The 135,050-nt window shown below is 43.5% G+C and overlaps 6 protein-coding genes and 1 long non-coding RNA gene across 8 annotated transcripts; 4 read left to right on the top strand and 3 right to left on the bottom strand.

Annotated features, from left to right (window-relative positions):
• Window positions 1-28,570: 28,570 nt before the first annotated feature.
• Window positions 28,571-67,441, top strand: LOC128304138 (BAI1-associated protein 3). The gene is made up of 11 exons (XM_053041281.1): window positions 28,571-28,946; window positions 34,507-34,726; window positions 43,301-43,538; window positions 48,388-48,556; window positions 63,683-63,971; window positions 64,046-64,247; window positions 64,323-64,630; window positions 64,764-65,292; window positions 65,360-66,700; window positions 66,997-67,240; window positions 67,310-67,441. Exons 1-11 carry the CDS (start codon window positions 28,589-28,591, stop codon window positions 67,399-67,401), a joined length of 3,990 nt encoding a protein of 1,329 aa, XP_052897241.1. The 5' UTR covers window positions 28,571-28,588; the 3' UTR covers window positions 67,402-67,441.
• A 4,585-nt stretch (window positions 67,442-72,026) lies between these two features.
• LOC128300948 (cyclin-dependent kinase 6) lies at window positions 72,027-75,311 on the bottom strand. Its single transcript, XM_053037210.1, has 5 exons — window positions 74,841-75,311; window positions 74,589-74,757; window positions 74,319-74,460; window positions 73,063-73,391; window positions 72,027-72,996 (listed from the first exon to the last, which is right to left on the bottom strand). The coding sequence occupies exons 1-5, from the start codon at window positions 74,881-74,883 to the stop codon at window positions 72,771-72,773; spliced, it is 909 nt and encodes a 302-aa protein (XP_052893170.1). The 5' UTR covers window positions 74,884-75,311; the 3' UTR covers window positions 72,027-72,770.
• A 1,697-nt stretch (window positions 75,312-77,008) lies between these two features.
• Window positions 77,009-78,013, top strand: LOC128304257 (nurim homolog). The gene is made up of 2 exons (XM_053041416.1): window positions 77,009-77,395; window positions 77,455-78,013. The coding sequence occupies exons 1-2, from the start codon at window positions 77,078-77,080 to the stop codon at window positions 77,896-77,898; spliced, it is 762 nt and encodes a 253-aa protein (XP_052897376.1). The 5' UTR covers window positions 77,009-77,077; the 3' UTR covers window positions 77,899-78,013.
• Window positions 78,014-79,684: 1,671 nt separating this feature from the next.
• Window positions 79,685-82,751, bottom strand: LOC128304657 (uncharacterized). Of its 2 annotated transcripts, none has more exons than XR_008287418.1 (5): window positions 82,562-82,751; window positions 80,980-81,684; window positions 80,772-80,876; window positions 80,122-80,246; window positions 79,685-79,872 (listed from the first exon to the last, which is right to left on the bottom strand). It is a non-coding gene; the product is annotated as an uncharacterized LOC128304657 (long non-coding RNA). The 2 variants fall into 2 exon arrangements; XR_008287417.1 differs by having other exon boundaries at window positions 80,122-80,243.
• A 293-nt stretch (window positions 82,752-83,044) lies between these two features.
• Window positions 83,045-85,801, top strand: LOC128303479 (uncharacterized). The gene is made up of 2 exons (XM_053040446.1): window positions 83,045-83,331; window positions 83,397-85,801. The coding sequence occupies exons 1-2, from the start codon at window positions 83,194-83,196 to the stop codon at window positions 85,437-85,439; spliced, it is 2,181 nt and encodes a 726-aa protein (XP_052896406.1). The 5' UTR covers window positions 83,045-83,193; the 3' UTR covers window positions 85,440-85,801.
• A 62-nt stretch (window positions 85,802-85,863) lies between these two features.
• On the bottom strand, window positions 85,864-86,826 carry LOC128303072 (uncharacterized). Its single transcript, XM_053039926.1, has 3 exons — window positions 86,440-86,826; window positions 86,153-86,358; window positions 85,864-86,072 (listed from the first exon to the last, which is right to left on the bottom strand). Exons 1-3 carry the CDS (start codon window positions 86,628-86,630, stop codon window positions 85,864-85,866), a joined length of 606 nt encoding a protein of 201 aa, XP_052895886.1. The 5' UTR covers window positions 86,631-86,826.
• Window positions 86,827-110,773: 23,947 nt separating this feature from the next.
• Window positions 110,774-112,426, top strand: LOC128302026 (uncharacterized). Its single transcript, XM_053038737.1, has one exon. The coding sequence runs from the start codon at window positions 110,842-110,844 to the stop codon at window positions 112,387-112,389; it is 1,548 nt and encodes a 515-aa protein (XP_052894697.1). The 5' UTR covers window positions 110,774-110,841; the 3' UTR covers window positions 112,390-112,426.
• The last annotated feature ends 22,624 nt before the right edge of the window (window positions 112,427-135,050 follow it).

Here is a 135,050-nt window from a genome sequence, read left to right as displayed (position 1 = left end):
TAGTACACGTTAAAAATGTGTTGACAAATTTATTGTATTGTTAGGATTTTTTATATAATATTTCGATTTTCCATGCTTAGCACGTTACTCCCATTTTGTGACATAAGGGTTGGTGTATAGCTGATTGCATACCTTACGGCTGTAAGCTATGTAAGCTTTAGATGCGCGCAGGTTATGTCGAAATAACATAAAGCATAAGTCGACAAAGTCGACATAACAGGGATTGGCAACCCAATCATAAATGTTGCTACATCTGCAAGCGTCTTGTAAGTATGTAACAGCATAAACAAAAAAAAGTTTATGCTGTTACATTTTTATTCAAACTATACAGCAACGCGTAAATGCTACAATCAACACCATCATAATCCCGTGCGATTCTATTCAATCAAACAGGCTGTAGATGTAGAGGGCAATTTAGAAAAAAAGAGCTAAAGCAAGAAAAATGGTGAAAGTAAAGATACGCGATAAAATAACAGTTTGAATCGGTCTCTCTGCTTACGGTATATAGCTCAACTCGTGTACCCGATAAAAGTTTTTAATTGGATTCCGTTCTATCAGCAGCTAATCAGCAACGATGAAGCGTTCGTTAGTGAGAAACGAACATTGTAGAAAGTTGTGTGTCGATGCAAATAACTAACGCAAAAAAAACGATAGTGAAACAGTTTTGCAACTTGTCATCTCTATCGGTGAGACAATTTTAGATACTGGTTCTAGAAAGAAAAAACAACGATTGGTTTACATTATACCGATGGCGTGAAAATGCAATCCGTACCATGTCATTTATGCGATAACAAAGTTGATATAAATCTGTTTTAATAACTTTCAGGAAAAAAAACATTCAAGTGAAGTATGCAATGTATTATTCCATGTTAAAAACATGCTTCGACGGTACAGCTGTGAAATGTGAAAGTGATGAAATTTCATTATATGATTGAAACTTTTAATCATGTAGAGAAGCGTACCGTGCTAATTAAATACTTCATACTTGCCATCCAACTGAATATAAACTTTCCGCAAATGCATTCTGCGAATCCTTCCTGAGCTATAGTCAACCATGCGAACGGGATAGTTATAAGCATGGGAAAATCATGCTTCAGTTGTTTGTAAAACCCCGGTGTGCATTAATGATAAACAAAACCTGGTCCAACGTAGTGTTGTTTAAATTGAATTTATTTTTCCTTTTACTGAAACACGGTTGCATTCAATGGCGAGGCTGCAAATAGCGGAGGCTGCTCTCCGTAATCCTTATTTTTCGAACAGATATTCTGAAACGTTTTTTGTGGGACATGTTTGCATAATTCTCGACCCATATTCCACCATCACAGCGACCTTTGTTTCTAGATTTTCAACTCTACACTTAACTCCGCTCACACAATCTAAACACCTAACTCAAATACAATATAATGACTGGCACGTGTTGCTTTTCTGCCGAGCAGCTCACATGTCGAAACAGAATACTCGCCTAGAATGGGTTCTACAGTTTTTAATTATCTTCGGTTACAAAGTGCTCTGCATTTGCTCATAACAAATGAGCCTTTTCCATTGTACAGTTACTCATTTTGGGTTGGTGATTAGGCAAATGTGGGCAAATATTATTGTGACAAGCGAGAAGAACATAAACTCGCACCCCGCTTAAACCGGGATGAAAAATGTGTTTAATTTCGAAACAAAATTTCGAAGGGTTGAAAAGAACAAGTTTGGCCCCAATTTCATATACGCAACCGGTCGCGCTTTCTGGCAGCATTGGGAGCTTGCTCATGTTGCTGGACACACTTGCACACACATAAATAGCAACACAATTAAATAAGCGTAAACGAACGAAAACAACATCCAAGTGGCTAAGAAAAGGGAAAACAAACGAGAAACGAACACAACAGTATATTTGCGAGAGAACATAGAAAGAAAAGCAAACATTGGACTGTATCGGTGAAAATGTCGCGTCTACGTTCACAGCTATACCAGGAGCGAAGACATCGCGGGAGCTTGCTATTCGCAGTAGGAAAGCTATGGTTGCTAACCGCCCGACAGCACGCATGGGCAGGATGGGCAAAACACAGTGCCACAGGGAACGCACACCAGTGCGGAGTTCTCCGCACTCAACTTCTCCTGGCTGTGCGAGAGCAAGTTTTTCCTTGCTTGCTGAGCAAAGAGCAGAAGAAAACGGTGAGAGCCTTTATCAACGTGCGTATCTCCGACGGGAATGGTGTGCACCGTCTGTTACAATTCAACAATTTTCTCACTCAAAGGCTTAACATAATTCTGTGACGGAAGTGTGTCTGTGTATGTACAACGGTGTATGTACAAGGAAGAAGTTTTATTATTTGTTGTGATTGCATTTATGGATACCATGTTTGCCTTCTAATCACATCGTAAGCGACAAATTCCAACAAAGCACACCTTCTAAAACTGTAACGCAATAGCTCATTTACATCTTAAACAAGCCACAATAACGCATTAAGCGTCCTTCACTGTCAAACAAGATGGACGCGTAGCATATTCTACAGGTTATTTTTGATGATGGTCAGTGACTATCATTCTTACACGACGGGAGAGTGCAAAACCATTCCCGCTCGAGAGGGTTTGTCAATGTGCGGTACGAAGATAAGAAGCTGTTTTCCCCATTTTCGCACGACTCTGCTCTCTGGCTCACTTTCGCTCTTTATCTCTGTATCTCCGTTCTGTACGGCATCCCTTAACACTTTTCCTTTTATCTGCGCAGTCATGCGTGTGGAAATGCATCGATTGAGGAGAAAGGAGTTCCGGCTCGACGCGGAAAATGAGTGCCCAGTAGAGGTATTCATTCTGGTTATCAATAATTTGGTGTCGTAGTTTGCTTTCGAATGCATTCACATCAACAATAGTAATGCAACTATCAGGTTTTTGCATTTGAAAGTAGCAGAGGATCTGATGTCGAATGTTTTTCAATGATCGAAAAAACTAGCAATTGCTGAGCGAGGTTTATCAAGAAAAAAAAAGTATCCTTATTACTCTCTTTAATTAAAAATTTTAAGTACCTTTGAATTGCAATTCCCTCAAACGGTTTGTCGTGTCATTAGATAGAATTTTACATAGCTATGGCTTCAGTTTTTGGATAAATAATAACACAAGGGCCATCTGATCTGATGCAATCTCAGATTATTATCAATCTTCAATCTAGTAGGTCTTTAAGCATTGGAACATAATTATTTATCCTTAAGAGCATCTCATCATACACACAATATGACTACGATAGAAGCTATGTTTGAGAAGTAGTAGATATGTTATTTCTATGTATTTTTTCCCTAACGTTTACTCATGGCAGAACCCTTTTTTGCCAATAATTTGTTTAAATTCACGCCACGCACATTCCAACATTACGCATTGATGTGATTTCGCCACCAGATGTGATGATATGAAACCTTCGATCCACTAAAAGCACAGTGTAAATTACAATTAAAAATATAATTTAAATTCAGCGCTGCACAGTTTGGTAAGCCAATCATATTGTGGTAAAAGATGGTTACAGAGTAAAAAACAAAACAAAAACTCGTTGGCATCCAATTCCCTTCCAACGTGATTAATCTGTAGCATAACTTCCATCAACGCAGCGTTGATTGCACAGTAAACTTCCGACCACAACCGTAAACCATCAAACAAACCATAATATTGCAGAATTCCACCGAATTCGATTCAAATATCAGATTCTGGCGTATAAATCCATTGCAATTGCAAATGCACCGATGATGGAATTTATGCTTGGTTGGAAAGTTCAAACACATTCGAGGGGCGCTCCTTACTTTCCGCCGACCATAAATGTGGAAAATGTGTTTGACTGCATTGCCAAACTGCAATCAGCCAGGGGAAAAAGAAAACATTTTTCGGTTTCGAGCTAAAGCTACGGAAATTAAAAAATAGAACAGCAAATGTTTGAAAAAATCGACAGAAAACCTCGTCAAAAGAAGCTACCCGATCACATAGCGACTTCTAAAGAGCGACTGTCCCATAAGGAATTGTGGCGCATATATGCACTGCACTGTTGGGTTCGTTTTGATTTCTGTTCGTGGTTTCGTGAGTTGGTGCAATTTGGGATTGTATCCTGCCGCTCGGCATCCCATCGACAGTACATCCTTCAGCATGACGTGATTTCAGCAATCCATCACGCCAGCGTCCTTAACTTTTGTCACAATTACGGTATCTATTGCCGGGATACCTTAGCAAAAGAACGGCCCCTGATGGTTCGTACCGCGCAACGCGGTCGGGTTGGTGAATGGGAATGGGAATGAGCCCCAACGGTAGAAGCTAGATAAACTCAATTTAAGCAATTTGTAGTCGTTCTCCGACGGTGTAGATTTGCAGCAAAAGGGAAAAACCAAACCCGACAAGTCACGAACATTATCGTCCCCATCACGGTTGCACTACGGTTGCTATCTCTATATATTTCTGATGAAAGATGAAGCAATCGTCTCCGAGTTTTGCGTGATTTACAAACGTACCAGCAGAGGTGTAAGGGTGTACAAGATATGGCAGGTCATAAAATTGTTCTGGTTCTAAACGTGCACGGCATGCAATGACTGTGCCGGGGCATGGGTAAGGCAATGGAGCTGTGGAAGGAAATTGGCACCCACCTTCCCAACGTGCCAACCCCAAGGTGGGGACCGGCAACTCGGGTGGGGGTGAGTTGTTATTCGAAGATCATCATTTTTAACGAGATGATTTGCTGTGATTGGTGAATGGTTTAAACTTTTTGATTACTTTCGTCAACGTGCTTGTGCACGCCCGGGTGTGTTGGGTTGTAGCATTATGGTAAAATCATTATCGTTTTGTAACGGCAAACTATAGCGAAGCGAGCGCAGGAGGAAAGAAAATTGTGTCACCGAAGGGTATGCAGGTTTTAAAGCAGCGTTACCGAAGCGTGTCGGGCTGGGCCGTGCTGCCGTTGGTAGGGAAAACTTTTAATTATGTTTATGACCGAAAGCTTCCCGCTGGGTGTTTTGCTCCAAAACAGAGCGTTTCAGTCCCGGCAACCGAGGACCCCCCACTGCTTTACACCTGTAGCTACCGTTGAATTCTGACCGAAGAGTTTGTTTTTAGTGCATTGGGAAATGTTTGTTAGTCAATTTTACTCTCCAGTGTGGTATTAATTTTTTTTTGGAGGAAAGAGAATTTGTTTCGAAATTAAGTGCTAGGAGGGATTTTCACCAAATTGGAATGGAAATAAATCAATTTAAACACCATAGTAAGTTATTAATTAGAACTTTCGTGATTATTTTTAATTTTACAAAAATAATTTTTAGTTTAAGTCTTACGTAAAAATTAAATATTGCATATTGTATTATTCATGCTTTATAATGCAAATATTCATGCTTTATAATGTGCCTCCAGTATAAAGTAATACTGAATAAGCATGAATTTTTTCATGAACCCGTAGAACGACCAAGCCATTTTGTTACTGAAAATATGAAACGTCGTAATTCGTCGTAACGGACGAAAATTTTTATCACATAATAAGAACAAAGGATCGAAAAAATCAGTCGAAAAGAGAAGTTGAGTATTTCGAAAAAAAAAATGGAAAATAAAAAGTTTAAATAGCAAACATCTTTAATAAAATACCTCAAACAAAGTAACATATGAGTACAACGAATCCTGTTCCTGGTGAACCCTTATTCGTCATGTTTTTTCTTGCTATTTCCTATCGTCTTTTCCAGCCATCTGGCACCATTTCCACTACCCATACTCAGTTTGATTCATTCTCCATAACCGGCATCGTATGTTCATTGTCATTTTCCATTATCCACAATGCGCGAACGACCTTGTCACAAGTATTTTCCAACCCATATAGCGTAGAAAGGGAAAACACGGAAGAAAACCTGATAGCTAGTAAGGGTAAAAAAGCAATGGAAAAACCAAGCCACAACGGCCACCAACCATATTTCCTGCCCGATAACTTGCTAACGAGCGAAAGGGAAAACCGGCGAGATTTATGATGGCGCAAGAATTAATTTCACTTTTGGAAGTCGAATTATCTGTCGAAGATGAGCGTCCGGGAAAGGCGGGAAGCATGGGAACAAAAACCCAAAGTTCTCCCCCGGTGACCGCTTCGTATGGCCTTTGATCTGCTTTAAAGTCTCGCCACACCGCTGCTTGAAAGTGGCAACAGGGCAGTGAAAGAAAACAAAACGGATGTATTTTTAGCAACGTATCCGCAGGTTGACCGCCAGGGAAAAGCCGGCAAAGCCCCAAAGTGTTTGAAAAGTTGAAGAATTTTACTCTTGCTCTGGAACGAAACCGAATGGAACCATTCCCATCGGAATCGGAAGAGCCCATGGTTAGGAGGCAAGTTTTGAAACTTTCCTACCAATTCTTAATGCGTCCGTCATCTTTTGCGGTTACAGCAGAGTGCTAAGGTAAAAAAGAATCCAGCGGCCAGTATTCTGGAGATTTATTTATTTATTCCTTCCACACGAGTTAGAAGCGTAGCGAAATTCTACCAACTTTCGCTCAGTGTCATGGCGGGCGTTTAAATAATTGACTGGGCCAGAGCAAACAAGACGACACGACAATCTAGCGCGAAAGCTTTCAGAGTGAATTGGTGTCCATTTTTCATCTAGCCTTCAGAACGGTTCACCATTTATTGCATTACAACTGTCAAACATTTGACAGATGCTATGGCAGTAAAGGAACAAATGACATGTAATTGGCCGTCTTAGAATACTTCTAATTGGAGAATTTACTGCAGAATTTTTAATAAACCACCACCGTTTGCTGCCAAAATTATCCACAACTATTGCTGTGGGTCGTTATTAGCAATTAAATTACCCAGACACAGACCTATTCCAGGAATCGATAGTAGCTAATAACGTATGGCATCAAACGTTGCAATAGGGTATTGATCTTTTTTCTTATTTCATGTTACCTGTTTTATCCCGCTTGGTAAAAGGAACACCATCATCTACAGTCATTATCATAACATTTCCACCGGGTGTACAGGATAAAGATAGAAAATGGTTCACAGTATAACACGAAGCTGTAATATTTTTTCCATCCTAGCGATATAACGACGCTTAAATACGTGCGTTTCTACAGACATGCTTTCATCTTTGGTTCCCTCTCAGGTGGCATCAATTCTTTGCCTTCCTTTCCCATCCCTGTGAAGAATGTGCGCTCATCGGATCCATCATATTGCAAGGGAGACATTTTTACGCTGTCTGCTCGAATGCGCTCGATCCTAAGTAGAACCATGAACGATCATCAAAGTAGGTTTCGACGAACGCAACAAAGCTGTGTCCACCGTTTTGCTTCACAGTCTGCGGCCAGAAAGAAAAAAGCTTAACCGAGCGCTCCCATCAGATGCCATCCTATGCTTAGCGGACATAATTGGCGAAAAAAGATGTTTTGCGATGCAGCCGAGTGTGTGGAATTGCAGCCACGTCGACGTTAGCGACACGATGGCGGTAATGAGTCTCTTCGCTAGCTCATCGCACTCCTGCGACGATGTCTGACGTTACGGGAAGCGACAACGAAGTGTTGTATTATCTACCGCTACATTGTAGGGGAATTCTTTGAAAACATGCGACACGTGCTGCACGGGACAGAATGAGACATTGCGTAACATAACGATGCTGCTCGTCGGCTCGTTGGTGCGGTCGCTATGACCGGTGTGGTACGGTGATTATCTTGGCATCATAAAAACAAGAAACTTTCATCATCTCTGTTGAAGCTGCAAACGCAAATAATATTCCTCGTGGCGTTTCACCATTCGTTATTTGTATTTGGAATAGAGCTAGCTAATGTGTGCAACAAGTCGTAAGAGAAAGCAAGAAATTAAATTGGAATATAATCTCGGTTCATAGATTCCAGGTTCTTATATATTTCTACGCTTATGTATGTTGCTGATTCACATTCACTAATTCATGTTTTTTCCTTATTGATTAACCATAGCTCATAGTCTAATAATTAGCCCTGTTTATGTTCGGGCGCCATCTTGACAAGAATTGAACACGGACTATATTACGCCTACAAGTATGCAATGCTACTATCTTTTCACCTTCTGCTACATAGCATATTTAGCATTTTATTGCAACATAGCTATTCCACTAACAAAATACAAACGAACAGTATTGGCAGACCTTGAGGCGTTTTAAACCCAAAAAGCATTTCAAGTTGAGGTTTAAATTCTTCGCCACAATTCGGGATGCATAGGCAACCATATCGAATTAAACCAATTAATGATGTTCTTGCATTTGATCAATGACTCTTCAAGCGAATGGTATTAAATTCAAGTTGACCAAATCAGGCCAAACTAATGAAGCTGACCTTTCGATCAACCTGTCGAAATTGAAACCATTCTCATTATGGTGTCTCATCACATTCGCAAAACAAAAACACCGCCAGCATGTCATGTGCAACAAGCGAAAAGTTTACTCCCGCGTGGAAGAGAGCTGAATTCTTGACATCCTTCCTCTTCAACTGCTCAATCCGACACATCATCCGACCCGTCAATCATGTCGAAACAACTCCCGATGTCTTATATTAAGCTCACAATGCAGTGAAAATATGGCCTCATGTCATCGGTTCCATTGTATCGTGCTCGTGAAAAGGAACAAAGGCACAGGCGAGCTAATGCATTGCATCGCCGCGAACTCCGTACGGTGAGCTCGCAACTGGGGACCTCCCTTCCAAAGCCACATCAGACGATTCCCTCCGAGCTGGACCTTGCCTCGAAAGGATCGACCACCATGTCAAACATGCCACCGTACAGCAAATCGAACGGATGGATGTCTTTGGTGCGATATCGTATCGGAACCTAACGAAAGGGTTACCGAAACTTGACCAAAAGCACCGAAAGGATCGGGGCAGGATGGAACTTTATGATGTGGTTGCATTTTACCGGTTGCATTTCGAAACTTCCGACGCTCCCTGACGCTTGCTGTTTCACCTAGCCCCATGTACGGATGGGATGCGCAATGGCTACTCAAACTTAATTTCGAAAGTTCGCTTTGGTCACACGCGTACCAGCACCATCGTTACCGGTGTGCGGATGTCGGTTCGGATTCCTTGCAGACACAAATTATTCGCCCAGCGAGCTGTACTTCGACTTACGGACGATTGCTGTGCACTTTGGAATGTCGTACCGTTCGGTAGTGTTGCTTCGAATTTCAAACCGAAGCGAAGACACATGTTTTCGGGTTGGCGTGGTGCTTCATTTCGAACGGGTTGGTGGTGGTTCCGAGGGACAAATATATATATTCCCATGGACTCCCATGGACCCAAATATTCCCATGGACTCCGTCCGTATTCAGTTGTTGTAACAATGTGCTGTCCTGCATTCCATGGCAGCTGTGGTGCTGAAGCCGTACGACCCAATTGCGGTCAGTTGATGAGCTTCAACTTCAGGGTCAGAAGGTGACGTTAAATGATGGAAAGTTGCGGTTTTGCAGTACCGTGCCTGGGGAAGCAGTACATCGGTTTTGGGGCATCCAATCCTTGACCGCTCGGATGTTGCAGGGGATGTCTTCTTATGTCAACAGTAACTTGTGCGGTGTATCCGGGCGACTGGTGCTTGTTTCTCGCAAACCGGGGAAAAACTTGTTCATGCTGTTGTGTTGGAAGTTGACCCGCACACGATTTGTACTTCGTGACAGTTGCGCACATCCCTACATTTGCTGTATCACATTTAAATTGGTTTTCTTTGTTTGTTTGCTATTAAAGCCATGGTTTCACAATGAGATTGTATTTTTATTACTGTGTTTATCCAAAACGTATTCAAGGAAAATGCATTTGTCCCGATTTAAAATCCCGCTGTGTCTGTCTAAGGAAAACTACTTATTTTGAACATTTTTATTAAATCACAATTGATCAGACATTTCAGAGCTCTTGAAGAGTGCTGCCCAAATGTCAGACGGCAAAAGGGAGCTTTTAACTAAAATTATAGCCTTTTCAACATTCGTCCCCACTATGCCGTGCAATAAAGTTTGGTACTTAGGGGAAAATCCGGCTTTGCTTCTTTCAAGTGCTGAATCTGGCCAAATTCTCTTGCAAGTTGCCTCCAAAGCTGCAAGAGTAATTGATATCAATGCATCTGACAATCTCTGCAAAACCCACCCGTACCTCGGCGCAACTTTCCACAACTCGTCGTCGACGAAAGGATAATGCAATCCACGGTGGAAACTGGGACCAACTGTTGTCGTGGCTTTCCTATTTACCGCATCTTCGCAAAATGGGACTCATCAAGGAAGTGGCAGCCACTCTACAAGCAGGACATCTCGAATCTGGACGACAGACGGAGGCTATTGAAAACTTGTCACGAGAGTTTTCGCACAGCGTGATGGTTTTCCCGCTGCACGAACGTCGCCCATTGTTTGTGTTTGTGGGAGCGGGTGTGTTTTTCTCGTTTCTTGTCACCACTTTCGCTTAAACCTAGTGTTGCACTCCAAATGCTCACTCTGTCAAACCCCGTTGCGCATGAAGTATACAGAGAGTGTTTCGTTAACCCCTTTAACGATACGGGATGCTTAGGGTCCTTCGTTTCGTAAAGGCTCCTTATCGCCCAACCGTTAGAATGGAAGATAACACTGCCGCAGCGGAAAATCGTGAAAACCCTTCCGCTCTCCATCAACTGTCACCGACGTCCTTTTATGCCGTCCCGTTTCAAGCACCAGAAGCTTAATGCGAACAAAATGGGACGATTTGTTTTACTTATCCGTCCATGCCTTTGATACACACTGTTCTACGCCGGCATTCTTCGCCGGGCTGGGGCTTCACTATTGTCCGCGGATAGAGGACGGACGCACCACTGCTATTGCTTATCCATTTACACAACCCTCGAAAAAGGGTGGCACGGTGCGAATGTGAGCCCAGAAGGAGTAGTGTGCTCCGAAGAAAAGATAAAGAGATCCTTCCGTCGATGGTCTCTTCATTGTGAAACGATCCGTTGTGTTTATTTTTTCCCCTTTTTCATGGTGGTGGAAGCTTCTTTCGACGTTTGAAGTTCCCGGTGTCCGGGAAGGATTCTCTTTGGGAAATCTTTTTCCTCCGGCCGGCAGAAAGCAGGATCAAGCATTCTTGCAGCTTCGGTTAGGGATGGTGAAATCGACCGTTAAAAATGAATGTCTTGAGATCGAGATAGTGTTGGGGTCTCGGATGGGGCTTTGAGACGGCCAGTGCACCCAATTCGTTGTACGGCTATTCTGACGGTTGAGTGCGGTCTATTTCGCCGGTAGAACGGCCAAGCTATAATGTAAAATGGATCATTGGTGTAATGCGGCAAACAAGTGAAAGATCGAGCGGGTGAAAGCAAACGGAAAGAAGATAGAAATATTTGAAATTCTTTGAAAGAACTTAAAATTGATTATTATGATTTACATTTATCAAACTTTATTTTTCAATTACAGCAGTACACCCCTGAGCAGCCATGTCTTTCTTCCGCGATGGAAGATACAAAACAGTGCTCGACTTGCATTGTCTAAGTACAATAGTGAAAGCATCCGTACTAGTGGCTCATACCATGCCACCAATAACCATTACATCCACGCTTTACTTCGTGCAGAACACTCGTCTACGCTCGGTGGCCCAATTGGCCCCAGGCATCCATTTATAGCGTAATTACATCAGTCATCATCTATTCATTTTCACCTCAAACCAGCATTCCCATCTGGGATGTTGAGATGTTAGTGGGATGGAAACGAAAGTAGGAAGTTACTTCCTCGAGTGGAGAGAACTTCCTGCATGCTCGTTCTTCCTTCCGTATTTCCGTTTTTTAGACGCCCTGTCGCTGTTGGAATGTGACGGTGGGCAATAGTTTCATTGAATGTGTTATTTCTGGTGAATAAATGCATTTGATGCAATTCAACACGTATGAGGAATGATTGAAAAATGTTTTACAACGTTAAAATATTAAGAAATGTTTAGTTAATGTCGAACATTTTAGAACCTCTTTTATATTGATTTAATATTTGTTGAAGTGTTGTGAGGAGTGTTTTGTACCGCGATTATCTAGGTGGATCCTACGTTGTGATATCTTTTTTGTTAATTATGTAATTCTGTTTTATGGTTTGTGCGGCGTGTGACTATGTCCGTTTATTACGACGATTACAGAACGACTGACTGACACATCAGTCAAAAGTGTCAAAAAGATATTGTCCCAAACAACAAATTCTCGCTTCTTGCATGCAATGCAAAACCAAACAAGGAGTATAAACATAACAAACGAATGATTTTAGAAAACACACACTATTAGCCCTTGAGCTATACCTATTACATATTTTACAATTGAGAAATATATTTGAAGTGTGTAAATAAGGACGACAAAGTATGGAACAATAATACAATTTTCGCTTTATCTAACTTCACTTGCGAATTAATCGTACGCATAACGCGTTGAACGGAAAACAGTACAACTAATCTCCTTCCTTGAACATCGGACAAAGTGTTGTATCGATAGCGTGTTACCAAGTTCGACCATCTAATTCAAAATAATTCATTTACCATTCTCAATGATAATGTAATTATCTGCCAGAACATCAATGCCTCGATTGGTTCCCCCAAAAAACCCACTGTTAAAATCAATAATGCATTAAATCATAGTTTATGAAGCATAAGACCACAATACACAACCTTAACTCGATCAACGAAGTTACACAGTCTTCCATTGGATACATCACACCAGTGCTGTCTTTCCGTTTCGTTTGCCACGTGGAATTAGTGGTCCAGATGTGTGTGCCTGACCCAACTCCGAACCGAATCAAATTCAACCAACCGGAACCGGAAGCAATTACTTTTGAATTACCATTATGGTGCGTGTGACTGACCCCGTAGTATACTTGTACCACGTGTCAGCAGTAACACTATTCCATGCCATTGTCTGAACAACAAAATCGGCATCGTCACCTTGCTAAACAGCAACCATACCCTCGAAGCTAAACACCATCGTCAATTTACGAGCATTACGAGATCGCTTCATTCCTTTCAAACGAAGGCCAAATTCCTGCCAGGGGTGTCTGCAAGAGCCCGACACCAAAAACGGATCTATTGCGTGCTGTTTGGGTGGGTTTGCGTTTTTTCGGAAGGTTAATTTAAGTGTCCTGTTCCGTCGGTGTGTTCATGGCCCGATTTCACGTCCCACTCGGTACACCGTGCACTTCATTAACTTTCACTACAGCGTTTCGGGCAGGACAGAAATTGGCTTCCTATCTTGGGTGAGGATGTGCTCAGTGTACCAAAGCAGACAAACCCTTGAACCTTCCGCAGGCTAGACTCAATGGGGACCTATACAAGGTGAAGGAACAGCAACAATAATGATAGCAAAGCGCATACCAACAATGAATAAGGACATTTAGTGTGTGTGTGTGTGTTGTCGTGCTTAGCCCCAAGCACGAGACGGTGGTTGGATGCCAGACCCGAAAACTCCTAGCATCCGAATCAGAAGCATGATGAGTGTCACCCGAGGTAAATTAGAATTCTAGCCCTGCTGCCGTATACTACTACGGGACGAGCTGTTCCTCCAGTTTGCCACTTTTCCGGTCCACGCTGTTCACGATGAGGAAAAAGGTCACGAAGACCTTGAATATTCCCACTTTTTCCCTACTCATCCACAACATTCGTATACCGATAGGGAATTCTGTTCGTTCCCTTCCCAAAAACTGATAATACCGAAGCGTAATCCAGGTCACGGACTACATACAGCCAGGATCCCACCCACACACACAGACCTACACAAATGCCACTTCATGGCTTGCCTGCCTGTACCGTTTTCGTGACAATGTTTTTCTTTATTGAATTAAATCCTTCAGACCATCGACTCTCGTTGTCGTTGTTGTCATCCTCGTCATCATGCGGGAAGCGCTGGTTGCGCTTTCTTTTTGGAGGGTGTGGAACTTGGAACGCCACCGCAACATTGCTCCTTCTGTCGACTTTCGACGGAATCCGGATTGAAGGTATGCGAGCGCGCTTTATAAACGAACTCTTCATACGGTGAACGTGGGAAGCGTTCTCCCCAAATTACTAGCTTGAGGGAGTACGGATTCGAGGTTTTTCCTTCGCCCTCGGTTGCACGATTCCCGGTACCCGGCCGTAGCAACCTTTAGTCGACATTAGCGTGAGCGCACCCATCACAAGCAGGATACGCTTTCGATTCAGTTTGCATCCGCTCCTGCCTACACTTCCTTCAGCGAAACGCAGAAACTCATTCGTCATGCTTCGTCCGGGTAGGAAGTACCGGAAAATCGGTGGGAAAATTAGAAAACTCCTGCTCGCTCCTGGCACCACCTGTGTGTGTCTGGGGGAAAGCTTGCGCCGGTTTGTGGGATTTTCCCTTTTTAACGACTATTTTCGAGCGTATCGAGATACCGGTGATACTGAACCCTTTTTTCGGGTACAGGTTAAGGAAAAGCATCCGTTGCCTCGATAGTATCAGTATTGCCTTTCGATTGCATACGTTTCAGGCGCGGGTTAATAGGGTAGCTTAGTGAAAGGTGTGCAAAAGAAACCTTCCCAAGCTCCCGGGCCGCCCAGAACCCTACTGGTAAGGATGTTCTGTGGTTGCTTCATCAGTGAATGTAGCCACAGATGGGGTAGCTAAGGACTACCACATGCTTGCACTGCAGCAAAAACCGAATTTGTCTCCTAGTGAAGAAAACGAAAACGACAAAAAAAGCTCACCCGCAGTAATACAGAGAAAACTTATCGGCAATGAGTAGCAACGAGACTCGAGCTTGATTAAATAGAGAAATGTTAATTTAATTTTAATTTATGCATTCACATGCTCACGAATGTTACCACCAGCGTTCGTACGGGCTGATTGCGCCTCCCATTTGTACCTGTACATGTCGCATCGTACGTGCATTTCCGCGAGTTTTACAATTGTGTTTGCCAAACGGGAACGGAGTTGAACCTTGAGGCAATTTTACTTTTGATTAAATTGATACGTCCGGAAATTTAGGGGGCATGCTGGTGATTGTTCGAATGCTGCATGAAACGAGATGACAGTACAGGTGAATGAACATAATGTATGAATCTCAAATCGATTAGTGCGTACAGTTCATTTATTAATTTACGTTTCTGTCAATTGTGTTACATATTGTACCGAAAAGGCATAATGTTATGATAAAGCGTTTCCTCCCCAGCTATCGCCGCTAAAAATACACAAGAAATTTAAAAATCGATGACATGAGCATGATTCTTGTTTTACATTTTAATTAAAAAATGACATGTCCATTATACAAATTACATCCACGCTGCATTTCATTAAACATTGCTACAGAACGCAGCGAATCGAGCCGCACTTTGCTAATTGATTGATAGAATGATAGCACCACTCGGCATTCGGTTCAACCGAAGGAAGCAATCAAATATAAATGATAATTAGCATTTAATGCTTGCTGTTAGCAGTGTAGGTTTTTTTATTTTAAATTTGCGGTATATATTCCACATTTTTTAACGATTTTTTACATTTAAATTCATCAGCAGTATGTCATTTTACTACTATTTTTCTTTTTACTATTCAACTCCTTTCGTAAAAAGAAAAAAAAAACGCCAAAGTAAAACCAAACGCTGAGAGTCTCACCACTGAGATGAAAACCTCCTGCAGTACATGGACGCCTGTTCTTTAACCGATATCGAGACGACTCTTCTACGGAATAATCCTTCTATTAGATTCTCACTTCTCGTGGATTCATGTGTTATCATTTCTTCGCAGCAGTTATCAATCGAATAAAACCCGCTCCCAACACTTCCTTATCGATCTACCCATTTTCTCCGCGCATCGCTACATCGTTGAGAGTTGATGGAATCGAGTTGATGGAACCGTACGTTTCGCCGAATTTTTTTTCCATCACGACGTTTCCCATAGCATGGACGAAAGAAAAGGGTAGCAAAAAGCTGGGAGAATCATCGTTACATTCGACCTACTTTCTGATGATACGAGCACACACACACATACACACATTAGGACACGTCCTGAGAGAGGTTGGAAATCGAGTGGAAATTCATTGCCATTCTGCTCGAAAGCTGTTCCAGGTTCTAGCACACACTTGAGTGGTTTGCTTTCTGGCGCTGGTCTGGATAACTCATGGAACATTTATACTATTTTTGCTAAGTATTCTTTCAATTACAATAAAAAATATCTCTGTTTGGTGTTGAGAGCTTTTCGAGAAGCTTCTATTCTAACCTTCCATTGTTTTGTCGTTTGTTATCATATTCTTAATGGAAAAGTTTCAAATCCTCCGACATAATGTTTTGATTCCAGTTGATAACATATACATTATGTTGAAAATGCGATTTGCATGATAGTATGTTGAATTTGGAAACTTCGTATTGCTTTTTCATTACAAGAATGAGAATACTATTTTAATTTCAATCCAAAAATACAAGAATTTAGAGAAATTAACAAACTAGACGAATTTGTTGTGTAGCATGAATATATTTTATTTAAAACCGTTACAGGCCACACTTGAAACAATGCCACAATACACCGTAATACTGCAATCTTTACTTACACAAAAAAAAAACCGCCAACCCATCAAGATAACTCACGCAGCTGAGGCACTCATCTGTTCATCGACACTCTTTTTCCCCACACCGAAGCGTGGACCAAATGCTCTCATTGCACGCGTAACACATATGTACAATTTTCTCTCTCACTCCTGTAACAAAAACATCCTGCCTCACTAACACTATCGCAGCGCATGTTCCCAAGTGATTCGGAGACTCTCTCGCTCTCCTTCGCGTGCCTCTTGTTGCGTTATCGGTGGAGTTGGTTGATAAAAATCGTCCCGTGCCGAGCACGTTCAGTAGTGTGTTGACCGTGGCCATTGATGGTTGGAAGTTTTCTCCTGGGGCAACCAACTTGTACGCAACCGAACGGCATCGGTAGTGGTAGTGGTGGAGTGTGTTGTTTGCTAGTGATGGTAGAGGAAGTAGCTTCTGCATTACAACATCCTTCCCTTATCGCAGCCACGGTAAAGGTTTATCCGTGCAAAACGTGTGCTTTAATGGCAGCAGTGACGGTGTAATGTTTGCAAGGAAGCTTAATACCAAAATCGGCGCTACGCACGAAAAGGAAGTGCGAGAAGGTGAAATGTGAAAACGCACACCAGCTGAACGTTGTAGTGTTTGAGTTAAAAGTAATACAGAGAGCTGGAAAGCAGGGTTTCTGGTTTTGTGATTACAGGTGCTTATACTGGTTGATTAAAGAGCTTGGTGTGTGATGTGGTGTGCAAAATAGGTAGCGAGAAAGTGAATGCACTAAGTTTGGCTTTAAAGAGAAGGTTTTGAGATATTTATATCAATCGTCGTTTTTCAGAGGAAACTTAGCATGCTATACAAGATTGCAAATTTTTCATTTCAAGAGTCAATTTTCAGTGAAACAATTTCAGATTTTATTCGATTTATATTTTGTTTTTGGATTCGCTTTCATGATTTGTACAACGTTGCAGTCATGTATATAAAATATCTATTAAACAATACAGAAGATTTTATGTACTTTTACTTGTTATTGTGCTGCTTTGCTCTCTGTTCGTCAAACATTTATCACGTTAATGCGAAATCGAGATCAGCTAATGAAAGAAATACATCTAACAGTCAACAATAGGCATGATATCTCTTCCGAATTCGTGCTGTACTAGACTAGATTGCACACAGCTAGGAGCGTTCTGTGCTTCCATTCAGTTCCTCTGCCGTTTGCGATTCTTTACTCCTCAAAGCGAAACGCAACAACAATCGAAATGGGTGAAAACAAATTAAGCCTATGAATAGGAAGAGTGCCTGTGAGGATGGCGTTCGGTGCAACTAACATATCGTGTAATTGTGTCTATTCCATCCGGTACAGAATTTGTGCGTATGTCCATGTGTATGTGTGTCAGTTGTGTAGCTGTGTTTGAGTGTACAATCTGTTGAACGTTCCTGCTGCCAGAAGGCAACTGAATCGAAAGCCTCCAGTGTTTTGTGCATTGTGTGTACGATTTGATGCGACCAGTGCGCGTTTGTGTGGTACCATAAAGGAGTCACCGTAAATAGGACGAACCGTTTCTATTTGATATTGTACAATCAATTTAGATGCATCGTTTAGTGGATAAAAGTAGCGAAATGTGAGCAGCAAATGGAGCCGGGCAGTGGAATTTATTTGATGTACGTACATTTCCGTTGAATATTTTTTTCAAAAATTAACATGTGAGGCGTGTAATTGTTCAGATGATTTGAATTTTATTATTGAAATACAATTAGGCTACAACATTTATCACAATTAGCCAGTTTACTGGGTATACAAAGCTGGAAGCATATTTTGATCACAACGAATCAAAATCGCTCCTATATCAACAATGCGCATTCATAACATGCCAAACATTTTATCTAAACAGACAAAACATGCAGGAAATGGCCTGAAAGCGTACTAGAAGATTCGAGGCTACTTCACCAGCTAGTGCCCACGCTGGCAAGAATAAAAGAAAGAAGCGCATAAAAATACTAAATGGAATTCCGGCACTTTGCGTACCAGCGTACCTCATACGAGAGGACGCTTCACAAATGGAAAACATGAACACACAGGGAGGGAAATAAGACAGGCATGCAGCCATTGCTCCAGACAAAAGTCACACACAGGGCCCTGGCCCACTCTTCCACTTGGCTTCTCGACAATTTTTTCCCATTTTTTGACACCGGGAGCATTTTCTTTCCTTTACTTTTGCCTCCACAGTGAATGTTGCCTCCCCCACGGCAAATACTAGTACGGCACCATTTTCCAGCCGTGCACTGTGCCCCCTTGGTCGGTGTTTGCGAAGAGTGATGCAATAATGGAAGGAACTTTTACGATTCATCTTCTCCGCTCGTTTGAACGTTCCTTTTTTGGCGCACGCAGAAAAAGGACACCAAGGCCAAAAGGCCGTGCCCGCAGTGCGGGCAAGGATGCAGGGTGGCCGTGAGTGATGAAAATGGAAGTAAATCGCATTGGAAAACGGTTTGTGTTCGAGGACGTTGACTTTGACGCCGCTCGACAGTCGTTGAGATCAAACAGCCAAGATTGAACGATATTTGTCATTTTTCAACGACATATAAATATACATTATCCTCTTCAGTCCCTCCACACCCCTCAAATCGGTATCCTTACCTTTATCGCAAGCAGGAGCGACGAGAAACAAAGGATGTGGGATACATTTCGGTTCCGTCGAGCAAATCCGGTTTTGTCAGAATGGGAAATGGGATTTTCATCACAATTTCCCTAGCCATGCGTAGAATTTCGTGAAAGTATGCACTCGCTCGTATGAGCCATCGCTTAAACCAAGCATAGGGAAGCATTGTTCTGGTTGGTGGGATTTGATTGTAGGCTTTGATTGGAGCACAATGCAAATAACATAATGGAGCAAACGATGTTACCCGTTGGTTCGTTGTATTGTCATTTTGTTCTCCTGGTAGAACATTTCGTAGCGAAAATTCCTACGCATTTGTGAATTGCAACTGTTTCGATAAGAATTTTATAATTCAAAAAATTGGATCAAAATCAAGCGACAGACTAAACAAGCTGATTCTTACATTTGCAGTATTCGATGGAGACGCCTAGTACTTTATACCGCCGTGCAGAACACTACTTGTTTTTACAGCAGTATAATACAATTGTTTGTGGCCGTGCTTTATGAACTACAAATAAGAAAAAATGAACGAGATATCAACTATCTCTTAACAGCAAAACTAAACAAGCTGATTCTTACATTTGCAGTATTCGATGGAGACGCCTAGTACTTTATACCGCCATGGAGAACAATATTTGTTTTTACAGCAGTATAATAAAATTCTTTGTAGTCGTGCTTTATGAACTACAAATAAGAAAAAATGAACGCGACATCAACTATCTCTTAACAGCACAACCTTAAAAAATCATAATAATTGGATGATGGAATGGGATTTGAAACTGCTACTTGACAGCAACACACGTGTGACTTTAAATAGACTCTGTGCTTGGTATTGATTATAATGCTTTAACACTACAACACCGGACCACATCATCCATCAAATGCGTAGTAAAAGTCTTTAATTTATTCATCACCATAATGAGTGGGAATTTACGCCAACTGGGCATGAGTACACCTCATTCGCACAGTTTGTTGTGTCTGTGTGTGGGAGAATCAGAGCGTTTGATGTTCATGACGAATCCTTCGTCGCTCTATACCATCTGTTACGATAAATTCAGTACTTTAACATTAAAGGGATCTACAACTAATCAAAACTTACAGGACACACGTATTTTCTTACATGAAGACGTGAACAACACATTCTAATTCGTATCAATTAATTTCCCATACATTCAAATTCAATAATCCAACGTCTGATTTAGACTTATCTGACGGATTATATCATATTAAACCGCAATTTAATAGAATGGTTTATGCGTCAACACGTTATCAACACTGAGCTCTCGACATTATCCACTAATGCATTAATTAATCGAATATTGCATCCATCCCGTGACAGCGAATCAAAGATCTAGTCGATAGTTTCCGCTGATTTGCGTCCGAAGTCTCCCGTTTGTTTAATGTGTTCATTTGCCCGTAGAAAAGCACACATCATCGTTCTCAGCGTTGCCATTATACTCATAAGCCTGAAGCCTTACTCCATCACGGGCGCAATGGAAACAATGGGCGATTCCATTAAACGTGAGCGGTGAATGCATACCGAACTTCCATGCAAAGATTGCTACTTTTCGTTGCTCGATGGTGGCCTTTGCTGATGGTTGCACGTCATCGTAATGTGAGACGACTATTGCCGCTGTTCTCGTAGGCAAACCAGATTCATTAATATTCATGGCATATAGAAATATGATACACAGCATACACAAATCATCCAACACTAGCGAAAAAGTTTCGTGAGGCTTATCTGTGAGGTTGTCTGTTTGATGTGTTGGTTAAAGTACAATGCAAGCTAAAGTATACCAACGCAACATGAAGGTTTTAGAGTCAACGGGGTTAAATAAGAACCTCTCAGTTCATTCCTTCATGCTTCTGCATGCACCTGCCTGTAACCGTCAATATTCGTCATATTATTCGAGTATGTAGTCAAAACCGGCAATCACTTCACACAATGCATTCATAATACATTGTGTCTGGCAAGGAGAGCACTGTGCATGCAAACTAACCGTAACAGTTGATTGGTTTCGTGATGTACTAGCTCACTTTTGATGTTTTTTGATCGCAATTTCATTTCAAGACATTTTCATGTCGTAGTTGAAAAAGGAATTGTAAAATGATTTGTTTCAACAAGTACGTTTCAAGTGTTTCCCATTGACACCGCCTACAGACGTAATAGTGCTATCCACCAAAAGCTATCGCTAGAATCAAATTATTTCTACCACGGCGCATGCATAAATAAATGAACCAGCTGTACGTTACTGAAAAATATGTTCCATTAAACTTGTTGACGTTATTATTTGAAGTGTGGGTTTTTTTTAACCTGGGTAAAAAGCTAAAAGTGTATTCCTATCATCATGGAAAATTTGATTGTAAAGCATAAATCATCGCAAATGGCGTCAAATAACACTTGAAATGTACATTATTCAAGGATGTCTAGAGATAGCACAGTGACACGAGTTGCAGTATTCACATGAATTCCGCGAAACACACATTTTCTATGTCCATTGGCCTTACAAAACACTTATTTTAGTACATATAACGAATGCTTCACAATTGTTCAAGGCTTATGAGTTTTTCAAGTGAAAAAGTAGGCGCTGAAAAACAAGCAAACGAAACAAAACATCCAAGATATGATACTTTCACCATTCCGCGAACCAATAAGGCGGCAGAAATATTGATGAAAAAACTTTCTCGATAACGACAAAAAGAATGTCGGAACGTTTTCAGCACGAAAAAACCGTACCAAAGCACCACTTAAGGCTGCCTCGCTGTCTTTCAATCAACTTGCAAACAATGTTTCCTGTGATTCGAACTGTGGGTATGAACCTATATGCGAAGGATAGAGAGGGTAAGATAGAGAGATATTAACCATTGATAAATAGAGTTTCAGTCGAAAAATCCGATAAAATAAATAGCCACTTCCAAAGCAACAACTTTGAAGGGCAGTTCCACATAAGTCTATCATCTGGGACACACGAGCAATGGGCGTAGGGTGAAATATGAGTCCGTATTTTTTCGTCTCTTTCTGATCTTGTCAAACTCAACCAACAGTCCGCCATTGTCCTTGAATCATTCATACACACACTTGTTGCTAACCGGAGGGCACTATGTCACTTTACAAACTGAAGATACGTCCATCAAGCAGACAGCTATCGGGTGGAAAACATCTATCAAACATTGCGTCGGTTGTAAGCCATTTACATTTCGGTACGTTATCCTTTCAAAAATGACACACAATGTCTCAATGTTTGCTTGTGCCATTCTATTACCCTCGCTGTGGAATATGGAAAAAATTGAACCATTAATCGAAACAATCGATCGATCTTTGAAGAAACGAGTATAAATTCTAGTTAACTTGCTAAAGGGCTCCCGCTTTCCATTACTATCACTTCAAATGGCTATTCGAAAAAATGATAAAAAGATGAATCGTATCTTCTTTAAAAGTTCGCTTGTGGCTGATTTAAATTAGCAAGAAATCCTTATTGTAAGAGAAAGAATATTTTATTTTTATTTCTTTGGGGTTTACCTTCAAAAACAATCGAATAAGATTATTAACAAATTAAATTTATTCTATTTATGTTACATGACTCATTTGCTACGGGCGTCGGTTAACCATTTTCGAATAAAACCATACCGTTAGCAGGAAAAAACGCGATGGTCCCATCTGCCAATGGGATATTTATTGCATCCGACAACCATCGAACGATAGGTTCGCTAAACTGACCAACCAACAGCTGCATGAATGCTCCAAATCTAACGATGCCTATGAGAACGGCGATGAACACCAATGAAACGTGCCAAACGGGCTTGGGAAAGCATACCTACGATGGCACGAAACATTGTTTAGTTTTGTGTCTTATCTGCCTTACTCTCGGCTTGCTTCCACACAGATCTTCATCAATCGAATGCGTGAAAAATGTTGTGAATCAGTAAAATTAGTATCGGCCCGTTCGTTAGTGTGCGTACCGGTCCGGTTCCAACTCGATCCCGCCAGAGAACGATTTATTGTGTTTGCTTTCGGGCTGCTCCTTTTCGGGTATAGACGCCATCATCAAACTTGAATTCGAAGACGAATAACAATTTTGGTTGACTCACGTACACACCGTCCATGGTTGATTAGCTCACAGGGATTCAGGGACCGTCCTATACCGATCTCCTGTTACGCGGAGCTGAACGGTTTAGAGGTTTAGTGGGGAAAGTCAATAACAGAAACGAAATAAAGAAAGAGGGAATCGTTAATGTAAGCAACAGCGAAAAAGCGTACAATCTTTTTCGCTGCCAGGGGGGGTAGGGTATCCTTTCACTAATACTACGGTATTTATTATTTTTCGACGGTGCCTTATTTGGGGATGGTTTGATTTTCGTATCTAAAATCGCATTTGGCATCAGTATAAACACATTAATCTATTAAAGGCATGGCAGCACGAAGGACATAAATCAATCCGTTCAAACAGTGTTCGGTTCACTTAAGAAAAGAAAGGAGATTTTTCATGGAGATAACCTGCTAAAAGCAGCAACAAAATATGCGAAGTGCTTTGATAAACAATAGCTAAGATATATTTCGCTTTCAACAACATATTAACATACACTTCAATTATCGCAAGGCATAGGAGGAAAAATCGAAAAGGAAAGTCGTTTCTTCAAACAGCGTGTGAATCGTCTGCGATTATTAAAAGGCTGCTTCACCCGCAGCTTAGCATGAGGACGTCCACTCGAGGACGCTTTTATTGTATGGCGTCATAATAGATTATAATGATTATTATTGCCGTCGGCTAAAGAAGAAATAGCCAAAAAGCACTTTCGTTTATAGCGTTGGTTTCTTTCCAATAAGGAGAAGAAAAAAAAACAGATTAAGTCCAATTCATAAAAACAAATTTAAAATGATCATTTTGTGCAATAACGCCATACCGCACGCTTCTTCCCCACACGCCAGATCGTGATTACAATATAAATGCCCTCTTTATCCGCCTCTGGCCGGACGGACTTTAAACACTTTCCTTTCCGTTGGCATCCACCACGGGTAATGGCATGTCGTTCATTCATGCCTTTTGCAAAATACCAAACGGCACGATCAGTTCGCCTTGACGAGAATGTTACTGCCAATTCCCATGAGTGTTTTACAAAGATCGCTAAGCGAAGGCACCAGTGCTGAAGCCAGCAAGAAGTTCTGTACCGGGGAGCGAAAAAAAATGGCCACACCGCCATACCAGATTACCGAACGATTAAAGTTTATATGCCTTAATTGCTGACACAATGTCTCGTTCCTTCGACCGGTTCGCCTGCTTGTGCAGTCTTCGTGACTACATTGCATGGTCCCGGGGACTGCTTGACTCAGTTGTTTGGTTCGAAATTTGTGAACTGTTTTGTTTTTCCTTTGTGTTACCTACACACCTTTCACCCGCTTTAATAGCGTTTCCGTGCAGTTAGTGCAAATTAATTCGAAACACGGAATGCTCGGCGCCTGGCACGGAATGAGTGAAATTACAGTCGATTACGTACTAACCGTAAGAAAAATGCTTGTTCAACAGCTTATAAACATATTTGGGGAGGGGGAAACATTTTGTGGACATTGTGCATGCGTGTTTGCTGGCAAAGCCTACTTGTGTTATATGATTGATTTCAATAACAATCAATTGAAATAGCTCTGACGGTGTACTTACCAACATCAAATCTCGATCAACAGTTTTTTTTCGTAATTTATTAATTAGTGTTAATAAATGTCTTTAATAACAAACGATTTCAATCATGTTTGTAAAAAGTTTGATTAATGTGGAAACCTCTTGCACACCTATATAAGCTACTGGAATATTGGGTAATGGCATCTACCAATGATCGATCCCGTCCAGAACTACAGAACCTAAAATGGCAGACGAAGATGGCTGATGATTGTCGCCATTCAAAAGCGGGATTAATTCGACTAGAAGTCAGTTCGCAGCAAGAAGCAAACCACTTGCCTGAATCAATGCTTTACGCTCCTACTATTAATCAGCACATCTAATGGACATCTGTTACGACCTTTAATGAAATGCATTTTCATGTAACTGAGCTCTTAAATTTGTTGAATACAGCACGCTTTACGACGAACTGTTGCTGTTTGTGTCCGTCCGCCAGGGCCAGAAAATTAATCAACTCATCTTTTCAACCAGCAGCACACACACGCACCTTAGACAACACCAAGGTGGTGCTGGCTCCGTTCGTTTCGTTGCTGGTGAAGCTTGCTGCCATTGCTTCACATCGACTAAAGGCAAATGGGTCTGCAATACGAATTTAAAATGATTTTACGACCTAATTTTCTGCTCTTCGTCGTCTCGTCGTCGTATCCGCTCCATCAAGGACGTTGTGCGCCATTCGGCATATCTTGCAAGGGCTTCTATTTCTGTGCCGAGCCCGTTTCGAAGACGCTGTCGGAAAAGCATCCCGTTGACTTTAATTGGAATTCTTCGCACAGTTCCGTACGAGCTGGGTGGCAGCATCCTCTCTCACTTCGCGCTAGGTTGAGCGAAACGCTTGGAAGGAAAACGTACCATACGAAACGTGATCGGGGCGGTGTTTGGTCTGGGTCTGTTTACGGAGGTGACAGAAAATTACTACAAACTACGTTTTAACGTTTTTCCTCCATCGCACCGACACTGCTGAACCCGTGTCGCAAAACAATCACAACAGCATACCGAAATGATGTACGGCAGTGGTTTTCTGTGAGGGAAAAATATGTTTCTGCAAACATTTAGTGGATTGTCTGCAGCTTGGCAACATTGAATGTTCCTTCGTATGCATTACAATAAAATGTGTTACTCGTGCAAAAACATATCACGTTTTAGATGAAAGCATACCGCTTAAACTATTACGATGCACGTATGCATCACTCATCCAGGAAGAAAGACTTGGCTTGGCGTTGAATATTTCTTGCTAAAGGTATATCTTATTCATGTTTTTAAAAACGCTACGTCCTTATTTAAAGCCATTCGTAATTCATTCTACGAAATCGTACGTTTTATTAATATTCTCTTGACTTCTGAGTACATTCAAATAACTCCTCTTTATTTATGCGATACAAAACATGATGCACAAAATGAAAGCACCGGGAAACAGTTGCGAAATGCAGACTCCATATAACCGTGCGAAGAAATGCAAGCAATAGGTATTGTTGCTGAACCGGCATACAATATTTATTCTTTGCAAAAAAGGAAACAAGTTCGCAAGGAGAAACTCGTTCTGTTTGATATTCTGCTTAAGCAGCTTATGGCGATTGTAGCTTTCGTTTGCATCTGTTCGCAACTAAAAATGCTGATTGTTTGACGCTTGTGTTTCCGAACGTAAATAATATTTGTTTTAATTAACAATGAAAATTCCTGAATGTATGTAATCTGCAACATTGTTTCAATCGATCAAGCTTTAAATAAAACCGTTTTTACGTGATATTGCATACTTATATGCTTTTAATAAATAATAAATAATAAATATGCACATGATGGTTATTTTAAATATTACGTAATTCGTTTGTAAAACAGGTCCCTTCACACTCGGCACACAAAATAACATAGTACAGCTCTGATACACGTACCTTTCATCTCGTTTGTCATCCAAGAATAGTGGGAATAGACCACGAGAAAACGTCCGCGTATTTTTCACACAAAATAAAGTGCAGCGAACGATAGTGCATATTCTTTGGACGAAATGTTATCGCTGACCACATTTTCCACTTTACGGTTTATGAGTACCATACAAAAAAGAAACAGAAATTTCCATCTATCCACTCCACTGCAACATTCTGCTCGTTCAGGCTGTCATGATTTATCTTTTCGTTACCGCCCGTCCGAGCCAAGCAGAATGAGCTCAATCTTGTGTTGATTTGAAGCGCGGGTTTTGATAGAGTTGCAGTTTTACCTTTCCTATTTCGGTATCTTCTTTCACTTCCCGACAAACCCATTCCTTTATTGCTTCTCTTCCGGTTGTGTATTAGCAACGCTGGGCCCCACTATGAAGCCAACAGCATGCAATTCTTCTCTAGCAGTTCCAAAAACCGTGCCAAAGCGCGTAGTATGTTTTTTACCAATCCGACGCGTCGTGTTGATATCTTAAAGCACCACCTAGTCGGAAAACATTCGTTCGGCTAACGACTGTGCTGTTTGCCACCTGTCGTTGCTACAGTTCCACGATTTGGAAGCGATTTCCGGGTGGAACGAGAAATATGAGATTTATTTGATTGTATGGAATGCAAATTTGATCTTAATTGAGTTTGCCAAAGATGCTCCCAACGCCAAACGACCGTCCTTCGGGTAGAAAGCTGGCTCGCTGGCGACCGGATGCACTCAGTGGCAGTTCAGTGGTTTGGTTGCGCTCACTTCAAAACACATGAGCAACAACATTCAACCCAACCAAGCTCCCAATCGCCGACAATCAGGCGCCAGCCGCTTGCTTTGATTTTAAGTGCTTACACGAGTGGGGTGTTAGTTGTGTCAAAAAACGGGTTTTACACCGCAAAAAAAGAATATTTCGCACAGAACAAATGGAAATGGAAAAGAATTAGATCATATTTCTGCCGCATTCTGACGCATTTTTCTCTTTCTCTTTTTACAGAACTGGAAGCACAACATCGTTCAGTGGTAGTTGTTCCGCGGGAAACAAAATCATACTTGCGTGATGCAATCAATACAAACGAAACGATAAATCAGCAACATTTTTGTACAACACTATCTGCACAGTAATCACACTCCTGCAAAGAAATTTTCCTCCGTTGCTACCGTCCGGATGGTACGGAACGATAAATGTAATTCTGACAACGCAAAAGCAACTTGACGGATGTTCGGACGTAAATGTATTTCAACAATACTCGCAATCAGACGTTCGCCTTAGATGCTGTAAACTGGCCATCAAAGCTCTCGCAAAAACAGCGGATGTTGTACAAGCGTTACGGTAAGAGCTTCTTTTCCATTCTTGCCACACCAGCGTTACCGTGATGTGAAGTGGTTCGTGCAAGTTCTTACCATCTGACTATGAACGCTGGTCATCAAACCTGCCAGCTACAACAGTGCTCAACTAGTGACATTGATGTTGTTCCCAGTCCGACACAGCGGACAAGGAATGCCACGATCGCTCCGAAACACGATACCAGTACTCGAACGCCCGCTGAGACATTTGCACGTACTGGAGATGAAGCTGTAAATAATAGTAAGCCCTGTGTTGGGTGGTCACAACTAGAGCCGAGTAGGCTGACATAAAGGGGCAGCAAAGCGTCAATTTATTTGTTTCTCCCACAAGGTGACGTACCGGAAGCGAAACAGTCCAAAAGTGTACATCGAGTTCTAGTTCTTTTGCCCACAATAGCTGATAGATAGAACGTACGTGAGCGAGCCATTCTGTAGGGAGAAGGAATAACAAACATTAAACAAACAACAAAACACGTCTGTGTGCTTCCGTACTGAGTAACTTCGGCGAGGTAACAAAACAAGTAAAGAAGAGGAAAAAAACAGGAAACAGTAAACACACTCACCAGCCACAAGATGAGCTTCTTCAGTTCGCTACAGCAGTACGTGACGAGCGGGGTCGCCGGGCTCGGGTTAAACCCAAGAAGGTTTTCCCTATCGCGCCAGGAATCGACCGAAGGTTCTTCCGGGCCCTCCGGTGGCCACTCGTCTTCGTCGTCCTCCGTCACCTCGCCGTACAGTATGGGCGGACCGGGGGGTGGCGGTGTATCGGGCGGTATGGGTCACAGTCCTGGACCTAGCCCGGGAGGCCCCGGAAGCAGTAGCCAAGGAATGTGTGGTCTCGGTTCAAGCAGCAATATCACAACGGGTGGTGCAGGATCAACCGGACCGGGAGCGAGTGGTGGCACATCGACAGCGGCAGGAACATCGCTCGGTAAGTGGATAGCTGATGCAGCTGTACAATTCTTGCACTCCTCTTCTGAAATGTAACGTCACGGCACTCGTAGCGAGGGCTCACAAGTCACACTGTCAAGTGGTGGCTTAGGCAAAAGATTACGGCCATGTATCGCGCGCGATATCGGATTGGGCGAGTCCCGGTCTCGATGCGATGTAAACGATACAGCAAAGGAAACTGCTTGCTACACATTCCTTTCAGGGAACTAGTTTTGCAATACAAAACCATGTACTTGCGGCAATGGTGAAGAGTTCTTAAAACGCGAGGCAGCTTGTGGTTTTTTGAGATGGAAGAATGGGAATGAAGCAAGAAATGTTGCACATGCTCGGACGCACAATTTCTGCAAAAATATGGTGGCTCTTTTGACGTTTAATAAATACAAGGCAGAAATATTATTGCGCGGAATGTATAACTTCTGCGGGTTACACAATATTTGATTGGGATGTTGTTTACGACTCTTCACGAGACTTATCATGTACGAACATTTTTCTGTTTAGGTGAGTAAAACAAGATCATATTGTCCTGTCTCGATTCGACCATTTTATTGCAGTTATGCTCCTTTTACTGCTATATCTTAATGCAATATCTCAGTTAAGTCAGTATTTCTGAACAGTTAACAAATATCCTTAGGCGCTTTATGGTGGACGATAGTTGACTACCCAACCAATTTAAACCCACATAAAAACAGCCCCTTGTGCTTTTTACCTAGAACGACAAATATCATCCAGAAGGTTAGTTAGCTTGCAGCAGTACCACCAGTGTTCGTATCACTATTCTTATAAAACAAACAGCTTCAGGCCAAAGCGTGTTCGTGAGCGCCCGATTCATAATTCTGAAAGGTATTTATTATACTTCGCCTTTGCTTTAATGCTCGTCCATCAGAATGCTTTTAAACTAAGCATATTCAACATCCCCTCAGAGGATGACACTTCATCAAACACCAGGGAAGGTGAAAAATATTAATCATACATTCTACACCCTTCCAGATCCTTCGTACAACGCCGAAACGGCGAGCGAAAATAGAGATGGATTAGATCGGGTATGATGAAGTGGAATATGGGATGCTCAAGCCCTACCCTATGCCAACGATGTCGTCTGTCAGCCCGTTTGCAACAAAAGCACTTTTGAATATTTCAAAAACTAACTCACCAAAAGCCAACATCCATAAAACATGCCTGCACATGATGACGGGATTCGTCGAGCCGGGTCGTTCTGCCGCAGGAATAAAACTGGCTCGTGCTTTGAATATTTTGCTCCATACCCGGAGACCCTTAAGTGATGGTTTGGAGCACGTTTGGAAGGGGAGTGCAGAGGACAGAAAAAAACGACATCAACAAACGGTCTTTATGGGACTTTCCTCAATCCAGTTGTTCATCGAAAGGTGAAAGAATTATTAATCACCAATAACCCCCGGTTGGGTTTTCTTTCCCGTTGTGTAAAGATATGGGATCAAAGTTATTCCAACTGCCATAACACAAATGGTAGCTGCGTGTGTGGGGTGCGTACGTTCGGAAGTTGTATGTGAATGCGGACAGAAGTAGTGCCGCATCATCAGGACCAGCTTTTTCGTCCACATGTGCTCTGAACCCACGAGAGAATCTAAATTGAATTTGGGCCTCATCTTCGCTGGCCATCGTTGAATAAACGATCGACTGCCATCGGGAGGATTGCACAAGAAATTTCCTTTTTAATTTCGTAGGCTGTTGGATGTCGTATAGTTTTTCTGATTGCATTACGTACTGTCGTTTTAGTGTTAATTCGTTTCTTGTATATTTATTTTTTTTACTACATCATGACAAATTTAGTCCAACAGTTTATTCTACGAAAGCTGTGCCAATTTTAAAAAACGACAGCATACATCATGCATAAAACATTCAGTTAGAGTGGCAAAAAGCAACCCAAAGCTATCCACCTGTTGGCTAACTCTCGCTTCGATGAGAATAAATAAATTGGATCCCTTTTTTAACGCTCAGTTCGTACATCATTAAACAGTGGAAAAATATGCTCAATGCCGTTAGTAATTACCACACCAGCCGTATATTATGTTCGTGATATTATGCGTTTTGTTCCTACACTCATTTCCATGCCTTCCTTCTAACGCTTCCCTTGCCGTCCGGCCAGTCTGGTGTGTAATCAAACAATTACACCGAGCAAGGCCTCGCACGTGAAACACGAAACGATAGAGCTTTAATCACTGCCCTGCTCAGACACACGGACGTTCCTAGCGCATGTTGTGACTCGTAAATAAATTATGCTTCACTCCATTCGAGCATGAAACTGTCTCGCGCCCTTGTTCTTGCTGAAGATCACGATGATACGGTGCCCTTGCTACAGGGTCAAAAGCAAAGCGTAATGTCCCCTAACACCCAGACAGAAGCTGATTGCAGATAATTTTGGGAAGCGTTTGTGCCTGTTCGCTTCACATTCGCCTTCTACAGAGGATCTTCTACCGTCAACACGTATCGACACGTGTTGGAATGCGCAATATCATGTCGAGTGACTGAGTACGATGACGATGATGGTGGAGTATCCTCGGGACTAATTACGAACCCATGTCCGCTGTAGCATATCGTGCAACTGCAACAGGTGAAAGAGAAAAAAAGGCATGGAAGCTTTATTCGCTAAACAAGGCTTGTATTTACAACGAAGAGTACATTTTATGTAGCAAAACATTCTTGCTTAATTCACTGCATTGTTCGTACAATTACGTTATAGGTTATAGCTAATGTTATTTTACGAACTCTTCCTTTCACTCGTGAAACAAATATCCATATGATGACTTACACATCGGGGTATGCTGTTTTGTAATAAAATAGGATGCGTAAAATGTTGGGTAAGCCTCCTGGGATGCTAGGGATACTATCAATTCTCCATTACAGGATGAACAGTCCACATAAAAAACTCTCTAGAGTAAAAATTAGCTTATCTTTCGCAAATCCGGGCCATAATTTCATTCCTGTTCTACAGCCTCTTTACTACGACATGGTTCTCTTTACATGCTTCCCATCGTTACGCAAGGACATTCTCATATAATTGATTATATTCGTCAGTGGAGGATAATATCTAGATTCTGCAGATGGGAATCTTTTGCACTGTTTTGAAATGTTGTTTTGATTGCCAGTAGGATTTATGCTTATGTAAATCTCATCATTTAATATTTTATCATATTAAATTCACGATGCGAGGAAGCCTTGCGACAGAATAGATGGAATAAATTGCACATAGATGTCATGATGATTTGAATTCAGTCGACGTAACATAATCGGTTCTGAGAAACTGTTTTCTACTACCCAAGAATGATAACGTATGCAAACAAATCAGGAAGCATTGAAACAAAATGTGCGGTATTCAACGGTCAATACGGTAATGTTAAACAGACTGATATTGTGCTAGAAGATTTTTGTTCCTCGCGTGTATCGCAAGACGCATCTTTCAAAATGTATTTAAAATAAAAACAGGAAAGCAAATAATCTACATCAAAAACCACTCATCTCACGTGAGCATACACACAAGCAAGGTTGAAGAACGAGCCACCATAAACAACTAATGTCAGCAAAAGTCAAAAGTTCTTGCAACGCATCTTCCCTTCGGAGAAACTCTTTCCTATTGAACAAAAAGAAAACTTTTTGCTTGTGCTATCAAGCGTTCCAACAAGAGTGGAAGGATTGTTTTGCTGCCTCGTTCAATTTTCATAAAGTTTCATTTCAAGAATCACCTGACGAGAACTATGATAGGAAATAGAGTCATGCTTTGCAGGAGTTATGAGCATGAACAATGAAAATATGTGTTAATGAAATTTTTCCTTATATCAGAAGAGCAAAAAAGCAACATTGAATGGAGTTTGAAAAGAGAAGTTTATTATTTAAAAAATAGTACAACGATGTTTAAAGTTCCATAAATTGTGTTTCTCATTCAAGCAGCACATAATAAACAAATGGAAGAAACCTATAAGAAAAAAGAAATTGTATCACAATAAATGCAACAAAAAAAATCCACAAAGAACGACTCGCTAGAGTTCTCGTAAAAGTTAAAGATCCTTCTAACGAGCATCCGCTTTCATCCGCTGTATCTCGTACCTCGTATCTTGCCGGTAAAAGTTAGACACACTATAAATTATTATTGCATCTTCTCGACACAACCTACCGCACCGTTTGTGTGTTGCATCGGGCCCATTCGTGTATGTGCGAACGGCAATGAAGATCTTTTGGGTAAATTGCTTCCCAAAACTCGGTACGTTTGTTTGGCAGTTGTTTTCCTTTTCTCAGCAAACCGATTGCTTCTTGACGTGCACTTCCTTCCGGTTTTAACCTTTCCAACTTGCCAAAGATCGCTGCCTTGTAATGTGTGCGATTGTATTTTCAGCTCACATCCAAACAGAACAGAAGATATGAACGAACACTTTTAGTGTTTCCTCTTTGGAAAGCGCTGCAACCTCCGGAGTCCTTCAAGTTATTGCAATAAAACTGTAACGTAGAGCGAGGCTCGGCTAGTATTTGGCCACAAAAAATGAGTGAAATGAACTATTTTAGTTATTACGTATCAAGAGTCAATAGAGTTATTTAAAAAAATACTTGTAAGAAAAATATCTGCCCTGCAAGGGGTACGGTAATAGGAGTGGCACAACACTTCTACAGAAAAATAAAGCCTGAACGTACGTGTTCGATATCAAGCAAGCACAATAAAGGATAAATTAAGCCATGTCTTACATGTAAAGACTTCCGACAGCAATTGCGATGCCAGCTGAACCGGAGGTTGCCTCTAACTTGCGGTTCTTACCGGGTTCCATTGGGCGAACGACAAACTCCACTACGAACGTACGAAATATGGAGAAGAAAAAAACAATTGCTGAGCAGAACGCAGGCTCTTACATTCGGCATTTCAGCATGCATGGGAGTGCCTGCACGTGAAGCCTGTTGCCTGATTGCACATTTATTCATTCATCCGATGATTCATGTGTATGTGTAGGTAAAAGCGTGTATGTGTGTGGATGTATTCATGCATCGTTCGTCTACATTTGCCTCTTCCGTATTCATTTGAGTGCAGAATTTGCCAACGGGGCTGAACCTGCACCTGCACAGTACACCTGGCACTCGTCTCGGTGGATGGGCGCATTAGTGTGGCAACATAATTCAATGATTTCATTAGACTACAATAGCACTCGAGCGTCGGGTCAGCACTTGTGTCACGAAAGTGCACTTGCTAGTATGCACCAAGGCAAGGTGATGGCGTACGCCTTTCCGTACCAGAAGCCAAATCACGGCTGTCTATTGCAGGAGGGCATCTTGTGTGCGTGTGCACGAACGAGCACTTGAAAGCCTCCAACGTTTCCGAGACCAATCGAAACACAGTTCGGCCAGCAGAAGCGTCCTGTCCTTGGGCCGTGTACGTGTGATCCTTGTGCTTTTAATCGTGCCATCTTAAAGTGTTGTTACGGGATCATATGACGGAAAATGTTAGCACTACAACCATGTTCTTGCTTCGATTTGATCTGATTTCATCGATAACTCATCCCTTTTACTCATTTCATCCCTCCTTACAGGCTATGGCAAGGTGGCTACACCGTCCACCCTTGCCGCACCCGGCACGCCACCCATCCGGCGCCAATCATCCGGCCGTGGTCTCGATGCACTCGTTCCACAACACCGGCAGGGTTCGTTCCGTGGCTCGCCCATCAATCCGAACCCGCCGGACAAACCGTCGTTTTCCGTGTGGAAACGGCGCCCGTCGTGGCCCGAGGTGGAAATTAAATCGTCGTCCGGGTAAGTTTCCCCGATTGGCCGTACGGATTTTACTGTGATTTTTGTGTTTGTTTTTTTTCTGTTTTATTTATCCCAGCTCGCTTAAGGACAGGCAGCTATCCCGACGGGCCCACAGTGTGTGTGTTTTTTTGTATTATTTTCATTCCGTGTTTTTGTCATGAGTATCCTTTTCAATCCAATTTACTCTTCATCCTCGGCTCAGTGTTACTGTGTACGTTTGTTTATCGTTTTTTTGCGGCCCCTTTTTTACTTGTTTGCTTGTTTTCCTTTTTTCTTATACTTCCGCTAAGGGTATAATCCGAGGTACAGACACTCATGTTCGAGGGTTAAAAATGCCCTCGAAACCAAACTCGAACTCTATTACGGTTCTCTTTTCGACCAATATTCTAATTCAAACGTACGAACGCGTGATGCGGCGAGAAACAAAACCAATGTTACTGCTATGACTCCAGGCCATAAATCGATTTGTTCGATTTTCTAAGTAGATTTTGGGATGCCGCTTACCGGGCTTAGTGTAATTTATGACGGTTACTTATTGGATCGATTAGTTGCTTAAGATTTCCAGCACGGCAAATCTCCTTGCCTGCCCTCACTGTCCATAAATTTAGGGCAAGGTACTTGCACCCCAAATTGGGCCGTTGTTATGACAACCAACTTTTATGCCGTACAGTGTGTCTCGAAATAAGCTATTCCACTGGGCATTACCCGACGGCGGTTCTTGGCGGGGTTCGTACGGTCGATAGCAGCAATCGAAACGTTTTCATTATCTTACAAGCTGTTCCATTCAAACCCTCGTCATCCATGTGGTTCGTTCGATGAGTAACGACATAATGAAAAGCAATATTTTATCGTTCATAAAGTTTAAAGTTACGATTCCCATTGACACATCTGTTTAAGGATGTTGAGACCATGGCACTGTCTGCAAGGAAAAATTTACAATCAATTTTACAAGCGATAACACGACCTAATCGTTAATTCTAGCACTAATGCTGATTTTAATCCCAAATCTCATGAAAATCGGGATGCCTAAGAAGAGACACATGAAGATGGTAACTCACTACAGTGTAACTCCAACCCGCAACTATGGAGCCTCGTCAGCAACGAATCCCTCCCACAAACTGTGTCGAAAGCAAAACAAAACCACCGGCTTTGGCTCGTTTAAATTACATTATTATTAAACCTTCCATGCTTGAATGACGTTCCGGGAAAGCGTCCACGTGATGGGCTGTTGATGTGGTGCCCGCTACTTAATGAACTCACACACACACACACACCCGAGCATTGGCCAGACAATGCCAACCGGGCGCATTACCCCCTTGCGGGTAAAATCAACCCCAACATGGCCAACATTACCAAACATGGTGAGGCACAAACATTGGTTTCCTGTAACGCGTTTGTGAGCGAAGTGGTGGAAAATTCATTAAACTAATTTCTTTAATCTCCATCTTTACCAGTATATGCGTTGCCCTAAAATAGATACCTTCACCTACCGCCCCGTATCATCCGCTCCGAAAATATGCGGCTATATAGCAATATCCACCATGTTGCTGAGGCTTGCAACCGACCACCAGCAAAATGAAACTCTAATGTTGGCGTTGAATGGGACGCGCGGGATGTAATGTTGTCATAATTAGTTTTCGAAAACCACAATAAAAGAGACTCCAACCCCGGGTGGTACCCAGTACTGGCTGCTTCCGACCAACGGCAAATAATGGGCCTTCATTTACTGAGCTGTGACCACTGTGGGTGGGAAAAGGATAATGTAATAAAATAGCCCGGGAACGGAATCTCGATGAATGGTGTCGTGAAATATATGAAGCTTTCGGTTTTGAAGACTCCCCGGCGTTCGCACACTGCACCTCGTCGGGTAAAGCGCACTCACCTGCTGATGGGCAGAATGTGGGAAGTGAATTTAATATTTTGGAAAATAGCGTTAGGAATCATTTTATTGTCTGAAATCCGTTTGAAAACATCGTCGGTCGGTTGCAGTCGGGAAGGTGTATTGAAACAGCCTGCTGTGCCGAATAAGATATCAAAATGTCGGTTCCTTTGAAAGCTCTATTAAAGTGTACATTGTAGCCTTTCTCAAGTATCAGTTGAAGTCTAAAATACATAGTAACAATGAAATTCTAATCCACCTATGTATATTCGAGGTACTAGTACTTTGCAAACAACCATTTCACATGAAATTGTAGTCTCATTTGCATTTACGTCACACCGTTGCGTGGAACTACTATCCTTTGGCCACCAACAACATTCGAAAAGACGTCCGAGAAGAAAGGGATGGAGCAAGCCAATAAGCAAAAAGCTTTCATCTGGTAGGGATTGTTATTTTATAATTGTTTCACAATTACGGTCGGGTTTAGTAAGCCAGTGCAGGGAAAGGGATTGAACCGGAAATGTTGGACAAGATGGGCACTACTTACTCCGTATGAGTTTCTCTCTATGTGTGTGTGTATGGTACCGGTAGCAAAACCTCCCACTTTCCGCCCATCCTATCTCCCATATCACGGGTGCAAAGCGCTCGTCCGAAGTAGCCCAACCGTAACAAAGAACTAACAGGGATAATACCGAGAATAATAGCACGATACACTTTCACATGTCCACGTCGTCCCCTAGCTTTGCGGCCGTTACCTCGGGTTTGCAAGGGCCGACCGAAGGGACAGCTTTTCCCATTCCACCGGCCCTGCTGCGGTGTCCTTGGGGTTTGGGGTCTGTCAAGCCATTCGTCGATTCATTTCGTTCCGTTTCGATCCATTTCGTTCCAGTCGATTGTCAGCATTGCTAAATGGGGTGTGCCACGGATTATGGGGTAGGCAAGTGGTGGTAGACAACAGGAGAGGGCAGGTTGGGGGATTAGGACACGTCAATGGGAAACGAAATGATGTATCCATCAAGCTACTTTCACCTGGAGTTTTCTACTTCTCTTGTTTTTGATGAATAGTTTTACCGACAACTGCGCGTGGTGTGTTTTGCGTTGTTGTCATAATATAATTAAGCTTCAATCTAGCTAGTTTACTGACCCTTTGGAATATTGGATTTGGTTCAAATCTTCGTTCTTTGTCTTCGTTTTTTATTCGAAATTGAATGTTTACTTCATTGCTGAGTTCGAACGCCTACACCACTAGTTCTGAAATGGATATTTACAGGCTGTATTCACTCGAAGGAACTTATATGTTTGAATATTCCAAATTCCACTGAAATTTACTTCCCCACGCTCGGCACATGTACAGTTCAATTCTGTTGTAATGCCAGTGAATGTGAAGTGAATGTATTCCATTCGTATGAATGGAATGATAAATATTTAAACACGCCAGCTTAGCTAAAAAGCATGTCTACCAAAGCCTAAGCAAATTTCGAGTTTCGGAAAATAAATTTGTTCAACAAACACGCTTAGATTAGGTTCTACGAATGGATTTGCATTAGTAAGCTTCTTGTAGGAAATGCTGATAGTATTATGTTTAAGTTATTTACTTTAACTTATTGCTATATTAACTTAACCCGACTTCATAGCAAAACATTTCGAACCAGTTTGATATGTTGTGGCACAGAAAAATGGTTCTGTGCATGATCATACTTTACAATACAAGAGGTTCAACAAAGCACGAACAAAACGACCAATGATTTTCAAAATGGTAGACTAGTTTGGATCGGAACTCTAGTATCACCCGAACCGAACCGATGTATCTACTTCCGACTCATCGTTCATGTGGCTGAAAGCTTTCCGCTTCGGAATTTAAAGACCTGATGACGTGCATACCATCACTAATGGAAGAATATCACTGGTGAATCACGGACAAAACAAACACGAACCCTTTTATGGTTCTCCTTAATGTTTTCCATTTCCTACACATTTCCGGTCCAATTTAACCCTGATAGGGGAAACTTCTTCGATTGTACCTAGGGTTCATGCAGAATTTAAAAGGAAGGGTAAGGAAAGAGATGGAACAATACAGAACAACAGCTCCAACTTTGGCTACTAATCAAAATATGCCTTTATCTGTAAGAAAGTGTTATTAAAGGCACACACTTAATGATGTAAGAAAATTTCAATTTTTCATTCTTGTTAATTTACTTATACGTTTCCATTAAAAAACAGCCCCCGCTTGTTCAGTCACGCAATACCAAGTGAACGTCCTATTAGTTGCTTACTTCACCGTTCGCGTTTCAAACTAATGACATGGCTTCGAATTTACCCTTCAACTTATAACCTCAAATTACCTCAAACTGCCACTCGGAGCATTTTCAGCAACCGTACCCGGGATGCACTTTTCCATTTAGGTGTAGTTTTTATTCCATTTATTTGACTCCTGCCATCGAGCAGGAAAACAGCAAGCGCACGGTAATATGCAAACAGTAAAGCGTACTAAACGAACCGCAACATATGCTACTTTTGTGTACCGTTGGCAAGAAGGCAGGACATGACGTTTACTGCAAAACCATTCATCAAACATCTTCCGCATACTCGCTTTGTGCCCACACAACCGTACCCTGGAATGTTCACCGAACCCGATCCGGCAGTCCATCGATCTTTGTTTCGTGCGGTCGGTGTTAAGCTCGCTTCGACGGTTTTCGGTTCGGTTTGGCTTTGGCACTGAGCCAAAATACTTCCGGCGGAAACCTGTTGCCAAAGCCCACAAGCCATCGTCGTCGTCGTTAGGTAATCCGACCGTAGTGTGGCCACCTGTTGTTTGTAGTCTCCTGTACCTTACTTACTGCATGCACCCCAGTCTTGTTACCACCGCACGCGTTCCCTCCATGGCGTCCAGGCGTCCTCGACTCCGCCCACACGCGACTCCCATCGCTACGGTGAGCGGCAGGACCGGGTATGAAAGCATATGCCCGCCGGCCCGTCGGCAAAGGCTCGGTAATGAAAACGTTTATTTTCCCGTATACTTCCCACCCCCACCGTCCAGCCGTGGCCCCTCCCACAGGGCAGGGCAGGTTGGTAAGTGCGTCATTTTCGTACACTCATCGACATTTCGAGCCATCAAGCGCACAGACGAACAATTAATTTTGCCGCCATCCATTATCTCGTTGGCGACATACTGGCAACATTGTGCCCTCAGTCTCCTACTAACCTGCCTGCCCTTTTTCATTGTTGCACACGAACTGCTCGCGTTGGGAATTATTGCTCTCGGGGGCAATGTCTAAAACAATGGCTCAACAGCATATTGTTCGGATTTTGGGTGTTCGTGTTGCTCCGGTGCTGGTGGTGGAGTCTCGAGGACGACAAAATTAGGTGCAGATATGTTTTTGGCTATGTTTTCTGTCCCATTTTCCATCCCTTAAATCGTAAGTTTATTCTAATTTAATGAAATAAGGAAAATTTTGCATCAAGCCATCGCCACTACTTGCCTGCCACAATGAATTTCTTGCTGCGCTCACCATTTTCCATTAAAACTTCGGCAGCTATTCCAAGCCCGTTGTTTGCTAGCCGTTTGTACAATAGAAAAAAACTAATCACTGACGCCTTTTTTCTCTCTTTCTCTCTTTCTCTCTCACAAAACTTTTCTCTGAATTTTTCTCTCCTCCATCTTGCTTCCCTGTTTGCTGATTTCCTGCTATCACATGTTTTTGGCATGTTTTGCTCCACACAAATTTATTCATGCTCTACCTCCGCCCTAAACTCCAATACTATATAACCAACAATGCCAACAACCATGCCCACACAAACATCGCTTAAACATGCTTTTGTGGTTGGAAACATCCCTTTTTGCATAACCACTCCCCACATCCACACCCATTCCACTTCACGGAAGCGTTCATCAATTTCTTCGTACATACATTTCACCACAAATCCTGCAACGAATAAAACCACCAATACAATGCGCAAATGACAACAAAACAACCCATCACAATCGCTCAAACATACGTCACACACATACACACCGCACAATAATCGCACACACGGCTCCAGTTATCCGTCCCGGGCCCCCATGATAATGGTGCAACCAGTGGCCGAGGAGTGTTTCTCCTCGCACGGTCCAAACGAGCAAGGCGTGACGGAAATAGTGTATCGCTTCGACAAAATGAATCCACCCTATAATAGTGTCGTGAGTGCGAATAACAATAGGTAACGAATTATGCAACAACCACCAAAAAAAAAACACCTACTTGTCTCCACCTTGTGCTGTCGCTGCTATCTACTTTCTTCTCCTGTACCTTCTGATCACTTACTACCTGTGCTGTTGTTTACTACTGCGTGTACTTACTACTTTACTACTTCACTACACTAACACTTCTTTCGCTCTACTACCTACTATCTGCAACACTTGCTACTAACTTGTTACTCGTTCCCAATGATGTTTTCCTGTACGCAAGCACATTCTATTCACTCAAGACACGCGGCACACCGCCATTGGGGCAGTTCGATTTGTTACACATGATGGCCGTTCGTAAATGTGTTTTTCGTTGTTGGTTTTCCGTGTTATTTTTCTCTTTGTCGATGTTGGTCCATTGTACATCAAATCAAACCATTTGTCTACGACGGTTTAAATTTTAAATGGATATTTTAAAGCTCATATAATCATTCTCTCATGACGTACGAGTTTCATAATAGTTTTGTTTTGTTTTGTTTTCTCAATGTTACTGTCAGTGTGTAAGCTATATATTTAGTGTGCTTTCGATATATATTCGTACGATTTGCTGGACTTTCTTACAATGGCTTATGTTCTTTTCAAACCAGTCTATTATAATTTATTCTTGTTATGTTTCTGTCAACTTGTTCTTTTCCCAATTAGGTTCTAATTGATTGTATCTAATTTTGAATGATTTTTTGTACAAAAAGCATAATTTTTTTTTTCATAAAAATTAAGAAAAAAAACATTAAGTTCATTTCAGCTGTAAATATCTTTGCACAAACCAACTAAATGGTACATGTGAATTTCGGATGCATCTAACGCAGCTACCATTTCGGCTTCCATTTTATGGATCACGTTTAACTTTGGCAATTTTCGAATTTCCCCTTTACGTCTATTGGTTTTTTTTAATCGATTTATGTGTTTTACAACTGTCGCTTGGTTTACGATCATTCCTTTCATAGCCGAACTTTGCTTCATAAAATTGTAGAAACTCGTTGGACAACGCTAAGAAATAGCATTTGGGTTTCGAACAAAACTAGAGAAAAACAGTTTATTTTTTCTTCTCGCACAATGGTTGCTCTTCTTTGCACAATGCACAATGGGCGGCAAAAGAAAGACACACTTCTAAACCGTGTTTGCCCCAAGACCTCGGCGGTAACCTCGTCACTTTCTATGCAAATCTGTATTTAAACCTCGTTTAAGCAGAATCACACCAAAATGGAACCACAAAACAGGATTAAAGAACCTTCACTTGGCGAGAGCAATAAGTGCTCATGAATAGCAAAAAGCGCGGAAAATGGACCACGACTAAGACGTGGTCAGAATATTGTATCGTGGCAGGTTCTTATCAAAACCCACAAGACCTAGTATTAATGCACCGGTAGAGCAGCGTGGGCAAGATTGGTGTGCAGGGTGGACATTTCTTTCTCTGCTGTCTTTCTGCACGCTGTCCATCTTAAGCTTAGCGCCATTGCTTTTTGCATCTGCTCTCTTATGCTGGTGCTGTACTGATCTAATCAGGGACAGGTTGTGTAATGTAAGTGAGGACAGAACCACAGTTAACCTAGATTTTAATCAAAAGATCAGAACTGTCAGGGCAGATGTCCTTACGTTGTGTCAGATACGGCAAGAATATATTCCATTTGTGTCGCTGGTATCGATAAGATGGGCTCAAATTTATGTTTTCACAATTGTGTTTTTGTTACACTATATTTTGTGATTGACATTACAACTTGTCAAAGAATACCCTAATAAGAGTTAGTTAGATTGGATGAAAAAAATTGTGAATATTTATTCATTAGTTTTCTTGTCATTCTTTGTCTACTAGCATTCGTCCAAATTAAGCAAGGAAGTATGAAATATCTGATTATAGAATTTTCGAACAATAACAGTTCCCATAATTCCTGAAATCGTGAACTGCTTTTAAATGTATTTCAGTTCCTACGGCACAAACCAACGTTGAGAAGACTAGGAAAATAACACATTCCAGACCACAGCTAATTCCCAAAAGATGTCAAAACTATACGCACAAAACATAAATTTCATTGTTTGTTGTAATAAGTTGCATTACATCACTTATACTTCACCATACATAATACTCACCCAAAACATTGTGATTTCCACAACAATTTTTGTTTAAATTCCTCCTCCCAACAGCAAATGCATGAAACTCAAACTGTTCGCTCTTTAACGCGCCTTACCATTCCCATTCCGTGTCCCACTGAGTGTTCCTGTGTCAGTTCCGAACAATGATTTCAAATCGCGATGATGATGGCAATGATGATGTGGCACCTTAACTCGATGTTGACGCATTGGATATTTCGTTGATGTATTGCGTGTACGGTGGCAAAACACTTTCATATTTTTTTCCATGTATATCTCGTCCAGTACTAAACGTTCCGTAAAACTCACCTTCTTTTACACACCGGTCAACGAGGTCACAGCTGGATGGTTCTAACGCGTTGCTTCATTCTCGTTCTCTCCCGTACAGTGTGCAGGAAAATGATGGCTCCTACTTCGAAAGTTTCACTGCCCTGTCATGGAAAAGCGAAAACCGGCGGCTGTCCGCGGTACGCGCGGTGGAAACGAGGGCCGAAATACTGCCGGAAAATGACAACGATCGTCTGCTGGAGGATGACATCGAGCGGTCGGAACAGAAGGAGCATCTCTACCTGGACGTGCTGTACGCGATTGCAAACACGGTCGGAGCGCCGGCACCTGGTGGGCAGGTAGGTCAAATGGGTGTTCTGCGTGGATGATGAACCGACGGAATACTACATGGAGACGGATAGGTGTGGTCTTCTTGTGGGTGGGGTGGGTGTGGGTTCTTGTACACTTTCATTTCTTGTCTTTTATACTTATGAAATCAAAATAGTGGAGTTTTAACATTATAAGTCAGCAAAAAATTAATCATGTTTCACAAAGAAGGAAAACCTTGTGTTTTACACTTTTCCGTTGTAAAAGGTTTCAGGTTATCTTACTTAGAGCGGGGAAGTATGTTTTACCTTCATCCGGGGAACCTGTCCCTGTGTCCCTGAAGTAATTTGTTAAGTGCTAGGTGTCGCACATTCTACCGCACTCGGAAAATGTGAACAAATTCTTTAAGCCGCATGTTGCCAGTAAGCTGAAAAAATAACATTTTCCGCGCACACGGCCCCGTTCGGCAATTTAACTTCAGCAGAATGCTCAACATTAACGTCAACGTATAAGATGTCTAAGATTCTTTCCAGTAGTATTGCTTTGGCACACTGATGAGTATGCTAATGAAGCAAAGCAGTGATAAACTTTTTGACCCACATGTCTGCAACGCATTTGCATTCTATGTTTCATTCCATTCTGGCACGTTCTCGTACATTTCCCTTCCGTATTTTCACCACCATTCTTGATGTTTATCTGATGTACGTATGTCCATTTGTGTGTATTTGTATGTGCTCCACGTATGTGTCTACCATGTGCACCAGTTTTCCTCTCAAAACCCTTATCCACTAGCTTGAACCTTATACGGAGGTTAACATTAATGTGTTTGGAATTATCAAAGTCTGTTGTCTTGATCGAACTTTTGAATTTTCCATACCGCATTATCTAGAAACTGAAATTTGTTTCTCTGTCTCTTTAAATTTACCCTCTTAATCAACTTTTAAAATGTTTCCTTCTCATTTGTCGAGTTTTTGCTTTTCATTTTCTTTTACATGTTCTTATCCGAGTGTTTTAAGTTGTTCTTTTATTTGAATATTTCTAAATCTTGTTCATTTCATCTCTTGCACATCTATCGCTCCATCTTCTTCTCTCATTAATCTCGTTCTATTGCTATTAAACTGTCTTTCTCTCTATTTCTTCTAAACTTCTATCACAACTTTCTACACTCCTGTCTACATCTCTGCACGCACCGCGTACGTACTTTGCACCTCAACCCCGAACGAAAATCTAATCAAATGCAACCGTCCGTTCGTCGTTGTATGGAAACCTGTATGTGCTGCTCTTTGGTGCGCGACACGTTCTATTCGGCCCACAACCAAACGTAACAAAACCAATTTTCCATCCAACGGGCAATGTGCGATAAAACTCCTACCTTAACGGCACTGGACTACTTGGCATACTTTTAACACACATCACTTAAAAAAGCGACTTAAAGTAAATATACTAAACCTTCTTCATAATGTTTAAGGCAATGTATCATCATTTGTACAGCAATTAGTTCAAACTTAGATGAGTCTGCTTGTAGTTGGAAGCGAATGATCAACTAGTGCCGTATTCATATGTCAATAAGTTAACTACTCATAGACTTCTTACACTTTCGTAGTATTTCTCGCTTAAATTACCTACGAATAGACATTCGCATAGTAAAATATTCGCTTGATTCTTATCATACTAAATTTTGTTCCGCGTTATGCAATGAATTCGATCAAAAACCGTTCTATTCCTTTGCCGCGAATGTTTCATACATGCTCTAAAATTTACACCCCAACGTCATCTTTTCATATTCGTCCATCTATTCATCAATCTCTCTCGTTAACCATCCGTGCGACCGATAAACTGTCCCGCTAAAAGTGAAGAAAAAAGACACAGGAAATGAGTTTTACAGCTTAGAATGGAAACCAATTCCTTCGGGTGCACTGGGATGGTGTGGTGAAAGGAAGCAAAAAAATCGACTAGGCAACCGTTCCAGGAACAATATCCCCTTCTCACGGCCAATAATACCCTTCTCCCACGTATCCGAAATTCGTCTGAGATTGCCTCCAGTCAATGGGAACTGCCAGTTTGCTTGGGGTAAAAAGACGCCAAAAAGAAACTTTGCCCCCGTGCTCATGTATGAGACCGCATCGGCCGTTCATCCTGTGCATACGGTGTTGTCCAAGGTATGATGGAATCAACTTACTGCTGCATCGTTGGTTTGAAGCATAAATGGTGCACGTCATTTCGACCAGATTCGATCCTATTGGCTAGCTCGTAATTGAATGGTTTCCATCGAAAGGTGACTCGTCCATCGGCCAGATGCGACCATCAAGCCGAACTAGTCGTCTCGTGGACGTATTGTAGCTTGACGTCAAACAGCTCGGACCTAGTTTCTGGCATGATGAAAATGTGTGTTGAAAGATGGTTCGAACCGTATGCTTTTTGGGAGAGAATTCAAAAATAAACACAGATATTTTTTTTTGCAAAGTGTTATGCTTTTGCAAGCGAGAAATGGCTCCATATTGGATGTTTGGATGTCCATATTGGAGGTACTTTGTAACCTTTGTTAAAGTAACTCCTTGTTACATAATAACATGTTAATGTTGTTTGAAACGATTTCCTTGAATATTCATAGAGATACCGGATAATTTGAGATAAAAATAAACTCGGAACCAAATGCCGATCACGATCGTTAAAAGTAACGAGAGCCTCCTTTGAAATTCGATCATGATGGCAGTGGCAGTTTGAGGTAAGAAAATCCTTATCACCCCTTTTATTTGGGCCTTTTTCAAACAATACCAAAACCACCCAATATCTGTTGCGTTCGAAGGCTTAGTCAAATGGACAAACAATAGCTGGTGCCTCCTCCCAGCGGTACCATTTCTCTCAAGTGCATCACACAACCTCGGTGACCGTGGGCGTTCGTAGAAATTTTCTTTAGGTCGTACCTTCTTTCCCTGCCGCGTGAGCTTCTTGCGTACGGAGCCGAAATCCATTCAGCTCGGAGAAAAACCACCAGATGACGACGGTGCCGATGGCGACGTACCGGGACAGATCGAATTGCCACCGCTACGGTGAAAGCCGTAAGACAACTCCTAAAAAAGGATGTGCGAAAATAATGTTCATTCAACCCTCCAAACCGCAGTGTTTAAGTAGCGTGGGATTTCCGATTTGCGTCACTAGAAGAAAGGCTAAAAAAGAGGAATAAATGCGAATTCTCCACCATGTGCAATTCACTCCTGCGTCGGTTAGCTGGAGAAATGATTTAGCAAACGGACGCTGGCCATTGGAAGATGCCGGCACGGTGAATGGGAGTATAGAGACTGTCAAATTCAGTCGATGATTGTATGCTATTTCTTGTGGTTCTTCACTGAATGGGCACTGAATGTTAGGCGTCGACTGAATGGCACAATGACGCAAACTAAACCTCCTGTCTAAAGTTGGTTTTGTTTATCGTCATGTGACGTCTCGTTAGAGAAGCCCGATACTACGCCGGTGCACTAGTGTGGTAACCTTGCGTAGAACGCCGTTCGGTTGTTTGTACTCAATGGAATATGTTATAATGCGAAACATGATTTTTATCGCACATAAAAATACCATTTTTACAAGCATTTTCCAACCCTATTCAACTATTCGAAATAAAATCCCCGTACGTGCAACATGTTTTGCCCGGTGCGCTGCAGTAAAACGTTGGAATCTTAAACCATTTTACTGCCTGATAAAACACCACTGCTCCCGCACGCTGTCGGTAAGTCAACTGGCTAGCTGGCAGCATATGCCTTCCCGCCACTAGAGCACGTTCGCTCGGTCGGCGATATTAAATTTGTGGACCATCAATGCTTTGTTATTTCTTGTTTGTGTCTGCGCTACCTGTGCTACAGTTCTCCATGCATTTCCTTTTCCTTGATCTCACCGGGATCCGGGATCTGCATGGCCGGGAAACGAATCCATCGTTTTCCGCGAGTGTATCGGCGTGTGTGTGTCTGCATCGAATCCTACCTCAAGGAGGAGGCTCCATCTTACCGACAGCCGTACCAACTTCCTGCGCTCCCGGCACCATATGCTCCACCAATAGCGCGGACCGAATCGAATCGAAACCCTTAAAAGCAGCTGGAGCACAAAAGTTGCTCTACCTCGGTCGCTTTTTTCGTCAACTTTTTGGGAGCTTTGTACGCCTTTCTCGCTACCCGGTTTTCCAATACCGAACCGGTGACACATCGTTTGCTAACCGGATCGTATGCCTGCGAGGCAACCCACCCGCTTCGTGGCACTGGATTGGAAAAACGAAATGGAAAAGCTCGTTAGAAAATCTACATTATACCGGGTGTGTGCCGCCGTGGAATGATATTTGCATGCATGCATGGTAAAATTTTGATATGATCGGCATTTTACATTTTCTCACGAGTTTTCTCACAACTTAGCGGCTTTGGTATTTTATCCGTTCGTTTTCGTTTCTGACCGTGTGTAAAGACATTTTGCGGAAAGGTTAAAAATCTGTGCAGGATTCACAAAATAATTCACTATTTTTCGCATAAGCCAACATCGGCATTAGGCCCTACTGTGCATGAGCTTGGTAGTGTTAATAAGTCCTCTCCGCATAATCGCATTTCATCTGTCAAATATCTACACGGCATGACATGTTTCAACATACCCAGCCCAGTAGTGCATTGTATCGTAGTTGTAGTTTCATCCGCCATTGGTGGCGTTGCTTTATTAAAAAGGGAAGCAACCGGATGCATTTCATCAACAGTATAAAAATCACACTGATCTCATTCATCTTTCGTACCTTCTCGCCTATCCTTTACGCCGTTCTTTTTTGTCTGTATTCGTCACCAACCTCCGCCGGCGGGACGTCATATCTACGCAACGGCACACCACAAACCAACCAACGCCACGGGACTGCAGTTTGCGCACTACAAAGAGGAGATGTACCTTCAGGCCCAGCGCGTGTTCAACGTGTCGGCCGACCGGCACTACCGGCTGCTGCATGCCGCCACCGAGGAAAAGCCCAAAATCATCGTGCTCACCGTGATCGTACAGGAAGCGGAAGGGCTCGAGGCAAAGGATGCCAACGGTGAGTGTAGCTTTCGCTTTTATTATTAATGATTTTCCGTTTTTCACCCTCGCCGGTCGTTTTTTTGTGGAAAAAAATTTTACTACACGGAAATGACGCGGGGGAAATTATCGAAAAAAAATTGCTTTAAATAATCTAGGCTGAAAAAATTGGTTTCGTATTAGCAATTATTCGTTCAAATTCGTAAAATTTGCCCAGGAGCTTGTTAAAAACTTGGACGCACTCTTAAAAGGAAGCCATTCTAAACAAAAATTCACTGGGTAATAAACTTTGTAGGCTAGTGTGTGTAGAAAACTAGTTGCGTTTCATCTTCTAAACATCATTCAAAAATGATTGATAAAAGGTATCGTATACACCACAATGTTGGGCTATACAAATTTGGGTTGGAACTGTGCGAGAATATCTCATAAATATTGAAACAATCGTAATCTATTAAACCTTGCATCGTTAAAGAAATTAGATTGCAAAGTATGCAATCTTCTCTGAGTTTACTTCACTTTACATTTTTTCAGTATCAATCCTCACCAATCGAATCTCAAAAATATATCAATGGCAAATTTTAGTGATTTTTGACACTTTGCTCTGAGAACTGCATTGTAGGTCCTCGTACATAAGCTCATTGATAGCCATCTAAAGTCTAATCTTCATGCAGTATACAATCCACTTGGAACACATTGTAAACACTTCATTGCATATCCGCTGGCAGTGATGTTACATCAACCATCCACCAGCTTTACAACAAAATCCGCACTAAAACGATTACAGTGCATACACAATAAAGCTGCTACCATGCAAGTGTTGTCGTATACCAATAAAGCATCGTAGCAAAACATTCTCGCAAAGAAGAACAACCAAACAATGTTGGGATTCTCCTTCACGTCAGTGGGTGTGTGGCTGTGTGTCAATTTTATAAAATATATTGCACCCGCCACAGTCCCCCGCCTGCGTCCCAATCGGCAAATGCCCTGATTGTGGGTTGCAAACGGATGCGCTCGTGAAGCGCTCGTTCACCGTTGTTATGATGTGCCATAAATTTAATAAACGAAATACAAGTGTGCAATATATTAAGGTTTCGCATCGCTTACAGCACGTGGTTGTCAAGAGGAGGCTATGATGGTTAAAATGAATATTTTCAAGGTTCACGACGCTATGCACACTCCAGCACAGCTCAATGAATTTTATTCTTGCGCAAAATGTTGTGCTTCAATATTTTATCTCAACGAAAGCAAAATTATATCCGATGCTGTATCGTACCTTTTGCTTCTACGTGATGTGGGACGGGATCGTGCAATTTTACCACACGAGAAACCAACAATCCACAATAGCTTCTTTCGACGTTCAACGGCCAGCTAAGTTGATTTTCGGGAGTCTATTTTTAGCCACCCATTACCACACTCTGGCATCCAGCGGCGAAGGCACTTCCAGCGTACAACGCAAAACATTCACATCCTTGCAACATGACCACGCTTTACAAAGGCGACATAAAACGAATGCCTTGCGATGTCTGTGTGTATGTGTGTGTGAGCGTCTGCACGTAATCAGAGATTTAAGAAAGTGCGCCACTAGCGTCGTAAAGATAAGCAGATTCCAGCGGCAAAGAAAAAAACACACGCACACACACGACCATGAAACTCACCGTACATGCCACCATCACCATTGACTTCCGAAAGCCCATTAACACCATCGGACCAATTGGACCATCGCCCCGAAGCCGACCGAATCGTTAAACATTCGAACAGAAGCTTGGCGATGGTGAGAAAAACGTTCGCTTGTGCTTTCTTATTCCAACTTATTCCAACGCGCTCGATAAGGGATGCTTCTTTTCACCTTTTTCACCACCAACCGTGAACCTGTTCGACTGGCGATGGGCAAGCAAAGCACTGTCCCAAAGCACCCAAGGCACCAAAGCTTTCTCTCAATCTTCCCACCTTCTTTTCATACCTTTCTCGCTAAAATGATTAGCCCAGTAATTGTGTAATTCTTTTACGCGCTCTTTCTCGCACGACCCACGGGCCCTTCTCCTGTTGCCGTACTTTTCATTCATGTGCTGAGAGGATGTGGCATTGCTATAGCAACCAAAAGGTTGGCTACTGGGTGTAAGAAGTGTATATTCACGTTTTTAAAAATTGAACATTGCAATACTGCTGTTTTTGTAGGTTGTAGCAGATTAACCGCCAAAGGTGTTATTTTTTCGCTCGTTTCCTTTTCGTACCAGCGCATCGTGGGATGGTAAAAATGATGTGAAATTATGGGAACGAAAAATATAATCCATGTCAAAATAATAAAAAAAACCATGCTCACTAGATTCACGTTTTTATTTTTGGAATAAAACACACTTCGCAACTGATGCTTGAGTTGGATGAGCGAAGGCTGGTATTAATATTCTTCGAAAAGTTGTTAGTTTATTAATCGCTATGTTTCATCGAGGATTAGGAAGGTGGGCTGGAGTGGGACTCTTCGTATGGCTGTTTATAAATATTCATCTGATTTGAAGCGAAACCAAGAGGGTTGTTGTTTGAGTTAATCTCTTGTTCAGTTGTATTTTAAAATGAGCTGAATTCCATGAGCTAATCCGGAAAATATTTTCTCTCAAATGCTGTAAGCATATCATTTCACCGCGTAGGAATAAAGCCGGCGAATATTGGGTTTTATTAAATTTTTGAAGGGATCACCACTTTCCTTTAGACAGATTCTTTCGCATTAACTACCCTTCAAAACGTCAAGGGAAAAACGTCAAGTCGGAAAACCCGCTCTAATCGTCCATTTTTAAAGCTCATATGTAAAATTACGATTCCGCAAGTATAACCTACGATCCACCAAACGTTAAAGACAGTCGATAACCACAACCACTTGCGTCACTTCGTATCGCATCACTCTTGGGACCTACCGTTTTGCTCCATTCAACTCCACGTAGGTACAAAATTGCTTCGAGAGACCAAGGGAAAATTGCGGAAAAACTTCCTATCACCTTTCCACACCTTTCGACAATGATGGCCAGAAGTTTGCACAAGAAATCGCATGGTGGCGGCCTAACCTGCTCGACTCTCCGCTCGAGTCGGCGTCGTTACGAGTTCTGGTAAAGCTGATAAAGGTGTAGAATGAAATCCTGTTCGTTTGGTGGCAATGAAAGGAGGGAAAAAACAAGCGAAAAAGACTCCACTCTTCCTACTAAACCGCGGGGGATTTAATTTGAAAGTGAAGAAAATTGAAATTATCGATTATTTTTACCACCATTAAGCCCTGGGAAAGTGCCGACGGGAGGAAATATGGGCGCGGTTTGCGTACTGTAGTGCGGTTTGATTGGTGAACTTTTCCCATCGAAGTATTATACAGTGTGGTGTGCGAAGGAAGTCAATACGTATCTGCCTGATGCGGTCCCACTGGATGGGTCCCACTCATAAACGGAGACTTCACGGAAACCAAGCAGGGGAATCGCGTGGCTCGTGTGTTTTACAGGAAATCGGAAATTTATTCATCTTTTATTATGGTAAGGTTCGGAAGAAATACCTGGGAAGCACCATTTCGCAAACCCAAATCCACGGGAAAACCCTTCTGAATGCTTCCGCGAATATCTGCAGGAAGCCAGCGGGCCCCATAGTTTACCCAATCCTATTTATAGCCAGGCAGACAATAATCGTTCCGAACTTACTTTAGTAGTCGTCTTTCAACCGCTCAAAGGTAGGTACCGACGACAAACGACACCAACAGGCTACGGCGTCTTTAGGATGCATTTATCCGCCTGTCTGCCCGGTCTGATGGTAGTTTGATTGAACGGAATGACGCACACACATATTCGCTTCGGGCCGCGAATCGCTCACTCAAATAGCTTCCATCTGGTGAGCTGAGGTGAGTTCGGTGTGTGAAACTTTTACACCAACCGGAAGTGGGAAGCTCTGCGTTTAGATAGTAAACACGTACACACGCCGGCTTTATGGAAAAGCGATGGTTGCGTGTGGAAATCCTTCCCCCAAGTGTGCTGAGTACGACGAACTCAGTTCGTGCCTATATGTGTGTTGAAAGACGATCGAGTGGACGGAAAAACGGAAGCTAGAATAACTTTGCAATCAAACAACCATTTGGTCAGCAGCTTTACGCCCCCATTGCGTTCCATGGCGCGTTCAGCGTCAATGCTACCGCCGCTTCGTTGGGTGGGTGGACTTGGCTTCCTTCTTTTTTTTTTTTTGCTAACGTCACCGGATGTCCGGAAGAGTCGGTATCGATGTATCGCACCATGAAAACGTCGTCGTCGTCATCGTCGCTGCCACCGCCAGTTGAACGCCAAGAGATTAGGGATGAAGCAGGCAAACGATCTAGCAAAACGTACCGGGCCGTTTATTTCCGGCCCCATCAAAAAAGCGAAGACCAAATGGCACAATTAGGTTTTGTGTGATGCTGATATAGCTCTTTCATGACATTCTGTTCATACTTGGATTTGGTGCGAGTATGTGCAGTGAACGTAACGAGGAATGGATTTATTTTTCTTATCGCGAGATTTCTTACAATAATAAATGAGCTTTAATAAAGCATAACTCGTTAATTGTACTATACAAATTAGGTTTAGGCATTTATGGCGAAGCAGCTTTTTTTGGTTGAGCTTGCGCGTGTAGGGTACAAAAATTATTGGAATATTTTAAATTCACTTTCAACACCTTTACCGTTTCATTCAATGTCCATCACGCCACACCAAAAACGAATGAATGCCCTTTTTCACGAGGAATTCCTGTTCAAGAACAATCCGATGAAATATTTCGGATGGAATATCAGCATAATTAGACAGCTACCGGGAAAGATCCTCTGGGGTCGAACAACCACTCGGGCTGTGAGTGATTTATTGGTGTGAACGTAGGCGAAACCATCTTTTGCTGGTAGCATTCCACCTAGATTTATGCCAATCATCATAAGATTTCACAATACCAGTCAATAACTTTCCGTTTTGCAAGACAGGAACAGATTTCTTTACTTTGATTGTGGGCCAGGTTGCATCTTTTTTGTGTGTATAACCAAACCAACCCGTGAGTAACTTTTAATTGAAAATATTCTTAGTTTTGAACATTAATGAAAGCCGTCCATGCTGAAGTTGCTAAATCCTTAAAGCGTGAATCTTCCCCAAACAATACCAATCTGTCAATTTACAATCCAACCAACGCTCATATCCGTCTTTCTTCTTTAATGCACATAAATCGAAAGTCTTCTTTCGCATTCTTTCACTCCCTGACATGCCATCAGACGCCAAAACGGCTTTCCAGGCGCGATGGAAAGATCAGAGAAAATTGATTCGGTGAATATCTTGCTCACGCGCTTTCAGCTTTCTAATCGTACCGTTTGGAGAATGAAAATAACATGACGCGAAGGCTGACAGAGTAAACCCCCACTACTTCAAGGGTAGAGAAAATGGGATCATTTTCGCGTCGTTTTGCTGTGGTTCCTTTTTCCCGCAAAACCAATCCGGGTGAAGAAGGAACGAGCTAAAATTCAGGATTCAAAATAGTCGTTTCCCTTCATTTCAGTATTTATTGTGCTGTAACGTTCTTTCCAAGCAAGGAAGACGGCAGATTTTTTCATCTCAACACTAACACACGTTGTAACACCGTGGTTGCGGGAACTGTTCGCAGGGTATAAACATACATTATGCAATATTCGCTATTGGTTTGGGGCTGCTGCTGGTCGCGGATGGAACTTTGATTGATTGAATACTTTGACGAACGTTTGCACCTGCTGCCGATGGTTTGAGATTGGAAATAGTGGAAAATTTGAGGTGGAGTAGAATAATTTGTGACAAAGCAGCTAAATTCGTTAAATTATGCAATAAAAAATGAACACAAAACGTACCAGGCGCCTCCATCACGTCGAGCTTTTGAAATATGCTTTTTAAAGTTTAACTTAACCAAAAACTGAAAATTAGTGCTATTATTTTAGGATTAAAATATATGATAAAAAAATTAAATATATAGAATATGGCTGATATTTTTAATTCGTTACTTCATTTCGAAAATTCCTCAAATTTGAAATTTGAACAATCGGACAACCCAACCGGTGGAGGCGCATGGTGGATTATGAATATCAAATGTCTTATATTTTTTTATTATTGTTAGTGCTTTATTTAGTGTTATTATATTAGAATTAAAATATATGATAAAAATTTAAATATATAAAATATATTTGATATTTTTTAATTCGTTATTTCATTTCGAAAATTCCTCAAATTTGAAATTTGAACAGGTGGAGGCGCATGGTGGATTATGAATATCAAATGTCTTATATTTTTTTATTATTGTACATAGCTTCAATTGTGTAATTTAATGAAGTTAAACTATTCATAAAATTTACCTTAATAAACGTAATAAAAAAATACTGCACAAGGTACCAAATACACAGTTTCTCAGTAAATTTTAATGAATTTTTAAACATTCTGTCCGTTCATAATCCCCATCTTTTTTGTGAAATACACGTGAACACTAAGCCCTATGGTTCTAAGAATCGTAAATTTATCATGATAATAGCTCTGCCGCGAACAATGATGCACACAAATTCTAGAAAACTGCCTCCAGCCACCTCCACACGCAAATATACTCGCATTAAACCTCGTCGTTCTGTTCGTTGCTGATTGTTAACGCTTGCCGTCGAATCTCTCTGGAGAGTACATTTTAATTACAAAAGCCCAAAGCGACCCTTCCTATGCATAGCACCGGGGCTTTGACACGAGGACATTATTATCGCCCACGCTGAAGGACGTGTGACAGAAGCTCATCACATCCTAATTCGATATCATTCCCGTTCTTAAGTCTCGAGCCAATTTGCATAAGGTGCGAGGGTACTGCATAAATTAAACAACCTGTCGGTGTTACTGCTCGTAGTTGGTTCCACCAAACCACGTTCTATAAATGTTGGAAGCCAATATTGAACTAATATGGAAGGATGTTTAAAATTACAATGTCTTGTTCCCCTGTTTTATCGCGCTTCTTGTTTGCTGCGAAGCTTTCGGTTATGAGTGAGGAATTATAATTAAAAATCAATAGCCTGATTCAATTACAGCCAAACCATTAATGAAGAGTAGCACAGACACGGGTGTGGCTCAACCGCTATTGACAGGAATAGAAAGAAACCGCAGAAGTAATGCAAATAAAACGCGACAGTAAAAACGCGGCAACTTCCTCGAACGGTCTGGTACACGGTGCGACCAATCCGCATTACTGCCGAAGAAATCTCTCGAGACCATTAGCGACTGATGGCATAAATAGAGCTGAAACATTTACTTCATTCAGCGCGACGCAATCACTCCAGCTGTGCGAGTCGAGCAATTGTCCGCAGAAGTGGAATGAAATGTCAGCAAAGTTAAATTGATGGACAAGGAACGGGTTTTTATCTTCTATCCCGTCAATAATAATCAGCTCACGATTCTCCAGTAGCTTACATTGTCGATGTACTTTACAGACAAAAAATAATTACATGTATTTGATTTACTAAAATATATTTGACGTTAAGTAAATTAAATACTTAATCTACTTATCGATACAAAAAAATAAACTGCATAATTCCGCTTTTTCCCAACAAGCCATCCACAACTTAAAACAGTTGTATAGATGGTCAATATTTTAAACATTTAATTGCTTCATTAGCACACAGGTAACAGTTGAAACCGACGACATACTTCACGACGCATACGTGCATTTAACACACGTTAACACGGATAAAAACCCAATTAACCCCCTTCGTTCTGTTTTTGTTGCACTGTTTTGTACCGTTCGCAACACGCAAAAACAAAGAGAAAGGTTCCCCATACCGTTAAACACCTAATTAAATTCTCACTTGGCCGGCTTTTCTGCTCGCTACGGACCAAAAGAGAAAACTTTTTGTTGTCATATTAACTTTTGTGAAACCCACTTAAACAAAAAATGGGACGTAACGTGCTGGAAAAATAATACAGCTACCTTTCACTAAACAAACAAATGGTCGGGTACATTAAAATAAAACTTTATCTACCGACAACACTGACCGGCCGGTTGCTTTGTCCTGCAGCAAAAGATGGTAATTTTTTTTTTTGTTTGCAAACCGTTTTTTGTTGTTGCCTCCGTCATTCTTGTTTTGCAATTAAACAGATAGGAGTTTTCAAAACGCATATCACTACGCATATTATTACTTTCTATAGAACTTAAAGCATTCACAAACCGTAGGTTTGAATTGAATTCGCTCAACCTTAAATAACAACGTCCCAATGTCTAATTAAAAGCCTAGACTTGGAACTGGAGATGTCTTTAAAAACTGGGCCATTTTAAATCAAATTAAACCCGAGTTTTTTTTTCTCAAAATAAGATGACGAGACTCACTTCCCACGATCGATGTAAATAACATCAGAAATAATTATATTGAGAAGCCATACAACTTGGTCGTTCCACTACGAAAGAAATTGGAAGGAACCATTCAACACCTGCTTGAAACGATTTCCTAAAGTATAAATAACTCGAAATGTGTATCGCAAATTTAAAACAAACCCCCTCAAATACATCACGCGCACAATCATACTGTTAATATTGCGAGTGTAATTTGTTTGCAAGACGGTACGCAAAAGAGGCTTACCGTTCCTCCGTTCCGCTGAAGGGTCTACTGTCAACTTAAGCCTTTGCATCACCCATCTCCACGGAGCGAAAACCGTTTTTCCAAGATTTCAGCCACCGTTATGGGCGAGCTGATAAATCATCATAATTTTCCACGCTCCGCCAGCAGAATAACCGGTCAGTGACCGGGAGAACCATCTGCCCGGTGGGCCGGCTGCACGGTGAAAATTCCTGCTGCAGGTGATCGTGGCAGGAGTCGGTCCGGCCCATTAGTGCTGATTGATGATCAAGGGGCTTCGCATCCATTTCGTTTGCGTACGACCACACACACACAAGCCTATCCCTGCCACAACACCTTTGAAGTACCCATTGGTAGAATAATTTTCTTCGTCTTTTACGACGCACAATCTTCAAACGCTTTCGTTCAGTTCGTGCTTGACCCGTCACGGGTGTGCAGTCCGGGCGAGTCGAGGAAGAAAAGAGAAAGGGCAAGCAAGGCAAGTTCCATTATGGACGGGTATTATCAGCAAGTCGACATCTTTTAGATTATGTTTTTCGCTTTCTTTCTCTGTTGTTGCCTTTCTCGCCTCAGTGTTGTCCCTTTCATGAGAGCTAAGGTATCACGCAATCAAAAACCGACACGCCGTACAAAGATAGTCCTGATTTGCACCTCGAACGGCGCCCGTATCTTTGTTTGAAAGGTGTCAATTCGTGGACCTTTAATAATTGAAAGAACCCATGGAAAGTACCCCAAAAAGAACCAAATAAGCCACTAAAACATTGTAACAAACGAATTTTCTCCCAAAAAAAAAACAAGGAAGAAAAAATGGAAGCTAAGCTGAACACTGCAATATAAGCTATAAGCGCAAGTATTTACAAAAATATCCCGTTCAATACTCACCCTGGGCAATAATGACACACTTCCAATGTCAATCATTAACGAGATCAATTTTCTGCAATTCCGTTTCGGGCTCATAATTGGTTATCCTAGAGAGGGAAAAAGGAGCACGAGAGGAAACAGTATACACAACATCCGTGCTACAGCTCGCAATCGCAGCAAATATTGTCGGTTGTGTTGGACTATCGTACACTTCATCGCTCAAGGACTTTTGACGGTGTCCCATACTACCCCAAACCGTTTCCTTAATACCATCGCTGCCATCGGCACTTCGTCGAAGGACAGCTGCTACTTTTAATTACATCCCTTAATACGCCGGATCAGATCAATTTGTTCGCTTTGATGCAGCCCGTCAGCAGGTCCGGGGGAGCCAGCTGCCCGGTGCACACATAAGGGCGCTTGAAAAAAAAATTAATCGTTTAACGGTACTTCATCGTGTGGGAGTGGTGACCTTCTGAGCCGAGCTAACTTAGTGGAAAAAGTATCTCCTTGCAAAAATATCTCTGTTTTTTTCGAGCTACAGTGTGCTAAACCAGGGAACGTTATGCTCCCATTACTACCTTCGTGGAAATCCATTTTCCCTTCTCGAAAGGATAAGTTGTGTATTTTTGTCGGAATTACTTTTATTATCCTTAAGGATAATCGTTAATTAGAGATTCTCTATCATCACACATTAAATATACACAAAAACCGACATGTTTGATGCCAGGATGATCAGAATATTCAGCGTGGATGAACAGAAACGGTGCGGATTTCATAAAATATCGCTGTTTGCGATTTGTGCATGCCTTTTATAAACCAATCATCATCATGTTTACGATATACCGGACAACAATGGCATTCCTACCCTTTTCTTTCCAAAGGGTTCTGTTTGCGTTTCGGCAGCTTATCTGCTGTTAAATTCTACTGCAGCACTGAAGAATCGCTCACGCACACACACGCACGTAAAACATCCCTTCAAAGACCGAGTCACCTAACTCCCGTTTTATCCGGTTTAGCGCATTTAGTGTTCATAACTTCGTTAGTCGCAAAGTGTACCGCAACCATAAAGCAATGGCAAATGTTTGACCGTAATGTTGTTGACTGCCGACAATCAAATCCGCACGACCGACGCACATACAAACTAAACAACCCGGCGCACATTAGCCGGGAATGTTGGTGAAGTGCCGAAAAATTCAAACCACCATACCACCACCACAGCAAAGGAAAAACGAAAATCGAAAAGCAATTTTGGGCATCATCCTCAACATAAACCGCTTACGACAATCCATTTGCTATGGATTAGGGAACTGCTTTTCCGGAATTCCGGTGCAGTAGCGAGGGGAAGAACACGAACCACTTACGGTAGCGGGATGCCGCCATGCACGCACAGCACTACGCCACACACAATTTGAATGTAAAGAATGGGTGAAATGAAACATCATACACGGTTGTTGAAATTTCACCAAAAAACCCGAGAATAAACGTGGGGCGTAAGTAAATCCTTACGCACGCAAATTCAAAACTCATTCATTTAATCATTTTCAACTGCCCTTTGATTGTTTGTTACGTCCCATGCTGAAACGTTGAAACGTTCCCATGTCATGTCAGCACACGCAACTGAAACTCTTTTTGAGTTGTTTTTTGTTTGCGTTATTATATCACAACCACGGGGTTTCACGGTTGAACCGAGACATTCCCAACCGTCGGTGCTCATTAGCCCGTTGCGGTTGTACAGCGAAAAGGGAAAATGGTTGATGATATTTTTACTCCACAAATAAAAACCGCTCGTTCCGCTTTGATCGCTACTGAAGGCGTTCCTTTGAATCATAAAAATCAGTTTCGAATTTTTCCATCTGTAAATAATAACAGAAATTCGATGTGTGCCACAAAATGAAGAGCAACAGAAAGGAAACCGAAACCGAATGGCCAGTGGGAACGACGGAACCTTGTGCAGCTTTGTTGCAGTATGACAATATAATATAATGACTTTTTACACTATCATACACCGCGTGGGGTCGTCACCGTTCCCGAAATCACAACCTCACACAACGCATAAGGCAAGTCGATGTGAAAGATCAGGCTCGATATCGGGCGAAATGGCGAGAGATAAAAAAAAACGATATCTGACCTTACACCATTCAGTGCGGCACACCACAATGCTGCGGCCCAGGTGGTGGTGGTGGCACAAAAATATCTCGCTTCCTGCCGGCACAAGATGGATACCGAAAACCATTTCTGGCCCAAGAATTTTCCCATTTTTCTGACCATTATCATTGCTGCCAGATTGACTTGTGTCTACGATTTTTTTGTGTGTGTGTTTTCCACTCTTCTGTGTCATGCCCCTCAAATCTTCAAAGGTAAACTTTTAACCTTTCGACGGATGAGAAGTAGTGCTAACCACAATTAACAGCAGAGTAGCTTCAGCATGGTTTATAAGGATAAATTTCCGGTTTTATGTGGTGTTTCTGCTTTTTTTTATTTTCTTATCTCCGTTTTACGATAATCGCCCAAGGTTCGCACTTCCGGGCTAGTCTCCCGAAGAAGCATATTTCATTTCACATGGTTGAACGGGAAGATTGGTTTTTAGACGTATCTGCTGCTCTACACACGGATGCCCACAAAAAAACCGGGTCGGTTGAATGACCAAGCATGTGCTTCTATTTACTTGACTTTCGAAGTGCTGGATGATTAAATGGCATCGTGCTTAATTTTTTGTTGTTGTCAATGACCATCGGTTACGATTTGAATGGTTGAAGTGACAGGAGCAAATTGATCTAAGTAGTCAGAAGATGATTGACTGGATCATCTGGATCAATTGAGAAGAGATTGTGATGGATCAAAGCTCTGTTTGTGAGGGACATGAAGGATATTAGTCGAGCCACTAAACGCGGTTGGTGGACAGTAATAGAAACAGCAATATCTTCAACTTGAAAAGTATATCTATTCACATTTTATTACTATTTTAATGACCTTGTAGTAATGCTGTAAAGGCTGTATTGCAAGAGAATGCTTCAAAACAAACCATCACAATCGTGGATGACAATTAAACGCCGTTGCAAAACCATTGTTTTCATGTTCCATTTACATCAACAATGTGAAACTATTGAGCAGAACACCATAATGGGCGACAATCAGATAATGTCACGTTAAGATGTAGAGTGAACGGAAACGCGTATCACTCAATCTGTAAAATACAAAACAACACCGTTTACAAGCAGAATTCTTCTCCATCCGTACGGATGGCATCACGCCGTCCATTGTTCTGGCAACATTTGCTTACTTATCTACACCCCTCCGGGTGGGGGGGTTGTTCTGTCATCAACCATCACGCTGTACCAGAACACTTGTTTCGCGAAGCAAAAGCATCGTAAAGGCACGCGCTCCAATCTAGCCAAAGACTAAACAAACCACCGTTACAACAACAAAATGGAAAAGAAACAGCGGCCTGTAACCGTGTGTAACCGAGAAGCGGCTGAAAGTCCTGATTGTCCGTAGATTGACGGTTACAATACAATCATGCTCGATACTTGAACACCTTGCGTTTTGCCTGCTCCAGAGTTTGCCTCATCCGTATCTCTATTATTTCAGCACCGAAGCTCATTGAACCAAAGTGAAGTCATTCTATTGATACTGGGCTGAATAAGGATGTCCGCACCGTGGCCTGTGTTTGCCTACCTGCGAAATCCGATAAAGCGAGAGGGCTTTTTCTCTCTCTCTCTCTCTCTCTCTCTCTCTCTCTCTCTCTCTCTCTCTCTCTCTCTCTCTCTCTCTCTGTCATACGCACATAGTCATGGCCACGGTTTCCCATTTCCGGGCACCATCTCTCTAGCGAGTTTGTTTATCATGCTTGCCCAAGGACCCAAGCGCCATCGACCCTACCATCGGACGAGTACTTCAAGTTAATCATCGACAGGCACTTTCGTGCAGCGTATCATAAACACGCCAGTGTTGCGCCTTGCCTGTCAATGGGGCCCTTTTATTTTATCCCACCTTGGACCCGCTGCTCCTCGGTTGGTTATTCCCCGGCAGCACATAATTGGAATGGATTGATGTTGCGCATTGCCAAAAAAGCCTTTTAGCGAAACCTTCGGGAGAGGAGTTTGGTCGGGAAAGCATTTGCCTGTAACTGCTCGATGCTATTATTTCATGGCACCGTTGGATGTGGTCGAGGCGGAACAAAATGTCGCTTGTAATGGCACGGCGTGGACGAATATATGTATTCCACGGTTTAATTAATAACCGGAACGTGCTGTATCGAGCAGAGTTACACGGGTATGTGATTCGAACCGTGCTGCTTGCATTTCGGCATGTGCTTAGGGACCAATATCGGTTGATTGGAGAGTATACGATGCGTTGCATCAATACCGACCGAGTACGGCGGGAGAGCTGAAAATGTTAGATTAACTACGTGCAGGATTGATAAGCGTATCAAACCCCCATTGTTGTGGGACATAATAATATCTTTCTGTGTTGGTTCCCTAGCACGGTTTCAAGTGAACTTCACTAGAGCGCTGGATGCATTTACTCCTCGTTGCACTTTATCGAGCAATAAGTTACAATAGCCTACTGCTCGTGTCACAGAACAACTCATGCTAATCGCTAATTATAATTCCAATTTCCGGGCTGCTAAGTTAAACCAAACATTATTTTTCCGAATATCATTAAACCGCCGTTCGCCGTTGCGAAGGCTTTAGGTGGACTTGACTGGTGCCAGCGGTTTCTCGTTCTACAGTGCGTTACATAACTATAGGAATGCTTTATTAAAACAAGCAGAAAAAAATCCGTGATATGAAAAGATACAAAGAACCGAAGAGGATTCTTTCGTTACACATTTTGTTACCCATTTCTTCAACTCTTTATTTTATGCTAACATTATGCCAACTTTTGTACAGTTATACGGAGCTCTGTAGTTACAAAAACTTGCGGTCGCTTCACGCTTCAAACCTTCCCGTCAAGGTGATAAATTTTAATGCTTCACCAAAACCCACCAACCCGACTACTCGCCACGTGGGGAAAGCTGTTTAAGCCCAAAAAACGCCTGTCCAATGTCACCGACCAAAATGAAAGGCTTTCCTTTAGATGGCGCGAATAGAGACAGACGCTTTTGTTTATGTGATGAAAAGTACAAATTTGCATATTCTCAGCTTAAACTCCCCGAACACGCCGTGCTGCTCTGCGTCTTTTCGGCTTTTTCGGGAAAGCGGCTCTACTGGTGTAACACCAGTAGGAACGTCATGTACGTAATTGAAACGTCACGCACCAACAAAAACAAAAGCAGAGAACACATTTGTTGTTTAGCGAAAACCCCAAACGGCAAAGGATTTTATCCTGCACAAGTTTGGAGATTTGTAAGGGTGGTGGGCAAGGCCGCCAAAAGGGTCCGCACCGTTAAGAACGGTGATAAATGGATTGCGCAGTCATGCTAGCGGTAACAGGGATTGGTGAAACTTTCGCCAATTTTTCTTGCGCGTTACATCTGTTCCGCGTTTGAAAGGTAGTGAATTTCCATACTTATTAACGTTCCGGCCAACGATAAATTACTGGTTCCTCACAGGCGTCTTGGCGTTCTTTTTTTGTTTTGTTTCCAACGAACGCCGAATTATTGAACATTTATAAATCATCGTCCTCCACCATCTGGCTCCCATTGTCTCATATTTCTTTACTTTCTTCGCTACTCTTCTGGTATTTCCGCAGGTTTCAGTGATCCCTATTGTATGCTCGGTATACAGCCCTCCGGAACACCGCCGCCTCCGTCGCCCCAACCGCCGATGACACCGCGCACCCTTTCCGACACCGGCATGGACAGTCTCGACTCGCCCGAGCATGGGAAACTGCGCAAACATCACAGCTTTCGGTTGAGCTTCAAGCGCAAGGATGGCCGCCAGCAGCGGGACTCGGTCGGTCCGGTTCCGGCCAAATTCATCCGAGCGACCTCCGTCAAACCGCACACGCTGTGCCCGAAGTGGAATGAAAAGTTTAAATTGTAAGTATGATGATGGAGGCGCCACAATTGTCCACTGCACTACGTTGATGTCTCCTCTTCGATCCTCCTGCTAGTGACATCGACGATATACATTCGGATCAGCTGCATCTGGACATTTGGGACCACGACGACGAAAGCAGCGTGCTAGACGCTGTATCGCGACTGAACGAAGTGAGGGGCGTTAGGGGTTTAGGTAGATTTTTCAAACAGGTGTGCCAGTCGGCCCGTCAAGGCTCGCAGGACGACTTCCTCGGTAGCATCAATATTCCAGTCTGTGTAAGTGTGATCGCTCGGTGCATTCATCTAGGGCACTAAGGGATAACACTGTTGTGCGATTTTTATTCCTCTCAGGATATTCCTTCAACTGGCTTGGAGGGTTGGTTCAAGCTGGAGGCACGCAGCTCACGCAGCTCCGTGCAGGGTCGCATACGGTTGAAGATGTGGCTATCGACGCGGGAAGACCGCGGCACGTCCGAGGAGGACAACACGCTCGAGGTGAAAAAGTTCGAACGACTGCAGACAATCTTCATGATGCACGAGCTGAACGCCTTCGATCCGGCCTGGAAGTGGAATGGCGAGCTGGCCGGACCGTCGCTAACCATCCTCCACCAGATGGCTGTGCAAAGTGATCTATCGGATCTACAAATTTCTCTAGCAAAGTAAGACTATCCACCAACAAGTTCTTCTCGTTCGCAACACTTCGATGCAATCGATATCCCAAAGAGGATTTCTGAGGATGTTTCGTAATGTTTCAACGTGTTTGTCTGATGTTTCCTACTCTTTCTCTTACAGATTGGTAGCTATCATAAGAATCAATCGCAAAAAGCCACTTGACACAAAGTTCGTCCACCGGCAACTGATCGAGATGGACAAGCTGTGGGTCAACAACTACAACAACGAACCCTTGACGCGTGAATTGGAGCAATGGTTGGCCGATTCGTTGAACGGTTTCGTCGAACGATCGCTCTGCCAGATGAGGCGACACCGGGAAATCTTCCCCGCACTACATCCACCATCGCTGGTTCGGTTAGAGTATCTGCTCCGTTGCCTCGGGCTGCTCGGTTCGATGAGAGCCTTCCGACAAGTAAGCCCTTTCAGCAAAGGCGTTCGGGGCGAGATCGTTGGTGCGCTACGCAAGGGTTCCACAACCTGGTCGCAGGCGCAGCTGCGTGAATCGCAACGATCGCCCAATCCGTTGGTGCACTATACGACAATTCTGATAGCGGACTTGCAGCTGGGAATTACCTACTACCATGGGCTTTTCGATTCGACTAACGGCATCCAGTACTTTAGCATCGTTTACAAACAGTTTGATTCATTGGTTAGCGATATAAAAATGAAGATCTTTGGCAAAATTGATAACCCTTCCGAATGTTTTATCCTTTCAGCTTGCTGAGGAAGTTACTAACCGGATCGAGTGTGGACAGCTTCCCGGCACGATAGTGAATCACTGGACGATTCTAGACCACGACCGAGAACCCGACACCGCCCCGTTCGAGATCTACTTCGCCCTGCAGGAGTTCCACAACATGAAGTCACACCTCTCCGTAACGCCACAACCGCCAGAGAAACCGCTCGGACTGCAGAACTTCCACGAATGGTTCGAACCCGCCGTACAGCGATGGATTTCCGTCAGCAAAACGAAGGCAATACAGCGCATCAAGGCGGCCGTTAGCGTCGACCAGGTGTGCGAAGGGGAACGCATCGTCCGGCACAGCACATCGTCCATCGATACGGCGTCCTGCTTCTACCAGATACGCGAGTTTTGGAAAAATCTCGCCTGGCCCGACCACAGTTCCGGCGCACATTACGAAACGCTCATCATTGATCTGGTCTGCACCACGGCCAACGTTTACTCGGATCTGATTCACCAAGGGCTGGCCGACGGTGGGACGGGATATTACGACAAGCAAGCCCAACAGCAACCCCGCTCAACGGACGAGCTGTGCGTGATCGTCAACAATCTGGAGTATGTGCGGCGGGGACTCGCGGAATTCCATCCCGAAACGCACCAGCTGCCAGAAAATGCGGAAACCCTGCTGGATAATACGATCGCCCAGCTGGAGGCTAAGGCGGACCGAGTACTCACCAAGCTGACCGCCTCAATGCAGGGTCCGCTCCAGAAATCGGTATTCCATCTCGCATGGTCGCCAGATTCGTTGCCGGCAAATCAAGCCGTGATGCCGCTGCTAGAGTATCTCGACTCTCATCTGGCGACGCTCAACGTAACGCTACTGTCGCAAAACTTCTACCGCGCCATGACGCTCATCTGGAACAGCGTACTGACGGAGTTCGCTAAACAGATGGATGCCGGTGGCGAAGGTGAGAAGCCAACCAATTTCCACGACCGCATGTACGGGGCGCTCCAACTGCTCGGCGAGTTCTTCAACGCCGAGGGTCTTGGTTTGCCGCCGGAGATACTGCACAGTGACACGTTCTGGCGGGTGGAACAACGCCTGCAGTACCACAAAACCGACACGGACCATCTGATCGATCTGTTCTACATGCAGCGACTGCAGGAGCAGCTCAACACTATCGGCCAAACGCCGCTCGGGTCACTGTCGGTGAAGGCGTACCTTAACCACGATTCACTGTGTGTGGAAATTCTACACGCCAAGGATGTGATCCCGCTCGATCCCAATGGTTTCAGCGATCCGTTCGTGATCATCGAACTGTTGCCCCGGAGGGTGTTTTCGCACTGCTCGGAGCAGCAAACAAACGTTCATAAGGTAGGTAATATACTAAATAAGTTTAAGTGCCACGTTTAAGTGCGACTCATGCGCATATTCTATTTAACACCCTCCTGTGTACGATCAGCTGTTTAGAGAGAGCAATGTTTGTTTACATTCTCAGCTGACAGCTGTTGGCAGTGTTGCCAGAAGAGCTAAACATTTGTTTTGAAAATTTTCATGGGGCTTATTACAAAATGGACGAGCAACTTTTACGATCGATCATTGTTGTTTACATCACGTAAATATTTTGCACGATTGCACTAAACAATTGTATCATTCTCTTTCTCCAACAGAAAACGCTCAATCCGGTCTTCGACGAGTGTTTCGAGTTTTCCGTCACCCAGGAACAGTGCCAGGTGGAGTCGGCCATGATCGTATTCACCGTAATGGATCACGATGTACTAACGGCGAACGATTTCGCGGGCGAAGCATTCCTGGCGCTCAACAACATTCCAGGTGTGGCCACTAACTTTAACATCGACAACTTTAACGGTCTTGCACAGATCGATCTACCGCTGCTTGAAATGAAAGATAAAAGTAAGTTGGAGCGCTTTTTGGAACAATTACGCGTAAATCATACTAACCGACGTGTGCACTTCATTTCAGGTCATCCAATACTGCAAATTCTTGAAGGACGTGTAAACGACAAAAATTCAATGGACTTTCTACGCAAGCAGAAGGCTCGTGTTGTTGGTTAAAATGTGAAACCACGAAGAAAAGTGCAACATGGAATGGTCCAAAACTCTAACAAAAGCAAACAAAGCTGCTTATGAGGAAGAAGTTGGATTTATATTGCTAATTTCCCCTTTGGGCCTGCTGTACAGGTTTGCCAAGGCATTTCGAGTTCAATAAAACACACGCACGCAGGAAACCAATATTGGTACAGAGCATCATCCTAGTAAAACACACTCACAAAAAAATGGATAGTGATGGTATGATAGATCGCAACATTTACGCATGGTAGAGAGTTTATATTATACTTATACATGTTAGATTGCACCAACCGAAACCACTGGCAAACTCTTGTAAGACTTTATGCAACATTTTAAATTCCTTCATCGTTCGCATCGTCTCTTGTGTTTTATATAGCCAACCATTGCCTTCTAAAACAAAATCCTTACAAAGCATACATTGCGTACCGTAGAATGCTGAGCGTAGTTTAGATGTAAATACCACTCACAGGTAGTGTTAGAATCCTGCTAAGGAAATCCTTCATCGTACCATTTGCACATGGACGTTCACTAAAAGTCAACCATATAAATGTCGAACAACTCAATCATTGCTACGAAGTAGTGCGACACATGATGTGTCTCTCGTAATCAGTGTACTGTGGGTGATCGGGGTACAGGCATTCCGTACCTCGCGTAATTAAATATTAACGTAACCGCTAATGACACTACTAGGGAAAATGTATTTTAACGATATAATGTACAACTAAGAGTCCCACGCCAAGGCTTTCTGCGCGTGAGCGTGAAGGATTGATGCTGATGGGATTGATGGATGGGGAGGTGAACTAACATACTAACAAACATGAAAGCATAAAGATATGGCGTAGTTTTTTTTAATGTGAACCACCACCATAAAGCATCGATTGAAGGCACGTATCAATCAATTAGGGACAGGACGCATTTGATAGGCCATTGTTGTGAGGAAGAGCAAGCAAGCGATGGTTGTAGATCTCTATATACAATTAAACAGAAACCCTTTGTAAGGAACTATACAGTTGTAATGATCTGTCTTCTACAATGAACTACTTCACGCCGGAACGGAAGCAAATCGTTTGCTACACCCTGTGAAGGCAAACGAAATTTGTGAACGATCGAGATTCGAGCGCATGGGTTGTGTGAGAGAGCCTGGTGTGTGACTGGGTAGTAGTACGAACGTGGAATAATGTGTGCACGTGTCGAATGTCCTGCTAGCATCGAGTAAATGACCAACGAGAAACGAGTAAAAACAAACATCCATTACGGACGATTAACTTTTAAGCTGTAAATTTTCACAAACTGCAGACATTTTCTTATGAATGAATAATGACTCTAGGAAGTCGCCAAACCGGTAAGGAACGGAAGCAACATGATAGAGGAGTTGAATCAAACAAAACAAAACCATACAAAAATCAACGCGCCCCATGTTTGCTTTTGTGTTACGAGAGGCGGCGCACCCACATCTTTTTACTCCCTGTCTCATTCTGCTACAACAATCTGTTGTTGTGTACATTCGCGCACACACCACTTCTCGCTAGACCAATTTTCCTATTGTGAAATGAATAAATCACCGTGCCACTGGGACTTGGCCACACTTATCATTCGGGTACTGTAATAACCGACTGTATACTACTACAACGCGGTGCACGCGTAAAGGAACTGTGTATTAATGCTGAATTGCGTGTTAACGCGTGTGTGTTTTTATCACTGTGTAGAGATATCAACAAGTACCACATATAGCACTTAACTAACCGGAACATTGTTGTAGAACCATATAGCCCATCCCTCGCTCCCCGTTTCTCAGCACTCAACCTCAACCGTACACCGCAAGCAGCGCAAGTGCAGTAACATCCAACTACAGTAAACTTACTAGTGTAAATGGTAAATGTCGAGCTTAGATGTGCTAATCAACCTTAGTAGTTAGTAGCGTACGGATCAGTCTAGTAGACGCTTCAAGGGCAATGCAAAGGGCCGTGGTGTTAGTGCGACTCCGTGTCCTTCACTTCAATATCCTTGGCAGTGGCAGCAGCAAAACTGTACAGAGTAGCGCCCTCCGCAATGTATTTTCTACAATGGCCAAGCTTTAAACTAACCAAAGGAAACCAGTGAGTGAATGTGATTGCATCCACTGTATCCATATAGCAATGTCCTCGAATGTCAGCCGAACAAAGCCAGAGAGGACAACTTCACTTCACAGCAACCAAAACCGATCTAGAACAAACCAAAGCGAACTGATAAGTGTCTCGTTTCTTGATGTACCTACTGAACGTTCAATATATCCTCGATAGTGACTGGAATATTTATCAACACATCATCTTCAGAGGCACCGTAGATGCCCTACGGGAACCGGGAAGCTATCAAACAAGTTGCTCTATTTTGTATAGCGAATAATTTTTTTTTCTACCCAATCTTTGTACATCTGCATTTTCCTGAACAGCTTCCTTCCGGACAGAGGGCAAAGCGTATCGTAATAAAAAAAAACTCCGGAACTGATTATAAAAAAGTGACATCTTTTCACTTTGTGAGATCATTTTGATTTCCCTCTTTTGCGTTGGTGTACAACGCCACTTTTGTAACGAAGCATGTGTAACGCTAAAACACGCGTAAAGAAGCACGAAACTCTCATATGATAATGTGGCAAACGATAGAGCTAAACTCCTTAAACTAAACACGAACGCAACCTTATATACACTCACCTTTTAGGAAAGCGTAACGCAACTACTACACATACTATCTATATAGGGCAGCCTTTTTCTAGTGAAACTAAACACAAAACAAAAACCTTCCTTAACTAGTACTAGTATTAAATTCCCCTAACGCTCCTAAATTCCCCTCCTTCTCCTTCCTCCCCTAATTTCCTTCCTTCTTTCCCACCAGCGCGGGCTCCGTTTCATCGATCGAGTGTGATCTACTCCATCAAGCGCCGCGCCATTTTGTATAAATCACTCATCGGACTAATGTTCAATATAGTAGTAGCTAAAACCGCACGATCATCGCATAGAAAAGGATATTCTACTTTTTAGAAGAGCACACACACACACATATGCACGTTAGATCACGTAGAAGAAGCTTGCGGCTAGGAACAAGAGGCGAGAACAACATTACTCTTGTGCTTGATGAATCTTTTGCGAAGAGTCATTCAGCAAATGTGTCAACTCTCAAAAGAATTCTCATAAATTCCTTGGAGGTTCATGAATTCATGAGGAGTTCATCGATCTTCCAGGATTCTTTTTGGGTCTATTGATCTTCAGAATAGGGCTGCAGAGTCATACATAGCGTTTAGTCATTTTTTCAGATGCATCCGACACTATCATGAATGCATTGTTTTTTGCTTTTAGTTATATAACGTCAGAGTTCTTCTTTACCACACATTAGCCTACAAGAAGGTCTAACAAGGAATTATCACAAATTAACAAATCCTTACAAGCAGTACAACTATTTGACTCGCCCTACAAAAGCGATTAGGCGCCGACAATTGTGAGAATTAGATAAAAATCAAAACGACGATAACAATCGATTAGCAGTAATGTATGGAAGAGACGAATGCAGGATTAGAAAGGATCAAACGGCGGGAAGAAGATGAATCCAACACATCATCTCGCGGGATAGTCTAACGTGTTTTAACGCCCAGTTTTTCCGCTGTCCACGTTCCATTTTCCATCACTACTACAAACTACTACTGCGATAGACGTGGCATAGCTACTGTTGGGTTTGGGGGTTAATTCAGCATACTTTACAAACTGCCGCGGAAAGTATAGCAAAGCGGTGCCACACTAACACACACAAATACAAAAACCAAAGAAATATTGTTTAATGCTAGACGGTGCGGCAGTTCATACATACTAGCGTATGTATATTTTTCTGTACACCACTTTTTTAATACCATCAACCAGGAAACAAACATCCAACCACCGTGATAGCCGGGGCTGGTAGTACACGTGTGCGGAAAATGAAAGTAACGAAGCGGAACGGAATTGTGTTTCTACTCTTTTAGCTAATACGTTTTTCCTTCGCTGGAATGCCGGATTTTAATTGTTGGAAATCAAAGAATTTAACTAAATGTTGTACAACTACCATAAACTATATACATTTATATTTATATATATACACACACATGCATACATGCGAGAATGGTGCGGGTATGTTTAGCAATGCGGCGGTAAGATGGCGAGGATCAATGAGTAACCAATCGTACGATCAAGTCGCAACACGCTATAAAGAAGCAACTAACATAACAGCAGCATTCAAAACATATAAGACTTATACTATTCGTATTTGGAAGCGAAGCAAAGTCCCCCCCAAAAATAAAAACCCATCCATCATGATCAGTAAATGGTGGTAGAAGGGAACACGAAGCGAAAAGAAGATAACAAACGACAGGTGCCACCACCAACAACTAAAATCTCTAACGGACAATTAAAAGTGCACAAAACAAATCGGATTCACGATCAGTATGTAAGTGTAAGTGTGTGTGTGTGTGTGTGTGTGTGTGTGACAAAAAAAGGAAAAAAGGGAAACATATGTACCAAGCGACTGTGACATCAGTATTTTCGAGTATTATCAAAATGTATGAATAAAAACAAAAAGGATAACTGTTCAAAACGCTATCTGAGACATTCGGGCGTTCGATTTGAATTGCGTGAAAGAAACACAGCCGACAAGGGGAGTGATGGGTTTTTTTTATCTCAAATCCACAATATCATTCAAGCGATCTAACCGCGCTAGCAGCTGAATGATTTCATTTAATTTTATTAAAATAATTGATAAAATTCTTACAACCCTAGACGTAATATGTTGAAAAACTCTAGTTCAATTTACATATCTGGATGTTGCACAGCCCGTTGCCGCTAAATGTTACCCCTGGGCGGCAACGGGCTGTAATATACATATTGAATAATGTTGTAAAAATATTGAAATCCATTGAGCGTTTTTTTCCGGTTAGAAATCGAACACAAAAGATCCAGAAAACCTTGCTACTAAACAATCCACTAGTGGTCTATGTGGTACCGTTTTAGCTTGTCCCTTGTTTTTTTTCTGTTTTGCAACTTACAACTTAAAACTATCGAACAAAATGTAAAAAAAGAAAATTCATGGCTGTGTAACGGTGTAGCGGAAATACCAAATATTATCATAAGATCTCGTAGCAGTATGAAATTTCGTTGGCAGTCGGTTACGCTAGTCGGTAGTTCTAGGTAGATAGGTATATACGCTTACGGACTATTGTGTGATCCTTGTGCGGCATCACTTTTCCGTCTACACTGCATGTAACCTTCGCTCCTTCACTTCCTTCCCCTCATGCAAGGCGTTTTTGTGAATGCTTTCGTTCAATGTTTCTCGTTTGCTTCTACCGAACCGTGTACTGCTTAGGTCGGCATCGGTTCCTGTGTGAAGTAGGCATGATTAAGGCACTGTCTCGCGGACGGCCGTTCGTGTCGGTTGTAGGCGAGCATGCTTCTAAGCAGATCGTTCGCATTATCACACAGCTTCGGGCAGAACTCGCGCGGTTCCCGTCGCTTTGTAGGACGAAAATTTTCCCGCACGATCGAGATCCCTTTCGGCCACTGAGCTTCCGTTGGGCGACCGGTTAATCTAGTTGAAATAGTATAGCCATGTGAAGGGTATGGAAAGGATGTAAGTGTGTACCTCGCTACTTACTCGAAAATCTTCTCCAGCTGATTGCATTCGGCCGTTCCGGGGAATAAGGCTTGCCGTTGAAACATTTCCGCAATGATGCATCCCGCACTCCAGATGTCCACCGAGCTGTTGTACGCTTCGCCCAGCAATACCTCGGGTGCCCGGTACCACAGCGTTACCACTACCGTCGTTAGCTTCATCTCAAAGTCGTACGTTTTCGCGAGGCCAAAGTCGGCCAACTTCAGGTGACCGTCGCTCGAGATGAGGAGATTCTGTGGCTTCAAGTCCCGGTGGATGATTCGGTGTGAGTGCAGGAAGTCGATACCGGTAAGCATTTCACGCGAGAGTCGCTACAGAAAGAAAAGGAAGAGTGTAGAGATGATACGTTAATTGTAATAAAAAGGTAACGTATTACTTTAATATTAACTGAACTAAGGTAAGGTGGCCATAAAAGTTGCTTAGCTAGATAACCATAGGGTAAGGTGTAAGTCTCGCGGTTACCCGGTGGTGTATTGGTAGCAAGGGGGATCTTCCTCCGAGAGGACCGATCTAAAATCCCATCCGGGCCTTAACACCTGTACGCAGGATTGACGTCAGTGACTTCAGTGACTTCAGCGATGGTCACCCACCCTCCGCGTCCAGTCCGCGTCTTTATCTCGTGGTGCTCTATTTTCCTGCCAGGCGATGGCCGCCCTCCGCGTTTGCTCAATGTCGCTATCGCATTATCCCTCTGCATTATCCGCATCCGCTCAATGTCTCTATATGGTATATTTTGTAGAAACCCTCAAAAGTCACCTTTAACGCGACAAGACAGTGCAATGCTTCTTATTAAATTTAATTGGCACATCATAATCGATTGAGCGTGCGATCACAAAACTAACATAAGACCGCGGCCGCGGAAAAGCGCGCTTTGCCACAGGTCAGCTTGAAAACAAATGTTCTTCACGTCCTTAAATGAAAATATCTGTTCTACACATCAATTCATATCATTTCCATGTTAGTTAAACAACATTGATTTCCTTAAATTAATTATAAAACATTCATCGGAGAAGTGCCGGCTGGAAGAATTCGATACCCTGGAGAATTGGGACGTTCGTCTTTTCGCTTTCGTTGAAATCTTGTCCATGTCAGTTCCTTCCATTTCTCCCGTGATGGGACAATCCCGCCACCGTCTTCCCAAACGATCGCATAAGCGTTAATTGTGGAAACAAATGTACTTATGACGAGTAACTATACACTTTCTTTCCCACCGTTAGACCTTACAGTGCTAAACATACCTGAATCGTGTTCGGTGACATGCCCTTCGGTGGCAAACGCTTCATGTACTCGTCCAGGTCGTGATCGAGGTGTTCAAACACCAGGAACAGTACCAGCTGCCCCTCGCGTTCTAATCGCGGCCCTTGACACACATCCAGGAGTCTGCGCACAAAGGAAAAGCACCAGTTAGCTCGAAGTAAGGACCGGCAGGACACACATGTTACGACCAGCACAACCTAACCATTCCACAGCAACCACCTGTTGCGGGCTGTTGTTTCACGGATACTCACTTTACCACATTCGGGTGCCCGAACGTGTCGAGTTGTTTGAGCATAAAAATTTCCCGTAACGTGGACATCGGGACACCATCCTCGGTTAGTGCAACACGGACCTTCTTCAGTGCGACGATTGTGCCGGAATTCTTCAGATCCCGCGCCCTGTAAACGGTACCGTAGGCCCCTACAAATGAGGAAAAGATGAGAGTCAATGATCCTTTCCACAACCGGCGCTGCCGGCGGCCATGTTTTCGCTAGACGCCCTACCCGTGCCGATCACTCCGAGCTCCTCGTAGTTGCTTGTTGCCATCGAACAATGATTGCCGGATGAGAGTGCCGTATCCTTGATGGTTGTGTTTACCTGTGCGCTGTTGCGTTGTTTCGTCAGTCAGAGCTATCGTGCATCGATCTGACCGTTATCCTGCAAGCAGATGGACGCACACGTCCTTTCCCCTACCGATCACTCTCCTTCCAGCAGCTGGCCCTGCACAATCGCCGCTGCCCGCACGAAGGGGAATCCTTTGTTTAGGTCGTGTCCGTAACGGCACCATGCAAACCAGCAGCTGGCGGGCGTTTGGCGGGCTGTACAGTGCCGGCACAGATGTCGCTTATCACACGTTTGACCGTTAAATCTTCCCGGTCAGCAATGGTTAAAATCAAACTCCAATCAAGCGGTCGATGAAACAAAAAAATCCAAACAAAAAAGCTAAATCGCACCGAAACAGGAGAAACGCTTTTGACGTGTTGCGGGCGTATGGTAGTGTGCGAGCGTTTGAATTGTACCGAATAAAGGGGAAGGAAGGAGAATGCTGTGAGATTTGACACTAAGGGGAAATTGTGCTCAGTTCACAGTGGGTTATTCATGGTACTTTAAAATAGGGTAATTTTGAAATATTTCTGAAACTTTCTTGGTTCAGATTTCATTGTACCAGCTGTTCTCAAAATACGCAGTATGTGAGAATCAGTCGGGATTTGTATTAAACATATTAATTTTCTTCTCGAAATTTGTACGAACTTATTCTAGTATGCAAACAGGCTTGTATAATGTCTAAAAATGAAAACTTCATGGCACTCAAATGTAATACGGACTCAAATGTTTTTGAAAATGAACCATTAAATCTATATTCTTTCCACGTTTTTCGTTTGTTAGAGAGATGAATTAGAGATGAGAATAATCACTCTTTTCAAGGATTTGAATCAGAGTCAAAGAGTGGGTTTAAAGATTTGAAACCTTTACTCACTCTTTTGAGATTCATTAAAAGTATTACATAGCATTAATGTTTTTACCACACTTTTGCGCCTATACTCACTCTCACTCTCTGTGCCGACTAGAAACTCACACAGGAGTGAGTATAACTGTTTTATCACTCTTTGGATTATAATCACTCTGTAAGGCCGTACCGGTACCGCGGAAAACGCGTATAACTTATATGCCACTTGGCCGCGGTCGCCTGCCAAATCTCCGCGGCAGACTGTCAAACAGGCGCGGAAAGGCACCGTTGTTGAACATGGACAAGTCTGCGAAAACCGTTCACAACCGCGGAAATTGACAGCTTGCCGCGGAGAATGACAGCCTGCCGCGGAGATTTGGCAGGCGACCGCGGCAAAGTGGCATACAAGTTATACAAGTATTATCACTCTTTTGAGATTGTAAACACTGATGATGAGTGAGCAAACGTGTTTCGTCATTCTATTTGGATTTTAATGCCCGCCAGGGGATTTCGGGTTAGTAAGAGTGAGTAAAATGTGTTGTTTCTCTTGTTGGATTGTAAACATTGAGTAAAATAGGAAGAATGTAAAAGAGAGTGACAGTGTTTTATTATACATTGTGGAATGAAAAAAAAAATTATAAAATCCAAAGAGAGTGACAAAACACGTTTGCTCACTCATCATCAGTGTTTACAATCTCAAAAGAGTGATAATACTCTTTTACTCACTCTTGCAGAGTGATTATAATCCAAAGAGTGATAAAACAGTTATACGCCCTCCTGTGTGAGTTTCTAGTCGGCACAGAGGGTGAGAGTGAGTATAGGCACAAAAGAGTGGTTAAAGGAGTCATAAAAACTCTTCGTGCTGATTTATACTCATTCACTCTCTCGAAGGTTTCAAATCACTCACTCACTCTTACTCAGCGTGCACATCTCTAAGATGAATAGACCTCATGAACTCCTAATAAACTTTATTTAAAAATTCGTTGCTATTTTGCTATTTTTTTCAAACAGACAAAATTTGAAACAAAAAGATTCATTTCAGCCTGAAATGAAGCATGAAATATTTCAAGCGTGCAATAAATTTCCCCAATTGAATTTGGTACTTGGGTATGCTGTCAGTAACTGGCAGGTGCGGTAGGTTTACAACACCTATTCGAGCTCTCCATTCACGGCATTGTTGACAGGGAGAAGAAGAAGACAAAGATTGCTCCGCTGTGGGTAAACAAAACAAAACAGCAGCTCCATTATTGCAAAATACTTCTAGACGGGTGCGTTCTTCTCCTTGGTTCGAAAATGCTATCGTTTAAGCAACTTGTTTCCTCTGTGCTATCGCTGCTTGCCTTCATTTCCGTGTTTTACTCGGTGGGAAAGCTTGGGATTTTCCTGGCAACGCCCAGCCGCACCCAACCGTCGACCCAAGCCTTCCCGACGAGTCGTTCCGAAGTACGTGCAGCTCTGTTTCCGCTCTTTTTCAACACCATCTGGGTGGTCCTGTTCGTGCTGCAGCACAGTGCCATGCGGGCTGAAGTGGTGAAACGTGTCTGGAAAGCGATCGGACTCGAGCTGGCCGAACGAAGCCTGTACAACATTGCTTCGTCGTACTGTTTATTGGTGAGTTTTGTAGGGTGCGGAGAAAAGCCGCTTAACTAACATTCTGCTCCTTTTTGTAGCTTTTGCTAAAGAACTGGAAATCTTCACCCACTCAGTATCGGCTTTGGTTTTTCGACGTTGAAGAAAACGTAACACTCTGGTGGTTGACGGTGGGAACGCACGTGCTGTGCTGGATTGTTGTGTACGGCGGGAGCTTGATGGTTGATTTACCGGAACTCTTGGGATACAAGCAAGTTTACTACGACATCAACGATCTGGCCCCGCTAATGTCGTACAAGTCGCGTGAACTACAAGACTACTACAAGCGTTACCGCCATCCCTCGTTCGTTGCGCTCTCGATCGTGCTGTGGTTTACCAATAGCATGACGATTGATCGTTTGATGCTCGCCATGGTTTGGAGTGTGTTCATGTACCTGGGCTGGAACACGACGCAGACAGATGTAAAGTACCACCAGCATCAGCTCGAACGTAAACGCGCCGAGTTGGTCCATGTAACCAAATAAGATCGGTTGCTGTTATTCCATACCACACTGACGATACAGATGATGGATCGTGTTCAAACTGACTGACTAATTTATTTTCATTTACGTAGCTTAAACAACCAATCGAGCCTTATACTCAATTGCACTAATAAACTAACCAAAGTATTTGATAAACACGTGAAACATTTGATCAAACCGAGGAAAGAAAGAAAAGGGAAATATCAGGATCTTCGCTAAAAGCGGCTAAATAATATGCAAAGGTGTCGAACTATCTCGAATTTATTTGTTTAGATAAATGTTAACTCACATAACAAGATACTATTTTAATGCTCAGGACACGTTCATATCATTCTTTGCTTTATTTTCAACCCATTAAAAATGTATTATTTTAGTTTAAATGTGATAAATAAATTAAATGCCTGGACTCCGCTGAACGAATTGCTTAGAAATTGCATAGAAATTCAAAACGTCAAAATGGCACTGCGCAAAACCGTGTGCTATTTGGGATTGTAAACCCCCTGGTCAAACAAGCGCTCGAACCTGTATGCAACCCCCTAATTTCGGTTCACATGGCTTCAGCCTCTTGCAAAATTAGGGGATTCGTTATATGAAATTAGGGGAAAATTAGGGGATTCTGCTACGTGCTCCTGAGGGTGTGTGAGTGAGCGTTTGCAGCCCAGGGGTATGCATGTGTGTGTGAGATCGCTCGGAATGTGTATGTAGTGGTGATTTTCGTTTTCTTTCGCCCAGCTGATTAAATTTTATTTGTCAGTTTAATAAAAAAAGATGATTATTTTTTATTGTTACGATTTTTACATTTTGTTTTTACAAACATGTGAGATAAAAAATATTGAAAAAATAAATAATTACAATAATCCTGCAATGCTGCAAAGGATACAATTACGCACAACCTTTTCCTAATGAAATATAATAACGTACCTATTTTACTAAGAAAGACTATTTAAGCCAACAATCCTAAGCTTTCGTTGCTCTTTCAATTTTGATTAAACATTCTACGTAGCGCAGATGAAGCCCTAACGTAGCGCAGATGATTGTTTTGAATGTTAGGCAATAATATAGATGTTATCCCTTACTGAAATATGCATTAATAATTCTGTACAATAATCTTTTTCGTTAAACCCTACATTACGATCTCCTAGCCTAAATAAAACGAAGTTGTATCCTAATCAACGATTATCCAACGCCTCGTAGCACTCTCTTTGCAACAGATACCACCGAACAGCTTGTAAATATCTCGAATGATATGTACTATCTGAATCTATCTTCTAGGAGAAACATTCTTCTTAAATTATTACGATTCGTTGTTCTTCATTGCCCAGGATGATTTCACTAAAATAGAAAAGAAAACATCGTAATATATTAGTACAACGAATGTGATAAATTATGTGCTATCATTGCAACGACGCATGAAAACGTAATGTATAGAATGGTAAGAAAAGGTTTCAATGGTGAAACGAATTGTATAATTATAATACTGTAACTACCAAGTAATACGGCCTGGCCGTTCTTTTTGAATAAAAAAAATACTACAATTATCGGATAACTGTACGACGGAAAAAAAGATAAATTCTCTATACACACTTTCAAGCACTGTGTTACAACGATTTACGTTGTTATAACATTTACCTTTTACAATTTGCATCGATGAAATTATCCGTTGCATTAGATCGATGGATTGATCCCGCACTCTGTAAATAGGATGAGATGGATTAATTAAAATGATGATTGTTAAAAGAAAATTAGTTAGATATCAATTCAATTTAAACGATAAATACTTACACTGCTCTGCAATGGGGTCTGGATTCGAATGTATTGTTCGAATGTGGGTGTACGAGGTAATCCGAAACCCTCGGGCGGACAGGACGCAAAACAGGACGGAGTGGATACTCTAGGTTTCAGAGCTACCAAGCCGTCAGCTTGAGACCCTCCAGAGGAACATAGGGACTTGAGCGCAGAGCAAATTGAATCCGTATTCTGTAAATAGGATAAAATGATAAAATGAACTTTAGAATGAAATGATATGTAATTACGCAACGCCATGCCGGACTACAACACGATCCAATACAACACGTGGACATCAGACACTACAACAACAATTTCATAACTCAATGTTCCGCAACGTCAGCAGACGGATGCTCCCGTGTTATACATCTCGATAGACCCATAAACCTAAGTTAGTCTGGTATTGATAGTTGAATAAAATACTCATTATTATATACTTACTCCTTGTATGACGAGACGAGCTTCATATTGCGAATTCGTTTCAAAAATTCAGTTTGTTCGCACAACTGTCCAGTACCTCCTTGGAAGCGTCGGTCGGACAACGATGAGCGCATGATGAACATCTGCTGTCGAAAGATTAGGTAGAATTAATTATTGTTTTAATGGTAGAAATAATAATTATATTATAAATTTGCTTATCTATGCTAACAACATTAAACTATTCAATAGTCCCAATCCATCACACGGTGGATGCCACGTATAATGAGCACTACAGTGTTTTTCCAGATTACGGTAAACCAAAAGGACATTTTGCAACGGATTGTACAATAATCAATCCAACCTTAAAATAGGTTGAACTCCAGATCACATACGACAGAATCGCAATCCAAATGCATTTCACGGAGTGTCGCAGATAGCGATCCGGAAAGTGAACATAACACCACAAACATGCCGTAAGCTCATCCTCGGGTCACGGAAACGTACTGTTCACACAATAATAATTAAGAACAGTGTCTTATCTTTCATTCCGAACGGCCAGGGAAAAGTTAGAATAGTTAGGAATAGTTACAATTCCGCTTTGGTTCCCGAATCAAAATTATTTCACACTTCCACCACTGTGATGCAAAGATTTATTTAGTTATCATATTTACCTTTTACGATCTGCAACGATGAATTTATTCGTTGTATTAGATCAAACAGCCAGAGGTATTAGATCAAACAGCCGTTGGATTAGTTCAAACAACAGATTTCGTGTTCTGTAAATAGGATGAAATTATAAGAGGATAAGATAATTAAATAGATAATTTATAATAATATATTAATTACACATTAAGTAAAAGTAAAATGATATTTACTTACTTTTAAGCTATGCTTCTGTCCTCGTTGTACGCAGCTGAAGCATATGCTTCCGTATGTCCAATGTTGGGTATGTGGGCTAGTCCAACCCTTTGGGCTGTGAGTTCGCGATCCGCTATGCTGCGCCAATCTGGCGCGATGGACTGGAGATCCAGGAGTGTCGCCGGTTGCTGCAACGAGTGCAGCGGAAGACGGCATTGCGGGTGTCGCGATCGTTCCGGACCACGCGGAACGAGACGGCGGTGATGCTGTCGGGTTTGCTGCCGATCTGCTTACTGGTGGACGAAGACCACCGCGTCTACCAGCGCCTTCGAGGAGCCGACGGAGCAGCAACAGTGAGCAGCAGTGAGGTGCGCCGCGAGGAACGGGAGCGGACGTTGCAGCTGTGGCAGGAGCGGTGGGATGCGGATGCATCGTGCAGCGACGCCAGCCGCTTCACCAGATGGGCGCACCGCACCATTCCGGACGTTAGGGCATGGCAGTCCCGGAATCACGGAGACGTGACTTTCCAGCAGTTGCAGGTACTCTCTGGGCACGGATTATTCCGTGAGTACCTGTGCCGATTGGGTTTCACGTCGTCCCCGGTCTGTCGCCGATGCCCTGGGGTGGTGGAGTCGGTGGAACACGCTGTCTATCATTGTACGCGTTTTGCCGCAACCCGACAGGAGCTCCAGAGTCCGGAGCAACTATCGTACTACCGGAAATCCCCTGTTGAAAGAAAAGGCAGAATTTAGATAATGTGGTGCTGGTAGGAATAATAATCATGTTTAAAAAGTGGGTATATATGCAAGCAACCTAATACTATGTGGTTGAAACAACCCTTCACACGGTTGATGCCATGTACAATGAGTAACACTTTAACCACAGTGCTTTTACAGACTACAATAAACCAATGGTAATTTGGCAAGGGATTGAACGATAATTGACCCACGCTAAAAGAAAGTTTAACCACGGATCACACACGACGGAACCGCAATCCGAATTCTGAAAACGGAGCGTCGCGGATAGCAATTCGGAAAGCGAACATAACAAAGCAAACGTACAAAAAGCTCACTATCAAGTCACGGAAACTCACTATCCAATCCACACACGGATATTGAAGAACAGCGTCTTCTCTATCATTCAGAAAGGTCATGGAGGAGACAATATTTGCTGTGGTTCCCGAATTAGAATCATCTCACTCGGTCGAGGAATCGTTCACCTAACCTAACTTTGCACCCACAACACCAAACTAAGCGTTGATAATATAATAGATTTATTGCGGTTAAAACCGCAAATTAATGCACAACTGTGTTGATATAACACTAGTAAATCACTTCCCACTTGATTTTACACTATTTTCAGCGATAATGGTATCAAAATAGAACCAGATTCAAATTAGGGGATTTTTGTATGGACTGAAAGCAAAATTAGGAGATTCATCTTCTGTGTGTGCGAGTGCGCGTTTGCAGCACAAGGATCTCGATAACCCCACTTTTCCACCCACAATAGCTTAAAACTATCCACAACACATTCTGGAACACATTGTATAACACTTCCACTAATTAATTAACTATATTTACCATATAAAAACGATTTAACTTACCCAAGATCTTATCCGTCGATGCCGGCACTGAAACTGTACCGGAACACGCCAATGCGTAGAGTTTTACGGCGTTTCTTGTATCTTCGGCGACGGCGCAGATGCTGGGATGGTTCCGACTTACATTTGAATCCGTGCGGAACAATTGTTTTGCTAAAAAGATATAAAATTTAAGTGCGGATTCGCGATTGTTATTGTTTTGCTTACCGGCTTCCTTGGACTTGTCAAATTTTCAGCAACTCGCGTTTCATATGCACCAACACAAACATACACGTGAAATCACTGTGTACAGACACGTTCGGGTGGATCGAAACTGGTCGTTGGTCGTCTTTAGAGTAGGACCGACATATTCGAGAAAGAGAGGGCAATATGAAATCTTGTGTGCGACCAGAAATGTGTGGACCAAGAGAGGTGCGCGGGTTGAGGAACGTGTGAAAAACTACTCGAAATGTCTAGGGGGAATATAAACAAAGGGCGCAAAACAGCTGTCTAGGGCTTCGCTTCGCGCGTTTAAATGGCAAGGATTAAAGGACCAAAGGTTTATTAAATCACCCCCAGCCGGTCAGCTCATCATGCAGTGAATTACTCTAACAACGGTTCGGTGGCTCGAGTGGAGCTGATAAAGCAACCGTTCAATGGTTCTACGTTGGACGCCGGTCCAGCATCTGTATCTGGATGGTTCACGTAAGTTTCGGGTGCATCGGGAGCTAGTTTCCAAACTTGCCATCCATCAACTCGAAGCGGTACGCTTTCTGTACACTCAGCTGCGTGAGGTAAGCGAAATGAGACCTTTCCTCGGTCCGGAATGATTCATCCGCTGTGGACACTTTTATTGCAGTATACCGGAATTTTCTTGAACGATGAATCAGGCCTCGGTAAGTGTTACCAGACGGTAGCATTCCTATCTGCGCTGTCTGTAGCTGAAGATCGATCGCTAATCTTGTGCCCCGATTGCGATCGACTGTACCACTGGACGTACCATCTGGATGCGTTGGCACCTTCGTTACGCAGCAAAGTGCACCTAAAATCGTACCTGGATGTGGGCGAAGAACAATCGACACTGCGGGGAATCGATTGGCAGTACGTAGTGGTGGACGAGACTCGGCAGTTTATGAGCGATAAGCAGCTGGAAACGCTTCGTTCACTGGCGGTGAAGCGATACATCTTTGTTTGCTCCATTGACGTGCTCGACCGGCTGGATGTGTTGATAAAGCGACTAGATTTTTGTTACCCACGAGATACGAACCATCTTCGAACGGTGATCGAACAGCAACACAAGCGACGATCGCAAAGAGATAGTTATAAGCTGTATCTATGTGCGAGACGATTTATCATAAGACGCTACGCCAGCAACTATCGCCAAACGCTTCCACTCATTGAAAGGGGACGGTTTGTGGAAAGCTATCACGCGTGGAGTATAGCGAATGGAATAGAAATTTCAGCTACTGTAACATCCCCACGGGAACGTTCTGAAGAGCGTAACAATCGTACCGAATCGAGCGGAGAAAAAACACCGAGTAAAAAAATGACACCGGAAGCAATGGGTCTTGAACGAACCAGAGAGATTGATGATACAACACGCTCCCCGGTTCGCTGTGGACGGCTGGAAATGACGCAAGAGAACTCCCCGGATCAACCGTTTGAAGCGGTTCCACTACACTACACCGATAGCGAACCATTGTTCGAACCGAACGAAACAAACACAGAGCTTATGCCAGCTTTACGTGTCGAATCGGACACACCTTCAGAAAACAATTCCATTCCGGAGACGGGTTTGTCAACCATCCCGGAAACGGCATCCGACTCCCAGGGTTACGTACAGTTCGGTCAGGAGATATCCAGCCATGCGTACTCCTCGTCCCAACCGTTTCAACCGACACTCGCAACGGAACGGTATCGATTCCCGATCGAAAAGTTCCTCCGGAGCCAGGGCCAGCTAAAATCCTCCAGTTCATCGCTGAGTGTGGAAAGCATACCAAACGGACAACCGATTCCACCGGTAGCCGAAATCGTGATAAGCTCTTCCGATTCACAGCAGCGCTCAAAATCGCCTGCACTGTTCGATGATTCGGACCATGATACGAAATCTTTGAATTCCTGCACCTCCGACACAGAGGATGACATATCGCTGATGGAGCTGTTGGGCTCGTCTCGCACAGTTGCGCCGATCGGTAGGACCGGGGAGAGAATGCCGTCGCCCAGTGTAGCGCTCCGTAGACTACCGTCCATCAGTACCCCGATATCGAAGCTAATGTTCGGTCCACTGGCAAATGGACAATGTGAATCGCAACCGGAACCGAGCAACATTTCGTCGGTGGACATGTTTGCCGATTCCCTAGTCACCGGCGAGAATGTGGATAATGTGTTTGAAATTACGAAAAATAACGCTTTCCCAAATCGAATCGTGGTGCACGGGGAGGCGGATGGTAATGCTTCCTTGACGCTGGTGAACCTGGATGATTCCACCGACGAGGATGTTCAGTTTGTGGATGAAACGATCGGACGTATTATAAATCTCGCGAATGATACTGTTAGCACACCGAAATCGGACGTCCTGAATCGGGCCATCGTGTGTCAAACGACACCCCCGAGCGGTGCATTACATCAGGGCCATTCTCCCGGCCGTGGATGGTTGGGAAAAAGCCTTCGGACGGTGTCCGTTTCACCCGGTAGTGGAAAGAACACACCCAGCACTAGTAGACAGTCACCTAACCGGCGGGGAGGTAGTGGCAGTGGAGGCAGTAGAGGTAACGCCATTCCCAAAGGAATGACACCGATTGTGCGGGTCGCTAAAAGGCGCCGCAAGCTGGACGAATTGTTTCAAACTGTTGATGATACGAAGAGAGGCCGTACCAGCCAGCGGAGGGGCTCGAGAAGATGATCGAAAGGCCAATGGATATTTTTAAATATGTGTTTAGCAATTCAATTACTTTAATGTTCGTAAGTAAGATTATACTCTACGTTAACGTTTTAGGTATTTTTCGTGTATAGTTTTCGTGCTCTTTTATAGATTTTACCAAGGACTCTAGGTAGATTTAGTTAGGCATGACATATTTGGAGGCAAGATGAAGCAATAATGCAGACGAACAAATGAAATGCGAAGAGAGTAGAGGTACAGACATACTTTTATGTTCCATTTTATGGAGTGAGCAGCTTTGAATTCCCCGCAAGGTAATGTATTCGTATACGTTATAGTTTAGTTTTATCACAATGGATTTCCTTCGCATCGAAAGCATTCATAATAATACCATGATGAACTTTATGATTCAAATAACGCTAGTTTACACACCTTCGCGCTTTTATTATTATTTTTGTAGCCATACATAAGTTCCATGTCCGAACTCCTTCTGCGTAAACTGTTGCTTCAAGTACTTCATGATAGCTTGCCGTTGAAATTGGACCTCCCGTTGACAGAACCGACCGAAGAAGAAGGGACACTGGTAGTGCACCGTCTCCTCACAGTATGTATCATGCTGATGGACGCGTGACATCTTAATCTCACCCTTTGAGTTCACTGGTAAAAAGAAAAGGGAAAACAAAATGGGACCAACAATTATATTTTCGTTCTTGCAGGGGGCCACAATCCATACCGACCGCAAAACAAACCGAACAGAAAGCACGTTCGGTGCGTGGAAGCAACCGAATATTGGCCACCTTCCGATTCTGGTAGCTTCCGCACGGAGTAATGTCCGATGGCGGTGTTAAATGTGTACGGCCAGTGTGATAACCGTTCGTCGTACTCGACCGTATACTTCCAGTGCTCAAAGTTCCCGTGATCGGCAAGCACACGGAAGTTTAGTCTGGAATTATAAAGCCCCGATTATCGTCCTATCAATTCCAACCGGAAGGGATCGATTTGGAAGTGTGCGGTCGTCACTTACATGGTAGGGTTAAGTTTTTTCATGCGACTAAAATCGGCCACAAACTCCCACACGTCTTCCGGTTTGGTGTGCGGGATCACGGTGCTGAACTGGTACTTATGGTAAAATGATGACAGGAAGTAGTATAGCACGACCACGATCGCTACCGTGACGAATGTGCGACGCTTTGCCCAACGTACGGCGATCGACATCTTGTCACGGTCACTTCACACGGTCTCGATACTTTAATATGAATTCTGCAGGTCAAGCTGAAACGTAACACAGCTCAGCGTCCACTGGCAAACAGCAACGTGCCGCGGTCCTCAGATTGCCAGAGGCAGAAAGAAACGCACACACGTTTTCTTCAAACATGGAATCAACATTTGTTTCGCATATGGATGATTTTCGTGCTTACATTAGCGTTGCTCTTGCAACTCCTCCTTATCGTTCTCTCCGGATGCTGTGCGTGCGGGTGTGTGTGCGAGTGTATTCGTGTCAGCGAGGGTGCGGATGTAAAAGATAAACAAAAGGGCCTACAGTGGGAAACGCATTTTAGGTACCAGGTACCGAAAGTGGATATTAAAACCGATGTATCCCATCAATAGGTGCCACAAAAGTTGACAAAACGCTGACAAATTTGTCAAGTGACAAAATCAGGTTGTCAACTGCAAAAAAAACACTATACCCTTGCCGGGCACACAATTGTTTTTCAGATTCAAACTTTCCGTCGGTTGGTACGAAATTCCATACATTACCAGCTGTTTTCAGATTTACGATACCAGGAGAGCATCCACGGAAGAGGTAGCACCTTGTACAGCAATTTTGCTCGAAAACCGCCGAAAGGTATGCAATATTTAAACATTAACTTTCCCGTTGGTCGAGTCAAATTTTGCAGCAATTTTGCTCAAAAAACACCGAAAGGTATGCAATGTTTAAACACTAACTTTCCCGTTGGTCGTGAAAAATTTCTTCGAAAACTACCAGTTTTTGAATGTATAGTACCAGGAGAGCATGCACGGAAGAGGTAGCTCCTGGTATTGCGCCGTAAGGTATGCAATGTGTATACACTAACTTTGCAACCAATTTTCCGCCGTAAGGTATGCAATGTTTAAACAGTAACTTTGAAACCAATTTTCCGCCGTAGGGTATGCAATGTTTATACACTAACTTTTCATACAAACCAGCTGTTTTCAGATTTCCGATACCAGGAGAGCATGTTTTTCAAGAGGTAACACCTGGTACCAGGATGTTGCACAACATATGTTGCACAACACATGTTGCGCAACATATGTTGCACAACACATGTTGCGCAACATATGTTGCACAGCATCTGGCATGCAACATATGTCGCGCAACATATGTTGCGCAACATCTGGCATGCAACATTTGGCATGCAACATCTTACATGCAACAACTTGGGATTGCAACTTACCTCTTGAAAAACATGCTCTCCTGGTATCGGAAATCTGAAAACAGCTGGTTTTGTATGGAAAGTTAGTATTTAAACATTGCATACCCTTCGGCGGATTTCGAGCAAAATTGCTGTACTAGGTGCTACCTCTTCCGTGGATGCTTTCCTGGTATCGGCAATCTGAAAACAGCTGGTTTGTATGGAATTTCGTACCAGCCGACGGAAAGTTTAAGCGAGATGAAGGATGCTTTTCGTTTCATCCATCTTCCTTACGCTAGCGATCGCTCTCACGGGTTTGATAGTATGCAATAGCAATGGTGATGGGCAAATTTAACCTAAGCTGCAGATGTCACCTCTTGAAAAACATGCTCTCCTGGTATCGGAAATCTGAAATACAATTGTGTAGTTTTTCGCAGTTGACAAGCTGATTTTGTCACTTGATAAATTCGTCAGCATTCTGTCAACTCTCGTGCCCCGCACCTAATGATGTTATTTTGTCTTACAGTAATAATTATGTTATCATCAAAACATTAATTTGCGTTGCGGCCTGTAGACACATTTTGAAGATGACTGTAGAGATTTTGTAGCTTTGACCAGTACTTGATGTTCACGACAAACAAAACATCGCAAAAACATCGCGAATTTGAAAATACTTTTATTCAGCTACACACATTGGACTATTGCTTACTTTTTTAACTTTATTTTCATTTTTACTCCCTAAATCAATAGAAATTTATATTCATTTCAAATTTTATTTGTCATATGAGATATGTTGCAAGATGCGAGATAAACTTTCGAACCGTTGCGCCGTGTGGTGCATTACGGAAGATGTCCTGATCACAATATCAGGACTCGTTGAGGCCTGACTAGGACTAAAAACGGTAGTCGTAATCTGCTCGTCGGTCTTGGACATGTTTGTACAGGAAACAGGTTCTATAAGTAGTTATGTAACCCATTTGACTACATAAATGAAAACGTGAAGAATTCTTGGGGATTTTGTCAGAACGTACCAACCAAGAGGAAGTCAAGCGATAGAAAGTGGTAAAAAATGCTTTCCGTTTGATCGGAAATACTTACACTAATGATGTGACTTCTGTTTTTGATAATGATGTGATATTGATTAAGAATAAACGAATTTACGGATTAAACTTGTGATAGCAGAGCGATCGTGAACGTTCCCAGTCTCTAACAAAATGTGCCTGATGAAATAATTGTCGACGTGTGTTGGAAAAGCATTTTATTAGTAGTAGCATTTGCGTTAGAACAAGTTCACTAATCGTTCACTGCACTTTTACACTCGCAAGCACTCCACACTGCACCCGCTGAGAACCGCTTCCGAGCCACGGATGTCCAGTCACAACTCTTGAGTAGCTAACAGTACAGACAAGAATTGCGTTTGGACAATCAGAGCTAGAAAATGTTGATGTTGCTGAATGATGTTGGTTGTTCGCAGTTTTTTTTTGCCATCAAACCGCCCGGCACTGTTAAACCACCGACGATTATCTGTCAGCATAGATACGAAACGATTTTACACATTTACCAAATGTCCTTTACCGGCACCGTGTTATATTCCCATCTGGTTGCTTCACAAACAAAAAACAAAAAAAAAATCGCATTACATTCTTTTGATTATGGAAAAAAACCTCTTCAAACATAAAAACCAATCCAATTTACTTGCAAAAAGTGAAAACCGAACCAACACATACACACACAAACACGCACACCGTTGCCAGAGTCAGCGGAAAATCCGTCGGTCGTAAACTGTGAAGCACCAATTTTGCTGCCCCAAAGGCAAGGGCAGTGGGCATTATCGTTAAACTGGTCCCTCCTATCCATCCCTTGCCCCTGCCGCCCGTTATCAGCTGTGGAACACTCCATGCTGTGAAGCGAAGCCACTCCGTGGGCTGAATGAGGGTGGCCACCACGGGCACCCACTGTGGGTAGACAAATAAACGCAATCCGCTTTACCAGAGGTTTTCCGGGGTGGGCTGTTTTTTTTACTGTCCTGTGTTACTGCGTTCCCGTTCACCGAGGTTGCCGGTTGTCTGTTCATTGTCCCGGTACAGGGTGGGAGGGGTGGCTGGTGGAACGATTGTCATCGGCGATGAAATGAAAAATCCGTCCAAATAGCCGCCCTGAAACGGATGCGGACACACGGTTGATCTGGAAAATCTGAAAATAAAAAACAAATGCGAAGAGACAAAAAGCCTTGATAGCAAAACCCAGATAGTCGACAGGTTGGTTTCCAAAAGTCACTCCAATAGAGCGACTCCTTTTTTCTCTCCTCGGTGAACTCTCCTGCGCACTCGTTTTCAGTCCATTACAATGTCGCCCGGTGTCTTGGAGATGGCTGGTGGCGTTTATCGTTACCGCTGGCCGTGTCCTAGCGAAAGGGTTTCCACGTTCCAAGTGGCTGTGTGGAAATCTCCCAGGGACCACCGTCGAAACAACCATCACCTCCACAAGCGACAAGTCACGTTGAGGCACACCCCTTCCATCCGGTATCGGAGGCCGGGGGATTATCTAAGCTGGGTTTGATTGCTTTTTCATTGTTGTGAAAGTTCTAAAACCAAGCGCGCGGGACTCCATCCCGGTCCCACGGGTCAAAGTTATGCAAGTGGTAGCGAAAGTTTGTTAAGCATCGGTGGGAGACGGTTGGAACCACTTCCGTCTTTGATCTTTGTTCTCGGCGATCCTTTCATCGCTAAATGGGTTCCTGCACTAGAAAGAAACTAAATGAGTTGCCTCTCAATTTCGACCGGGCCTGGCCGGGCGGGAAGCAAATATTCAAATAGCAATTGGTGAAATTTGCAACACTTACCCGGGCTTACTACCGAGCGAGCGAACGATTAATTAAAATTAATTGCACACTACGGGCAGCACCATCTGTGGAAGTTACACAATTAGAAAAGCTTCATCTTTGATTTGAGCTGCTGCTGGATGCATGCTTATAATTGCTTTCTTTCATGTACGCGAGATGGTGAAATTGCAATTAATATTGTCGCCTGTGTTGTACCACGGATACGTCAAATTTTAGTAACGTGACGATCTTGTTAACGATCGTGAGGCATGACGGCATGACGGAATAATAATAATTTACATTATGTTAATGATTTGCATAGTTAAAATAAGTCCTTGTTTTAGATTTGCTTAGAAGGAAACGGCTTGATACCCTTATGTACCATTTGAGACATCGTAGTAGGCAGTTCATTAGTTGACGGTGTTTATATCGACCAGGTTTCACCACCTTTGTGCGATTGAGAAGATTTCACGGTGACCTGTTATAGTTCGCGCTAAAACCTAGCAGCTTTTTAATGTTTGGATGTGGCAGGAACTAGGACTAGAACTACTTACTTATTGGGAACCCTTGCATACACAATCCCTTAGGTATATGATGATCATTTTAATTCTTCCCCCATGATGATGGCCTTATTATTGTGATAATAATTTTAGAAGCTCACGCGAACACTATTCCTGATATAAACTACCAGAGATAACCACTTATTTCAGTGTTCTAAAATGGAATACTCACATAATTAAATCATCATTTGATGTTAATTATCTTCCCAATTCGTCGTTTGATTGACAACAATGCGCAGGTTGCGTTAAGTTTTTGCAGAGGTTAAAAATTAGATAGGACTCACCCTGAAGGTGTTGCAAACTGTGTTAGGTGTTTGATAAAACCGTTTGTTGTTGTATCTTAAGTCAAAAATTTAGAATGTTTCAACCATATTGGGCATTATCTCTATATCACATGATATTATAGGATGGAATAAATATGAAAATATGTTGCCATATATTCGATTCACTTCCAAATCGTGTGCAAGATCAATAAACCATTCCTCTCAGTGTGTTACCGACAAAACGGTCAAAAATTCTTGCAATCTGTTATTCTCCCAGCACTGAATTGTGTATTGAGCATGGAAGATAGCAACAAAACAAAAAAAAACAGGAAGCAACATACAACAACAAAACCGATCACACAGCAGCGGGATTCAATGGCAAATGTTGTTTGCTACTGTTTTGCATTGTTTGCTTCCTAAATCAACACATTTCCGTTTCGCGGGTTCGCTCAACATTTGTGTGCATTGTGTAGTACAGCCGTGTACACACACACACACGTGGGCACATGGAGGGGCTGGTGGTAAGTGGTTAGTCACCGATTTGTTCCGAGAGTGGCGTGCAAAGAGGCAAGCAAACAAAAATTTTAAAATGTTTATCCAGAGTATTAGTTTATCTGTTTTGCTGTTCTTCGTTCCACGTTGATCGTGGCGTAAGCAGGGAACAGGACATGGGAAACATGATCCATGAAGCATATCGAGCGATGCATGGAGTTCTCCGCTAAGAACGAGGCTGGCCATAAGAAAAGCTTCCTTTTTTTGATACCCCGAAGCATGTAGACGACAACGGGACAGCTTGACCGTCTCGATTGTCATGCGCATGAGTTTATTTTGACAAAGAATATGGAACTGTCCCGCTATCGGCAAAAGGATAAGGACTTATCAAAGCTTTCAAATGTTATTTCCTTGTCGAACTGGAATGTCTAACTATAAAACTAAAAGGAAATCAATACTTGCTATTCCTTTTCGTATAAGAATTCTCTAGCAACTTCAATTGTATTACACACATTACATTTACAATAGTGCCATGACAATTTTGCTTATTTTCAATTCGCGCTTCACTCGTTTTCATTAACTTTTGTTTGATTTTAATTTACCACCGACATTGCATACATTCAGGCGCTCCGGTTCCAATCGGGTCCTGTTGTTTACTTTTGCGGCTTTATGGAGATGCCCATGTGCGCGCGTATGTGTGTGTGTAATACTCATATGATTGTGGCTTTGTGGTACTCAGGACGCGACATAGGAGTGCAAGCACAAAGACCCACGGTATGGGAAAAATGGAACCCAAACTGGGAATGAAATGATGGTGTACAAGGCGAGCCGCATCATCCGCCCACTGGTGCATTGTAATGTTGGCGATGGTCATGCTACCATGAAGGCTGAACTGTCCACATCGTCAACGGGAACGAGATTAATTGAAGCGAGAGCGTTTGGAAAATACGAATTGCCTATACCTTCGCATTGCAGTTGGAAACCCCCGGTATCGGAAAATCGGTCCACGCTCTAGTTCTTCCCGCCAACCTGGCCATTCCTTTCCACCGAGTGTTGGCGTGTGGGCGTGAAGTTTATTGAAAATTACGACGTTTCCTCGAGTGCAGCCACTGCCGCACACAAAACGACAACGTGACGATGATGTTGCTCGTGACATGAAAAGGGTACTGGTAGATTCGCTTTTCCGGTATCCCTGGGATGGATGGGCCGTGTTCGCTTTGTAACGATCGTCACATCACAATGGGATTGCTGGCAGCACCGACGCATCAGCTACTTCGCGTTTAGGTACGGTACGATTGTGTTGCGGGCAAATATACGGTTACAGGGCCAGTTGTAATTTGTTCTGCGTGTTCGTTACTCTGGTTGCATAAGTTTTCATTTTATATTTCCATCTTTCCTGATGGTATTGTTTTAGTCGAACGGGCGATAGGTCGGTTTATTTGCATTCGTCATGAAAGATTTAGAGGGAGTCTGGAGAAGGACATAAATATTAGCGATTATTACGTAAGGAGAGAACATAACAGAGCTGTAAGACCAAAAAAAAATGGGAAACAGAAACGGGAAGCTTAAGAACCATAATAATAGGCACAATAATAATCTACTTATTTTTCATTTTTAAGAAGTTTAATAATACGGGAAAGAAATAGTAAACCAGCGCATAAATGTCTACTTGCCCCGCGAAAACTCTCCACCAAAAGGAAAACTTACCTAATTTAAGATGAATTCATTAATGTGCCCCCGAAACAACCTGGCCGCCTGTTTGCTTCTTCGTTCAGCAATCAGTCCGATTAAAACCAGTCGATCCCAATCGATCCCGCTGGGAAACTTTTTAAATCAATGTTTTCGCATCTGCAGCCGCCAGTCGTTGATTGGCAGGTATCGACTTGCATGTTAATTAATTTCTTACGCACCAGAGAAAATTACCGTCGGGTAGATGAACCACCTACCGGGTCCGCGTCAAGGTTATTCCATCAATGTCCTCAGCTTAAGCTCATGCGGTCCGTGCGGACGTGCTACTTGCGATCGTTTCTCTCGTTTCTCTTTGCCCTGCTTCCGAGCAGCCGGAGAAGCTCGTTGAGATTTAATTTAAGACATTCGCCATTTCTGCAGCATTTAGCCAGCGTTAGGGTGTGTGTGTGTGCTTCGAAGAATGTTTGCCATTTCCACTCCAGTTCTATTTCAATGCTTGGTGGAAGTAACGCAGGGGTGGAAAATGCTTGCATCGGGTGGTTTTCTGTTTTGTTCTCCGTTTCACCCGTAGTAATTAATTCCCGACTATTTGTGCTGCAATGAAAATGAAAAATTAAATTAAAATTTAATTATTTTTCCTTTTTGCTTTGTTTGCTTTTGCGTCTGTTCTCGCACGCTGTTGTAGTGACTCGCGATCGTTGGCAATCGGAACGTCGAGACATCGTCAAGTTTTGCCCAGTTGCCATGCCAACGGTAGTTTTCCCATTTGAATCGGGAAACGTTTTATTTTAGTCGGTTACTTCGATGGAAGGGATTTCATGATTGCTGAATGTTTTATGTTTGTGTAGGTAAAAGGTGGTTAGAACCAGCGTTTATTTGCGTGGCACTGTTTGAAACTGACAACTTTAGGGAACTTTTCCACGTTTGTTTGACGAAGATTTAAGATAGATCCGTAGTTAAAGCAGATCGCGCGTTGAAAGGGACGTATTTTTAAGGAAGAATTTTAATCGACACGCCTTGGTGGAGTTTTCCAGACCAGAAGCAGTAACAGTGCACATGTAAATTCCATACTCCAATGCACTAACGTTACGCCGAGTCTTTTCGATGGTGCTGCGCAATTTCGGATGTGCTTTTTATCAATGCGCTGCTTCCTTCGGATTCCCCAAAACAAGGCAAATACAGTGCTGGAATTATGGGAACACTCCAGCATAAAGATTGCACAGGAAAAGTGGGGGGTTTGTTTTCCAATGGCGCACAGCGAATGTGAACAGAATTGTCGAACCATACACACGCTTTTGCACACAAACAAACTTACACACACACACGTACATGAGAGCGTGAATCGCTGGATTTTGGTGCCACTGTGCAAACTTTCCCCAAACGAAGCAAGATGGCGGAACGTGACGGGAAATGACACGTTCAACTTTTGCAATTATTTATGCAGCGTTTTTTTTTTGTTTTTTACTTCCAACCCCCTGATGCACTTTGCTCCTGCAACTTGGGGGTTTCCCTTCTCATTCCTCCCGTTGACCAAGCCGTTGGTAGGAAAGGATGTCATATTGCGAGCGGGGTGTCCGCTATAAAGGAGTTGATCGCTCCCGTATCCCTGTGTGCTTCCTGATGTCCATCCCACGTGGGGTGGAAAATACACGCTGGATGTGCATTCGATGGCATCCGTGAATTGGGCAAATATTCTCCACCCGTGCCAAACACGCTTCCGGACAACACCACCCCTGTAGGCGCAACTACCGTGCAGTGCCACTACTGACGGGAAAGTTTCGTGCCCGATTGTTCCTGTCGGTGTCGTTTGATTTGATGGTGTTTTGTATGGATGTGGCATGCCAGTGGCTTCATTATGGCAGCTCGTTTCTGTTGCCTGGCTTGGTGGCAGGAGCAGTGTGGCAGAACTGTTCGTTTTGGCAGCAATAATGGGCGGAGGGTGGAGTGTGATATTTTCGTTCCCTGATTCAAACAAGCAAGGGGTATTAAATTTTAGCAACTGCGAAGACAAACCTTTACCACGTAGCCTGTCGTGTGTGTGTGTGGAATGAGGTGCACAGTTTTCCCAAGCAAAACTTCGTTCCTTCATGCAGTGGTGAGTTTACCATGAAGATATTGCAGAATTATGGTGTAAGTGTATGAGCTTCCTTTATTAAAAAGCAGCTGTATGAGACCGTATTTTCACATCATCCAGTAAATGTCTAAAAGTAGATACATTTTATTTTAAATTACTGTCTGCAAGTCAAACATTAACTATACTCGATGCTATGTCGCTTTAATAAAGGTATTAACGAATCGAAAAATAGCATACAAAAAGATGACAAATCGAAACTAACATGCTGTTGACGTTACACAATAGTGTTCTTATAAGAACCATGTGTCTGTGGCAAAGTTGTGCCACCCCTTCGAAGGTTGAGGTATATTTGTACCTGTTACATAATCTGCATTATCTTAATGCCATTCCCATCCATTCAGCTCGATTCACAGCTTTACAGCACAATGGTCACAACATCAGATTAAACGTTCTATTGTAAAAGTATTGTAACGTGTGTAACAAGCGATTAGAAACGAAAACTTCTGCACTCAGTTTGCATTTCGAAATGGTTCTACCCCGTATGAATCGTGTAATTCCGACCATTAATCGATTCTGCACACAAAAGAGTTAAGGTGGTTTCACTGCGAAAACCTCAAAACGGATCTCATTTGATGGGATTAAGGGTTGTGTAATGTTACCGCCGGAGAACAGCGCCTACTACTACACCCTCGGGCTCAACCATCTTTGCGGGTGGAAAGTTTTTCATGTATCCAGTTGGAGTGTTTTTTTTGTGTTCTCCGCCAGTCAAACAGCTCGTCCGTTGCTGGAAAGGAATGCTGAAACGGTGGACGTAGCTGTTGCAATCAGAACCGCCCTGTTTGATACAAGGTGTTATACTAGCTAGTTAACTTGCACGTGCAGTTATTTCAACGCAAAAAAAAGGAGGAAGCACAGCATTGTTCCTGCACAGCTGGAAGCCATTGTTTGAGGCGGGAGTTGCTCTAGGAACGGAGTTTGTTATGGAAAAAGTTGGCACCTCGGCGTATAATTCTGATGCGTCCGGTTTTTGAGGGCAAAGTATGCCAGGGATGAACGGTAAAAAACAGTCAGCCACACCAGGTAGAGAAAGTTTCCTTACGGTCCGCCACAGTGACGACGCACAACCTGAAGACTGCGAAGCAGGACAGCGGTGTTGGAATTTGATCCATGCCGGAGGGTTGGTGGAATGGTGCAAGCAGCGAACTTTAACTTTCATATCCAGCGCAATGCCGGTAAAACTTTGTCTCTTTCCACCCGCCAGCAGCTATACGTACGGTTTGTGTGTGTGTGTGTTGGGGGAGGTTTTTCTTGTTTTGTATTTCCGTTGCCATTCCAAACACTCATACACCTTCCCCCCCACACACGCACACAAACACGCATTGAGCCACTTTTCACGTATGCCCTCGCTGTATCAAATTTGCATAATCCTTGTTTTCTTAATCCTTTAAGCTGAATGTTATCAAACGACATCACCGTCGTGTGGCGGCCCTGCCACTGCCTGCCAGTGTGTGCCACTGCATTGTACCGAACGGTCCAACCTTTATGCCCACCCCTCCCACTCGTCCATCCCAGAGGCCAACGGGGCAGGAATTGTATGAAAAGGTTCCGGGCAGAAAGTCATGGAACTCTCGTTCTCGACTTCAGTCGTCGTCGTTGCCGCCGTCTTGAAAAGAGGATGGCTTTGGAGTGACGCGAAGCCAACTTTCACGTCCATTCAACGCCGAACGCCAAAAAACGATCGTTTCATCGTCGGCTGAGTACCGATATACAGAAAGTCGCCCGGCTACGGCGGTGGTGTCGTTGGGGTTTTAGGTTTTGCGGTACAAACTCCCCCCGGTCGGGTAGGAATGCGGTCGTTTGATCGTGGAAAAGTGCCCGGAACAGAGAACCCCCGAAACGCAACGGGGCTTGTATCAAACCGATAGCAGAACGAAAGTCAATCTTCTGTTTGACTTTGGTGGTGCGGAAGGAAAGAAAGGAGCCGTAGTTCGGGGTGGTTGGGAAACGCCAAGGACACCCTGTTTGCTCACCTCGAGCACTCTTGGGCGAAGTTACCGTGAGGATTGTGAAAAACGAAACACACTCCGTACGCTCGTAAATATGGCTTTAGTCACTCTGCGGCGAATTGTGGTGATTTCTTGTGTGTACGTTTAAGACCCCATCGTTCTGGCTGCTCGAATGGTGGAGCCTCACCGCCATTGGGCTGTTGGGAAGAAGATCTTCAGGCTTGCACGATTGGATAGCTTGACGTGATGGTGACTTAACAGGAGGAAAAACGGGGAAAGCTTTAACCAATCGAACTGATAAGCGCATTAGCTGGTTGCGAAGTGTATGAGCCCTACTCGAGGTGTCTGCCGGAGCAACATCTCCGGTTGATGCACAAATCTTCAATCGCATTCCTTCACACATTTAAATTGAACTCCGGCATTACGGTACGACAATACGGTAGCGACGCAAATAGCGCATTGAGCGCTGGCGGGTACCATGTTGCTCTTAAAATAATTACACTCCGTACGATTCATCTCCACCGACCGAAAACCCACGAAACGACACACTTTATCTTGCCTAAGCGCAATTATTTTGCCTGGTTGCACTTTCACACCCGATTGTTGAGCATTTTCCTTGCCTCCGGGGTACGGTGTGCGCGCGCCCCGCGGGATGGTTTTCTGTAATTCTACGAGCGTCTGCAGACGGGATTAGGGCAACGGTACCCGGTGATTTTCCTATTTTCCAACGTGCCACACCAGTCGCCCCGATCTCGGGTGCGATCCGTACGATTTGAGCGGTTGGAAATTAATGCACAGCACAGACCCTCGGTAGGAACAGGATTTACCGGAAGCTTAACCATCACGAGCTGGACGGATGGCGAAGAGTATCTTCACTGTTCCGGACATCTTTTTGTAGCCTTATTTGGTCCCCAGAACGACGCGTGGCATCGTTTCCACGGTGACATGAATTTGGCCGGGTCGGTAATTAAATTTGGCGACCCACGAAGCAACTTTTCACGACGGGTTTCTTATGTTTTTGGAAGTGGAAGTAAACCGTGTTTTTTTCTTATCGAATCATTGTGGGAGAGTGAGTGAAAAGTTTGCAAAACAGTTCCCGATGCGCGTGAAAAAAGCGCAGAGAAGCTGTTAATTACTTAAGCGTCTCGGCTGTATGTGATTTGTGACATTCTTAGTGTGGATTAGCGTTGCTTAAGCGTTCTTGGTGTATGGTAAGGTGAATGAATTTAGGTAATAATGATACTGCAATACGTTAAACTAACGCCCTATCTATTGGAAAATTTTATTTTACATGCACCACTTCCAGTTTCAAATTTACAAAACGATTAACAAAATTTGTAAAATGTCACTTTTGTTTTTACTGTGGTTTATAATTTCATAATCATGAAGATGTTTATCACCCCAAGGATGTACATGCATGTTGCTACATCGTTACAGTTACACTTTACTAATTTTTACACTCTTGCTCGACTTTACTATTCAACTTTAATTACCAAACCACATTAGTGAAGTGCAGTTTTTGTGATTGCTTCACACATTTTAATATGAAATATTTAAATTTATCTTCATTGAACCCTGAAGAGAAAATTGATTGTCCATTACGTTTCTGTCCTAAAACCGTAGTATAGTGTAGCTATTTTAAGTGCACCTTTACGTCACACGCTTGTCGTGTTCGGGTCCGTAACAGGTTACGGCTGCACAATTGCGGTTCGGACACATACTTCAATTAAATTCAAATTGGTTGTCTAAGCTAGTTGGACGATTGGTAATGGAAAAAGGAAGCGCGAACATATGTGTGTGTGTGTGAGTTTAGCAACCGACATTGACCGGCACTGGGAATGCTATTTCGTCACTATTAGTTACCACACATTCTGATCGTTTAAATGAGACAAAAACGGTCCATCACACCCCAAATCCTAATGCCCGACGCCTGTGCTTGAGTGTGCTGCGGGTGTTGTGCAGTAAAGTGCTGTGCCATGGATGCGCACATCCTCCGATGTTGCTTTAGTTTTGCAACTGCCAGTGGTCGACTGCGTGGCGTGCTTGCTGCCCCCGCCAATGTGCTCTATTAGTGTGTGGAAAATTTTAAACGCGCGCGTGCGAGTGTGGGTGATGCCACGTTAAAAACATTTTCCATTTTCCCCACAAACACGCGTAAGCACTCGCTAATGGGTTGCCACCATTCGTGCCCTAAATGGGAATGTAGTTTGAAATTAAATTAAACTTTTCATCCGCGCCTTTCGCACGCGCCCCGGGTGCGCCCTGTGGCACGTTGCGCACGCTTGCACGGAAAGTTCATTTTCCCAACCGTTCGCAGCCCTTGGCGCGTTAGATGAGATGGTGTGTGGTGATGTGTTGCTATGTTGGTTTACCATTTTTCTACTTCACCACGATAAATGGTTTCATCCTGCAGTGTGTTTCACCCCGCACTTCATAGTAGGCTGGTGCATGCTTGGGTCGCATGCATGGCTACCGCACTTTCCGTAGGTTAGTGATTTAGCAGCGGAATTAATAATTCATGTTTAAAGTAAGTTTTGCCGCTTTTCATTTTGAGGCTGTTTGTTGGGCTGTGTGCAGCGGTTGATTAAAGTGGGAAAAAACCCGGAGGGAAACAGAAAGGGGTTGATAATTTGGCATCTGTAAAGTGTGCTTTGTGTGTATGAATGGAATGAAAAGTTCCTAATGCGGATGCAAAGCGCACAGTAATCAAAGCACAATGCATTGCAATGGGCGCTTTGAACATAGAGTGCCACCAATTAAATCCTCGCACTGACTGATGAAGTGCTGCTTTGTTGCCGTATTGCCGTCCACATATACACATCGAACGATTCCGTTCCACCATTGGGTCGGTGTAATATTGTCGGCTTTATTTGGTTCTCGATATTAATGAGATTTTACGGGGCTTCGATGCCCGGGCACGGGGAGAATCCAATCAATGCATCGAAAGCTGCCACGCCATCGCCACCATCATGTGTTCGAGTTGGGAAGCGAAAATTCAAACACGTCGCAATGTGAAATATGACCACACGTGAAGGTGTTGTTAATGATTTACTGATGCAATAGGCGACCCGCATGGGAAGGATGAATAAAAATTACGAACGAAAAAGACTAGTTGATTCATTTTTGTGCATTTTTTTCCTGCACATACACACTCACACCCGCACGGTAAGCGACAGTCACATATGGGCTGCATGATCGCATTGGCCGCGCACGGTACAGAATTAATGGGGAATATAAAAATTAATCAGAAGCCACAAAATTGTGAATGAGTTGTAAAATATATTCATGACTTACTACGGGACACGGTGGACCGGACACGCCAATAAGTGACATACGCCTGCAAGTATGGCATGGGCTGTATAGATCGTGCCCCTTTACGGTGTGTATGGCGAGGATGGAAATCGATTTATGAGCCCATTAAAAGCACCCGAAGCATTGAAGCGCGAAATTGGCTAACGCGAGGTCGTGAAATCGGGCATGTGCGAGCGACCCAGCATGGGTTGTCGCGGAGAGTCGCAGTCGGCTGGACTCCGGATGGCCGGTGTTGGCGGGTGGGAGGGTATCGGCCAGTTGGTTTCGTCCGAAGATCGTGGTTTGGTAACTGTGCGGAGTGTCGTTATATATTTATTGAAACATTAATTACAATTAATTATAGATCTAGCAAGCGTTTCACTTACTCAGGGTTTAAGTACGCGACGGTTTTACGTAGGCTCCTGTACGGTTGGTATTGACGATCCTTTGTTTATTGGTGGAAATTTTAGCTTTTCTAGGAGTGCTCCTTGAGGTTTATTTATTTTTGAGTAAAGCTGCCCGTGAATATCTGTAATTAAAAGAAAACATTCCATTGAAAATAATAGAAAATAATATTGAATAATTTAATATTTCTTTGACGACAGTGCCTCGAGCAGTATAAAATTTTAAAACCACAATCAAATAAAGACGAATTGAAGACATTATGGTTTTTGAGAATTACATCGACTCTTGTAGTGTCGATCGATTATGTATTGAACGATCTACCTACTAAAGCAATTTCACATACATTTAGACACAGTCAATTCATTCACAATCGTTTAACACACCGCTACTAAATCTTGCGTTGCACGTTCTAAGTTTCTTGTTCCAAAAAAAGGCACTGTACTGCACATCGTTACAAGAAAGTACCTCAAGCTAATAAATGTTTATAGTTTCAACATTTGTTTAGTTGATCGATTCTCGCTGTCTGGTGAGCCATCGATTGAGAGATGTTCACACCGATTATAGGAGCCACTGATACAAACCTACTTCAAATGGGAGAAAATATTAAATCAATAAACCCATATGTCTCCAAATGGCGGCCTACCAGCAGCTGCATGGTTGACTTTGACGACAGCCATTCGTGAGCAAAAGCAGGCACGGATCACTAGGCCATCTTCTCACTCCGCTACTAGAGCCGCAGAGAATCACCGCAGCTCACCGCTCACGCGGCGGAACTGTTACGCTTGTTGTATTTCTTTTAATAAAATTACACTCCCGGAACGTGCTTCTCGTGCAGAATTGGATCGAGGATGCGTGCCAGTTGTGCAAAAGTGTGTTCCACCCCGTTACCCGGTACCTGGATGGAGCGGGAACCCACCCCTACGCTTCGTTGATATTCTGGGCACGAACGGTAGCTGCACCTTAACCTCCCCGAGCGCCACAGTTCCAACGCAAAACCCTTGTACGTGTAGGTGCCAGATTGCTGGCACCCACCCACGGAAAAGGCTCGGGTTAATCGACGCCTCGAATCAGACGGTAAAACGTCAAAGGTGAGCACGCGTCACAGTTGCGCGTGATGGGATACCGAACGAACCCAACGGGGAACGATGGACTCATCGACGTCGAGTGGGCTCGAAATCGATCTCGTCGTCGAGATGAGATGATTTAGCGCGAACGACTGCTGGGAATGGGGGGAAGGGGCTGTGCCCGAATCTAACAGGAATTATTGGCCCAGCTACCATGGTCCTTTGGGAGGTTCTGGGATACGGTGCCGATGTGGTAGGAAATCTCCCTGTAGCTTTTATGAGCTAATAAGATTATGTGCGAATGTGCCACTGGTTTATTGGCTTTCAACCTGACCGGATTGAAGTCGTTTCGCATGCTCCCCTCTTTATGGGATGGTACGGCAATGAGCTACCCATACATCAGCCCAGTTCGATCGATGAGAGTTGTTTTTTTTTGTGCTAAGTAGCAGAACGGAACGAAGTTAACAAGGGAACTGGTTGGATGAGATTCTTTTTCTCTCTCACACAACATCACAAGAGGGTTGGTTTTATTCAGCCTGATAGTAAAAAAAAGTATAAATAAATACAGTAAACACACTGATCGGAAAACGGATTTCTGTTTTGGGGGTGCGAATCCCTCTGCATAGGCGGGAATGGATGGACGAACGTGTGGCTAAGCAGGGTGTTACTCGTTCAACATTCATTAGTTGCATGCTGTAGGGACATTCCGTGGGCTGGGTGTGCTGGTGCAGCTACTGCCCATTGCTATTCATTATCTGCTTCCGTCAATTGAGCACCTAAGGGTCTAATAAAGTGGATTTGCCAGAGGCCCGTTTGATGCATGATTGGTGTGGAAATATTGAATGCGTACCATAAATTTCTACCATGAAAGGATGGAACCATGGTTGAGCAGTAGACGATTTGAGGATGGATTATCTTTTTTGCATGATTACGATTTATGGGACATTAGGCAGATTATTGACGAGAAGAAGGAGTCGAGGTGTGAAGGATCAATCAGAAGGATTAATTCGCGTAAGAATCGCTTATCGCTTAATTGAAACTATTGTGTCTCTTTCCACAGGTCATTTAAATCAATTGGTTGGGAGAAGAGCTTAAGGAGTTTTAGTTTAAGTCTCGATTAAGCTTACGATTGAATTGAATTCCTGAATCATTCAATAGTTTTCTAAACAACTAATTGGTAAATTGAACACTGAAATTAAACGATCCATTCTTCCATTAGAATTAAAATGTTCCAACGAGCAGTCAACCCAAAGTGATCGATATTGGAAAACGCTAAGAAAACACGTTACGAAATTCAAACAATGGAAGTGTTTTCCTTTGTAGAAATTCCGTTCTCATCAACAATGTTGCTGCTCGTGTTGAAAGGCGATTTTTTTTTCTACTCGTCCACTACTAAAGTCCGTTTACTTTGGTTTGTTTTTTGTTTGTAAATTAATCACCCGTATCTGTATCATTCGTGATGGGATTTTATTTGTCCTGCGTGGTCCGGAAGGAAGTGGAAAGTCGGGAGAAGAAAAAAAAACTCACATCTTGCTCAGTTACAACGAGCGGATAAACAAACGATGCAAATTGCAACCGAGGTACAACGATCGCAAGCATGCTGTGAGTAATGTGCGGCGCTTCAGTACGCCCGGGAATTTGCCAAAGAAAACCAAACCCCTGTTGGTGGCTTGTGGCTTTTCGTGGCGCTTTGCTTCTGGCCCACACCAAACGGACACCGGCCGGTGGGGAGGGTGGGCTTGCAAACCACTCGCAAACTATTCGCCAGCGCAAGTACGCTGATGACACGCTAGCAAACGAAACGTAAACATTTCACCATGGGTCCAACGCGAATGGAATGATTTATTCATTTCTGCGGTTTAATGAATACGACAATGTCCGTCCGGTTCCACCGACGGTACCGAAATGCTAAGTTTCCCAGTGGAGAAGCCGTGAGGTTTTCTTGTTTTTTCAAAGGGGTTGTTTTTATCTTTTTTACCGTGCTGTCGTGTTTGCAACACAGCTACTACTGATACCATACTATTGCTCTGTGTAGGCAAACTACTGTAAACAAGCGAGAAAAAGACTATCTACGTCGAATAAATTTAATTAAACCGATAGAAAGCATCGGACATGTACACGGCACTGGTGATGAGGAGATAGAAAAAAACAATCGCCCAATGCAATGCAAATGGAAAGTACTCGTTTCCTGTGAGTAAAGCAGTGTAATCTTTCAATTAAGTAAGAAAACATTACACAGAACGGACTCTTCTGTACTACCGACCGAGATACAAGAGCTTGACGGTGCTATTGGAACGATAACATGATTTAGCAAGTACTGTTTATAAACTGTTTTTATTAATTTAATTTTATTGCTTTTTAGTTACGGAGATTGCTTTTGAATTGAATCAAAATGCTTTTTGTATCATTTAGAATTGATTTCGCCTTGACGTTGTTTAAATAGAAGAATTTCAACTGGTCAGCTGAAGTGGTCATTGCGACTCTTTAACCTGGGCATAGGGCTGTAGAGTACGAAAAGAAACGAATTAAGTGAACATATCATAAATGCATCACCCTTATAAAGTAAACCAGGTAATGCAGAGTGTTGGTAGACAATTTACATCTCAATTTAGAGTTGAATCACTCAGCAATAAGACCCACTAATTAACGATCAACATTAAATCCGCCGTTCATTCGTCGCCATTGGCTTGTTGCTATAGGTACATCATGCTTTCCAACCGAACCTCAAATCACATCCAAGTAGCAGTTGAAAGCATGTTTGATCAGTTGCACGTTATTTTTTTTTCGCCTTCAATATCGTATCTATCGTCTCTTTAAATGCTACCCATGCCGGTCGCGTACAGGTGAAACTCCCATAAAAAGCAACCGCCATTCAGCTAATACCCGATGAATTAGTTCGGTCAGCGCTCTTCTCATCTGGTTTCACACCCGGTTGGGAGGTGAAAGGGGAGTTCTATATTTCCTCCGTGTGTTGGCAGTGTACTCGTGCTTCCCTAGCTTGTTTTTTTTAGTTCGTTTTCCGTGTACCACGGTGTACCATGGTGGCAAAGTGTTTAATAACGTGACCAACAGTAATTTATATCTTTCACCTTCTGATTTTTATCTCACCTGTGTGTACTTTGTCGCCCTTCATTTTGGTGGTCCTTGCGCTCGAAATCGGGACAGGAAGGTGTTGCCTCCACGGGGACGGGAGCACAGAAAAAAATACATAGTGGTTAGTTTGTATAAACGGTTTGACCAATCATTAAACCTTCGACGCTTGAGCATGGGTATGAGCGTGGGGGACCAGGAAGCAAGATGGAAATACAAAAAAAAAACGTAACGTGGAAACGATACGAAAAAGCTTTCTTTGCTCGTGCCCGTCGTCGTTTAGTTTCCACACATTTGGCGCCATTTGATCTTTCGGCGGGATTTCCTGTCTTTTTTCAAGTTTCTTTTACCCTTCCTTTTTATACCTTTCTGGAAGGTGCACTTGTTCTGAGCATTCTGTACACTTTTCTTGCTAGCGTTATGTTGCTTTTGCTCCGATTTGATGTTTCTCGAATTTTCCTTGCTGGTATTTCTTTTTTTCGTGGGGGGAAAAAGCACTTAAATGCACATGGAGCTAGCTTGGTCTGGAGAGCGAAACCTATAGAAACGAAGCAGTCAAATGCAGTCAATGTTTATCGTTTCTAAATTGGTTTAAATGTGCCATTGTGCAGTTGGGTGCGCTTTCTAGCACAAGCCAGTTTCTTTTATGGCTTTAGGGGAAAAATTGCCTTTATGAAGTGAGGCGAAAAATCAATCGGGGCAATTGTTTTACTTTTTCTTCCCACACTCGCGAACGTCGCCTCGAAAGACCGTAAGGAAAATTGAATTTAGTATTAAATTTAAAGTCCCCTTCATGCTCTGGTGGATGTACAACGCTTTGCTTGTAATGATGGTACTGTTCAATGCGATCAGTACACATGGAAGCAGATTCTATTTGTTTTGCCGCCTGGATGAACTCTTCTGATCAGTATCGGTGAAGCAATCTGTTTAATCGCAAATTAATTCAGTCTCATTGCCATGGCGGGTATGGTGCATACATCAAGAATGCATTACAACCATGAATCAACTCCAAATCAATTCAACCTTACCTAATCCAATATCCAAATTGAGTTAGACGTCGGAGTGAAAGGATATTTGTGTAGCAATGTCTCAGCTGAAATGATGAACCATTTGCATTCTAACAATCTTTGCGATCGTGCCCGGGTGTGTTTGTTGTTATTTGTCGATATTTGTCTGCCGTACGCACCACCAACACAGCCAAACTCACGCCAAAATGTGGAGAATGTGGACATACGCGACCGATACCATCGCCTGTCACCATAAATCGCATTGATAAAGCGAACATCGAGTAACTCTGCTTCGGATGGTCGTAATGAACCCGCCAGCCCGAACCAAACGTCCGATTTAGAGTTTGGTGGTCCGATGGTCACATCGGTAGTTAATTAAATAGCACTCATAAATCACCAGAAGCGCCGAGACCTACGGGAAACTTGTGGGTTTTTGTGTGTGTCTGTGCGCGTGTCGGGTTGGTTGAGAATATCGCAGCTTCCAAATGAGCCCTCGCCCATACCAAACCGGTCGGAGAAGAGATTTTACATCAAATTCCATTTATCACCAACTCCCACCACCACGGTATGCGCGGTGCGGCAGTTAACCTACATAATGAGGTTGATTTCAGACGGCGTGCAGTAGTGATTAGGCGAACGAGAGAATTCATATCCTCAATATCGTGGCCGATGGCAGGGGTTCGTTTTAAGGGCCAACATTTACCACCAACGTTCGGTTCGTGTTTATCTATCTCTCTTTCTCCCGCTGGGCGGCGTTTGTTAGGTAAACCAACGGTCCTGCCAAACGACTGGTTTACCGCGACAGATCAACTGTCAAATCACGTTGCAGAGGTGTCTCACATCCGTGATGCGCTGATGGAATTTAATGTATTTAACCTCACTGACTGCAGCTGTGCTAGAGGTGGGAGAGAAATAGCAAACCAGAAAGGGAAAGCGAGAGGATGAAATTCGGAAGGATAACGTCCGCGCACCATGAGTAGCTACAGCGATTCACCATTTGCAGAGTGAGTTGATGATATCTTTGCAGTAGCGGTAGTGTGTAATTTATTGGTTAGCAACGAATATCCCTGTGTGATGAGCATGGTTTCTGTTGAACGCCATGCGGTATCGTAACAACATATCTTCGTTTGTTATCATAAGGATATACAATGGAAAACAGAACTATGTTTGACGTGCATGCTGCACCATGATTGGATTGCATTGCGTATGGGTTTTTTCGGTTTGTGTTGCAAGACATTTCAGTATGTAATAGACTGTTGTATGATCTTTCGTCATTTAATTTAATTTTTCATCCTACGCATTGTTTGCAATATGTGGAATATATTTTTCTTGTCATATTGAATTCATGTGAAATTCAACCAAACTAATTATTATGCTGGTAAAAACTGTCCTCTCTCTTTTTACTTATCAAAAACAGAAAGTTTCACTTGCATGTCAAATGAATTCCTTAAATAAAGTGTTTCTTTGATGGTGTTACACCTTACGCATACGGTGCAATACGTACCCGTGCAAGGAGCACCCCGAATGAAATCTCGTTTCGGATGGATCCGGAATTAAATCAAATCACTATTATTTATCTATTCTAAACTAATAAATTACGGTTGGCACTTGAGGTCGGCCGGTCGGCAAAATGTTACCAATAGGCAACCCGATTTCCCCCCGAACGACTGCGGCCGGGGATGCTATTTGCATGTGCAAATGTTTGAGGCACGTTCCCGACAACACACATACACCTCGTGCCGGAGCCGCAGCCAGCTGGGGAGTGAAACAAATAAATAAACGGAGGTGCGGCGTGTGCGGGCTAGAGTCGAGTGTCATTTTATAGCACACTCTAATCAAAGATCAACAATTGCTCGACCGGATTGGCCGCCGGTGCTTGATTCGGTTACCGGACCACTATGCTCGACCGGGGGTGAATTTTGTTGTTGGTGAACGTCGGCGCGGTTTGTTGCATATTAAGAAGATCTGCTGCTGGGCCCACAGAACGGCTTCGGGGGAGCGTTGGGAGGGTTCTAGGGGCTGGAGGGATTTTCATTATGTATTCCCAGCCGAGCAGTGTCGCACGTTTCCACTACACAAACCATACCACAGAAGGTTTGCCTTTGATAAACACCTGAACACGAGTATACCCGGCCGAAAGGCTAGACGGTTCACACTTGCATTTCACCCTCGCACTAGGTGGTGCTCGAGTGGCTATTATGTTTCCGGCCGGTCTTTTGCACCAAACCGACCTCAACAGCGTTCAGCGCACGCCTCGGTTGTGTGGCCGGTTTGTGGGCTACTACCAGGTCTGGGTATAGAACATAAACATCATAATCATATCAAAATACGGAAAACAAAATATGCAAATTTGTTCTAAATTACTAAATCAAAATAAAGTAAATATTCATACAACGTCTCACACCTTGCCACCTATTGCACCACGGTACGGCTCGGAAGCTCCATGCAGGATGGTTGGTGTCTTTTGTGTGTTCGTGGGAGTGGATCGTGGGTTTTTGCTTGATGATGGTTAGCCAATTTTTGTAGGCTGGAGGGACCCAACCCAACTCGACCTCCGGGTTGGGTTTGGATACAAATATTGGGTGTATACAATGGTTTGAACACCTTGCACTATGGAGTGTAGAAGGTTGAACGGGAAGCAGCCAAAAGCACCATGCAAATCAGACCAGAGAGTAATATTAGGAATTACTAATATTCTACTTAGCTTAGTTTAAAGAAAAAGATAAAATTTATTTCTAAAAAATAGGAACTTGAAACTTTCAAGAATAACGAAAAGATTAAACAAACACCAGGCGTCTCCATGGGGACCAGGTGTCTCCATGCGGACCAGGCGTCTCCATTGGTGTGAAGATTAAAACAACAAATATTTTACTATACGATTTTCCAATACATCAATTTATAGCTCATGCGAATGTGAAAAAAAACGAACGCTTTCATCAATCATTTGGGATTAAATTAGCGAGTAAGAATCACCCGTCCCAATCGATTTCCATCATCACTTCAACGAAGCGTCGTCACTGTGTGCTTTTCCTGGTGCCAGACACGTTCATGGCATCTAAGCAGTGCTGCGCCCCGTGAGTGACATGGAACTTTTTAATCCGCTTCCATAAATAATTCTTAACGTTTAGCTTTTCCCCGGTTGGTCTTTGCTTTCGGCCCCACTTTTCCGAGGTGACAAAATTCCTCCGACAGATGAATAGACCGAGCGCAAGTGTCTTACTACATAGACACGTACTTTCTTCCCCGTTTCGTTCGGCTTAGCTGCTATGATGAAGTGGAACGTTCCACCGTCCCGCCTGACACTAAAACTTTAATTAAACAAGTAAATTTATTTCCGTCTTGGAATGCTGCAGTAGAAGGGTTTGTAACAGCGTTCCGGAAGCTAGGGTAGAGAATGTTACTCCCCCGGTTTGTGCTTGAGATTGAATGTTTAGCTGTCAAAAGTTTGATGTCCGTGGAATGAGGGCAGTGCTTGCAAGTACTTAGCGTTTGCATTTCTTTTGCAAGAAGTGTAAGCTTTTTACTCCCTTTCTCCCGCGTTAATTCCGTTTTCTTACGAAACACTTCACGCCGTCTTCGAGCACGGGTTGTGAATTTTGTTGACAAAATGTGAACCGTTACGTCTCTCATACATCTGATACGTTTGAAGTCACGATGGAGCTACGAGTTTGCTTACACAACGGGGTGTTGTCGTACTGACGTAACTCGTCTAGCAAAGAGCGAACAGTGAGCGCACCTTTCACATTTGCAATTTTAAATATTCAAACAAAATAATGTCCGGTGCTAATTTATATTGATAAGAAACTAATCGAAGCTAATAAGTGGGACTTATTGGAGTTTCTTGTCGGATTACGTTTAAAAATCCATTTGTAAAATAAGTTCTATAATTAAAATGCTTTTCTTACTTGCATGCAGCAACGGCTCTAGATTTTGATATCTGCGAGAAGATCCTTGGTCGACCAGTTTTCATGTGCTTCATCATCTGCAAAAAAGTGACATAATGTGGCAATGCACGTCTAAGTTTCACTTGCTCATTGGTCAAAATAATCAATTTGTTGGAAAATATTAGGACAGATGGTTTGCTGTCCCGATGCGCTGTCGTGAGAAAAAGTGATGAATTATTCACTAGCTATGAAACGTGCAGCTGTTACTTTTCCATATAAAACCAACCAACACGGCACAGCACTGCAGTTACTCAGCGAGCGAGTATTAACGGACCTCACTTCCATAAATAAACTAAACCCAAACTAATCGAATCATCCCGCACCGGCATGAAGTATCATCGTCTTCTCGCTTGCATCGTGCTGGGTATCGTGACACTCCCGCAGCATGGGAACGCCAGTCCAAAGCCGGACTTTGCCGTACCGGCACGCATGACCGGTGTCGCCAGCGGAAGCCTCGATTCGGCCGGAAACGTGGTACAAAACACGAACCGCATCCTGAGCCTGCTTGACCAGTTCCAATCGATCACCGAAACGCTGTACGGTTTGCAAACTCCCGACCTGTACCGGTTGGCAACGGGGTTTCGGCTGGTGCTGGACAGCCTGGTAGAGTCGGGCAGCCCCATCTTTCAGGCCCTCTCGAACGCGGCCCGTCTCTCCAGCGGTAACATAACGACTGTTTTCGACGGAATCCGGCGTAGCATTAATGCAACGATTGCGCTCAACGAGCTGCACCAGCAGACGATCAACGGGACGGGGCTGCTGCTCGGGACGGCGGGCGTCCAAAACATCAGCATCGTGCTGGACCAACTGGTGCGTAATGTGGCCAACCTGAGTGTCGTGCTGGACGAAATCGAACCGGCACTGGTAGAGCTCCAGCAGCTGTCCCGTCCCAGCCAGGCGCTGGTTGACAGCAGGTACCCGCGGAACGGCGTTCGGAAGTTGAACGGTGTCCTGCTGGACTACGTCAACATCGGGAGGGCCACGGTACCGCAAATCAACGCCGTTGTCAATCGTATCCGCATGATGGATGGTTTCATCGCCCGGCTAACTTCGGTAACGAGCGGGCTGCGGAACTATCTGAACAGTACCCTCGCCAACGTGAACGGGACCGTCTACAACGGTGTGCAGCTGCGGCTACAGACCGCCATCCGTGCAATTCGCACGAGCTTCAGTTCCAATGTAATTGGGGCTACGAGAAAACTGAAGCTATTCTTTCTCGACGACCTGGACACCGTTCGGTTGGTGGCGCAGAACGCGAGCGAACTGCTTGTCAATCGGCTCACCAACGTCACCCAATCACTGGACGAACTTGCCAACCGCACCACGGTACAGATGGACGGACAAGAAACGGAATGGGTGTTGAACAGTACCATCGCAACCGTCTCGAACCTTGCCTGGCGGATGGCCCTCTCCGTTACCTCAGCTGTCCCGCAGGCTGACACTTGCTATTCCAAGTTTAACTACGAGTTCGACAAGTTGCCACGGCTTATCTACGGCACACTATCGAGCTGCGGTCAGGAGGAGGTCCGCACGTTGCAGAGTGTGGCCAGTGCACTCGTCGGGTATCTTGGAGTCGTCCAGGCGCAGCTCGACTCGGAAGCAAACCAATACAACCAATGCTTGAACGGAGTAACTCCAAGTTCTTCCGATGCATTAAAGCTGCAGCGTGCCGTTTGTCTGCAGGGCGCTCAAAGACTTTCGGACATCTGGGGCGACAAAGTGGTCGATAATCAAGTGCAAGCGTTCGAAGGACTAGTGCACGATGAGGTATTTTACAGTGCCGAGCGACACCGTCAGTGTGTGCGAACCAGTTATCTGTTGATGATTTCCGAGGTGAACAATCTGTGGAGCGCTGTTGCGAATTGTTTGAATTAATGGAGGCGCATGGTGTTTTTCGTTTGGTATCAAGGAATCCATCAAAGTAGTCGTTTTTTACTCACAAGAATTTACAAGAAACGTCCGAAGCGCTTTCCGCGAGATACGCTTGATGTCAGACACTAAATAAGCGTACGCACCACATCTCTCCCGGTGTGAGGTACGGCTGACAGTACAACGCGCCATTGCGACGTGCGCACACAATAGTGCTTAATTAAAATTTTAAACCTTCTCTACCTCCCTTAACGGAGACAGTCGAACCGTTCAGTGTGTGTTGTGGGAAGGTTTCGCATAGCGGTGGCGGTAGTGTCGTCAGGCTATCCCCCGGTAAACCCGCAGCAAAACCACAACACGAAACCGGGAATGTGTTTCATCTCGATTCGGTCTTCTCCCTCTCGTTCTCTCCCTCTCTCTCTCTCTCTGCACCTAGGGGACAATCGTTGGTCGTTGGTGTTTGCTTTAGCCGTGGGCAAATAAATTTGAATTGACTGACTGCCTGTCCTACATTTCCCCGTGCTCGCGGAACTTGTCGCGGAACCACCTGGATTGTGTTGCACTTTGTCGCGAACGATTGATGGGCTTTTCCACCGCATTTCACCGCAAAAACGAGGACAAAACCCGCGCACTGTGTGTGTGTGTGTGTGTGTGTGTTCGAACGAGCGCACGCGTTCGGCCGCTAGCGCACTAGTTTTAATCGATTTAATTTCCCGCACCTATTTTATTCATCGGTGCGGTGGTTGATGAATTGAAATTGGAAACAATCAAAATTTAATGAGCACTCGTCTGGTGTCGTCCGGACTCGCCAGGATCGGTCGGAGAAGTGCGCGAACCTAATGCAACCCAGCGATTCCGCAGATGTCAAAAAGGGTGTGATGGTGGTGGTACGTTAAAGTGAATGTGAGTTTTTATCTTTTAAATTGTGCATACATGTGGGTGTGTGGGTGTGTGACATAGCAATATTTTGCCCCGTTAGTGGTAGGTGTTATCGATTGCTGTGCGGTGATGCTCTCATATCGATTCCGACCCGGTTCACCCGGTGCGGTGATGTGTGCTGTGTGCCTGACGAGCGAATTGAGTTATTAAAAGAACGTTAAATACACCACCCTCCGAGCGGTTCACACTCGCGCGGGTCATGGGTAAGTGTGATCAATATTGACAACGATCAATGGCTCGATAAACTTTGGCAGATTGTCATCCGGGAAAGGGTATGCTGTGTGCCACGATGATAATGTTAGCGTTTGCAATAGCAGGGTTATGGTGGTTAACCAGTTAATTGTTATTGATACGGGGTTTAAATGATGTACCATTATCGTTATGCGTACGGTAAATTGTTGTAGTTTGGTGCAATTGGATTATTTCAAATGCGAAACAATGAAACGATTCGCGACTATTTATTGCGACAACATCATTTGTCATACGTGGGCAAATGGTTGTAAAAAGGATTTTGTTGAGATATTTTATAATCAAATAGTAATTCAACAAGGCCAAAATAAATTAGCGTTGGAACAAATGTGGAAGATAATTAATTAATATGAAAGCTTAATTGCGTAATTGTAATAATCATTTCTGGACTATAATTAGCGGTTTTGTGCCGTGGGTTTATGGAAATAAATTAGTAAATGAAGAGACATTTCAGTTTTTGTTTATTTGCTGAAACAGGACTGGGTTTGAGTCTAAAATTTACTTTGCGAAATACTGAGCAGTCATTTCTCCTGTCTTTAAGGTGAACAACACTGTCCAAAAAGTTATCGGTCACCAACCCGAAAGGGCGCATGGTGATTTTAAGGTGCTGCATAACAGAACGCCATTAATCACGTCACCACGTAGCGATACATAAATAACCGGGCAACAACCTTCACACGTGTAGAACGTGTGTACGATCGTGTGTGTGTGTGCGTTTGCAACATGTGGCTGGCTGTTCCATGTTGTGGTTAAGACTCGCCTGATGGATGACAGACCATGGCACACTGGGTTTGAAGTGTCTTCCCCAAAGGAGAAGCAAGACTGCTATTTGCTGCTCGAAGTTCTTCATTGAAATTTCTGTCCGATGCTGCTTGAGGGATAAAGTTTTGATCAGTTGATATGCAAGTAAAAGAAGGAGAAAAATACAACGAAATTAACGATCCAAAGTTGCAGTGTCATTAATCTCGCTCCGATATGGTGAGGTAAATGAAAACATCAGTGTACTTTGCTCACTAATGGATACCTCTAGGTGATGAGTAAATGCAGTAGCATGTGTTGCAATAGTATATTGCTTTCCTGTGCTAAGCGCTTTAAAAATGTGTTGCTCACAAAATAAACCTCTTAAAGAAACGTGCAACGATACATTGAGAAGATCGGTAAAGCAGCAGCAAATACGGTCCGGCTGTTGGGCTGGGTAAAATCATGCGCCCTCAAACCAAACAGTATAATGACTTCACCAAACGATTCATTTGCGCTTGTTAATTACAACCTAACCAAAGCTCATTTGTTTTTCCCTTTGATATGCACCTCGGTGCGCAGGACGCACTATACGCCTCTGTCAATTATGTCCAGGGCTCAAGGAGCCCTTGATAGACTCTCGAGCCAAACGGTGCATGTGTGTACAGTAAATGCAAATTTAATACCTACCGAGCGGAATGGGTCTGAGGTTTTGGGAAGGATTTTGTTTGCTTTTATCGTGCCAACGCCTTCCCACCGCCAGCTGAAGTCCGTTGCATCTTGTTGCCATGTCTGCAGGGAATGCCCCCCGGGGGTCAGGCACACCGTTTTATGCCTCATCTATCCGAGAAAGAATGGCACCGTACCTTTTTATTTGTGACCCTTACAGGCAAACGCTCGTTCGATTTTCTTATCTTTACGAATATAGGTTTTTGGTCTTCGGGTTCAGTTCCTCCCAAATGGGAGCCGACTATGCCGGCGGGTACCTTGGACGTGGTACATTTTCTTTGTTACCGATGCCTCGCATGGAGAGCTTGACCGTACGACAGCCGGTGACGGTGACGCACGATGCATTCATATCTTTTTATTGCACTGTAAAATTTTACCACCAATCTGGGGTTGTCCCCAGAAGACCCAACCGCACACCGTCCGTCGAGCTGTCCGAGAGGTCCGAGTTTTTGTTCTCTGAAAGCCGTTACCCAAGCCGTACACATATATGTATTGACCATATCCACTGCCTCATGCCCATCAGGGATGGTGGACGGTTTTGTTAGCAATTTCGTCCCTTTGTAGACGGTCATCAAGCTGAAAGTATCGTTCGTTGGATGATTTTTGGAAAATGTTATGGCTTACGTTACGGTAAAAGAATTTGCTGCTGCTGCTGCGGTACACTGTACCACCGGGTAAGACAGCACTATTACTGCAACGATGCTTACGGCAACTAGACGTTGCAGTTTATGGAGTTTAACAGCGCAGTTTTTTGTAAGCGCATCATACTTTTTTGTGATGCCCTTCGGTGCACGGAGGAGTTAATCAGCTTTACCCCCGAAAATTACACCAATGGGTTGTGCATGCGAACACATACATACATCGTTTGCATTCATGCTTATGTCTTATCGGGAAAATGGTTTATGGGTGGGTGTGGGTAAGAAAAGCCAAAATGGTGCAAGCCGTTGTTACACGGACCCTCATAAGTGCTTATCTCAGTGCAGGAAGCAAATAGTGTCTAAAGTGACTAGTTACCCAGGAATGACCTTCCCAGACAACGGTCTTTGTTATTGCTGCACCGGTGGTAGTACGGAACAGTTGCGTCGGACGTCTATTACCCAACTCCTTGACATATGTGCAATATGTTTCGGTGGCAGGGAAGCAAGTACAAAATATAAAAACCTCTTCTGCAACTACACTCAGCTGTCAAGACAAGCGGAAAGTACTTTGCATTTCATTGGATTACGCTGTTGCTCGGCGTAGCAATTCGTACAAGCAGCACCGCCGTTCCGATGGTTGGGCCAACGTTGAAGCTTATACGGCGAACCGATTTACATTCCCCGCTCGAACGCTCGAATGGAGAATGTGAAAAGCAGCTGCTTGAAGTACATTCGATTACGGACGGTGCGCAATGGGCGTAAAGATAAGCGAGCGTAACTTAAAGAGTCGAAACACTGCAAAACTGCACGTAAATTAAAGAGTTTTTTTCTGCACAAATCTATCATACGTAGTGTGGCTCCAGAATACCTGGCCGGGGAAGCGTATCTTCTGGCTCTTCTACTTTTCCCGAACTGAGAGGAAAAATCACGAGAATTATCCTTTCAAATCGAATCGTTTCGAAGCATTACCAAAGAATGGAAGTTGCTTCAATGTACGGTGATGCACATACCTCTACAATGTCCGTTCGGTATGTGAACGTGCACGGTTCTTATCGGCTCCTGAAGTAGCAAATGCATTCCTATATATCTGCACATATCCCCTGCTAAACCTGCCACCCCCCTCCAGGCTGGCATTTGTTTGTGTGTGAGTGATCAAATTGTGACGACAATTCGATTTGATTGCTACCATGACAGTGCTGCTGCTCCAACCATAAGTCTCAGCATATGTTTAAAGAGCAGCCGTCCCGGTGGTGCTTATTTGCGTACAACATTGTGTTCATTCGTTCACAGAACACACAGAAACCGGAACCCGGGGTCGAGCAGAGGAGGAAGAGGAAAGTGTTGCAACATTCTTCCCGGTACGAAGGTGTGACCGACTGTCAAGCATTGTAGAAAGGCACGGGAGAGCACGAGCTGGGATTGAAATTGAAACCACTGAAGCTGATTGAAAGTGATCTTGCGGTGCGGTGCGGTAGCAGGTGGTACAGGTGGAAGGCTACGAGTCAAACCCGAATCGTTCGAAAATGCTTCAAATGCTTCGAGTCCTTTCCAGGGATGCTGCAAAAAGAAGCTACTGTTGTTTGCTTCCCCCTTGGCAGCTGCCGCTTCCCGGCCATTGCAGCAATAAAGCGGAAGCGAACCAACGCAAACAATGAAGATATTGAAGACTCGGCAATCACTTTGTCCGACCCGGGCACGATAGGGGACAGGTCAGTCGTTGCACATTTGCCGTAGGAGAGATGTCGTTGATGTCCAGCGTGTGCGTACGGAACCGTCCGGACCGGGTGTCTTAAATTCAATTTCTTGTCTTTTGTGCGCTGTCGCTAGTTGCCGGAATCCGATACGGACGGTAGAGATGCACTTTTTTCCTCCCGTTACGCCGTTCTGTCCAGTAAACTGGTACTTCGAGATAAGGCTGGGGCTGAGGAGGACCCCGTGTACCGGAAGGATATCATTTGAGTCGGTGTATGCGAACCAACTTCACCACAGAGTGTCGCCACTGACGGACGACATTAACCTCATCGTGGAGCAGCACACACTGGTACGCTTCGGTGGTCGAAGTCGAAGAACAATACGTGGCAAACCGGAGTCCGCATGTCGTTCCGGAGCTGCTACTAATGTGCCATGTCCGGTTCCGCTTCCTGCAACAGCTGGACGTGTGTATATGTGTGCCAGTGACAACCGCATTCGAAATGAATTTATTGGTCGTTCGTGGACTTTAGCAGTACTTCCGCTTCGTTCACTGGCGCTGGTGCCGATGCCGGTACAGACAGTGGGGAGGATTTCCTACCCAAGACTATTTATGAATTCAGTCGACATCTTTTATCCAGCGCGTTGTTGGCAGAACGCACGGCAAAATCGGTTGAGGCAAAGTTATCACTCCTGTATGCGTGTGCATTTGCTCGCAAGAGCAACCGAGAGCCAACACGTACACGGCATGGGAAAACCGAATTAAACATTCATTCTGCTGCAGCTATCATCAGGCGTGGCTGTGGGAAAATACTACAGCAAATCCTTCCCTGCTTCCGAACGGGACTACCGGAGCGGTAGTAATTATAAATACATTTTCTACGTCTTCGGAACGGAAGATTAATGTTACGAGAAGATCCCGCACGGATGAGCGTTGAAGTGCAGTGCGGGATACGGAGATGACCGGGCCAGCTGTTAAATGTACGGAGGCATTTTAATTCCTGTTTAAGATTTCCAGCAAATCTCATCTCGATTTAGTATCTGTACGACTTGTATGGTCAATTGCATACCTTTAGGCGTTTTCCGGGCTTGCGCCTAAATTACTCAAATGGCAGGGTTATTAACTGCACATCCGAAACAATATTTGTAGGTGCTCAACGTTACGGCCAACGGTACCATTCCATCGTGTCATTCATCACCTGCCGTACGATGGGTTGATTTCTTTTACACCCTAAATGCCACACAGCCAATTCAATCAGGAAGCAATCATTTGCTACCAACAATGATGCTGATGGGTGATAACCGGTTCTAAAACGACGCTGTGATGCCTTCCTGCCGATGAACGGTGCACCGTTCTGCACACACGTTCACCTCGCCGTGGCTCGTAAAACATTCAACAACCGTAAACGCTTTCTCGCTTTCATGGTTGTGCAGCATCATCGGAAGCACCCGGGAAAGGAAACGACGGTATGGTTTTCATATTCTTCCCTCACATTCCGGGCAGGACTTTCCCGTGTCGGGTTTGAAACCGGCTTACGGCAGAAGCGGGTAGAGCTCTGGATGTTGTTTTGTTTCGCTTCATGCGGATGGCAGTGTGGGGATTGGTTTTTGGAGTCGTGTTTCGATGCTGCTCAAGATACGGAGTTGGGAAAAAGCAGATTCCCGAACCATCGTCTTACCCGGCCACCATACTGTCTGGGTGACGAGAGAGGTTTAAAGAAAAGGATGCTCCATAAAAGGGCAAATTAAACCATTTCATCGAGCGTATCGGAGTGGGGAGTGGCGCACGGGAAGCATTGAATGGCGCATACCATTTCTCCGATCCTTCTTAGCAGCATCCGACCGGGGAGTGTATTCAATACCTGAGCACACTTTTGCCACATAAAAGGAGCAGCATAAGCACACGCTCACACCATGGAATGGAATGCTCGTCGTCACCGTCGCCGGGTGCCGATGATCTTGAAACATAACAATAATTTTCAAACGATAAACTTTATAAAACATTAAACGATGATTATATTCACTTTTCCGAGGGGTGTTTCTTTGTAGCGCAGCACACTGCACCAGTCACACGGTTGGGTTGCCGGGTGGTTTACGTTCATCATCGGAAAAGGTTGGTGAAGCTTTAACAAAAGAACTCTTAACAAGCCAATACCGATGGGTGTTATGGGGGGGTTGAAAAATGCTCGGTTGGAATGAAGCGATAACTGGCAACGTTACAGGGTCATCCTTTGGAAGGAATTCCTTGGAACTCTTACCGGTCTAATGCTGGTCTAAAGCCGGCAGGATGATGATGGGCAGGTTTATGGGTTCGCTTCCGCACAATGTTGGGATGATGATTTTCAGTGGGGGGATGCTATTAAACGTGAGAATACGATGTGAGTTAAAGGATTTTTAAGGTTACACCTAGCGAAATGATGGGATGTCGTAAAGAACGTTTTACTTTGTAGAGTTTTCGGAGAGGTGAGATTAATTTAACGTAGAAGAAAGATTCACGAAAGATGGTGGCTTTTACCACCAGAAACTTGTATTTAATGTCTGAAATTTTGACCTTTTACTCAACATTATTTCCGCCCGTGATGGACAAATAAAAATGTTCCCCCAAACATGCGAAGGGAAGTGTCCCAATTCATGCTCCGTTTGCTTCCACGTGTGCGAGTGACTTTTAGTTTTAAGATGCAAACGCTGCACACGTTCCTACCTAGCCTATCACGTCTTGCAACGTCGTGCGGTTTCGAGAAATTCACCATGTCTCGGGTACGTTGCGAAAGAAAAGTTATCCACGCCGACCCAACTAAAACGAACACTCTCTGGCTCGTTATCACCGTCATTAAAACCATCATCGGTGGTGTCTGCATGTGTGTATCTTCGGAATGCCTTCACCAGGCTCCACCGCGCCGGCTATAATTTAGTTTTCACCAGATGAGACGGTAGCACTTTCGTGTGCCTTCGCTGGTGGAGGTTTCTTGATTAAATTATGCATCCTTCCGTCTCACTCTGGCTCGCTTCGGTTGCACCAACTGCGCGAGCCATGCATTTCAAGATTCGCCAATAAAGCACGCGCTTCCGGGGTCAAGATGGCTCCGTACGTTTGACTTTCGCGTCGCGGGAAAGCGCTCGGAAGAGTGGCGAGAGAATCGGGCGCATCGTCAGCAGAAACAGAAGAAAGCATTCCGTTTCCAACAACTGTACAATCGGCGATGGCGGTGTCAGCGGGTTTGTGGCTCTGGAAGGAAACGATATCGCTGGTGGATTCCGTAGGCATTCCAGACGATGCGTGATATTAGACCGCATAACGGAGCGGGAGAAGCGCCCATTTGCGCCGCGACGTTGCAATAACAACTGAGATGACAATGGAGTTTAGCAGAGCAGCAGCAGTAAAAAATGGCAATTCGATGCACAAACTTCATGACTTGACACCGACAGTTGCTGAAACTCACTGCTGCAGCTGCAGTACATGAAACGGAATGAAAACTCATAAACTGACAGTTGCGCGGGTTTCGTGAATTAACTTTCCTGCTCGTACCGCGCAAAAAGCTTCCGTATCTTTCCGAGACCCAATCGGTGGAATCGGTTGGAAAGTATACATGCCCACATATCCTGAACACGACAGGGAAGTCCTGTCTGTGACGTACGGGGAAATGGGTGTAGTCATAAGATGATTTAAGAGGACACACTTACGCCTTGCTTTCCCCTTCGCCATGCATCCCTCCCCAAAACGGGAACTCATGGTTTGTACGTACGTAGCAGGAAATCATGACTTACAGCACGGGCGCCTCGGCAAGCTCGGTGGCTTTTAGTTGCCTTGGAGACACTGCGGACAACCAGCCGACTGCGCTAGGAAGAAACAAGCAGGAGACCCATCCGTTACTGTGGTTTACGACAGCGTCGACAACGACAATGATGATAATGATAATGACGGCGTTGGCAAGAACCATCGGCCCAAGAGCTCGGGGTTTTGTTCGCGGTGGGATGATGAGCCACCCGGTAGTCTAGGTCGTGGGTGCCGCACCACACTACCGCCCCCACACGGCGTGTGTCGAGGATGTGTAGGAAACGTAGTCGTACATATTTTATGTTTATTAAATGTGAATAAATGACACAAAAGGCGAAAAATTAACATCGTTTGTCCGTGTGGGCGCGTGTAGGTGTTTGTTTGCGGTGGAACCACAGCATGGCGGACCGAGGTCGACCGTGATATGAGTTATGTTGGCGGTAGAACTGTGCCTTTTTCTGCCATTTGTGGCAATAGTCAGATGAAAAGCGATGCTGTTGCGTGTTGAGATAATAGGGAATAAACAACAAAATTCCACACTTTCACACATCACTTCCGCTTTGTTAAGCAGCATTGCATACATTCAGGCGTCTTTTTTGGACCATTTTATGGCAAGCACCGTGGCACCGTCATGCAGAGAAAATTGTCACCATCTACGGATGATTTTAGGGTTTTTTTTTGCTTCCACAGAGATAGTTGAGCTTCGAACCCGTGTTACCGGTTGGTGAAACAGTTTTTGTTTGACAGACCCGCTAGCCTCCATCATGTGGGGCGAAGAAAAAAGATGAAAAGACGCAAGAGTCAGGAACAATGATCATAAATGTTCGGAACGGATGTTTGTGGTGGTTTTTTTGCAGGGCTGGGATGTGCTTTTCATCGTTCACCCGCCATTGTTTTAGCTCCCGAACGTGTACTCACAAATCTTGTCCGTGTAGCCCCCGAAAAGGGACGACAAAAATCAAGACAATAGTCTCCCCGTCTCCGGGGAGTTGAAAGTGTGAAGCCTATTTCCTAGCGCACACACAGCGACAAAAGCTAACGTGTCCCTCTCCACACGGCCACGAATGTAATGTTCCGAAATGTGAGGCACTGCCACTGCTGTGCTTTAATGTTTTATGCGATAGCATTAGATAAAAATGGTTTAGTGCGGTGTAACATCATTCCACTTCCGGTTCGCGATGGAGTGGCCTGCACGGGGACTGGACGGTTCTCACTTACAATGGTCTGTATTGTCACCGTACACATCGTACAGAGCAAAGGGAATTTTCCAACCCGGTTGCCGACCACAGATATCTAATACTCGTGGTAGGTTCATGCCGGGGACTGTGCGCCAATACTTCTCCCGACGGCGGCAATGGTTACCTAGCAAGCGCGGAACAAGCATTGAAATTGTGCAGCAAGAACTAATGCACCACACATTGTTTTTCATGCAAGAAAAAAGGCGTTAAGCTGCAGCAGTCTTATCAAGGCTACCCCGGAAACTGAGCAGAGGGGTTGGATTTCATATTCCCAAGGGCAATTAAAATAAACAATCTTGTAGCTACGGACCATTTGCGGTGTTTGTGGTGGAAATGTAGTGTTCCGTTCGCATCCAAGCATTGATGATTATGATATGCAGAAAAGGTTTAATTTATAGAGTGGTTTTTGTGAGACCCTTTATTGAGTCGTCTGTTGGTGTTGACATTAACTGTTGGAGTATTTTGGAGTGAAGCACGAAGTTATTACGCGAGTAACAAGTGCTTAAATGGGATTTTTAATAAGCAGTTGAAGAAAATCCGTTTAAATGTTGCAATGATTGCATACTTTGCAGGCGCAAATTTCAACAACGCCTAAATTTATGCATTTTATTGTATTTTTTTTTTGTTAGTGACGTTTGCCATTTTGCGATATTTTAATGAAACTTACCATCCAACTAAGGAGTGAGCCATGGGTAGCATAGACCCCAAAATCAATCATCTTCAAGGAAGGACACTGTAATGAGAGTAGAACACAAAAAAATGGTTAAAATTGAGCGCTATTGCTTGCAGCAGCATAATCAAAAGCACCACCCGGAATGATAAATAAGCTAAAACATTGAAGTACCCTGTGTGTGTGTGAGCGTGCTTTACCATATCAAAAATCTTTTCAATCACCGTCAATTGATGTTGATTGCGCAGGTTCCAATAAACATGCACACACATATACACTTACCCACACGATCGTGCACGGTAAGGACTTGACAATAATGTTGAAATACTTTCGCACCGGCCTAAAAGCAGTCACCGAAAATTGGATAATAAATTGGCGAACGTTCGGGGAAGTCACTTTCACGAACAAGGAGCGACAAAAAAGCTACCCATCGTGGCAATGTACAGCGAAGCATAGTCACGAAAAACCGACACCGCCCGGGACCGTTCCGCAGGGCGTAAAGTGATCACTAATTCATGAAATGATAATATACTTACAGACACATTATACAGATTCGCCATTTAATAGGATTAAAAGCGATGCCTTACGGATGATGTAGGGGGGGGTGGGTGTGTTGGCACCTGGGTGACGTGGGGTATGTTTTTGTACGCCGGGAGCAAATGACATACCCGCGTAGATGGATGAGTAGCTACCGCTTAGTGACAGAAACCGGTGTACTAGATTTCAGAAGGCATTCATCACACACTCTCTGGCAGACGCGAGGCAAGGCACGTGTCACAGGAGCTTATCCCTCACGTGGGAGATTTATGATTTATTTAGGAGATTAATGAGCGAAGATTGCGCTACCTCGAAAGTCTGCCAAGGGTGCGAGTCTGTGCGGTGTGCGGAGGAGCGTGTGTGAAGGTACGCGAACAGGAAGAAAACACAATTTTGTGCGAAATCAGTCTACGGGAGGATAAGTTTTTGCACACCTTGTCACTTGCCCTGCACGTCTGTCCCTTTGCCACTGCGTGGTGGAAATCAGTGCCACAAAATCTTCCCGTGCGTCATTACAGCCCTCACGGCGAGTCCACATCCCGGCACACGAGAACACGGTTACACATACACGCTTACACGTGTTTTGTGGAAAGGAAAACTTTTTTTTTCGGCACGATGGTTTTTCGGTTTGCTTCTTGGTTGAACTCGGGGCTCGATGGAGGAACTTTCCAACAGCCATTTGCTTGATTGCGAATTCGTTTTTTGGGAGTTCGGTTGGTTGGTGTTGAATAACGCCATTGTGGTTTGGGGTGTGGTTTATAGCTCTCGCTCACCATAGGAAGAACGAGTGTTGAAGTAAGCAATGGCACGCTGTGCAAATTGTTTACCAGTGCTAAATAATTACTCTTGGCATGCACGAACAGTTCGCTCGCTCCAATAAATGATGAAAGGGTGAATGTGTGGATATTTGTGCTTTTTTTTGGCAGCAAACCTTTCTCAAACGAAACACAACATTAATCTTTGCTGTTTAGTTTGGTGCCGCAAACATTAGTCTTTTAAAGTGAGGGCTTAATTCGCAATCCTTTTCTGTTAATCTCGCTTGATTAGAGAAGCTGTCTTACGGTGGCTGTACGTGCCACTCAAGAATTGTGCCGATTCGTCGAAATCTATACCCAGAGTGAATGCAGAAAGAGAGACAAACATCCCATCTCTTTACTTTACCGATTATCTACCGACCCGCGCAGGCGGTATATTGCGGTTTCCGTTCACGTACACTTCACGCCAAATAGCTGACAAACATTTCACATCTTTGTCGATCGTCGATTTTTGGGACGGCAGTTTCGCAAGGCGCGGAAGAAAACGAAATTCCAACCGAGATGATATCGGGCACTCGGGTGACCCACCCGCAACAAAACTTCCTCCCGGTTGTTGGGCTGGGAAAGCGTTAGGAAGCGTTTTGGGCGCGTGAAGCGTTTTTTTTTCTTTTTATGGTGGCGTAATACGAATAGCTGCCACAGCCGGTGGATGGGAATGGGAATATGTTTTTAATCCTTTGAAAGTTTAAATATGCTGCAAACTTTTTCCATTTTCAATTCCCCCTCAAACACACACACACACTGAGGGGCAGAATAAACGTTTGGGGGTGGTTCTGTCGGAATGTTTATCGTACGGGGTACTCATTCCCGGTTACATGGGAAAACGGATTTTGTGCGATCGAGTTCGCTGGTTTGGAGCGATGTTGAAAGTTTTTCATCCAAAAGAATGTTCTAATCAATAGATTTCATCAGTTTCAATTTGTGTGCGGATGGTTTTTGGGAAAAGGAAACCCGGTTGTTTGCCTGTTCCGGTTTGTTTACATCGGAAGTCCCCAGGGATGTGGGACTGGCAGGGATACGGATCGTGGGAGATTGAAGATTTTTGCTCTTGTTGAAACATGAGAGGGAGACGCATTTGCTGTAGGGTATTGTGGACGATTCGGAAAGGATGATAATACCATCCGTGACAAGGATCATTAATAATGGGTTCACTTGACGAGGCAAGGGATATAATAGACTTTTCAATTGGTGTTTGATGTGAATAATATGAAAAAAAAGAAACAATTTTTTGAGAAGATCGTAAGTTTTAAAACAGACCGGCCAGGTTGAATTTAATTTAAAAAAAAAAAACACTAAATTGTTGATATCAACCACTTATACTGGTATTCAATAAGTTTGAACCTTCTTAATACTTAGTACGGTATCCTTGTCCATGTGGCAGCCAACATGTTCCACTAGTGATAGCAATCTTGGACATTGACGAACCCCGTCTGTGCCATCTATATCGATCGTTACCGAAAAATACAACGGAATCGTAGGATATCTTAAACCCAACACACCCAATGATTGGGCCATACAGCCCAATAAACCGAGCATACGGTGACGTGAGTTAGTAACTAATCTGTGTTTATTGGTAACCGATTGTAAAGTTTCGCCACATTCAAGTGCACTGCATAGGGGAGTTGATAATAATGTTGTTTATCGAGTTGGTCACTATAGCATTAATAAGGTTTATATGGCATAATAAAGTAAGTTTCAATTCCACGCTGTGTGCTCACACTAGCTCACGCTATCAGCGCCTGAGTGGTAATTCTAATGCGCTACAATTGCAGCTTCTACCGGGTGTTTTCGGCCGGGCGCGGACGGTACGCAATAGCCGACGTCAATATTGCAATCACGCGAGCCACCCGATTGCCACCCCAACCGATGATGTCGATCTCGGGGTGGCATATATTTTATGCTTCGACACGTGGGCTTCACGAGCTGATGGTGGTTTTGCGTATCATGATGCTCGATTGCCATTGATCCGTGCGCACGGTGGATTAGAATGATGAACGCATCAGTAACGCACCGCGGTTGAAGCTTCGCGTGCAGTGCGAATACGGATAATGAACTATAATGGTGCAATTTCGCCAGTGCGGACCAACCTAATGCGACATTGCGCCGGACCGGTAGTAAAATTTCCGTCATTTTCCAGTGAATTATGAGCGTAAGCTTTTGACAATTTGTGCGTGATTAGGAAAAGCGGCGTGATTTTTGTCCGGGTTTGGGAGCAACTGGAAGTGTCAGCGGAACGCTATCGGACGATGCATTTCACGCTGCCCTTAGTGACGCGTGCTATCTATTCTGTCAGGCACCAAGTGCATGGCGTTATTATTTCTTCTTTTTTTTCGCTGAATCTCCCATGCAACTGCAAGAGGGATGAAGTTGAAGTAGAAGGGGTTGGAAAAGTTGGTCGGAAAATTTTGTACCAAAAAGTGGCCACAACACGCTGTGCAAAGCGTTTGCTTTGGTTTGGAAAAACAGACGTGCCGGGTCAGGAGACACACACACACACCGGTTCCAGAGGTCGATGGAGGGGTGCATCGTCGTCGTCGCAAACGCAAAACCACCGCCGCTCGGTGTGCAAGCTGCCAGAAACTTTGTCATGCATAAACTTAATTGTTTGTTAATTTTCATAAAATTTTCATTAAATTAAGGCAATCGTTGGAGCATGAGCGTTGCCATGAGACTGGGCACCCGGAAAGGGGTGTTTGGTGTGCCATGATACGACTGCTAAGGTGGGCTTAGGAATTGGGGAGCTTATGAGAAATGCTAACTGGCATTTTCAGCCACTTTTCAGTGGTGCCACCATATGCGGAGCGGCGCGCAAGTGGTTCTGGGATATTGCCGAGTTTCGAGACACGGTTGTTTGGTCGGCTGGAAGCGAAAGATTCGTCTGGGAGATTAAAAGAGATTCCGGAGTTGGATTCATCTGCTGGACGTTGTAAACTGTCGGTAGACTATTCCGGTTCCGTATTATTGTTCGTATAGCACCGGGCTAAAGATGAGCGTATGGAACGGCTGTGTAAAGCACGCAAGACGCCAAATTAATCTGGCTCACTAATTAAATGAACTGCAGCTTCGATAATATGCAAATGCAGGCTACAATTCAAACTTTTCTTCCGACCGTACGTGAAAGTTTTGTGCAACATCCGGCTTTATCTAGCAGCGCCAAATTGTTTGCGTTAGTACATGGGCCAACAACGCGCGGAATACTTTTTACGATGTTATTAACTTGTTCAATGTGTTGATAGCACGTATCTTACTGCATTCTGTAAGGTCTTTTAGGTTTATTGAATGTTTTGATAATGGGACTAATATATTTTTGGAATTGATAGACTATTAATAACAATGCAAATCAGATTTTCGCAAATCATTTATCATCCGATGAAGACTTTAAAGAATTATTAATGATTAAAAGGAGTATCGGAATGGAAAGTTTTTGTTCTGGTTGCAATTTTAAAGGCAACTAGTTAAGATCAGTTCTATAAATTGAATGCAGAACTGATTGGATTGTACGTGTTTTAGTGTTCTTTTATGTGATCAGATCAATAAATAGATAATGTCAACACACAAAACATGTGAATAAACGTCACAAGATTTAGTATTCAATCATATACCCATGAAAACTGGTCAAAGAAGGCGCTTTTTTCATCTCACGTAATGATATTATCGTCACCCGAGAGACACACTGCATACAAACATAACATAACGATTGTATTACCGTGCAAATAGACATGCAGCGATTTTTCTTAGTGTGAAATTTCGCAAAGTAGCTCAATCTTTCAAAAATCCTATTTCTCATTGGAGACAATTCAGCGCCTACTGAGGCTGTCAAATAATTACATCGACAAGCCGTTTTTCATATGTGAATTTATCATCGCATTTCATCGAATAGCATTGCGAAATGCCTCACTGAGAAAAATCGCTGCATGTCTATTTGCACGGTTAGAAAGTGTGGAAAACGAAAAAGTAAAACATCTTAACATCCCGACCGAAGCGGTTCCGTCTCACCGGATTCAAAACGGGATCATCCATCACATATTTCTGGTGCGGAAAATTATTCTTCTTCCGTGTGCATGTTTTTTTTTTTGGGGGAAAAGAGTAAAGCTTTGCCTTTCAAGCTCCTCATGCACCAACATCACGTTCGAATGATGAGGCCGTTGATAGCGGAGAACGGTGCAGTGAAGCGCCTCGCAACATCGTGTTGTTGTTGTGTGACTCTGACGCTCGTTCGCAGAGCTGTCTTGAGCAGTGCTCGGTTAACATGAACTCGAACTTTGGCTGTTCCCTGTTCTCGCTTTGTCCCTTTGAACGATCCCACACTGTGTGAGTTCATCCCTTCGGATGAAGGGGATACACACCTGTCAGTTGGCTGGGGGCATGTAAGCAAGGCAACGTCTTTGCCCCGTTCGCTTGAAGAAATCGGACGAAAAAGAAGGATGAAGGTAACCTCAGCTCCCTGAGGTGTGCTTAATTTTGAGTGAAAAATCTCTGTTTTTGTTGCCTCCCAACTACGGGGTGCAGTAAACCGGTAGCCTAGTGCTTGTTCGCTTGTACCGTTTTTGACCTCCTGTCGAACCCTTGTCGACGGCACTGGTGGAGTATGATGCTGGCTAGTGAATGTGCCTACGTACACAATTTTTCTTTCCCTTCGGTACGGTACGGAGGTTTTTGGAGTGATGTTTCTCATCTTGTTGTACACCACCGTCAGCTCACACAGCCACACATGCTACCGCCAGCTCAAAGGAATCACTGTGGTCATGTGTCTCACGGGACCGATAGCCCACGGCGGTAGGGTTGTGTGGGCAGGTGTGTGTGTGTGTGGCTGTCGAGGAGCCATTTCTTGTAGGAGTTGTTCTTTTCTTTATTTATTTACACCTTTCACTAACGCAGCCGTGCCGAGTTTTGCCATTTGGCAGCCTTCCGTCTATCATACCGCTGGGAGCAGAAAATGGGCCAGAAGTGGGCCAGCCCACGAACATAATGCGCACATACAAACACACCGCATCGCACCGTGTTGCTGGTCCGACGGGTCGCAGCATGATGATGTACATACCACCCGGCAATGGATGGGTTTTTGAGCGACAAGCTGTCGGTGCGTGATTCAAATAGCCCACAGGTACTTCGGGGACTTGGCTGTTTTTTTGTAGTTGTCTGCCAACCAACCAAGTTTTATCGTTCCACTGCTGGCCAGGCTTGACGAGTGAACTTGGTGAAGTGAAGCGACAGCGAGCGAGACGAGCTGGTGACGCTGCTGTCAGCACTTTTTCGCTTTCCTTCGTTTGTTTATTTGTTCGGAAGATCGGTAAATAGCTGGCGGTACGGTTGTTACCGTGCTAGTGCCCTCTTCAACCCACGCTAATATGGTCCGAGGGAAGAGCGGGATGGTTGTGTTGTGTGTTGTACCAACAGTGTGATTGAAAGCGAGTGCGTTTATTCACCGGAAAAGAAGATTTTCCTATTTTTGCTTCAATTTTTCTTCGTAAAGCAGAGATCCTACGGCAGCGACGAAAACAGGCCGGAGACGCATTTTACAAATTGTTTGTTAACGAAATGGACACGAAACGACAGCAGCGTTTCTCGGGAAACACTTAATTCATTCAGCGCGCTATGAATAAGGCTTCGGGGGCTAATGAAGTGATTGCTCGTTTTCGTTGGAAAATATTGTTACTGGGTGCTTGTAGTGCTTGCAGTGGTAGACAGGGTGGCACGTTACATCTGTTGGAATCTATTTCAATCCTATTGACTGGAATCGGGCCCGATAATAGCTTTACAAAAATAAGCGCCTCAAGCTGTAATCCTCTTATAGCACCGTGTCAGATATGTTCGGAATACACTCTCCGCAGCCCTGCGCTGGCACGTAAGGACCTAAGTTTTTAGCAAGTATTTAACTAAATTTAAAACCACTTTGAAAGTAAAAACATCCACTGATACTGGTACCTTTGGAACGTACCCAAAAATTTCAAATCTCGATGGTATTCATCCCAGGTAGTTGTTTGAAGAGAAAATATCACCTGTTGACATGATTTCAGCAGACCGGCGATGCCGGAAAAAGGATACACCTACGGTGAACGGTGCGTTGCGAAACATCACTAAACGGTCGACGACAGTCACAAATGCTTCGTACATTTGCATTAATCACAACGACACGTACCGTGTAGTGGACAAGAGCGAGAAAGACACTACCGTCGACCGTACCATTCGGAGGCTCGGGCTGACTATTTGCCACCTTTTTGCCCGTTTCCGTACGACCATTTGCAAAAGCTGCTTCCGAGGCTTCGTCACCAATGAACGGTCCGCTGTTATGAGTTCCTGTTTTTTTTTCTTTGCTTGGTCTGCAGATGTGTTGCTCGCGTTAATCCTGGGTGCAATCCTGCGTGCCAAACACCACCGCCACTGAGGCCATTTATTTCATTGCGCACACCTACCGGTACCGGAACTGCTGCTAACTGCCCATACTCCTGCGAACGGGTCGGAAAAGTCGAACAAATTTACGCCCGGCGATGGGAAGGAACGGTTTGAAAATGGAACACGGCCAGCAAACACTGCAGGCTTAAACGGAGTTGAAGTAGTACGCCAGCTAACTCGGTCGGAAAATAGCACATCCATCACCACCAGCACAGTTTTTGTGTTTTGCTGCGAAACCCACAACGACGGTGGGGCTGGGATGGCCACCGTGCACAGATTGGCGAAAAGCAGCATTGGTGGCAGTATTTAAGTCTGTTTGGTTTGATGCTGTGTGTGTGGAGCAGAATCGTTTCACCGTGGGCAATTAAGAGAGGGCGGCGATTCGCATCGAACCAACGGGGACAGCAAAAGGGGTTTTCTTCGTGGTGGAATACAATTTTGATCGATCGCTGTTGCTGTGGCAGTCGATGTTCGTTTCGATTTATCGCGGCATAGAAGTGGCCCATAGTCGAACCCATTAAATGAACAGCGATACGACGCAGGGTGTATGAATTGTGTTAATAATGGAAAAATTGTTTTCAATAGACAAATCAATCAAACAGTGCTGGCATTTGACGAACCAATGAACGTTTGTTTAAGTCTGCTAAATATTTTTCAATATGAGGCGAGTTTTTGTGAAAATAATGTAAAACGACAGAAAAATGGATTTATCGTGCATAGCGATTCATGCGGATAGTATAGATTTAGCCGCTTATTAAAAAATGTGCGAATTTTGAAACTCGGTGTGTGACAATTACTGCATGATCGTAACAAAATTTCCATTGTTAGTGCTTTTTAATTTCTCCTACTGATATTTGCTGTATTTTTCTCTAGAATTAAGCTATAATGGATTAAGCTTTAAAATTTGGTTTGTTGAAAGTAGACACATGCAATGCAGTTTGCATACATTTGGGGGTGTAAAACAAGAACGCAACCGATCAAAGAACCGATAACCCTGGACTTTCTGAGCATGGCGTTTCCACTCAATTGTCAAACACTTCAAATGTATGATCCTTTGCATGTAATTTTCCATTGTGCAGTAATGAAAATTTTCAAAATTTAAAAACTCTACCAAACCGAGCAACGATTGAATTCGAAGTAATAAATACGGCTTACCACAGGAGTAAGAGATAAAACAGCTGCCGAAGAAATTATTATCACATGAAATTTTTATCACCCTCTGCCCGTGCCTTTCCTTTTTCTCCCCTCACGGAGACTTCTTCAGTGTAAATGAAAAATTACTTCCCGGAAGGAAACTCGTTTCAGCGCTTCGCTCTGAAGTTAGAGAGTGTGGAGGTATTATTTAACCAGCGCATGTAAAGGGACGTACCAGAAAAAAAGGAAAAACAGTACCATCCTGAGGAAGCACCAAGCACGTCGTAAAAACTGCACCATAAAAATATTACCCTAACCTCCGGTGCTACCCACTTAACCTGACGATGCCTTCTACTGGGACTTGGAAAACTGACAGCGATTTCCGACAAAACACACCGAAGCGGGGTGGCAAGGGGCACTCCACAGCCAGCAGAAAGTTCCCCGTTCCCAACGGGGTTGGATGGTAGGCTTTACGGTGCTGATTACAATTATTTCTCCCACCGGCACACACCACATCCGGCAGGCAGGTTGTCTGTTCCGTAGTGGAAGATTCTTAACGGGTGTTCGTGTTGGGGAAAGTGTACAAAGTTGCCGTCATAATTGTGACCTGTATTTTTTAACGCCCCACAGAACGGGCCGCCTTCGATGGCTTGCCTTAACCGCAGAAGCATTATCTTATCTTGCCTTGGAGAAAGTACAACAAAAAGAGTTCCCTCGGCAGGAAAAAGTCTCCCCCCCCGTTGACTGCTAACGCGGGGTACATGATCATGAAAATTCATTGCACTTTCGAGTCGAGTCAAATGGGAAACTTGGTGAGGGGGGGGGGGGGGGGGGGGGAGGATAAGGTTAGGAGTCGTTAGCTTTATGGGCACCCGAATGGTGACGACATCAAGGGAACCATCAAAAGAGAAAGGCAACAAACAGCACAGCCTGTCAGTTGTCTCGCGCTCGATCCTCCGAAATTGTCCGATGGGAAAAATTAAAGCTTAACGCTGAAACGATTTGTTACCGCGGGCAGGTTGCTCCGGGAGAACGGGCGGCTCGCCAATATACGGCGGTGTTACGATAGCCAAACGGCCATTGTACTCCATTTGTCCGTATGTCCGTTTTGTGCTGACCCCACGGGTAGTTGTTGATAGCCCCGGGATGGCTTGGATTGTTGTGTGGCGCTAGCGCTGGAAACGGTTTGAAAGGTAATAAAGACTTGTTTTTGTTTTACATCCATCTTCCGCACGGCAAATCTGGATCGTTTGCCGAACAAGTGGAGTTTTTATTGCAAGAAATGTGTTTCCCTTCTCCTTTTCTTTGTTGCGTGGTGTTTTATTATTGTGTTTTTTTTCCAGGAAAAAATATCATCTTTTATTGGGATAAAATCTGAGGACCAGACCTTCTTTCTTCGCTTTCTTCGCCAGAAACAAACAGCGTGCATCGTTGGCCGAAGTGGTTCGTTCGTACGGTGTGATTAATATTTTTATTTTCATCCCTATAACAGGCCGGAAATGAGCATAATTCGCTGTCGGAAGTGAAGATAATTCGTCCGAGTCCGAGTCCAAAGTGCGCTGATGGCCCGCCGCGTAGTGGCGTTGCAGTGTTCGTTTTTTGTTTTATCTCTACTTCGCCATTGCGGTGAACCGGAGGATGTGTGCGGGCAGGTTTGTTTTTGAATTAAGGATCAAGTTTTTCGTTTTTATTATCATTTTCCCGTGAAAGTGAAGCTTAATCTACCGTAAGTGGTGATTTGCTGGTCGGTTTTATGGGATTTGTTTTGTCTAATGGTTCGCGGGCATTGTGGTGCTCGCGATTTGTTTAAATTTGCTTTAGTGAGTTGTTGTGCCTGGGATTTATGTTGCTTAGACAAACCTGTTACGGTGTGGATTGCTTTAGTGGTGTTTAAATTATGGTTCCATAAAGTTTATTGTGTCAAGAGGAACACAGTATCTCGGTCAAAGCAGAACGATGAGTTAGAAGTTCTTTTCTTTGGGCAAATTATTGATTTTCAGAATTAAAAATGCTAGCACTACAGAATGAGAATGAGTGTATGAGAATAATGTCTGGTTTTTGTATGTGCAAACACCTGAAAGTAGACAACTAACTAGTTAAAGATTTAAATTAATGGGGTAGAATTGTTACAAGTGGCACCTCACAAGGGGCAACTAGATTTTTTCTCCGTCTCTTGAGTTTAATCAGTTGTCCAACGTCCAAAATCCTCATTCTGACTGTAATTTCGATAGGAACAGTTTATACGAACTGGAAGAAAAAACTTTCTAGTCCCGTTTCAATCCTACGGCTCTGTTGTGTAAAACCAAACACATGGAAACAAACTCCCAGCAAACATCGTGTAAATAAAAGAAAACAATTAAAATACCCTATAATTTACCATCGGACGACTTCTATCGCTCTCACTTTTGCTGTCCATTTTTGTTCACAAAAAAAAAATCCATTATAAAAAGAAAAGGAACTGTGTGAAATGGAAACCATTTCAACGAAATTTTGCTTCCCATTCTATCCTGTACCTTTTGCTCAAAATCATCAATTTTTCTCCCTCGTTCACAACCAACGATGTAATGGTGTAAAAACAAAGAAAATCTGTTTTCCCCGTGAATTGTACGCTTGAGGTCTCTTTGAGGCTTTTGCTTTTGCTGTTGTTCCCTCAAAACCACTTCCTGCACTACCACCACCACCACTTCCGTGCGTTCGTTCGTTTCAGCAGATTACGTTGATTGTATCCGATCTTTACCAGCGCCTTCAATATTATCGCGCCCACTACCCGCTGCATCGTTTCCCGGGGAAAGTAGACCGTTTTTTCCCAACAGTAAACACGATACGACCTAAATCTAACCACAGGAAGATAGTCGTAAAATGAATACACACACACTCGCACAGGACTGCCGGAATGAAAACAAAAGATCGAGAGCAAGGACACAAAAAAACGCACCCTAAACGAGATTTGAAACCCATCCTTTGCCGCCTTCTCATCCCCTCGGGGGGTGTAGGCGCCATCGTGGGCAGCATTGGTGGAACAACGGTGAACGGGGGCGAAATCAAAATTTTCCGTTTCCTGTCCCAACAGGAAACGTCCTTGTCCTTTCGGCAACATCGGACAACAATGGTGGTAGTTTTGGG

This window comes from Anopheles moucheti, chromosome 3, assembly GCF_943734755.1.
Source record: "Anopheles moucheti chromosome 3, idAnoMoucSN_F20_07, whole genome shotgun sequence".
Classification (NCBI taxonomy): Eukaryota; Metazoa; Arthropoda; class Insecta; order Diptera; family Culicidae; genus Anopheles; species Anopheles moucheti.
Note: the sequence above shows the minus strand (reverse complement) of the source record. Positions and strands in the feature narration are given on the sequence as shown.

What these genes read in the sequence shown, in the direction of transcription:
- LOC128304138 (XM_053041281.1), top strand. Translation starts at nt 28,589, where the DNA reads ATGAGCTTCTTCAGTTCGCTACAGCAGTACGTGACGAGCGGGGTCGCC. An exon ending in AGCGGCAGGAACATCGCTCG is followed by an intron (nt 28,947 to 34,506) that starts GTAAGTGGATAG and finishes CCCTCCTTACAG; the next exon opens with GCTATGGCAAGGTGGCTACA. An exon ending in TGGAATGAAAAGTTTAAATT is followed by an intron (nt 63,972 to 64,045) that starts GTAAGTATGATG and finishes TCCTCCTGCTAG; the next exon opens with TGACATCGACGATATACATT.
- LOC128300948 (XM_053037210.1), bottom strand. Translation starts at nt 74,883, where the DNA reads ATGGCAACAAGCAACTACGAGGAGCTCGGAGTGATCGGCACGG. An exon ending in GGGCACCCGAATGTGGTAAA is followed by an intron (nt 74,461 to 74,588) that starts GTGAGTATCCGT and finishes CTTTGTGCGCAG; the next exon opens with ACTCCTGGATGTGTGTCAAG. An exon ending in CAGCTGGAGAAGATTTTCGA is followed by an intron (nt 72,997 to 73,062) that starts GTAAGTAGCGAG and finishes TATTTCAACTAG; the next exon opens with ATTAACCGGTCGCCCAACGG.
- LOC128304257 (XM_053041416.1), top strand. Translation starts at nt 77,078, where the DNA reads ATGCTATCGTTTAAGCAACTTGTTTCCTCTGTGCTATCGCTGCTTGCC. An exon ending in CTTCGTCGTACTGTTTATTG is followed by an intron (nt 77,396 to 77,454) that starts GTGAGTTTTGTA and finishes TCCTTTTTGTAG; the next exon opens with CTTTTGCTAAAGAACTGGAA.
- LOC128303479 (XM_053040446.1), top strand. Translation starts at nt 83,194, where the DNA reads ATGGTTCTACGTTGGACGCCGGTCCAGCATCTGTATCTGGATGGTTCA. An exon ending in TGTACACTCAGCTGCGTGAG is followed by an intron (nt 83,332 to 83,396) that starts GTAAGCGAAATG and finishes CTTTTATTGCAG; the next exon opens with TATACCGGAATTTTCTTGAA.
- LOC128303072 (XM_053039926.1), bottom strand. Translation starts at nt 86,630, where the DNA reads ATGTCGATCGCCGTACGTTGGGCAAAGCGTCGCACATTCGTCACGGTA. An exon ending in AAAAAACTTAACCCTACCAT is followed by an intron (nt 86,359 to 86,439) that starts GTAAGTGACGAC and finishes TTATAATTCCAG; the next exon opens with ACTAAACTTCCGTGTGCTTG. An exon ending in TCTGTTCGGTTTGTTTTGCG is followed by an intron (nt 86,073 to 86,152) that starts GTCGGTATGGAT and finishes TCTTTTTACCAG; the next exon opens with TGAACTCAAAGGGTGAGATT.
- LOC128302026 (XM_053038737.1), top strand. Translation starts at nt 110,842, where the DNA reads ATGAAGTATCATCGTCTTCTCGCTTGCATCGTGCTGGGTATCGTGACA.